This window comes from Armigeres subalbatus, chromosome 3 (genome assembly GCF_024139115.2).
Source record: "Armigeres subalbatus isolate Guangzhou_Male chromosome 3, GZ_Asu_2, whole genome shotgun sequence".
In the NCBI taxonomy this organism is placed as follows: Eukaryota; Metazoa; Arthropoda; class Insecta; order Diptera; family Culicidae; genus Armigeres; species Armigeres subalbatus.
Window position 1 is genome coordinate 157,066,201 of NC_085141.1, and position 115,446 is coordinate 157,181,646.

Consider the following 115,446-nt stretch of genomic DNA (forward strand, 5'->3'; position numbering starts at 1 on the left):
AAGAAAGAAGAAGGAAGTGCTTCCGGTATGTAGGGCACCGGTAGTGCGGACGTCATCCACCACCGGAACTGTCGGACCACCTCTTCAACCCGAAGACGAAGTCGGCGCAATGCGATTGCCGGCGGTAGTCGGGGCACCATCAGTGCGGAAGGTTCCTTCACCGGAACTGGTGAACCACCCTTGATGCCGGGGGAGTCAGGAGACATCATGTTTGCGATCGATTTAGTTTTAAGCACTGATTATGAGAGAAGAGGGAAGATGTGTGGTATGAATTAGTCTAAGTACACCGTGGATCAGTCTATAGGAAAGCTCTTGTACACCCTGTGCATGTAAGGTACAGCCTTTACTGCTGTCAGTCGTCAAGAGTATTCCAAAGTGCAAGGGCATCGAGCTGTGTTGGGTAATTCTCGGTTCCAGTCCAAGCTACATAGGCACTGGTGTCCTTCTGACATCAGATAGAGTGAAAGGGTGCGTCCTGTGGGGTCCGCCTAGGATGTGGTGGGGTTCGAGCACTACGAACAACTTTTTCAAGTGCCAGCCGACGTATAACCCGCGTCAATACCGAAGCTCCATCACTGCTAGAGATTCAAACAGCCATCCAAAGCATGAAATCGAATAAAGCCCTATGGGTCGATCGCATATCAGCCGAGATGCTCAAGCCTGATCCTATGATGATGATGATGGTCCCGCCACATACCCCTACAAAGGTTTGAGCTAGACAATTTATCTTTAAGATAATTACTTGAATGTGATATAATATCAATTTGCAAAAAACAACATTTTTCTTAGTTTTTGTGCACACACATTAGGGTGGCTCAAAAAACACTTTTTCAAATTTTTTGATGGGCCGCCCTCTTATTCGGTTCTATTTGATGCCCTGATGCTCTGGACAAAATTTCAGCCAAATCGGTCAACGTTCGGGCAGTGCTAAACTCGTTGGAAGTTTATATGGAAAATGTATGCAGAAATATCCAAAAACAGTGATTTGCAGTTAGACGGTACAATTTACGATAAAGAACCATGATACTCATTCAGATCTTGTAGAATTAAATACAGAATGTTATGCTGAAAACCGCGAGAAAATTCGAGTTTTTTAGGCAAAGACATTAGCATTTTACTGGAGTGTTGTAGGGTGAATTTATTTCTTTCAAAGGTAAAAGAAACGAAATTAGCTCAAACCCCACTTCAGAGAAATGCTAATAACTTAGCTGGGCAAACTCTAATCTTCTCGCGGTTTTCTGCATAGCATTCTGTATTAAATTCTTCAAGATCTGAGTGAGTATCATAGGTCTTCATCGTAAGTTGTGCCGTCCAAGTACAATTCACTGTTTTGGGATGTTTCTGCATACATTTTTGCATATAAACTTCCAACGAGTTTAGCACTGCCCAAACGTTGACCGATTTGGCTGAAATTTTGTCCAGAGCATCAGGGCATCAAATAGAACCGAATAAGAGGGCGGCCCATAAAAAAAATGAAAAAAGTTTTTCCCATACTAATTTGAGCCACCCTAACACACATACATACACACATACTTACACACGGACAGACAGACATTTGCTCTACTCGTCTGTCTGTCTGTTATCTAACTCGGCAAGCCTCGTGGGATAAACGTACAACTCGTGCTGAAAAAATCATCTTTTTGCAACTAGTTGCACAAACTACTATACTCCCTGCTTATGCCACTGTGCGTCCGGTGAGCACTTCTTCATCCAAAGCTGTGTAATTTGATTACTGCGTGCTGATGCCGCATGAGACCCGTTCTCACACGATCAATCACTCACTGCGGCGTCGCGACGGCGACTGCACGACTGACACGAGGAGTGACTAAAACCGAATGAAAACCTCGCTCTCGCTCATTGTCTGTTGATTCGCGGTCGCGTGCGGAACGTTTTTCCCGAGGTGTCCTGTGCCAGTTTCTGTGTTTGTTCAGTATAGAAAAGTGAAAAAGTGGTGAAAATTCACAATTTCATTCGGCGTCTGGAAGTTGTTGGAAAACGCTGTCAAATTCCTCTCGTCCAGCACAGTCCGCCGACAATCGTGAAGCTTTATCAGCTTCTGAAGACTGCGGAAAATCCGAAATTTTATCGGTGTCAATTAGCGTTGTGCTTCTGTCAAAGGAATAAAAGGGGGTTGTCATATTTTTACGCATTATATTTTCTGATCTCTGGAGTGAAAGTTGCCTCTGGAGTAAGATAATCGTGGTTTTCGGGGTCGTGAGCGGTCACCGGCGGTTCCAAAAGTGGTCATTTTAGTGCGGCCGGAGGAAAAAGTGTTTACGTAATTTCACTGAATTTTCGTTGTGTAATGCGGTGAAGAATAGTTCTCGGGTCGCGTGTGCCAAAAGAAGACAGCAGTTGCCAGGAGTCGGTCGGCCCGGAGTCCGTGCGCGTGGGGAACAAGGAAGAGAAGGTCTTCGGAATCGTGCGATAGTATTGGTGTTGGCCCTTTGGCTTGAACGAACAGAGTATCCCAGCCACTTCCCCCCTCGATCCGTTGTCTCCTCGGTCGGTCGCTAACTCTGAGAAGCCTCTTCCCGTTGAAAACGAACGTTTGAAGCAGTGAGACAGCAGGACCTCTTTTCCGTACGGTCGGCGGTAGATAATCGGTGCACTGTGTAATGGCGTTTCTGCGTTCGGTCGCTCGTTGCAATAGTTTGGTTTCGCGAAAAGTTTCTTCCACGTCATCGGTGGCCAGTTCCGGAAGTGTTCCGATTTCCGGATCGCAACGTGGTATCCTATTTAGTGATGCGTTAAGTGTCGAGCAATATCAGGCTTCATTGAGCTATCTCAGTCAGGTCTTGGCCGGAGGACAACTTCATCAGCGTAGGTTCCGATCGGTTACGGCAGCTGCCACATCAGACCGGGTCAATGTCGCCAAGCAACAGCAACAACAGCAGCAGAACAATCCCAGCTCACCCCAGCGGGACCCGCTGGACGTTGGCTTCAATGATCCGAGGGCGGCATTCAAGAGTAAAACGACCTTTGAGCTGATCCGGGCCTATTTCGTGTACGTCCTGTGCTCTTCCGAGTTCCTCGTCGAAAACAACATGAAGGTAAACGATTTCAGAACTTCCACTTGATAAACATTGTACGATTATCACCTGCCCCAGAATCCGATCGGATTTATACTTAGATCTTACCAGACCGTCATCAATATGTCACTACACTGCCCTTCCCTCATCATCCTATTACGTATAGCTTTTAGTCCCATCCTGCCCATCTGATGATCTTCATTACAACACCCTTAGCGATAGCAATCGAAATGGTACCTAAACATAGCCAGCAAAGCCGGCACGAGTCGCTTCTTTGCCAACTGCTTGGTAGGATGTAGAGATACCTTCGCTTAGATTAGTCGGGTTGATATTGCATATGCACCGTGAGAATAGGGAGGGAAGCAAGCCTCTTAGCTAATATAGGACTCGTGCCCCCCAAATGCAGATATCGATTGTCAGACGGAGGCAGACGTGTTGTGTAATTATTTAGAGTGGAAAAACTGTTAGTATGTAGAGACGTTCCTTTGAGTGATTGTACTCCATTCGTCGTGCTCAAGGATTCCGTGCAAAATTATGAAATTGGAGAAAATTCCCAATTTTTTCTGCAATTGATTGTTATGTTGCAGGAAATGCTATTTATTATGAACATTTAAAATGCGTTTCTCAGATTGTAAATAACGTTTGTGAAATAAAATAAAATGAAATGAAGTTATGTTATTTAGCAGATTATTCATTAATTTGAGATAATGTAGAAAACTATTACATTTTCCTTTATGCGGTAACAAATTTACGGAAATGTTCTCTTGTCTTGTTTGCTATATAAACGTTTAGAATTGTCACATCAAACTCCTGAGGGATAACTGCGGAGAAAAATTACAAAAAATGCATTATTCTATTTTTCTTCGTTTTTAGTAGGATGAATATCTCATGTTCGTAGGAGCCATAAGATGAAACAACCCGAATAGTAACACACTCATAGTACGATATCTACCTAGGCACATTGTAGAGACCCGTATTCGTCGATCTGGGGCGATGTCCCTCCAGTTTTCCCAAATGCTTTGCAGATCGGCTTCCACCGTTTGCTATACTAACTTTTCCCTGGCCATCCACCATGTTGTTGAATCCTATCCGGTGTTCTGCCTTATTATTATTATAGAGCTTTAGCACTTCCTCGGTAAAAGTACTGGAAATTTTCCCCCGGGCAATCCGAATGCCAAAGTGGATTAGGCTCTGTGAATCTCATTCGCCTTCAAGACAGTCTCGGTGACTTCCCCACCCCGAAACTATAAGTCAACAAGGGGACAACAAACGTGTTCATCACCTTCACCTTGTGGTCGGCCGACATGAAGCTTTCAAAATATGTACCGTTGACACGATGCAGGAACTTTTTTTGCAGTATGTACATACTTTGTTGATCATCGTGTGGCGCATTCTCTCTTCAGTTGCAGGAAACCTAGGAATTTGTACGTTTGGACTTTAACCATGTTTCGAATCTCATTCTGTCAGTTAACACTGAAAATGCGGAATCCTGCAGTCGAACCTAGCGTAGATGTGTGGGCCAACAACTATCGATTCCAAACTCCATCCGTCTGTCGTTGCTGAATATCGTTACTAGCCTCAGTGATTGGAGCAGCTTCTTCACAAATACCAAAAACAGCTTCAAATCGTCCATGAATAAGATGTAGGTGATGTTTGTACTCATTCCCCACTTTTCATATGATAGCTATAAATGCTTTGGCTGAGTGCTCTGCTAGCAAGGTTGAAAGTAAGGCAAAACCATAGAGGACTAAAGGTATCGCATTGGAATCTCAACGAAACCGCTTGTGCGTTTCGGTGTCCAGTTGGTATCGGTTGCGAGAAACGGCAATAGATTCAGAAATAAGAATACGGAATGCTCGGAATAACATGATATTTGCCTGAATTCGGAAGACCCCATTTCCACCTCAGACGCATGACTTGCTGGTCGCTGAGATCGGGGGCTCGAATGCGCTGAGCGGAAAGGGGCCTTATTTTGGACTAGCTACAGATGCGTGCCCAGTTTCAGCTCGATGGAAACGTTAAAGTGCCAGTTGGGAAGTATCTTTTTGTACCTTTTTGTAGCACGAAGATACTGGTTTGAGAAAAGATAGCTTTGCAGGAATAAGACCCATCTGTCAACGCTAGACAGCCAGTATTGACAGCGATGCGCTATCGGGTAGCAGTAGTGTTGGTGCGCCGCCAAGCATCCCGGGCAGAAGCCATGAACATAATAAAAAAAATTTAAATGCGTTTGATTTTTTTTCTATTGCATTTTTTTGAATCATATTTGTGTTATATGAAACTCTACGGAGCCTATTTGCTTATTAGCTTAGCTTAGCTTAGACTGACTGAACATATCAATGGTTGCTACTCCGTGATTGACACTACGGGGCCGATTTGCTTATTGAATAAAAATGTATCCTAATTATTGCTGTTAGTCGCGTTTTATTGCGTGAAAGTCAAACAAATTCCGCACAGTATTTACGTACTTCCACAGTATTTCCGCTCGAATAACAAAACAATTCTTGCGTTATGCTTCCTGCATGGCTTCCCATTAGGCGAATTCAACGAATAAGGATCTATCTTCAGCCGTTTTGTTTTAAGACAAATTATGGTTAAGAACAAACTAATAGCTCGTGATATCCATCATTTCTTCTCGTCTGAAATTTTTTTCTCATATAATCAAGTCCATATTTCCTTTTTGCTATCAAATCCCGATTTGCCATTATTGAGCTATTTTCGTCTGCTCGGGATCCCCGACCATGTCTAGCGCTTCCGTTGATTCTGCGTTACCCTCAGTTAAAGAATTCGTCCGCGCAGTCATCCGCTGCGCATCGGTGCATCGACTTAACAGCTTGGTCGGTCGGGCGAAAAAGGCTGCTTTGATTGACCTGACGAGCCTCTTCTACGATCCGCCCATGTGAGAAGCGGATAGTGGGTTAAACGGCTACTTGGTGGTCGCGTTGATGAACATCTCGAATTGGGATGTTTAGGGGTATGTATGTTTTGGCATATTCTGAATCTGCATAAAACCCTGAGCCCAACCCCAATTTTTCAGAATTTTTGGAGCCCCGGAACTATTTTTAATTTGCATTTTAAATTTATATGGGACTAAAAATTTGTTCTTATTCTGCATGGGCCAACTGTCATTCTATGAATCTTAGTGTCATTCCATCGATTGAAATGGCTTATTGTTTGCTGTATAAAAATGTTAATAAAAGGTTTACAAACAAAATAAAAATATGTTGGAGATCAGCAAAGCATGCTCTTTATGTTACTATATAAAACCTCATATTTTTCTTTGCTAAACAACACAATTCATTTTAAGCTCATTTCGACTCTCTTGATTGACAATTAATTGTCTTCGGTGATTGGAATTGATCCAAGAAAGGATATTTTCGAGTCGGCCCAGAGCACTCGTTGCGAAATCGGCAGAATGTGACTGATGCATAGCGTTTTCATCAACAGCCTATCAGCGCCTGCAGCTCAAATCTCAGAATGGAGAGCGTATTTAGAGGTGCCAACTTTCCTTCCAACGAGCGCTCCATGGGTTTCTTTCTCTCTTGGATAACAGCCCTGGAGTAGGCCGATCGGGAGGTACCACATCCTTCGTGGATCAACTGCGGCAAACTCCTCGACCGTAGGTTTATGGATGTCTTCTGCTAGTATTGCACTTTTTGACACTCTCGAACATCGTAAGAACCGCGTCGAAACGCTTCTCGTAGCCATCACTCCGACATGGTGTAATTTTTGGAGAATTCTTCGTTATTGTAGCACCATAGAAGCCCAGTTCAGGGCAGCAGGGACTATGTCCAAGGGCTTGACGATCCCTCCCCAGGCCATCTGCGAGTTGTGGGGCTTGCCTAGGATGTGGTGGGGTTTGACAGTGGGCCCTGTTAAACCTCTATAAAAAGCTGCATGTATCCGCAAGTAGGCTCCACCAAAGCGACCGTGTGCCGCTCAAAGCGCACAAGCCCAAGTCCTGGTGTTAGGTGGGACGCTAAACAGCCCTGACACGACGGCCCTCCGACGAGACCGGAGGTTTGCGCAGGCCCAATAAGCCGCCTACAAAACCAATCATGACGAACAATATAAGAGATAATGCGACTCGATATAATCGGCAAAGACCTAGGCGACGAATACAGGATCACGATTGGAAGCTTGGAACATGGAATTGCAAGTCGCTAGGTTGCGCAGGTTGCGACAGGATGATCTACGATGAATTACATCCCCGCAACTTCGACGTCGTGGCGCTGCAGGAGATTTGCTGGACAGGACAGAAGGTGTGGAAAAGCGGGCATCGAGCGGCTACCTTCTACCAAAGCTGTGGCACCACCAACGAGCTGGGAACCGGCTTCATAGTGCTGGGTAAGATGCGCCAACGCGTGATTGGGTGGCAGCCAATCAACACAAGGATGTGCAAGCTGAGGATTAAAGGTCGTTTCTTCAACTATAGCATCATCAACGTGCACTGCCCACACGAAGAGAGACCCGACGACGAGAAAGAAGCGTTCTACGCACAGCTGGAGCAGACATACGATGGATGCCCACTGCGGGACGTCAAAATCGTCATCGGCGACATGAACGCACAGGTAGGAAGGGGGGAAATGTATAGACCGGTCATCGGACCGGATAGTCTGCACACCGTATCGAATGACAACGGCCAACGATGCATAAACTTTGCAGCCTCCCGCGGAATGGTAGTCCGAAGCACCTTCTTTCCCGCAAAAATATCCACAAGGCCACATGGAGATCACCTAACCAAGAAACGGAAAACCAAATCGACCACGTTCTAATCGACGGTAAATTCTTCTCCGACATCACGAACGTCCGCACTTACCGCAGTGCGAATATTGAATCCGACCACTACCTCGTTGCAGTATGCCTGCGCTCAAAACTCTCGACGGTGTACAACACGCGTCGAAGTCGGACGCCGCGGCTTAACATTGGGCGGCTACAAGACGGTAGACTAGCCCAAGAATACGCGCAGCAGCTGGAAGTGGCACTTCCAACGGAAGAGCAGCTAGGCGCAGCATCTCTTGAAGATGGCTGGAGAGATATTCGATCCGCCATTGGTAGCACCGCAACCGCTGCACTTGGCACGGTGCCCCGGATCAGAGAAACGACTGGTATGACGGCGAATGTGAGCAGTTAGTGGAAGAGAAGAATGCAGCATGGGCGAGATTGCTGCAACACCGCACGAGGGCGAACGAGGCACGATATAAACAGGCGCGGAACAGACAAAACTCGATTTTCCGGAGGAAAAGCGCCAGCAGGAAGATCGAGACCGTGAAGAAACGGAGCAACCGTACCGCGCTAATAACACACGAAAGTTCTATGAGAAGTTAAACCGTTCACGCAAGGGCCACGTGCCACAGCCTGATATGTAAGGACATAAACGGAACCTTCTTACGAACGAGCGTGAGGTGATCCAAAGGTGGCGGCAGCACTACGAAGAACACCTGAATGGCGATGTGGCAGACGAAGATGGCGGTATGGTGATGGACCTGGGAGAACGCGCGCAGGACATAATTCTACCGGCTCCGGATCTCCAGAAAATCCAGGAGGAGATTGGCCGGCTCAAGAACAACAAAGCCCCTGGGGTTGACCAACTACCAGGAGAGCTATTTAAACACGGTGGTGAGGCACTGGCTAGAGCGCTGCACTGGGTCATTGCCAAGATTTGGGAGGAGGAAGTTTTGCCGCAGGAGTGGATGGAAGGTGTCGTGTCAAAAAGGGCGATAAGCTGGATTGTAGCAACTACCGCGCAATCACATTGCTGAACGCCGCCTACAAGGTACTCTCCCAAATTTTATGCCGTCGACTAGCACCAACTGCAAGGGAGTTCGTGGGGCAGTACCAAGCGGGTTTTATGGGCGAACACTCCACCACGGACCAGGTGTTTGCCATTCGCCAAGTACTGCAGAAATGCCGCGAATACAACGTGCCCACACATCATCTATTCATCGACTTCAAAGCCGCATATGATACAATCGATCGGGACCAGCTATGGCAGCCAATGCACGAACACGGTTTTCCGGATAAACTGACACGGTTGATCAAAGCGACGATGGATCGGGTGATGTGCGTAGTTCGAGTTTCAGGGGCATTCTCGAGTCCCTTCGAAACCCGCAGAGGGTTACGGCAAGGTGATGGTCTTTCGTGTTTGCTATTCAACATCGCTTTGGAAGGTGTAATACGAAGAGCAGGGATTAACACGAGTGGTACAATTTTCAATAAGTCCGTCCAGCTATTTGGTTTCGCCGACGACATAGATATTATGGCACGTAACTTTGAGAAGATGGAGGAAGCCTACATCAGACTGAAGAGGGAAGCTAAGCGGATCGGACTAGTCATCAACACGTCGAAGACGAAGTACATGATAGGAAGAGGTTCAAGAGAAGACAATGTGAGCCACCCACCGCGAGTTTGCATCGGTGGTGACGAAATCGAGGTGGTAGAAGAATTTGTGTACTTGGGCTCACTGGTGACTGCCGAAAATGACACCAGCAGAGAAATTCGGAGATGCACTTTGGACTCCGCAAGACGCTCCGATCGAATAGAGTTCGCCGCCGTACCAAACTGACAATCTACAAAACGCTAATTAGACCGGTAGTCCTCTACGGACACGAGACCTGGACGATGCTTGTGGAAGACCAACGCGCACTTGGAGTTTTCGAAAGGAAAGTGCTGCGTACCATCTATGGTGGGGTGCAGATGGCGGACGGTACGTGGAGGAGGCGAATGAATCACGAATTGCATCAGCTGTTGGGAGAACCATCCATCGTTCACACCGCGAAAATCGGACGACTGCGATGGGCCGGGCACGTAGCCAGAATGTCGGACAGTAACCCGGTGAAAATGGTTCTCGACAACGATCCGACGGGTACAAGAAGGCGAGGTGCGCAGCGGGCAAGGTGGTCCAAGGTGATCAGGTGGAAGATGACTTGCGGACCCTCCGTAGACTGCGTGGTTGGCGACGTGTAGCCATGGACCGAGCCGAATGGAGAAGACTCTTATATACCGCACAGGCCACTTCGGCCTTAGTCTGAATAAATAATAATAATAATAGAAGCCCAGTCTCAAATTCACCTTCAATTATCCTTGTCATCCTCGCGAGTATAGCCCTCGATCGCCGGTCATCGTATGATTCGGGGAAGCGATCCACTGAAACGCCAACATAATCAGCCGTGAAATACTGCTTGACCAGATCAAAGTGCAAACTTGTTGGAACCGCAGCCGCATGTGCATGTTACACCTGACGTAGTTGATCCCATTCTGTATCGATCCGTAGGTTGACCATTCAGAAGGATCTTCGCACCTACTGGTTCATCCATACGACTTTCTTGTACTTGTTGGGTCGCAGTGAGACGAGTATTCGATTCGACGAGTATTCCACGTGCTTTAGCATCGAAGTCTACAATCGGCAACTTACGCATGTGTTCAAAACGATCGAATGGATCTCTGTAGCGTAGCGTCTGCACCGGCAGATCCGACACAAGTTTTTGCTATGAGTAGCATTCCAGCCATCATCCGGATCCAAGAAGATGGAAGACTTTACATTCGTCCACACGATGATCCTGTTTTCCGCAGACCAAACAGCTTTTTAACAGCTAACTGCTTCTCTCGGCCGCGTTTGCTTAGGACCCAATGAAAGCGTGACATCGGTAGCTGCCGAAATCAAGTTCGTCATATATCGACTGCGGTAAGACGCGCGCCTACAAAGCAAGACCATGCTGAGGCTGGCTGGGTTCGATTCCCGGTGCCGGTCTAGGCAATTTTCGGATTGGATATTGTCTCGACTTCCCTGGGCATAAAAGTATCAACGTCTTAGCCTCACGATATACGAATGCAAAAATGGTAACCTGGCTTAGAAACCTCACAGTTAATAACTGTGGAAGTGCTTAATGAACAGTAGGTTGAGAGGCGGCTTTGTCCCAGTGTAGGGATGTAATGCCAATAAGAAGAAGAAGAAGATATATCGATTGGGGGGCACTGGGAACTGCCGTTTAAATGTGACCCAGTCTAGCTATAGATTCGCGGGAAGTTTATCCACTAGTTCTTGGAGTATTATCGGGATGGATTGACGTAGTACTTGGCCTGTCGCCTTCAGATGATCATAGAAATTGTGTACCGCCATCCCAAAGGCGACTGTGAACTGCCTCGAAAGCACCTCCCTTCAGACATCTATTTCTTCCACATTCCAGAATCCGTACACATCGGTGGAGGTGTTGAAAGCAATACTGTTCCCATACTGTGAACAAATTACCTTATCTACTAGAGCTTAACTGCTTAAACTAGTTGTTAGATGATATGGCTGGCTTACGCTTCCCGATAACATTGGCTGATTTCTGACCTGACCAGCTGATGATTGGCGGAAGAGACTGGATGGAGCTGGTAAGTCCCATCACTGGATCGACTCAATTAGCTGTCGTGATCGGCTGGCGTGATCGATGTCTCCGGACGATTTGTTCATCATACAGGCTGGAAATCGCGCATAAATGTACAGTATGAGTGCCTTTCTTTCCTTGAATAGTTTGGTGTCAAGCTCTGTTGAAAGTGGATTTCGTGACACATCTTCCAGTTTTCTTCTTTCTACCCGTTGTCGCGTCTTGACGTATTTTATCTTCCAAGTATTTATTCGAAATAACTGGATACCTACCTGTTCTGGCATGGACCTTTCTAAAGTGGACTCCTGTGGATTCCTTAGGGCTGCAAACTATAAATAAGCCATTCGTGTGAGTAGAAGGTTGTTGGTTAGATGTTGAATAATGACCAGAAGCGATAAAAACATCAGGCACAGAAATTTACAAAATGAGCACTGTACTTGCCTGTAAAAGGTACTCGGAAGACCGTCTTTCCTAACTCACAAGCAAGACCGCGGCGGCTGAAGATCGTTGATAAGATAGGCTCAATTGCAGTGAGAGGAAAGGGACTTCCTTAAATCTTGCGTCCCGGTACAGGGCTGAGGTAGATTTCTGCTTACTCCATAACTATATTTTCCCTGGAAAAACGACGACTGTAGCTTCGGAGCTTAGGTGTCAAATATACTCATCCCAACTTTGATTAATACGAACGATAATGTACTAATGTCTCTTCTTTTGGAGACCAGGCATGCAACTTATATTTCCAAGCTTCCGAAGCGTTTCATTGCTAAGGCACTAGATCGGCGGTAACATGACTGGCAATTCGAGATAAATAAAACCAGAACTTTGGCTGGGCTGCAGGAACGCTAAAGATTGCAAACAATGAAGAGGGGGTACTACCACCAGTTCCGAACATCATTGATAATTGCTTCTTCGGAATTTTGTCTCCAGCCGTACTTAACAGTCTTCGGCTGAATCTTGGATTGTCACCAGCACTTATGGAAGACTCGGACATGGGTTGATGGATTAAGATTGGTTCTTTTTTCTTGGTTTTTAACTCTTTAAAGATCCCAGATTCCAGGTTTTGCATTATGTCGCTATGAGAGTTAAGTGCATCTCTTTGTCCAACTTCATAAGCAAAGTGGACTGCATTACGGAAACGCATCTCTTTTATCACGGTTGAGCTTGAAAGTCTCAACCAAAACATTGGCTGATTGTTCATCACTTGCTCGAGTGTTATTCCACAATCCACAGCATCCAAAATGAAAAATAGTTTTACAAAATCCGTGCTACTTAACTTGAATATCACCGATTTCACCGGCGCTTGACATTAAGCTAAAGACATTTTGCTTTATTTGGACGTTTTCAACATTTACATTTGAAAAAGTTCGCCAAGACAACAGCGCATGCATAAATGTGATGTACAACACGGATTACTATCGAAGGCTTCTTCTCCTTCAATGGCTCAACATTCCAACTATAACGATTAGTATTTCCTCAGTTAATTGAATACTTTTACAATTGCATGGATATGTATCTTGTGAAGTTGACCGTTTTTTATCGGTGCATTATCGATATAGTTAATCATGATTCATGCTATAATGCTGTTACCGAAAAAAATCCTTCAATTCTTGGAGGAAGTAGATTAAATTAACACGGCTGGTTCCATGAGCACCACAAGTCATCGTTTCGACCATTTTATACAGCTTCGTTTTGAATGCAGTATCGCCTTTCATCCACCCAACTGTTGCCTCGCTTCTTGGCGGAAAACGTCCTCCCAAGATGGCCCGATTAATTATTCATTTAAAATTGATTTTATGGTCAGCGCAAAACCCCTTTCCATTGTCGGAAAACAGCACCAGACAAGACAAGTGCCTCAAATTACATAATGCATTCGGACGAACTGCCACATCAGTGTTGAACGATTTGAACCTGTCTCTCTGGGGGGAGTTCGCGACGGGGATGGGTAGTAGAGCAGAACGAAGTCAGAAACGCACTGCAATGACCGTATGAGCACCGAAGAAATATATATTTAAATCTGAAACGACATATTTTGACGGACAGTTTTTTCTTTAACATATGATCTTTGGACCAGAAGGATAAAACCAGTTTTCCACCCATCGGGTGGGAAAGAAAATGCGAATTTTCTTGCCACGTGACGTAACACGCGAATGTGTCGCAGCAGAACAGGCGGATATTAGGAGCAAGCATGTCCGTCACCACACCATCGTGTGGGCAGTCAAGTCGGTCTTGTTATTGTTTAACGTATGTGGGTAAAGACTAGAGTGGGACAAATTTTCTCAGTTTTCCGAATATTATAGAAAAAAAAACATTATTTCATCGCGCACCTAAGTGGACACTTCTACAGATGTTATGTATGGTTTCTAGGGACCATGTTTGATTTGTAAATTATGTGGCTAACATTAATGTTCTACACACTCACAAAAGTACAGAACATTTCCAAATCGAAATTTGAACACATGATGTACCGCCGAACCAGACCTTTAAATAAACTGAGTCAAGAGTGTGATTCTTTTAGATTTTTTTTAATTTAATAGTTTCTATGACGAAGTTACAAAATTTTAACCGGAAAACGTTATCAGTGCCCATACCTTTTGGTTTTATTTATTTTCAACTGTTTCACTAGAGCCGAACCGTTACTTACGTCCCATCTAACTACATGCGGTCGCCGGGGATTTGTTTATAATTAGAATTCTTTGCATTTCCCTCGGCGTCGTCGTCGTCACCGTGTGACAGCGAAAGTCTCGCGTTCGCGAAAGGTGTGTTTGCGAAGTTTTATCGTTCGGTCAAGAAGACGATGAGGCGGTTTTTTCTAGATCCTACATGTGCACCGAAACCTAGATACAATGTTTGGGCATTCCTATTCGTATTCGGTTCTTCAAAAGTTGATTGCGTAAATGGTGGTAATGGATTGAGGCTGACGTATGTACATATATGGGTATAAGTTTTAATAGAACGTGTGAAGTTCGGAAATATCCTTTGAATTTGATGCATTCATTCGTGTTGTCATGTTATGATGGATTCAAGTACATTTGATCATGCTCATTGACCTCAGAGGGCTGGTAGCGGACACTATTTAAGAGACAATAGACCAAGCATTAATGGAAGTGTAACCTCGGGAGTCAGATGTAGTTTTTTCTTAGACGATCATTAAATTAATTCCTTGGAAGGCAATTGCTGTTTTCAACTTGCAATTGCACGTTGGCACAAGTTTTTACTAGATAAGGGGTAATTAAGCAAGTCACGGAATAGTTTTTATTTCAACTGTGGATGTTTGTTCTCATAATGGTCGGTTTCAATGCTTACTACCGATAACGGCTCGAATAGCTATACGATGACTAAATCTCGCTTCAATTGACGACACCGACTTTACGGTACCGTGGAACAATTTAACCTGGAAAATGAATCAGTCAAAGTAGGGTAAATCACTACTTGGGCCTATGGACCTGATTCCCGGCTCACTGCACAGAAAACTAATGATTTATACTGTTTGGAAGCCGTAGGTTTATGATTGATAATTTTTAAAAAGTCTCCCATTTATCTTCCACAATACTCAATATATTTCAACCACTTGTTTTACTCCTAATTAATCCAATAGTAGAAAATAAAAATGTAGATTTCAAAACTTCGCTCTCCGTTGCCACACCACTGAGCCGGAGTGATTTTTTCCACTTTTACAAAACGGTATCATCAAATAAACACCTACCTGAAAATCGTCACAGTGCTCGATACAACCATTGCTTCAGGCTGTTTATCACCACACAATAATGCTAAACTCACGCACTTCAATATTTTGTAATTGTTCGTATCACTAGATTTTATATAAACATATTGGAATACATTTAAAAATGTATCCTCAAACCGAACAAAAAATCACCTCGGCCCAAGAACTTCTAGCTGTTTAGTGCTGCCAAAAGGCCATAAGTCTTATTTTAGTATGAAGATAATCCTTCATCGTTAATAAGAAAACTGTCTAATACGTTGACGCTATCATGTTATTTATAATTCTCTCGATTTCAAAAGGTGGAAAAGATAATGTTTTTAAGTGTTTGGATGAGTAAATATATCTTCTCAACCAAATAAAAATGATTATGAATAATACCATCTGGCATCTTGTTGTCGTGGAACGTGCATATTTTTGTTTACGTCGCATTTTCTACCGTCCCGAGAGAGAATGAGAGTAAGATGTTGAGAGATTGAGTAAAATATTGCGTATGCCGAGGAGATTTGAGGTATGCCGGATAAGCAATCGCCTATGACTGAAATGAGTGCTGCACCATGTTAATTTAAATCAAATAAAAGCTTTTCCAAGCGGTGTTTAGCAAGAATAACTATTTTTGAAGCAGAGGTGAACCCCATCGCAATATTACACGGCCCACAAAATTCAGAAAAGCTGCCCCTAGTCATAAATATCAATTAAATAATGCAGTCGTGCGCATGTTAGGCCGGGAATGGGGTGAGAAACCCTATATACACAGAAGCTTTGCAGCTGGATTGCAAAAATGTAAGAAACCTTAACAAGATTCTTATACAAATATTACTTTAAACGTCATTCGAATTGTTAGGATTGAGATGAGAGCTTATCGTTTTTATAGAGGATCTAGAAATTTTAAATAGGTTAAACTTTCAAACAGATTTCTTAAGGTCTTTACACTCAATTGCAAGATAATTTGGCCCTGTTTGGCTGGGTGCGAAGTTTTCCGGTTTATACGTTCAGCGTGGAAGTTAAAAATACTGATTTTCTGTAAAATTTTACATTTATAAAAAATGTTACAAACTATATCAACATATTGCTGCAATGCTTTAAAACCAAAGCGCTGTAGTCAATTCAAATAAGACCAAAATGTTACATACACCCCTCATTAAGGGGAATTTCCATCCCATCAAAAACAAAGCAATGAAAATGAATTTGGTTTGTTTCTTATTTTTGTGATTTTTTTCACCAGTGGGCACGCGTGTTAGCAAAAAGAAGCGACGAGATGAATATATGTTCAGTGAGATGGAAATCGGAACAGTTCGCCTACATTCATTAAATTCATTTTTATGATTTGCCGTATTTTTATTATTATTCATCATGTGTGCATTTATCTGTTGCACAAATTGAATAGTAACTTTATGTACTTTATCAATTTTTGAAAAGCGTTTTGGAATCATCAAAATCGAAACAGTTTTTCGCGCCCCCAGCGAACTTGACTATCAAAATTCATGAGTTGCGAATCTTCGCCCGATTATTTTACCAACATCGCTTCATATACGCAGTTGCCTTACCGTGGTATATCCAAGCGTGAATAGGCGTGACGTGTGGTCTACATATAAGCCTCCCGATTCCGACGTCCATGGTTTGAACCCAGTTTGCCTTTTCAAATTTAAATCATCTCTCAGGTATTCCTCAGAAATTTTTCGAATAATTCCACAAATCATTTGAAATATCCTCTAAAAATTCTATCGACCTTGGACATTTATCAAGAATCTCCTTGTTGAATTTATTCAGGATTAATCAACTCCTTCAGATTTTTTCTTTTCGTTCCTGTAATAAAGAAAAAAATCCAGAAATTCTTCTGCAGTTTTTCTTCTTTAATGGATCTACTTTCCAACGAGAACTTGGTCTGCCTTTCAACTTTGTATTTTGTTAGCAATTCCTCAGTTATTAATTGAAAGCTTTTCTATGCTTGCCATTGCATAAGTATGTATCTTGTGTGGCAAGAACAATGGATACACTATATATCCAGGGTGTCGAGAAAGTTACCAACCCGAAAACATCCTAGACCGGACCGAAAATCGAATTGGCAATCCTACGCATTTGCTCGCAAGGCTACATGAGCTCCTTTTAAAATACCTTCATAAATTGCTGTAGAATTGAAGTTGAAATTTTCGAAAAAAAACTATTTCTTAATTTTCGCACAAGCAATTTGCATCATCTTTTCTGTTTTTTTTCTTCTTTCGTGCAATATTATTAGACCGCCAATGGGGACAAAATCATATGGACGGCAAGATTAATACACAACATTATGCAATAATTAGTTCAACACTTAAAATATTGACTGTGAAATCATAACTTTTTGGTAAAAGTTTTCCATAATTGTAGGGGAATGAATGACATTTTTAAACTTACTTTACATACTTTCTGATTTTCGAGGTGATTTAATTTAATGTAATTGGTCGCTACGAGCCCTGGCGCACATGAACTAAATAAAAATCTTCTTATATCTTGTATCCATCACATGGAAGTACAATACATACACAAAATACGTATCCATCAACAACACAACAAACGCCAACCCAACAACGTGCGCCAGACGACGACGGTACACCTCGCGGTATGAATGTGGTTCTCTGTGCATATTTCTACATTTTGCCCGTCTACCTACATCATCAGGTAATATCGCAAATCGAGCAACTGCTGACTGGAATAATATCGTCATATCGTTTTACTGAGTTGATGCTTCTAACTAGAGGAGAACAACCCCGGTCCCGACTTTTTACTCAATGGAGATCTCCTATATAATATTTTTTCTATCACACCGTCCGGTCCGACGTCTCGTCGTTCGAAGCATGCGCACTTCCACCGGCCATGTGATTCCTTTGCCGCTATCTACCCATCGCTCGGCGTGGTGGGATGAAACCGTTAGCAGCAGGTAGAGCGCCATATGCGATTCGTTCAGAACCCAAAGTCACTCACTCCCAGCGCGCGATATTCTGGCGTCGCGCTCTCGGCATACCATACCGTGCACTCACTCTTAAGTTATTGCGAATTTTTCTTTCCTCCACGAGGAGTTCCGCATGAAAGGGTTCTGCTGGTTTCCCACTTTTTATTTTATGTTCGTTTTCCTTCGGTTTGTCTACCACACACCGGAGTCCGGAATTAGTGCTGATGGAAGCAGTCAGCAGCGATCACCACAGTCGATATCGAAAGCTACTGCTGCTGTAAAGAAAACGTACTGGAGCCGGTCCGAAGTGCACCGCGTGTTTGTTCTTTTACCGCTACATGATGATCGATGTGTACAGAACAGAGGTGGTTGCACTTGAATAAGGGATGACCACACTGAATCACTCAATCAGAGTTCCAGGGCTGATGATTTATCATTATTTTTTTAATAGCTCTATAGAAACTTTAAAAAGGCACGTTTTGATTCATTAGTGTTTACGATTGCTTAATTTGAAAATTAAATTAGAGCGATACTTACTGAGATACTTTTATGCTCTACCTAGGGTAAAGTGCCCAATAGTGGACCCTCCACCTCCAGTCGTTTTTGCATTATTACGGCACAATGTAAATTTTTTGCTATGAAATTCCATCGGGAGAACTCCAACGGGAGTCCTATGATTTGATTACATGCATTGGAAATGCTATGGAAAGTAAAATTAGATGGTACCTCGTCGCCGAAGTAATAATCACGGTATTAGCAGAAAGCCCTGGTGGAATGCTGAACTTCGTAACCAGCGAAACAAATTGAGAAAAGCGCGCAAAAGATTCTTCGCCAACAAAACCGACGAGAACAGGAATGCACTTCGACTGGTGGAATCTTCCTACAACGAGCTTCTTGACTCCTGCTACCGTAGACACATGGACAACTTGCAGTCGAATTTAAAGAACAATGTTTTGGAAGTTTGTAAAATCTCAGAAGACAAGTAACCAAATTCCGAAGACTGTGAATTACGGCAACGCTACTGCAACTACATCTGACGAGGCTGCGAATCTTTTTGCGGCATTCTTTCAAAGCGTATTCAATGCAACATCTCTGCCCCCAGCCCACACAGCAGGCTTCCAGAACGTCCCAGTCCATGAAATACGTCTTCCACGATTTCAGTTTTCCCATCGTGAAGTGCTAAAGGCTCTTTGTGACCTTGACGTGTCCAAAGGTGTAGGAGTGGACGGCTTAACGCCCTATCTTCTGAAAAGCTGTGCTGAATCTTTTGCGACTCCACTGCTACTGCTCTTCAATCAATCGATGAAAGACAATACGTTCCCGGAATTATGAAAAACTGCAAAAATGATCCCTGTTCACAAATCAGGAAGTAGGCGCAATGTTGAAAACTACCGCGGTATATCGATACTATGTTGTCTTGGCAAACTCTTTGAATCTATGATCCACAAAGTCATATTATCAGCAACTAAACATGTAATATCGGAACACCAGCATGGTTTCGTTCCACGTCGCTCTACTACGACCAACCTGTTATGTTACTCTAACGTGCTGTTCCGTGAAATCGAACGGCGAAATCAGGTGGATTCGATTTACTTCGACTTTTCGAAAGCGTTCGACTGCATACCACATCATCATGCCGTCAATAAGTTGCGACACATGGGCTTTCCAGACTGGGTAGCGGACTGGATTTTATCCTATTTGACTGGCAGAAAAGCTTACGTTGAAACAAACTCTTCCCGATCCGAGGCCTTCAACATTCCTTCGGGTGTTCCGCAAGGCAGTGTGCTAGGGCCTTTAATTTTCGTTCTCTACATAAACGACCTAAGCCTTCGAATCTCATCTGCAAAACTACTGTTTGCCGACGATCTTCAGAGCGATCAAATCATTACTAGACTGCGTTGCTCTGCAGACGGACATTGATGAACTTCTCCGTTGGTGCGATGAAAATGGGATGTGCGTTTACATCAAGAAGTGCAAGGTGATCACTTTCCGCCGATGCCTATCTTCAACTACCATCGCCTTCCATCGATGGAATGGAACTGGACTGTGTCGCTTCAATCCGAGACTAGGGAGTCGTAATGGATTCTAGACTGCGTTTTAGTGAGCATATTTGTATAATTACTGCTAAAGCTTGGGCAGTTCTCGGATTCATTCGTCGTAATGCATCGCAGTTTACAGACATATATGCATTGAAGTCATTGTACTGCGCCCCCGTGCGTGGCATTCTTTAGTATGCTGCCCTGTTTGGGATCCTTACCACACTTCGCAAGTCATTAGTATTGAACTTATTAAAAATCATTCATCCGTTTTGCACTTCGTCACTTACCGTGGAATGACCCCGCAAATTTACCAGACTATCCTGCTCGCTGTCAGCTGGTGGATCTTGAACTTTTGTCAAGAAGACGGTTGAAACTAAAAAGATTATTGGTCCACGACATCCTCAAAGGATACATAGATTGCTCGGATCTTCTCTCGGAGACCCAACTCATCGCTCCTAGTCGTGGGTTACGGCACGCTTAACTCATCGCTGCCCCCATGCACTTGACAAATTATGGTTATAACAGCCCTTTAAGTTCCTGTTTGAGAAATTTCAACGTTGTGTGTGATATGTTTGATTTTAATATTTCTAAGCATTGTTTCAAAACTAGGATTAAGAATGTAGTTTAATTTTAGTCTGTACGATAGCATCGAAGACGATTCAATAAATAAATTTTACCCTACTACAGTAATATCCCGATTTTATCATCCCCCTGGTGAATTTCGGGGTGTTAAAACAGGGTATGTGACAAAATTGGAAAAAAATATTTCCATTTTTTAAATTCATTCCACAAATATGAATCATTTTATGCCTTGGAAAGGCCAAATGCATGAACGGTGCTCGTTATTTCTTGTCGAAATTGCTTACAGAATATTTCCCAGGTACTCAGAAGTCGTTCGTAATAAACTACAGGCGGTGAAAAAATTTCATGAAAATCAATGTTGTTTGTGGTATTACTTACAAAAATAAAAAAAAAATGGCAACATTTTTTGGGGTGACGAAAACGGGTCGAAAACGTGATAAAATCGGGACGTGATAAAATCGGGTCGAAAACGAGATAAAATCGGGGGTAGACAAAATTGGGGAGTGACAAAATCGGGTCAACACTGTACCTGAGAAACTCCTTTTGAAACCTTTTTTGTCTTCCTCGTACAACAAAGCTGTACCAAAAGGCTACCTTTTATATAAGTCTCGGAGACCTATAGTGTTCTATACCAATCGACTCAGCTCAGCAGAACAAATGTCTGTCTGTCCGTATGTATGTATGTGTGTATGTGTGCGCACAAAAGCTGAGAAAAACATTAGACAACTTTTCATATAGTAATTCTCGCAACAAGTTGCATTCGGAAGGTGGGGAAGCCTAGTAGTTTTTCACTATTGATTACTATATCGACCGTTACGTTTAAAAGTTATTAAGAAAATGGTACATCGAACTGTATTAGCGTCATATACGGTTGGTTTCTTGGCTAAATGCGAGAAAGGTAGTCGCAGTATCGCTACACGGTGAATTAAGTTGGGTTAGGTTTTTAGCATTGTGACATGCCACCGGAATGGGATGGAAGGAATATTGTGGATTTAAATTTGCCATGGGCTGCGACTACTCTTAGGCCAGTTCGGATAAGAAGCCCATTGAAAATCCCAATTTATTCCTAAATGTCTAACACATACAGTAATATCCCGATTTTATCATCACCTGGTGAATTTTGGGGTGATAAAACAGTGCATGTGACAAAACCGGATTTTTTTATTTTAAAGTTTTTAATTCATTTCACAAATATGAATCAATGCGTGAACGGTACCAATTTCTTGTGGAAAATGCTTACAAAATCCTTTACAGGTACTCAGAAGTCATTCATAAGAAACCACCGGCAGTGAAAGTTATTTGATGAAAATCATACAAAAATAAAAAGAACTACTAAAACTTCCAAAATTGTTTTTGGTGATAAGATCAGGACGTGCTAAAATAGAGTTGAAAACGTGATGATATCGGGGGTAGACAAAATCGGAATATATTAAACCGGGAAGTGACAATTTCGGATCAACACTGTATTAGCAAACCCTTTGAAAAATAGCGTGTATCCATTCGTCGCCATCCATAAGACAAATCAACAAAACGCATGTGGGTGGTGTCGATATGTAAAGCAAAAGGTTTCCATTCATGCTCCTTACAACAAATGGGAAAACCGCATAAAAATACGCGATAGTCCCCAAAACTGCTTAATCCTTAATAGGAACGCATGTACCAGTTGTAGCACTATTCTTAATTTTGATTCCTATTATGGCAAATCCTATTGTTTTTTATGGCATTGGCCAAACATTCAGTGTAATTTTTTTCTTGGTGTTAGCATCATGCCAATAAAAAACTACTGCTCTAATCGCGGGATTTTGTTTGTTTGCTGTCGAAACATTGATCAACCCTCATTATTTGACCGTCGTCTTATATGAAGTTGTTTCGTTGTAATGTCTACAACCTTCAGCAGAGGCGTCGCGTCCGCATGTGCAACCTGTGCACTGCACAGGTAGCAACTTTGTCCCTAACATTTAAACTCTCGATAGATTTCTTGTCATTCTTATCCAAATATATATTTGGATTATGTGAATTTATCATATGTTTTGTACAAATTTGATGATTAATAAATACATAATAGTAAAATATGCACAGATTTTTCATAGGCAGTCTGTAATATGCATATGAGGCAACTGAAATGTTGCGATGGGGGCGCGTTATATGTTACTCTACGATACCGAAACGACGCACCGTCACATGTCCAACTCGTGCATTTTCAGCAGAGAACGGTTTGCCATGCATCATACACGCATTATTTTGAATGTGTAGGTCATCCGCTCTAACCGCAATCGGCGATGTATAGGTAGTCAAAGCGTTCATCGCTGGCAGTGCACGGTTTGGTGCCGATGTAGAAAAGCACATCGGTTTGGTGCCTACCGAATAGGTAGGCCTTACCACTTCAAACAGCGCATGCGCGATTGGGCACAATCGCAATTCTATTTTGAAGAGCGCGCAATCGGAACAAAATAGAAAGAGAAAAGAGACTCTCTCAAAACGTCCCATCCATGTCCGCGGACTTTGAATAAGCACATCGCGATGCATCGGAGCAATAGCGTCTTCCACATTGATTGGGATTTTGGCCTATGAAGAATTTTTCTTCATATCCAAAATATTTAGGAGCTATTCGTATATCATATGGACAACTTAGTCGGTAGAGGGGTATGAAGAATGTCCATCTTTCAGACACATAATTAATGACAAATTGCATGAGCAGATGTGTACGCTGATGGAGGGAGGTAGGGTAAAACGTCCTATCGTTGTGGTATGTCCTAATGTTGCGGTAGTGTTAAAATAGTCCATTCTGGATATAATAGCATTAAAAACAATTGTGGATACGCTAAAACTCGTCGAATTACCGACTAGAACAGCTTTTGTTTGACAAAATTCCGTTCAAAATTATGAAAAATCAACATTTTTCATTAAAAATTCCTTTGAGCCTATTATTGCGGTAGTGCTAAGGTCCTATTGTTGCGGTATCGATTTCCATAAGAATTGCATGCAATACCGCAACAATAGGACTGACCTTGGAAAAATGTCGCAACGATAGGCAACTGCGTCCTATTATTGCGGTAGTTTGTTTTTATTGTGATAAAAACAAAACAACATAAGTTTAGCACAATTGACGTAATATTTGCGAATCTATAATTAACGAGCAACCTATTCGACTACTGCAGTGTGGAAAAAGTCCAACAGGTAATTTTTAAAGAATTTTCGAAGTAAATTTTGTTTGGACACGATGCTTAACCTCTCCATAATAGGTCGTTTTACCCTACACATCTAAAACTTTTCGACTTCTGTCCACGTGGTATGAGAATAGCCCTTCTAAAAAAAATATTCATCAAAGGAATAAACTAAAAATAGAATAAATAATAATTGAGGAACCCCCATGTTTCAAATATGTATGACATGCTAATTACATAATATGTGTATTAGCCATCTAATCATTTTTAATATATTTCATTTTTCTGGTTAACGTTTCACAATTATTAAGACTCGTCTCATTCTACGAAATAACTTAAATTTAAATTAAAAAATAGATACCATTCCATTGAATAGATAGATGTCTTAATTGTCATATTGAGAAGCATAACGATTCCCATGGTGATATTTTTTTAAGGTTCAAGATAGTCTGTCTCTTTCTGTCCTTCGAAAAATTGTGATTGAGGTAGTGCAACATCTCGAAACAACACAAAAACTTAATCATCTTTTGTTCCCCCTTAATATAACGCACTGTCACTTTAAGTTTAGTTTGAGTTTATTCCGATATTATTTTTATTACTTTATTTTCGTGAATTTTGATACACTTCTTCACTTTAATCGATAAATCGGATGTAGCTTAGAAGCAGATAGACAAAACATATGGAAAACACGCTTGAAAATGAATCGTTTATATTGGATGTGTAATTTCAGGTCCTTTTTATACGCGTTTTTCTCGTAATACTTAACTTCAATCAAACGGTGCACATGTTGAAGAATTGATCACGCGACGCCTCTGACCTTCAGAATAATGTTTCCGGCCGTACGAAAGTTTACATACAATTCAAGACAAAATTTTCAAAACGACTTATATGCTTTTGTAAACAAAGATTTGAAAGTCGATTTGACGAATTTGATAGCACTTCGACGCAAACCAACGCCATCAACAAGTAGCCGTAACCTTCACCTACTTATTGATAGTGTTGGTTTGCGTAGGAGTGCTATAAGATTCGTCAAATCGACGTTTGAATCTTTGTTTACAAAAGCAGATAAGTCGTTTTGAAAATTTTGTGTTAAATTTTACTTCAGAACAAAACTTTTAATTTTGCACATTTCTATGAAAAATAGTTTTTAGAAAAAATCTATAAACTATCAATTGCGCTATGCCAAAATTAATCATTTCCAATTCCTATGTTATATACTTTTCGCATGGGTCGCGAACATTCATTAAAATCTCGCCTCTTTCTAAATAAGATAACTACTACTGATTTCTCAAAGCGAAATATGATTGTTCGCCAGAGTATTTTTGCGAGCATCATCGAAAACAATATCGTTTCCAAGAATATTGCGCTAAGTGTCACAAGTTTGTGTAGGCTCAACTATCACCGGAATGATTCTCTCACTCTTCGTCTTCGCCCTCACACATCGTATTGGCTTCGTTACACGACGAGTATGAATTCTCCACATTGCACAGTGGTTCCCCTATAGGTCATAAATCCAAAAACATGACTATTTCGAAATTCAACAAGTTATCCCTAAACTGCTCCTTTATGGTATACTTTATAAGATGCAATCGTCATTTTTGTAGAATTTGAGCTAATATGATCTGTATAAGGCTTCGAATTTAAGATAATCCAGTTAAATAAACTATACGTGAAAATGTTGGCATACCTCATGAAACTTATGTTTTACCTTTGTATTCCCTCTTGAAATATTCTCTGAGTAAATATTTACACTCTAATCTGTCATTTACATGCTATTTCAGCTGGGACCGTCCGCAACCAAGCAAATGGTCAACGTAAAACTCTACTGTGAACGGATTCACAATTTTCTTCTTCCACCAATAAAATATGTTTCCCTTTCAAATCCCCCCCTATTCTCTATCATTTAAAGACTATTTCAGCTGCGACCATCTACGACCAAGCAAATGGTAAACAAATAGCTTTTCTATGTTTCTTCGACGGAAAAACAATTTTCTTCTAAAGTTTGATATCTTCATCCTTTACGGAAATATGTTTCCTCTTCAAATCCCCTCAAGAAACATCCTGTGAGTAAATATTTACACTCTAATCTGTCATCTTAAGGCTATTTCAGCTGCGACCGTTTGCGACCAAGCAAATGGTAAACAAATAACTTTTCTATGTTTCTTCGACGGAAAAACAATTTTCTTCTAAAGTTTGATATCTTCATCCTTTACGGAAATATGTTTCCTCTTCAAATCCCCTCAAGAAACATCCTGTGAGTAAATATTTACACTCTAATCTGTCATCTTAAGGCTATTTCAGCTGCGACCGTTTGCGACCAAGCAAATGGTAAACAAATAACTTTTCTATGTTTCTTCGACGGAAACACAATTTTCTTCTAAATTTTGTTATCTTCATCCTTTACGAAAATATGTTTCTTCTTGAAATCCCATCCAGAAACATCCAGTGAGTAAATATTTACACTCTAATCTGTCGTGTAAAGGCTCTTTCAGCAGCGACCATCTGCGACCAAGCAAATAGTAAACAAATAGCTTTACTATGTTTCTTTGACGAAAACACAATTTTCTACTCAATTTTGATATCTTCTTCATCCACTAAGAAAATATGTTTCCCTTTCAAATCCCCTCTAGAAACATCCTCTGAGTAAATATTTACACTCCTATCTTTCATATAAAGGCTATTTCAGCTGCAACCGTCCACGAGAAAGCTGAAGCCCCAAACGCAATACAACGGAACGGCGACGGAAACGGAAAATTTGACAGTTAGCCCATATATTTTCTGTCAAATTTGCCGTTTCCGTCGCCGTTCCGTTATATTGCGTTTGGGGCTTAAGGGTAAACAAATAACAAAATTACGTTTGTTTAACAGATATCATATTTTCTGCTCAATTTCGTGGTATAATAGTATTATATTTAACTTTAAATTGATATATTAAACCTTTTTGCCTTTCTCATATACTCATATACAGTATACGTGAAGGCTATACGTTTGTTCCAAAAAAGAACTGTTATAGGATGCCCAGAGACCCATAGTATTAGATACCAGATGATACATGTCTGTGCGTGGGTATGTGTGCGTATGTATGTGCGCAAAAAAACTCACTCATTTTTAGGCACTTATACTTCTAGACCAACATTTGGAAAGGGTGATATTTATTCCTTTTGATTCTTCGGCTACGTAGTTAGCTATATATGTGGACAAAGAATCAGAAGGAATAAATATTGGCTGTTACCCCCATTTTCAAATGTTGATTTAGACTTAACCGATTTGTTCGGAACAAGTTGCGTTCGACGTGGAATCATATCCTTTTGTTTTCTAATAAGAATTGGCCAGATCGCACAATGGGTCTAAAAGTTATGGCAAAAATACTATTTTTTCATATGCACTAGAAAGTCATTAACACCGCTAGGTGGATTAATCAGGTTTATTTTCGTTTACTACTTTCACAATAACAAGCATCTTCCCACCCACGCATCTTCCTCAAGAATGTAAATTGAACGTTGTTTGTTGGATTTTTGCATATAATACTGAAATCGGCTCCGTAAAGTATGATAATGACTGAGCCTACCAAATAATTAAAAAATAGGCTATTTAATCCGAAAAATACTAAAAGTACACCATTTTACCGTATAACTTCCGTAATTTATATTTATGACCGCCCTTCTAGGGGAATGGAACCACTGTGCATTGTGTGAGGAAATGCCACCTCTGCAAAAGAATCGTTATAAAGATCTACATTCGGAATACCAAGAAATCAGTAACGATTTCTGGTTCTGCTAATTGAGAAACACCAGGATTATCGCAGTAATCGTTTGCGATATTATTTAAAGCTTATAAGTTTTTGAATGGTTTGCTTTAAACATTTTACTGAGCTACGAACTCACCTGAAAATCACAGAATAAGGCCTGTTCAGTTTATAAAGAGGACACTTTGTATTGTCGATGCTTTTAAACCATCAATCTTTTTCGAAATCTGTTTTCTCTTCGTTGAATATATTGTCTGGCCATCTAGAAATGAAATCCAATTATCAACGAGACAATTCTAACTCAGAAACTTGGGATATTCATAACAATCTAAATTTGTTGGATTTTCAACAGCTTCAACCGTTTATATCCCGTTTTCGGGCTGCCACAGGCTCTACTGTTTCTGAATATCGACAAATCATTGACAGTGTGTTTCTTTCCGATGTTCTTGATGATCTTGTTGACATGCCGATTTACAATTTTCTTACAAACTGTCAATTCTGTTTAAAAAATTTCTGTTTAGAAGCTTATGTTTACGCGAAATTCGAGAAGCTTTGACAATTGTCACCATTTTGTTGGATTTAAACTGTTTTATCTGTTTTTTTAAAGTACAGTTGATTGACAGTGTATTATAATATACAATAAAGCAAACTCCATCGAAATTGACCAATCTATCTGCATAATATCGTTATGTAAAAGTGTCCTCTCAATAATCAGTCCTTATTAATCCTAAACACGGAAACGTTATTAAAACATAAGATTCCTTAATCGACTTAGGGACCTTAAGGGATAATTTAATATAAACTTTATAATTCTTATGAAGAATTTAAGTTTGGTTACTTCAGAGGCGAGGTGCACAGCGGGCAAGGTGGGTCGATCAGGTGGAGGACGACTTGCGGACCCTCCGCAGACTGCGTGGTTGGCGAAGTGCAGCCATTGACCGAGCTGAATGGAGAAGTCTTTTATGTGCAGCACAGGCCACTCCGGCCTTAGTCTGATGATAAATAATAATACTTCAGAGGCGTCGCGTGATCAATTCTTCAACCTGTGCACTATTTTAATATTTCGAGAAAAACACATAAAAGGGACCTGAAATGATAAACAAATAATTTTCCTGCGCGTTTCTCAATATGTTTGCTTATTTTGTTGCATCTAACTGGTTCTAAGCTACTTCTTATTTTCTGAATTAACTCAAACTGAACTAAGCTTCAAAGTGATTTAAGTAAAATTAAAAATCATCAGAATCGTTACTATTATCAGAATCGTTTCCAATGTGACAAATAAGCAATATATCTATTCGGAAATTATTGAGCTGGCACTTTCAATTCTAATTTGCGTTATTCGTAAAATGAGACGAAGTTTTAAATACAGAAAAGGAAATTCGAATGTATCAAATCATGCATAGGCTCTAATAATAATTTGTAATTAGCATGTCATATCAGAAAAATAAAGTCTGTACAATAAGGAGAACAATGAAGTTCATAGCCCTTACTCTTCTCAATTAATAATTATTCTATTATCAATTTATATCTTGCTCATAAATAAATTCATAAATATGTGCGATATTGTCGGTTAGTCGGTATAGTACAGTTGCTGATGAAGAATGTATATAGTCGCCAGACATTCTAAATACTCACGATCCTCTAATGTGGACGTGTACTATACACATGTGGAAGTATTGGCTTGAGAAATGGATTGCGAGTGATTTGATTATGCGTCCAATTTGGGAATCTCGAGCTCGTTCAGTAGCCTCTAGGTTGCGAAGGCCGACGGAAGTCCTTCGTAGCTTAGTTGGTTAAAGCACCAGTCTAGCGTACTGTAGGATCATGGGTTCGAGTCCCATCGAAGGGAAGTGGTTACCTCCAATACATTTTCCAAATCAATATCTTCCACATAACGTACATATTCACATATGAGTTTTCATAACATTGTAAATTAACGTCCAAGTCGGGTGGTTTAATCCCCGGAAATAGACAATTAACTTTGATTGAACATTCTTTGTATATCAATGCCGAATTTTATGAAGTTCGATCAACAAAAAATCCACTGACAATAACGGAACAAAACATGTCAAAACTATCATCTCATCTAAAAAGCGTTTTTGTTTATTTAGCTTCAGTACTTTCAATGCTGAATAGGGCCATCTCAAAGGGTTGTAATACTAACTGCGGGTGTTTTTTATTCCCATTTGATACAAATATATGTGAAGTTGTCATATTTGAAATCAGTAATATTGAAAATAACTAACATGAAGAGAAGACGTTCGGTAAATCTTCTCTATATATAAGAATAAGTTTCTTTGAGACATTATAACTCAAGAACGGTTGGATCGATTTGGAATATTTCCTCCCTGATCGGTTCGTTTTAGAATCAGCTGTGTTCATATATTTTACTGGTAAAGTTGAACAAATGTAAAAATATTACGTTTTCATAAATTCTAAAGAAAATTATTTTGGCTCTTTTCGGCGAAATTTTGCTGCTTAGCATTCAGTACTGTTTTGCCTTTCTCGTACAACTAAGTTGTACCGAAAGGCTATCATTTCACTCCGAAAACGAACTTTTGATAGAAGCCTCTGAGACCCATAGTATTATATACCAATCGACTCAGTTCGACGAGCTGAGCACATGTCTGTCTGTCCGTGTGTATGTATGTGTGTATGTATGTGTGTATGTGTGTGTGTATGTGTGTGCGTATGTGTGTGCACAAAAGCTATGAAAAACATTAGACAACTTTTCGTATAGTAATCCTTAACCGATTTTCTCGCAACAAGTTTCATTCGACAGGGGACAAAGCCTTGTAGATCACTATTGAATTTGATAACGATCGGTCATTGCGTTTGAAAGTTATGAAGAAAATGGTACATCGGACCATATATGCTCCATATAAGGTTGGTGTCTCAACTAAATGCGAGAAAGGCACCACCAACGCTAGGTGGATTAATCTGGGTTTTTTTTAGATACAAAACGTATTTTCTCCTTATTACCATCAGTCTGAGACATTGACTACCTTAAAGGATAGGGTTGACACTAATTTTGTGCAGAAGAGTTTGAAAATTTTGGTGGAAAATATTCGAGTTTTTTGATCATCATTTTTTGATATTCTCAATTTTGGGATAAAAACGTTTTGTTGCAATATTGTCGGTTTTACATGAACATTTTTGGACCCTATAATGACTAATATGTTAGATGATAAACACTTCGAAATACATGTTTTTGGATGATATCATCGTTAAACTAAGTGATTTATTCGCTTAGAGGGCGCATATTGACCATATCTCCCTACTACCACCACCAGGCACCAGCTATTTTGGCGTATCCTCCAGAAACTCAATGGGATATTCTTCCAGGGCTTCCTTTTTTTTGGAAAATTCCTCTAGATATTCCATTTAGAATACATAAAACATACATAAAAAACGGCCAGAATTGTATTCAAAGATTCCTCCAAATGTTGAATATTAGATACCTTCAGGAATTTCGTCGAAAATTATTTTGGAAACTCCTCAAGGAGCTGCTTTGGAAAAAACAGCTCGAGCAAGATCGGGAAGGTTCGCCTAGTAATTATATAAAAAATGGCATTTCATCTGTAATTATTTAGAATTTACGTCGCATGGATTTAGCGCGGAATGGATTCATGTCGCGCAGAAATGGCACGGATTTGATTTTAGTCGGTGCGGATTTGACGCGGAAAATATTTTTGGATCTCTTTTTTTTCTCTGTAATAAACCTGTGGTTAGTAGCTGCCTAATAAAAAAACATTACCTTTTGGCGGATTAATCAGAGTTTTATCTTATAACTATCGTTAACCACGTGAGGAATCAACGGTTTTTTTTTATTAAAACTTCCCTATTTTGAGACTCTCTCGACAAGGCTATCGACAATGTTAATGGATTGAAGTCATTGACATTCCGAATGTTAGCCGGGAAAATATCACAGAGCATAACATTATGTTTCTTTATCTGTCCATTTGTCTGGTATGTGACCTATAGATATGTTAATAAAATAAAGTTATAGATCAGAGTGGATGTATCCGCCATGGTCCAGTTTTGACAAGTCTCTGGTTCATATTGTGCGATGATTAGTATGTAAATGACAGATGAATCCCGTACAATTTTAATAGTGTCGCTTCTTTGATTACACATTCAAAAAATATATTTATGAATATGCTTTAATCCAGTTCGAAGCGCTTACCAGTTCCAGTTTCGCTACTTTTGTAGGTTTCGTTAAAATTTCGATCTACATGTTAATTGGAGCGCTAACTACACGATCGACGCAAAAACTCGTGGTACAAAGAGGATGATATCTCAACTATGGAAGTATTGACCGATGACAAACATGTGATTCAGTCTAAATAGATAAAAATAGATCGGCATACCTATAACTTCCAAATCATTAAATTTATGATTAACATCTTTGGCGACAGCGCATGATAAACACAACTATCATCGATAATTTTCCTTGCTGATGCACCTCATTAAAATAAATTCGAATGTGTCATTCCTCATTAGGAGAGATTATTTCGCGTGGAGGGATGCAGTCAACTGTATCGTGAACATAGGAAAGGGTGCCGAGTGTCTGCCTCCCACACCAGTTCTACAAAACGTGCTACTTTGTGACAAAAACCATTTCCTTCCGACTTGGTCGATCTGGTATATTTATTACCATAAGGTGGCTCACAATCGCGCGTATAATCTGCTCACCCTTATCTAAATAACAAGTCAGGTTTATTTTGACTACCGCAATCCCGACCGTACCAAACCAACAAACCCGATACCGGCGGTGATGGCGCAGTAAATCGACGTCTTCTTGGTGTTTTGTTCACCAGGTCTTAGTCGCGTTTGACCGCAATGGAACCAGGAATGATTTTCTTCTTATTTGTCTTCGATGTGTTCAATGAATGCGATGAAGACATACGTTTTCACATTCAAGTGCTAACATGATGAGTGTGCTCGTGACAATTAATGACGATCTTTCCTTCGTTGCTGTGACCTGTTTTCTTGACTCACATATGATGTCTCGTGATTTGCGTTTTATTACGCTGGCAAAAAAGTTTCAACTTGTTTTATCTTTGTTCGTTTGTTTATAAAGTTGTGAACGGTTATAAATTCAGTCTAGAAAAATATATTATCATGAACGCCCTCTAACTTAGTCAGTAAAGAGGCAGTATTTACAAGCAGGTGATGGCGGTTTCGACTCCCGGCACGGTCGATGAAATCCCTTTAGTTGAAGGCTGAACACAACATATAAAATTATGATTTTGCTACTGCAATCTTTTAATTAAAAATAGTGGAAAAAAAATGCTTAGAAGAAAAATTTGATAAGTCCGGTAGTGATTTTTTGCGATTTTCAATTTCATTTGAAAACGTGACAACATCATTGAGATATGCAACGGTCTGCTAGTATTGTCGATTGTGATTATCCAGAAATGCATGATCATTATCTTCGTTAGGTGGATGATTAATAGTTGGTTCAGTTATTGACCGCTACTGCAGTAACGCAGCACTAACGTTTACCCTAACTGAGCAAAGTTGAAATAAATTTAATTTGTCCGCGTGTGTCCAATGCCGTAGATTAATTTCAAAATCCTTATTATGACTATGCATGAGTTCATCAAAATTGTTAAGTTTTACAGTTCATCTGCTTCTTGGAATATCCGCTCCATTCGAAACTAAATCGCCGTGCTCTTCCCGCGTCATTGCGCCATAAGTTCGTACACGACACAAATAGAGATCTGTAACTAGATGTGTGTATATGTGCTTAACAGCAGCTGATTTATTTGCAACTGGCGCAAAACTATTTGCCCATGTGGATACGAATGCAGGCTTGAGCTTATTCACCCGTATCCCGGTTGTGTTTGACATACGTAAGACGCAAATCACGTGTACCGTGAAATTGTTGCTCGTTACTCTATTGCAGGCGAAGTTCATTATCATAGATATTTCTGTTGGCGCGCCAAGAAGTCGGAAAATTACAGGGGATTGGTTCAGTCACACAGAGGATGTTGATTTTTCATTTTATTTTCTTGTCCTTGTGAAGCCTAGGAAAGTGGCGATTGTGGTACAGTCTCCCAGCCAAGAATAACGCAATGGGCCCGCTGGGAAGTGGATGGCCACTCTGCACAGCACTGGAGTCATTGTACTGCCGGACTAATGACACAGTTTATTCCGGGTTGATCAAACGCTTTTGTATGGTATCAGACGTAAGCTTAGGTAGACGGCAAGAGTGCGGAATTGAATCTGCTCGTCTTGCTATTTTTATAGCAGAATAACATGTATTGAATCTCTAGCTAAGATAGTGTTTCATACCATTCCTGGTTCAATGAGTACAGAGCGAGGACGTCCCATTTGCAGAAGTAGTCTTCCCTATTCCAGTTTTGACCTCAAAGTAAGAAATCAACTAACATAAAAGTAATCCAACAGGGTTCCGGTTCTTCATCGTTCAGCTACCATATGAGCCAAGTAATATTTTTATTGTTTACATGATTTTTCAGCAGTGAGCAAAAACATATTTTGATAACCTACTTCACTAGACGAAAAACATCAACTGATTTGAAGTGTTTTAGAATTCAGTAAATCATTTATTTGCTTAACATCACGCCACAATACTCGATTTGCATCCACATTTCTCCATAACTGGGGCCTCATTGCGCATCTCCTTTCGACAGCTCTTTCGTATGACAGTTTTCATGGTTTGCTCGTTTCTAGTCGAGGTGCGCACTGCCACCCCTGATTTCGAACCATTTTTACTTAGTTGTTTTCCATCTGGGCTGCTCATCTAGCTCACTGCGCCCGACGAAGTTTTATAGCACTAATTTAATCACTATATTTAACTTTCACCTTCGGAGAAATTGGAATAGCCACAATCTCGAATTTCAACTATAACTTCGAAACTGAAAAATCGCAATTTTATCGTGAACTCATACATTACTTAACCATTTTTTCTTTTTATTTATTTTTGCCTTTCCCGTACATCCAAGTTGTGCGGAAGATGTTAACATTCACTCAACATAGATTTTCTTATAATATGCACATAATGCACCCAAACAGCGGATGACAGATTTCAATACAGTTCAGCATAAAAACCTAACAAAATTTGTAGAAATCTTCAGCATATACAAATTAGATTTTAACACAAGTAACACGTTGGTATTATACTGGTTTCAGAACACTCTTGTAGAGTAAATTATGGTCTTCAAGAGTGTTATAAAACTTAAAATGTTACTTGGGATTGTATTTTGTATTATTTTAATACAGTATTTGTGTAAAAGCTCACATTTTATATATTTAAACCTTCAAGAATTGTATGCCAAGACCCAATATTTTATACAAATATTGTAAGATTTGTTTTTAGGGTGCGCGGCGGATAAGATATTTCATAGCTTTGGCGGATCGCAAAGAAAAGTTTATATTGAAATATTGATGAGGATCCAGGAATCCAAGAATTGTCCCAGAAAGCCCTCCGTGAATTCCACTAGTATTGCTTTATGAGTACTCCGAAAGGAATTGCTGGAGTAACTTCAGGAAAATGTTGAGTGTGCAGGGCGAATAAAGCTTATATATTTTGCGGATTGCAAAGAATAGTTTAACTTGTGGCAGAATCATTGAGTTGAGATATTGAACGAGTGTTAGTTATAGAACGTTCTACCGGGAGTGATTTTTCCATACATTCCATACATAAATTGACCCCTCCGGTCAAATCGACTATCATTCGAGATTTATGTGGAGTTTGTAATAAAAATATCGAATGAAAATTGTTCTAGATCCCCTGACATCAAAAGGAGAGCATATACTTTCGCGTGGTGAGCAGGGAATCAATATTCGAGCAACGCCTAACAATATACCCTTTGTCATCAACAGAAATTGTTACTGACAAACGCACCTTGCAACAAGCCTTTGTCAGAACCTGAACACAATATGACAAGAATCATTTGCTATACATGCTCTGATATTTCCGAGAATACGAGGCTATTTTTGTAATCAGCGTTAGATTCTCGAATATTTCCATGAAAGTAGAAACTACGTTAGCATAAACCGAAATTTGCTCTATAGAGAATGCAAAATAACGGAATAAAAAGTACGGAATAATGGAATAAAAAGAAGCAACAAAATTGACTTCTTCTTTTGTCGTGGACAAAACTTTTCGGATCTTTGTCATTATTATCTCCGACAAAAACAAAGCTTTGTCGTTGGTGCGGTGCGGTAAGATTCGCGGCTACAAAGCAAGACCATGCTGAGCAGGGTTTGCAGAAATCGCTCTCAATAGATAAGGACACAAAAGGCAAAAACTGTTCCGAATCATAACAGGCCATGGTAACAAATTTATCAAACTTGTATACAAGTGCGAAAAAACAGAATCGGATAGGCAGAGAGAGTGAACAAGTTGAAATGCATCATCAGAATCAGTGCCCCGCGTTTGGAGCTTTTTTAAAGAAATTTGTTATGGGGTATAGGCCTCCGAATCCGTGCCGTATCATGACAGCTTCCGGAAAAAGTCTCTCGCAGTATGCTACATATGTGTACAGAGATGATAGGTGAGAGACTTTTTCATTCTCTTTTGAATTCAATCTCTGATGCTGAGGGTAGCAGGGTTCGATTCTCGGTGTTCGGGAAATGTTCGGGTTGGAAATTATCTCGACTTCCCTGGGTATAAAAGTATCATCGTGTTATTTAGCCTCATATACAATACAAAAATGGTAATTCGGCCTAGAAACCTCGCAGTTAATAATTGTAGAGGAGCTCAACCCTTTCGGGACGGATGGGTCACATATGACCAGCGTTTTAGATTGGCTTTGTAAAATCACAGAAAACAGCTAGGTTCTCGCTTTTTTCAGCAAAGTTGTTCATCAGGATGTTGGCTTTACAGGAAGAATATCGTTGGTCAAGTGTGACTATGACTATACCCTGAAGACCCAGATATCCGAATCCTTGGGAAGATTTCGTTTTTGTTAGGAAAATTATTTCGTGCTTTTTAGTGGAATGTCTTCACTTGTCATAAGACGAGTTTGTACCATCCCATTTAATTTCACCACTTGATTGTACCTTGACAAATACGTATTTCGACCTCAACAGTAAGGTCGTCTTCAGTGCCTCGTACTTGACTCAACTCAAATATGAGGCACTGAAGACGACCTTACTGTTGAGGTCGAAATACGTATCTGTCAAGGTACAATCAAGTGGTGGAATTAAATGGGATGGTACAAACTCGTCTTATGACAATTGAAGATTTCGCTTCTGAAAGCATGCAAATGAATCTGAAATATTTGAGTCCTATACCGCATTGTAAGATAATTTTGAACAGTTAATGAGATTAAGTCATATTGAACGTCAATCCATTGATCAATTTTTAGAAATACGAGAGGCTCAAGGTTCTCCAAGACGTTTTCGAGTTCATCCCACGGTATCTACCAGATCAATCAAGGCTTTTGGAATTCCTCATCGTCGAACCAATCCGGTTCAATAAGCATATGCGCATCATGTAAACTGATTTTTACTGAATACGAGATGTTCAAGGTACTCCAAAACATTCTCGAGTTCAGCCCACGGTATTTACCAGAGCAATTGAGGCTTTAGGAAAGTCCTTATCGTCGGTATATACCTAATCCGGCTCAATAAGCATATGTGCATAATGTAAACTGAATTTTCTTGAATACGAGTTGTCCAAGGTACTCCAAAACATTCTCGAATTCAGCCACCTTATCTATCAGATCAACCAAAGCTTTTGGAATGTCCTCATCGTCTGTATATACCCAATGCGGTTCAATAGGCATTTGCGCACCATGGAAACTGAATTTTCTTGAATACAAGATGTTCAAGGTACAATGTACAAAAACATTTTCGAGTTCAGCCCACAGTATCTACCAGATTGGGAAGGGTTGTTTGGCCGAAACACATTCGGCCGAATGCCACTAGGCTGAGCAAACCATTAGGCTGAAACTCATCTGGCTGAAAGTCATTTGGCCGAAAGGGCCATTTGACCGAAAGAGTCGTTTGGCCGAAAGTGTCGTTTGGCCGAAAGGGTCAATAGGCTGAAAGGGTCATTTGGCCGAAAGGGTCATTAGGCCGAATAGGATATTTGGCCGAATATGTCATTTGAAAAGTGAAAAATTATGAATGAGAGGAGAGACGTCTCACTTCACACTCCTAATGACTCTTTCGGGAAATAACCATTTCGGCCAAATGACCCTTTCGGACAAATGACCATCTCGGCCAAATAACACTTTCGGCCTAATGACCCTTTCGGCCAAATGATCCTTTCGGCCAAACGACCCTTTCAGCCTAATAGCTTATTCGCCCAAATGACTTTCGGCCTAATGGTCTGTTCGGCCAAATGGTAAATTCGGCCAAGCAACTGTCGGTCTAGTGGCATTCGGCTTAATAGCTTTCGGCCGAATGGGTCAAACAACCCTTCCCTCTACCAGATCAACAAAAGCTTTTTGGGAACGTCCTTATCGTCGGTTTATACCCAATCCGGTTCAATAAGCAATTCGCGTCATGTTAACTGATTTTTCTTGAATACGAGATGTTCAGGGTACTCCAAAACATTCTTGAGTTCAGCCCACGGTATCTACCAGATCAACCAAGACTTTAGCAATGTCCTTATCATCGTCATATACCCAATCCGGTTCAATAAGCATTTGCGCATAATGTAAACCCATTTTTTAGGTACTTCAAAACATTCTTAAGTTCAGCCCACAGTATTTAACAGACCAACTAAGGCTTTTGCAGTGTTTTAATCATCGGCATATATCCAAACATGCTCAATATGAAAATGCGCATTATATGAACTCTATTTTCTCGAAAACGAGATGTTCTTGGCACTCCAAAACGATCTCGAGTTCAGTTAAAGGTATTTACCAGATCAAGCAGGTATTTTGAAATATCCCAATCATAAAATGTACACCAAATCCGGTTCAATAAGCACATGATTCAAGTTTGTTTGAACATGGGATGCTTAAGGTCTCCTGAAATGATCTTGAGTTAAGAACAAGGCATCTACCAGTTGCACAATGACTAAGAAAATGTTTGTGTCGAGTGTTGTACATTCGAATGCGGACAAGGACTTTTTTTGGGGCGTAAAACCACTGCGTTTAGAAATTCAGAAATGTGAACAGAAGTTCCTTCGAAAATTGTCGAAAGGATTATCAGATTAACTTCTTCTTCTTCTTCTTTTTATTGACATTGGCCCGCCTTGAGACATTGCCGTATTGCAGTTTGTTGTTTATTTAGCAGTTCCAAAGTTATCAACTTCGAGGTACGAGATGAACCGGCCTAAGGCCGAACATCTCGTAAATGAAGACAATTCAATTCAACTTCGAGATTTCTTAGCCAAGATACCATTTTTGTAGAAGTAAGCAATCCAGCGCGTCATGGATATGGCTGGATGATTAAAAAACTTGCCAATCGATTTCAGAAACCGTATGTAGTAGGTCGGCATGTAGGGGCCCTGCTTAGCCGTGCGGTAAGACGCGCGGCTACAAAGCAAGACCATGCTGAGGGTGGCTGGGTTCGATTCCCGGTGCCGGTCTAGGCAATTTTCGGATAGGAAATTGTCTCGACTTCCCTGGGCATAAAAGTATCATCATGTTAGCCTCATGATATACGAATGCAAAAATGGTAACCTGGCTTAGAAACCTCGCAGTTAATAACTGTGGAAGTGCTTAATGAACATTAAGCTGCGAGGCGGCTCGGTCCCAGTGTGGGGGATGTAATGCCAATAATAAGAAGAAGATGTAGTCGGTCCGGCGAAACTCCAACTGGAAGTCGGGAAAATGTTAAAACTACAGGAGAAGGCAAACTTAATGAAAAAGTTGGGCGGGATGGTCAGCGACATGGAAACAGTTAAGCACGACTGAACGTAGTCGCACTAAACAGATAGGCATCACAGCACAAACTGCAAGTTTCATAGTAGGCTCTTCGTGTATCAACAATCGTCGAACGGCACTCTCGTATACCCTAGGCGAAAAAAAAAACGACAACAAAGTACGCGATGCTGCTATGTCTTATGCGCATTGTTCAGTAAAGCTTGACTTCCACCACTAGGTTCGCTAGCGTTTCAAAATCATGAAAGGGCCACATTTCACGGCAAAAATGTCTAAATGTTATGTGGTAGTCGTTCACTAATACGAGGTCCAGTAAGCGATTGTTGTGATTCAAGTTGGTATTGATTTAAAAGAACCCGTGCAAGGTAAATCCGTCAAAGCTACGGGCATGTGCGATAGCATTGGATCAATGAAAGGTGTACCATTGTTGGGAAAGCGCCAAATAATCCGAACATTGCATAGATATTTCATTTGAGTGCTGCTGCTGTCGGCATTGGCAAGCTGGATTATTCACTTTCTTCTGGGATTCTGCTTTCTGCTTGTGTCCGTTCTCCAAGAAGTCTTGGTTGAACTGAGCTTTAGAGCCTGTAAGTTAGGCGATTTTGATGTCTGTTTTTGTGATACACATTCGGGATTGATTGGTTTACTGATTTCAACAGTGCCTGGCAAAATTCAATTTTTGAATAGTTTAGCACCTTCCATTCTTTGTTTTTAATGGTTAGGTAAAATCTTTAAAAGTCGATCGATTGAAGGCGCTATAATTTAAATCAATTAAAAGTTTGATTTCTTCATACTAACGCTCATACAAATTAAAAACAGTTTGTTTCAGCCAGATTTTGTCCAAATAAACTTTAATTTTCCGAAGAAAATGAGGAGTTTGATGGTCTTGTGACAACCGCTTCTACACTATAAGTAAAATCGTGGATTCAATTCCAGGCTTGTACTTTTTAGAAAAGAAAATGTTGCATAAGCCACATAAATTCTTACTGGTAGCAAGGACTAAACACGATGAATTCTTGAATTACCATAACGCATTACCCTAGCTCGACAAAGGATAAGAAAGTAGGGCTCGGTTTGCTAGATTTCACGCCGTTGCACAGTATCGGTAGGTGTCTAGCGGCCGGCATCGTTTTTATTGACATTGAAGACATTGAAGAGCTCCTGGAGCATGCGCTCTGAGATTAGGTGGTTGACCTCAACCCTCTGTTCACATGGATCTTACTACACTGTTCAGTAAGTTCGAATACACTTTCAAAAACTGTTTAAAAATTGAGATTAAATTATTTCTTTTCCCGGTTGCATTTCATTGAAAGTATTGTTTATAAGGAACGTTTGTAACATTTCTTTTGGAATGACCTCTATTTTGTACAGAGGCGACTCGTCCATACGTTCCACCTGTTCATGGAACAGGTAACCATTTTTAGGTCAGAAGTAGGAAATTAATGTCTTGGCAGTTAATTATTAGGGCAAATAATTTACTCAGTAAATTTTTTAAACAAAGTTTCACGTAATATTTCCAATGATTTTAACATCTAAACATCTAAAGAAACAAAATATTTCGTAGGCAGATCAAGTTAACGCCACATGCTTGGCGTATACAGTCAAATTGCAGCTAAATGTGTTTTTCCCCGACACACCACACCCCATCGCATAGAAATTCGTACGATCCATAATGAAGAACCAACAGCAGCGCTGCCAGAAATCAAATTTAAAGTTTTGCGCCATGACAAATGATTTGAAATAATTTCCTCCTTGGTATGCTCACTCGTTCTCCGCGCGCAGAGAACCAGCGTGAGCGTTGCCAGCTTTCTCCGTTTCCTCACATCATCCTCTTTCGCATGCGAAGCAAGCACGTTTAGATGCAAGTTCTGCTATGCGCGCAGCAGGAGTCAAACCCGTTCGACGCGCTGCGAGAACAATCAACGACGCGACGCACCTTCGGTTAGACTCGATCGTAGTGTCGGGTTGTGCTTTTCCGAAAGGCGCACCGCGCACGCTTTCGTTCATACTTCGATGATTGGAAACAATTTGTTTTTCTTTGTTCTCCTGATGAATATGCAATGCATCAAGAACAATATTAAATTAATGATTGCGTTTTCAAAAGAGACATTAAATAATGCTTTTCACGAATACTCAAAATCAATCAACATAGAGAAAAGGTATAGTTTTCACTAAATTTGAAGAATTAAATAACTGGAACACATTTCAGCTTCTAAATGTGACTGTCACAATCTGGGGTCGCATCAAACAATAATTGTATAATCATACACTAATTATATACTATAATTATTGTACTAATAATGGTTAATAACATTTCTTTCATAGCAACAAAATATGTGAGAATTTAAATATTAGCGGCGATGGGACCCGTGTACCCCGAATGGTGGAATCAGCCGATTTGAAAGATCTCTATTCTGAACAATATCCAGTTATTGCCAACTGTTACCAAGTTGGATTTTAGACGATTTGCGAGAGTTTAAAATTTTAAGTGCATCTAAATTTAAAACATTTTTGTAACAAAAGAGAATAATAAGCTATTTATTGTTTTGTAAATCCTTTCCATTTAAATTGTTTTTTTTTCTAATATTCTGTTAAGTTTTTTTTTAATCTCGTTTATTTTGGAGGCTCAATTGCCGTGAAGCGTTACGGAGCCGAAATCAAGTTTAACAAATTCTTAAATCTTATACATAATGTTAGTTTTGGGGAACCGAAAGACTCGCGGTTTGGTCGAGGTTAGGGAATACAATAATACAGTAGGAAAGGAAGGGAATTTAGGGTGCTTAAGTAATTACGATGCTGATGTTCACATAGTTGACATTCTTGGCGAGGTTTAACATCTGTAACGGGACAAACATTTTTTTGGGAGACAACAATGAGAGGAAGACATACGAAAGGGGTTAACGACAGACATTGAAATGAACAACAAGAGGAAGACATTCGATACAGGGAACGACAGACAAGGGGGTGGGCAGACTAAGATCACAATCTTACATCAGCAACTTTCACAAATTGGTGGACGAGGGACATGTATTCGAGATCAAGGCCCGCCAACACTTCTCTAATAGGCTTTGGTTGTTTTCCTCGGACCCGGAGATGTTCAGTTAATGCAGATTTGGTTAAGTTGTACAAGAAAAGGTTGTAATATTAGATTAAATGCACAACTTTCATTCGAAACTACTTAGCTTGATCAATAATTTTTCTTTCAGCATGGTAGAACAGGTGTAGCAAAAGTCCACGAGACGCCCCTGATTTTGTACTTCTTCACGAGCTTCAAACGTTTCTAAAACCCATCGCAAGCGGCACGCACGGTCTGCATGGGCATTTCGTTCCAGATTTTGATAATTACGTCTTGAATTGGTCGAAGTAACCGACCTCGTATTCGTACAGCTTTAACATAATAAAGGACCAAACAAGAAAGTTAAGAGGGTTCAAATTCGGGAAGCTGGGAGGTCGCAAAGTTTTGTCCAAAAAGTCGATGAAATTGTCCCCATATAAGGCTTAAATCGCATTTTTCGTGTATAAAAGGTTATCGTCCTATTGGAACATGTAGGGCTGATCTCCGTCTTATCACCGGGCCACTGGGGGCATTAATCATCCCCAAAACCTCAGTTTTGTAGTACGCCGCAATGATTTCGACCTTCAAAAACGGCTATTTACGATGCCTCAATCCATTTTCAACGCGCGTAATAAACAAACAACAAAAGGCAGAATGTCAACACCACACACATCCGTTAGCGTATATATACCGCTAACGCTGACACCAATACTAATACAGAATATATACAATGGGCTTATAAACACAATGATCAAACATTTGTATTCGAACTTATTGAACACCCTGTAGTAACCATTTACATGGGGTTAGTGACAAAATGTCGAATGACAAAAGGTCGAAAGAAAATAATTCGAAAGACAAAAGGTCTAAAAAGACAAAAGGTCGAAGGGACAAAACGTCGAAAAAGACAAAAGGTCGAAAAGACAGAACGTTGAACGTGACAGAAGTTCAAAGAGACAAAAGGTCGAAATAGACAAGAAACTGAAACGGAGAGAATCGAACAATTCGAAAATCTTTTTGAAAAAGATAAAATAATCTCGCACAACACAAGTTTAATATATTTCTTAAATCAATAATGTTTTTATCTGTTACAGAACTATCTAGATATTTATAATATTATTCATAATAATTACTCCTTTGAAAATTGCTCATTCTTCAACTGAAATAAGTGTATTACTACTGGTTGAAGTGAAATCAATTTCACAAATTCGTTTGGAATACACCCAACTAGTTCTTGATCGACATTTTGTCCCTTACGACTATTTGTCGTTTTCGACATTTTGTCCCTTTCGACTTTTTGTCCCTTTCGACCTTCTGTCCCTTGCGACATTTGTCATAGATTCATTTACATGTATAGCCAAACTAAGATAAATAAAATGATCTCAAGTTTTCTTATCTGGGAAAGACTCTGATCTCAGCTAGAAACGTATAAGCGGATTGTAGCGAAATTTATTTTTGAACCACCCCAACACCAACTTATATGTTCCAACAGTTTTCTAATCTAACTAAAGACGTCGAAGGAAAACTGGAGCATACATTGCTCTACATGTTTCACTCTTATGTCGTCGTCGCTACATCAGATATCGACCAAGCCTTCGATGTCACTCAGCAAAACCTGCCATTCATCTAGCCGGAAAACTCAGTAGAGTTGTAAATGCTGGACAAGTATGACAGCCGCACATCAACCGACCCGACCGGCACATCATGGAATAGTTGTTGATCTTTGTAGATGTAGATGTCTTCAACGGTTTAGCTATCCACGTTATATATTGTATTTATTTACAGTAATCTTCTACCTTTCAACAGGTACGATATAACTTTTGCTAACCCCCAGTCGACAAGCCTCCAGTCGTTAGACAATGTTAGTAGCTATTACTCTGCGTGTAATTATCGATTTAATGACGCTGATGAATCATATCTGTCCGTCTGAGCGGCGTTAGGAATTAAATGGGTGAGCCATATATCCATTTGCACGAAATGTATTTATCTTATTTTTGAAATAGATTATTACCTCCAGTGCCAATCAAACGTTCACCATATGAGAATTACGCGTGGAGGGATATGACAGTTCAATGGTCTCCTATGAAAAGAACGAAGTCACATCACCCAATGATGTTGCTGTTTTTCTGGTTAGATAATGTTTTCGTCGGCGCCACTGTTTCTAACAGCGAGAACGAACGCAAATGATTCTGAGAAGTATGGATTTAGTTGTGCTGCTCCTTTCCTCTGTGATTTGACATTGCCGGTGACCTTTTTATCGTTGTCGCTGATTGCATATTCTTCTTGGGTCGATTGTTGTTGCCAAAAATAATTGAATCTGATAGCCCAATCTGGCAATGCTTAATAGAGTTCTTATGAATATTGGTCTTAGTAAGTCAGTCTAAACATGGATATGGCAGGGTTAGAAGCGAAATAAGTAGTTACTGTTATCTCTCTAATGCAGTTATGTTTGTTTTCATTTGTTTTAAGCAGAGTTTTAAATTTATTTATGCTAAACATAGTTCGAAAACCTTTATAATGTTCCGTTTTCAACTGTTCGACATTTTACGAGGTTCTAATGGATACCGTTACGATTTAGAACAACATCGTCATCAAAATAATTTATTGTGTTTCGGCGCTATCAACCCGGTCTGGGGGCTTTGCCCGGAGGACATCTGCCAAAGTTTCTATTTTAGTTATTGTTTCCTACCCATAATTATTGATTTAACTCGAATATATTAAGATGCTAAGAATAGTAGGTACCATACTATGTCGATTGCTATCGTTTAATATTTATACATACATTATTAGATCACTAACTCCACTCCGCATAATGCTCACCCTAGAACCCAACCTAATCTCATACATAATTTATCACCCAAACTAACAGCTTGAATAACTATTGTTTTTATTCTCTTCCACTGCAAACATGCCTGCTCTCGATTGGATGCAAACCGAATGTTAAAAATTGCGCTCAACTGTTTCGGTCGTCATTTCCAAAAAACAATGCTTTCTGCGTCCATTTGCCTGTGTGTATGCGCTCCCAAATATCGACCCTACGACTGTCATCAACACGATTCGGAATGCTACGAAAAATATGCGCTAAAAAAAAAAATACAACACGTATCACAATGCACCCTCACCTGTCGTAAACAAACAAAAAACACACCATTGATTCATCCATCCAGCTGATGAAACTAGCACAAACAGTTCTAGGGGAAAAGCTGTTCACCCTGCTGATGAAGTACACATTCTACGGTCATTTCGTGGCTGGTGAAGATCAAGTCAAAATTGTCCCCACACTCGAAAGGTACAATAGTGTTAAGATAGTATTACTCATATCGGTTTTTGTTTCTTTTTTGCTTCTTTTTCTTTTCTTTTTATTTCCTATTTCTTTCCATTGGTTCGGGGTATATTTGTGTGCCAACATGATCATCTCTATCTGTAACCTCTGTGGCATCATCTACCGCGGGGATGCAAAACGTGCAGCTCATGAAGCTCACAAAGGCCATTGTCGGAGAAAAAATGTTCACCGAGCTGATGAAGTCGACTTTCTACGGACACTTTGTCGCCGGAGAGGACAGATTCCGGATCGTGCCAACGCTTGAGAGGTTTCTATCCGAAGAAAGGATAGACCGCTTTAACCAGCGGCGCTATCCTTCTGTTTCTGGTGTCTTGCGATGAGATAAAAGCATTGTTTTCCCCTCTCGAATGTGTCTATCTCACTCTGTGTTTTGCGTTCAGTGTACAAAAAGAAGTCATTTTATTTTCGATTCGCCATCTGGAGAATGATTTGATTGTGACATTTAGTCATTTTTTATTGTATCGATGTTTTCCTGATATTCGTTTTCTCGGCCCTTTCAATACGAACAAAAATTATTAGTAACTTTTGAATTTGTCTGTTGAATGCAATTCGAAATCATATTCAACAATCTTTGAATACATCGATACATTGCTACAATACTGAATCTAGTAAATATTTCAATTCCTATTTAACTATATGGCGTTTATGAAAGACTAATACTTCATTTGATATATTCTGAGAGTGTTCACCTTGCATGCGAACTTCATTGGCCCTGCTTATAATGCCATGATTAATCATCCATTACCCTGTTAATAACCTGCAAATTTTGAGTTCATAATTTTGTTCTATATTCAACTAAAAAGTAACAATGAAAGTCGTAATAGCACTGGGAGTTTAATGATTATCAACGGTTGCTTATAAAAATGTAAGCTTTGTATCGTCATCGAATAGGTTTTGCAGCTAAATTGAGTTCAATGCGCAATATTATTTCGAAACAATGTTTTAAAATGCCCATACTTGCACTTTAAGTGGTATTGATTATTTCTTTGTGCATTTCAGCTTAACATTGCTTACTCACTAAATTATATCTCCAAAATTGCTTCAAAATGCTTTTGAGTAGTCACACCACCCAAAAAAACGTGGAAAGAGTGTGACTCATTGTTTCAGGTACTTATCCTCAATTTGCTTGCAACATTGCATTAGACGCAGAATCCTGTCGCGTTGTTTCCTATTGAAAATTGGCCACATTGGACTAAGGGTTCGGAAGTTATGGCCAAAAAACCATTTTTTACAAAAAAATCAATTAAAAAATTTGTCACTTATTTTTTGGCACTTATCCTTAACCGATTTGCTCGCAACAATTCGACGCAGAATCCTGTCCCATTGTTTCATATTGAAAATTGGCCAGATCAGACCATGGGCTCGGAAGTTATGGACAAAATACATTTTTTCATTTGCACGATAAAGGCACCATCACCGCTAGGTGGATTAATCAGGGTTTTTATCTATATCATTGATTTTATCACACTGTATCAACCATCATTACCGAGCGTGGAAATCTTTTTTAGACCAAGTCACTTTTTAGCGTAGTCACTATCACTAAATTGAGTAAAATTCAGGGTGTTGTTGGGAACATAGAAGTAGAATGAAAAAAAAAATGTGAAGCTTAACTGCCTACGAGCGATCGCATATTTGTAACAGTAGACAAAAGTAGGTATGAGAGAAATGGAACAATAATGTTTGAGATACGCATGAGTATGGAAATATAAATGATTTTCTAAAAAATGACAAATAACATAAAAACATTTCCAGCTGAATTCTTCGGTAGCAACATGTACATTACTTGGAGTTTGAGTACAAAATAATTGTGTACATTTGTATTCGATACGCAAGGCATACAAGCGACAAAATTCTTCAATGTTACTGTAATGCGGTCACTTTGCCTAATGTTGCAAAAAGGTTGAATTTTTTCAAGTTTTTCAAAACAAATCTTCTGATTTCTTCTGGCCAACTAAAAGAACCAACAATTTGGAGACGATTCATTAGCTTAACTCAAAATCGAAAAAAGGAAGTGCTACAAATATGCGATTATGAGCAGTTTATGTACCCGTTCAATGATATTTTGCTCAGATAAGTCTAGGAATAGACGAATTTCGCGCCAACTCGACCAGCGGTTGGCAGCACCATCTAAGAATCGAATGAAACTTGGAGGGCATAGAGATATGGTATTTCTAAGCCACTGTGCATACTTAGTTTTTCAAAAATTGTCAAGAGTCACATTTGATGAAGGCCTAAATTTTTTTCATGATTTTTTAAAAATCGATGTAACTCTAAAATGACAAGACTTACAAATTCCTGAAATTCCCAGAAGTTTTATGAAAAAATATTCAAAAAATAAAAAAAACGATTTCTACACTGAAAAAAAAAGTAGTTTTAAAAATTAAAATAGATATTGCAAAAAAAAACTCATCTCAGAAATTTTTCTATAGTTGGTTTTTGTTTAATTATCTAACTTTTCTGGGAATAATTTTCTTGTGCCATATTTGAGGAAAAAAAGTTTTCCTAACAAAACTTATTTCATGTCCATATTGAGTGAAAATTTATCAGCGTGTTTTATGCCTACAGCGCCAATTATAGGTTTAGCAGCATATCATCAACCAACGACACATTTTGGACGTATAAAAATTTGTTTAGGAAGCAATTTAGCATAATCCAACATTAATGTGGACCAACATTTGAAAAGGGCGTATATTTTCCGAGATTTCTTATATCAATGTTACACACAAATGAACAGATTTACAAAATTGTGATGTTTGATGGACTATTGTTAATTTGTCTAAAGTGTAAAATCTGAAACATAAAAGAGCGTTTCGTTCACTGAGATAATCAATGGATGTAAAGATTAAAATTGGTTTAGCAAAAAAAAAATGGATGTCGATTTTTTTATCAGATAAACATTTTGATTCCAAACGATGAAGCTAAATGGATAAACGCACATTCAAAAACACACATTCACAAATACGCATTCCTTCACTTTGCTGGTGCGTATATCCCAGCGAATTTATTTTTTCAATAATTGATGCCGATACACCTTTCAGTTTTCTGAAGCGAGTGCAATTTGGATTTCCAATATTTGCACAACATTTTTGGAATTTATTGGCATTATTGATTTAACCATTTTGAATTTTAAACGTAATGAAACTTCACAACTGATATATTCTCACTGACAACAGTCTTTTCATAGCAAAACTTTTCAAACTGTATAGTTTAGATACAGGTACTAATGGGTAGTCATAAGCAATGAATAAACAAGACTTTTTCAAATTATGCACCGGTTATTTAATTCTTCAAAACAGACGCTGAGAATAAGAATGACTGGGTACAATTGAATATATTCAATAATAATAAATATATTTTTGTAAACCCAATTGTTTTTAAGTTACATCGATACAAAAAATCAAAGAAAATATAAACACTTTTAAATTGTTGGACCACATTAATGTTAGATAATGCTAAATTGCTTCCCAAACAAATTTTTATACATCCAAAATGTGTCGTTGGTTGATGATATGCTGCTGAACCTGTAATTGGCGCTGTAGGCATAAACCACACACTTAAATCATTTCACAGATTTCGGTGAATTTTGCTTCAATTCACCGAAATCTCAACAGCAGAACTGTTCGGTAATTATTTCACCAAATTTTCGGCGATTTTTCCTTTGTTCAACTGTCAAAACCACCGAAAATCTGTAAAGTTATTCACCGAACAGTTCTGCTGTTGAGATTTCGGTGAAATTTCACAGAAATCTGCGATTTATTTTAAGTGTGCACGATGATAATTTTTCACTCAATATGGACATTTGGTTTTTGTTAGAAAAACTTTTTTCCTTAAATATGTCACAGGAACAAGTTAGATAATTAAAATACCTATCTGCAGAAAAAAAGGTTTTTTTGTAATACAGTGTTGACCCGATTTTGTCACTCCCTGATTTTGTCTACCCCCCATTTTGTCTACCCCCGATTTTATCACGTCCCGATTTTGTCACGTTTTCGACCCGATTTTGTCACCCCAAAATTTTTTGTCATTCATTAAACGGGCTTGGTGGTCATATGGCTACCGCTTCTGCCTCATACGCAGGAGGTCGTGGGTTCAATCCCAGGCCCGTTCCATTTCTCCTACTTTGTATATTTCATATATTTCTCATGTTCTAGCAATCGCTAGAACTGGAAAATTGGCTTTCATACCGTTTCCATCTTCTATCCTTATACCTACAACTTGATTAGTTCGAGCAGGTAACTGTTAGAATTCGAAATGAGCATAAAAGCTCGTTTCGGCATCCAATTAGAATACATCTCCCTTTCATTACTATCACATTGGCAACCCGTTAACCAAGACGAACCTCTGCCATAGAACCTTACCCCCAGATTCCAATGAAATTCCGCAGGAACTCGTGGCGAGTGCAGAGGTGTTCTCGGCTTGCAGTGGGCGAGTGACTGTGCATCATCAATTCCTTCCCATCCCCGATGACCGTGAGGACGTGGCCAGCGCCGTTATCGACCATCCAAAATACTAGAACTTTCGGACTGTGCACATTCCCAAGTAACATTTTGAGTTTTATCATACTCTATTAGCAGTTTTGAAGAGCAAATTTTGAAGACTAGCAATAAAACTAAGATCTACATGACAACCTCTTGAAGACCACTACAAGATTATGTTATGACCAAGTGGACCACTCTTGAGAACGTCTTCAAAGCAAGCTCGAGGTTGTTAATAAAGCTGCCATAAAACCGCTGTCAAAAAAGGGAATTTCCCTTTTGTTATTAAACTGGGGAAAAAGGAAAATCGTAGGAATGGAAGAATTAAAAAAAAACAACATTCAATGGAAGGATAAAAAACAACATTGATGGATATGGATTTAAAATAATATTGAATTATCAGAAATTGGATGCCCCAGAACTCGTTCGCGTGCATACAATTTTGGTGCGCCTTCGAATTTCTGGTGAAACCAGGTAAGAAAAGCAGTTTATTTAAATGCGCCGTCGCAATATCGTGATTTACGGAAATTAAATTTGAGTAAACCATTAATCAATATACTGTTTTTTTTTCACTTGTGGCATTTCGATTCGCACCGAAAAATTTCTCGCGCTCCGAGATTTGTAAATCATTCTGAAATGCAGCGGTTGTTGCAGATTTTTGCCGATATGAAATCAATTCTATACTACCATCATGGCTGCTACTACACCGTGGGTAGTTGTGATGGTCAAAATACAGTTTTGCGTATCTTTCAAGTATAATAAGTACTTGCTAGAAATTGCTTATTAATTCATTGTACAAGGAAAATGAATGCAATAAAAGTACTGTGGGAAGATATTCAATTTTCATTTTCGCCATTCCTCGTGCTGAATAGCGTCTGAATTATTTTTAATGTAAACGATGTTCAAGCCATCAAGCTACAAATTCAAAAGTGTTCAGGTTATAAGCGATCAAGTTACCGAGGTCCACAATAATTGCAATTGAAGTTATGCTTCCAACAGCGGCAGTAGAACATCTCAAATATTGGTTATCGCACCATTTGTTGCGTGTTCGTATTTATACTATCTTGATTTAACGGAAATAAAATGACATATTCGGTGAGTTTACTCGATTTTCATTATCTATTCCATTCTCAGGAGTGGGATTTGACCTATGGATTTTATTGTCAATAAACAACAAAATTTCAAATATGCGAATGCTAAATTTTCAAAGTTTACGTATTCATTGTGGGGGAATAGCGCCTAGATTTCATCTCATGGCTCCGATGTTCATCTCATCAAAAACAAAGCAATGGAAAGGTATTTGATTTGCTTCTTATTTTTGTGATTTTTTTCAGAAGTGAGCACGCATGTTTCCAGAAGCGACGAAATTGGTGCCGTATTTCTTTGTTTCCCGATGAGATGAAAATATGTTCAGTGAGAGGGAAATCGGGACATTTCCCCTATTTATTGTTTTCTTTGTTTAAGTTTTCGAGAAACTTGTAGCAGAAACATTATGATAAAAACTTTTGTTTTTGGCCATTCGGTTGGCCATAGTGCATGAAGTTCAACATAAACATTATGTTCTTGTATGATCCCATTATAAACCTATAAAAAACCACTAAGTTTTATGGAGGTTATGCGTAAGACAAGTCTATGACCAAAATATCCGGTTTTATTACAGTTTTCAGAATTGGTTTTATTAGAGTCCTCAAGATAATCATCAGCCCACTCATAAGTTTATGAAGCTTTTGACATTTGTGGTTTTATTAGACGTTTTATTATGGTTTTGGAGATAGCTATAAGTCTTCAAACAAAGCTAATCTTGCAGCATTGAACAAAGCAGCGATAAAACCGTCAAAAAACTTAAATAAATCCATGAAGCCTTGAAATTGTTACTTGGGATTGAGGTTGGAGAGCAAATCCCATGCTTCCATCCATTGGTTCCCTGTGCAATTGCGATTGTTCGGTTGATCACGGAGTAGCAACTACGAAATGCACGGTCATCATGCTCATGCCAAAATTTTTGCCATTCATTTTATTTTCGTAAATAATACCAAAAACAGCATTTATTTTCATGAAATAACTTTCACCGACTGTAGCTTATTACGAAAGACTTCTGAGTACCTGGGAAATATTCTATAAGCAATTTTAACAAGAAATAACGGGTACCGTTTACGCATTTGGCCTTTCCAAGGCATAAAATGATTCATATTTGTGAAATGAATTTAAAAAAATGAAAATATTTTTTTTCCAATTTTGTCACATACCCTGTTTTATCACCCCAAAATTCACCAGGGGGTGATAAAATCGGGATATTACTGAAACTTGGCCGGTCCTCTAACTCGATATTCTTATTAGCTTTTAAACAGTGATTTCTCGCTTAACTTTTCAAAAGGACCTATGTAACATTTTTTTCATGAATTAATTTGAATAGCGCAATCAACAGAACAACATGACAGGTTTCGATTGATGTACTCAAATTAATTCATGAAAAAATGTTACTTAGGACCTTTTGAAAAGCTAAGCGAGATTTGCTGCGGGGCTACATTTAACTGTCACCGAATTTGTATATTGTGAAACACGAAGGTGAGCCCAAGGAGAGACCTCCTTAGGTCTCCAATTTAAAAATTAGAGTTAACTAGAATTTCTGGATGAACACTGTAAAGGACAACGGAGGTCCCCCGTAGCTTAGTAGGAAAAGCACTGTCCTAGTAGGAAAAGCACTTGTGGTCGTGAGTTCAAACCCCACCGAAAAAAGTGGTTACTCGCAATATATATGTAAATGTTTCTTCCACATGTTGCGCATCAGCATAAATCGAGTTTTTAAAGATGGTAATTAATTTCCAATCCGGGTGGACAATAACCGGAAAATATGGAATTAATTTTGATTGAACAAATGAATTTTATTCATGTCTGTAATTATGTTATTATGACGCAGGATACTTTCAACAGTTGAAAGAATATAATACTCGTGGTGCGATTATTTTTATCCCTGGTGAGCAAACAGCCGGAATAGTTTTCAAACGAATATCTATTATAGAGGTAATCTCTAAATCAAAGAGTTAATAGATAATGGAATAAGTAGCTTTAGAACATATATTCTGATATATGATATCCATATTTTGTGTTATCATTTATCTAAAAAATGCGATGCAATAAGTTGGACTCAGAAGCGGCGGATAAAAGCGCGAAATTATCTGTATCAATATGCCGAAAGGAAATCAGTAGAGCACATAAATTAACATTTTATGTTCAAACATATCTGCTTGAACCAGATAATACCGGAAAACTTGAACATGTGTCGGAATAGTTTATTTCGAAATCCCACGAAAAAAAGAACTCATCTGCTCGATCCAGATGAGACTGGACAACTGCAACTTCTGTCGGCATAGTTTATTTTGGAATCCAGTAAAAATTAATCCATTTCCATTCCTGAGATTGGTCCTTGTAGGTGATGCGAACAGATAAAAAAAATTGCGACGCAAAATTGAATGAGATTGAGGGTGAGTTTTCAATTTATTGTTTGGATATTTGGCGATATACCTTATGCTTTCGACGCCAGTTCATAGAAAGTCCTATTTGTTAGAAAATGACGAAATATGCATGTAGCAAAAACAAACAAGACAGTAAGAGAATCGCAAAAAAATGATTCAGTTGTAATTGTTCTAATGTATGTATTTGTTCCTTTGACAAAATTGTGAAAGCCCTCGGCCATGGCCGACAATTTTTCAATAAGAAACAATGTATTGCAAGTTGTAACGAGCATAACGTTAAAAACAAGTGTCATACACACATGCGTTACCCCAAATCGTCAGGAAATCGCTTCTCGATACACCTTAGTTTCTCTTGATTAGGCAGTTATTGGTACATACCCCCTACTATACTGAATCGTTCTCGATTTTGATGCTGCGATTTTAGCATTTCTAGTTAAATGACATCTGATGACATCTTCTTCTTCAATGGCTCTACATTCCAACTCGAACTTGGCCTTAGTGTTCTCTTAACATTTCCACAGTTTAGTGATGAGCCTATGTCATTTATAAAAAAAAGATCACTCTTATAAAGTAATTCAAAAATCCACAGTTATTAATTAAAAGCTTTTCTCTGCCCGCAAAATTACCTGAATATGTATCTTGGGAGTAAGTACAATGGATACACTATACCCAAAAGAGCCCCTGAATGTCTCCCTCCCTAAAAAATCCTAGACCGGACTTAGAATCGAACTCGCTATCTACGCATTCCTACCCTTTTGCACACAAGGCTAACTGGAAATCCCAACTGATGACATTTTTGCACTTATTGCATCATACACAATTGAATCATTTGTTTGAGAAACTGCATATATCCAGTATTCACAATTTCGAGAAAACAACAAAAAACTGTTTTTGAACAAATTGGCACCGATTCTTTCGATTTAACGGGCTTGGTGGTCATATGGCTACCGCTTCTGCCTCATACGCAGGAGGTCGTAGCTTCAATCCCAGGCCCGTTCCATTCCTCCTACTTTGTATCTTTTCATATATTTCTCAATGTTCTAGCAATCGCTAGAACTGGAAATGGGCTTTTTCATACTGTTTCCATCTTCTATCCCTATACCTACAACTTGATTAGTTCTAACAGGTAACTGTTAGAATTCGAAACGAGCAAAAAAAAAAGCCTCGTTTCGGCATCCAATTAAAATATACCACCATTCCCTTTCATTACTATCACATTGGCAACCCGTTAACCAAGACGAACCTCTGCCATAAAAACCTAACCCCCAGATTCCAATAAAACTCCGCAGGAACTCGTGGCGAGTGCAGAGGTGTTTCTCGGCTTGCAGTAGACGAGTGACTGCATCATCAATTCCTTCCCATCCCCCGATGACCGTGAGGACGTGGCCAGCGCCCGTTATCGACCATCCAAAAATACTAGAGCTCCAGACTGTGCACATTGAGGGTGGATAGCAAATCCCATGCTTCCATCCCTTGGTTCCCTGTGCAATTGCGATTGTTCTGGTCGATTACGGAGTAGCAACTACGAATTGCACGGTCATCATGCTCATGCTCAATTGGCAACGAACCTTTCGATTTCTTCGATACAAATCAATAGTTTTTGGCAAATCTCAACACCCTGGGGCACTTCCAGTGCACAAACTGTAAGCAGTACTCCATATTTGCTCTCCAAAGTGGGTAGTTTCTCAAACAAACTAGAAAAGATTTCATACATTCCTGAACAAAAATTTTTTTTTCGTTTTTTTTTTTGCCAGAATACGTATTTTTGGAAGAGGATTCAGAATATGTATATAAAAATCTTATTTTGGCCAAAAATTTTACATATGCAGTTTCTCAAACAAACGGTTCAATTGCTATATTTATTTTCTATCATTATTTTATTCGAAGGGGTAAGGAAGAGATTTACCCGTTTCAAATACGGGAACGGTTCGCCACTTCATCTCATAGCTCCTATTTCCATCCCATCAAAAACAAAGCAATGGAAAGGAATTTGGTTTGTTTATTATTTTTGTGATTTTTTTCAGCAGTGAGCACGCATGTTTACAAAAAGAAGCGACGAATTTGGTGCCGTATTTCTTTGTTTAGCGATGAGATGGATATATGTACAGTGAGATGGAGATCGGAACAGTTCCCCTACCTCGAAATTGTCTTCCGTCCGAGCAACGAAATAAGTACTAATCAGTTTTAAAATAGGTTCTATGAAGACACAAACACATACATAGTTCTGTTTATCGTGACCAGAGACCTAATGCAATGGCTTGCTACATTGACTTAATGCAATCTGTGCATGGGCCTCAGCCTAAAGGATCGAATGGAATTTGTGCAAGATTGTCATTAAATCATGCATTCTCTGGTTGGGTGTATGATGGTCGTACACTCCGTGGTTTTCGGCGCAAAATCGAATGTAAAGTCATATTCCAGGTCGCTCGTTCTATGGGCCGTCAATCGCCAGCACACCGGCCGGACGCACAACTGCTTCGATTGCACACAGCCAGCGAGTGCGAGGCCAACACCGGCGCCGACGTCCTTTTCAAGGTGCTCTGCTAAACATTTTTGTACACTTGGTACAACTCGTGGTTCATACGTCTGCGGGATAACCATTTTCCACCACTCCCCCAAGTATTGAACGCAGTATTTTCCGCTCAAGCACTCCCAGAAAGTGACGGGAAACGTCATTTCGATGTCATGGGACTAATGTGTTTTTTTTTTCATATAAACATGGAGCCCTTCAAGAATCCTAAAACTTTTTTTCTATTAATATATTACTCTAAATCTTAAATTGGCGGTGTGGCAGCCGAATTAGTGTGAAATGCCATTGATGTCTTGACATTCCGTGACATTTTGTTTAATTTCGTTCTCATGCCTCACACTTTGTATTTAGATCAATGATGTGTTTGACAAAGTTCAAGGATCCTTTAAGCATTACATGCCAATCAAAAAATCCGAACTGTAAATAACTTTTTAAAAAAGTTATTAGCAAAATTTTTAATTTATCAGACAAAACTTGGGAAAAAATGATAACAAAGAAAGTGTATAAATTTTCAATGCATTTTTTTAATGTTTATTATTTTTCCATATAATTTTTTGAAATTATTGAATAAATAATTTCTTTCTTAAAGTGCGTGAAATTAGGGTACTTCACGGTATAAAAGCAAATATTTTTGAAGCATTGCTACCTGGTCAATAATTTGAAATGAGGAAAAAAATATCGCGCATGCTTCACATTCATATTTAAGAGTTCGATGACGATACAATGCCACAAACAAATATTAAAAGTGTTCAATATTTCATACTATGTTTTGCCCACTTTATATATTTTTCTTAAAAATTACTTTCAACCTCATTCGGTAAACTGTCCTAATCACGTCTTTTACATGTTCTTTTATATTTTGTCGAAACTCACGCTGCTCTTCTTCACATCTATCCGAAACTATCCTATCAACAATGGTTCAGACTGCGGTCGTTCGGCGTTAAACCCATCCTAGATTACTCAGTAGAGGAGGATCTGTCCCAAGAGGAAGCCGAGAAGCGCGAAGTGGAGTAAGTACAATTCGTTATGGTATAATTTAGAAAATAATTTCTTATTTGTATGTTTGACCAAGGTAGTTAGCTAATATATGAACGTCCAGGAGAAATCTCTCTAGAGAGAATTTCACATAGTATAGATCTTCAATGTCTTTTTTTGTAAAAATAACTAACATTCGAGATAATTCGTACATCTCTTAACCGCTTAGCATTAAACATGTTAATTCAGAACAGGGTAAAGTAGACTTACAAACAAAGCGCCAACGAGTGTTGTTGGAATCGGTAGCCCTTTAACATTGCACGGATACTGACCAAGCCGAACATCCGGAGTTAAACAAAAATGTTCCGTTGACAACGTCATTCTTTCAGAAATTTGAGAGTTCAGCTAATGAAGTCAATCGCAAGCTTGAACTTTCCCGTGCATCGTCCTCGGATTTGCAGCGAAAACCATTTGGGTAATCCTTCGACTATGCTTCTAAGTGTTAATCCCGAACAAGCGACGGCGATACACGTTCGCAGGTAGGTTTTGGGATCCGTTTCGGTCCGTTCTCTACAGGTGTCTCATGACAATTAAAATTTGGCGTCGAGTACTCTAGTCGCCGGAGGAGATTATTCCACTCTTTGTCGTGGCTAAGATTCCAACAAATTCAATTAGGAAGATTTTGCTTTGATGCTTTTTGTAAGGCATAAATAGACTATGTTATTAAATGCAAAAGACACACCTTCCTCATGGTACTTTCTTCTTTTTCACAGAGCTTCTGTATCGTCTACCGGGACGAACCTATCTGGAGAGGCCACATCCCTTCCCCAGTACAGCGTAGACAAAACATTTGCCGATCGGCGCTACAAAGTACAAAGTGCACGTACCTACTTCTACCTTAATGAAGCGACCTGCGAGCGCAACATGGAGACCTTCCTGGAATGTCTGGACGCCGTGAAAGGTCAGTATGGCTGGGTTTTCATTCATTACAACCGTTGTTCGTACTCGTGCTAGACATGAACTAAAAATACAATTTTTGTACCCGAGCAGAACCACATTAACGCAGCTGACTGCCAAAAAATGTGGAGCATTTGCATCGAATACCCGTTCAAATGGCAATTTGATATACACCCCTGTGAGGGAGCTGTTCTAATGTCTAAAATTTGCGCAGCCATATCCCGTTTTGGCATCGCGACAATAACGTTTTCGGTCGCTCACTTTGGCTCACATGTCCATTGCACTCACTCTGATACTGTTCTCTCTCGGCAGCACTGTCTCGCGCCGGTATGATGAACTCCGACGAGGAAAAATGAAGAATTATATAACACAATCACGTTTCTAACTTAATTTGCTAACGACTGCAAAAAACATGCCCGTTAGGGTAGGCCCTGTGACATGAGTCGCGATACAATGCTAAAAGGCAGCAAAGAAAAGTTCATAATGAAACAAATTTTATATACAAACGTTTCAAAGCTATTTGTATAATAAGACGGACTAATAATACATGATCACCATGTTCTACCAGATGTCGCACAGACTGAATACTTAAACACCTAGTCTAGCATTAGATAGCGAACCAGGACATTTACGTAACACCCAGTAGGGAATTTTCCGCTTTACGCGATTTCTTTTAATAAATTGAGACAGGGACACCGTCTGAACATGAGACGAGACTAGCATGAGACAACGGACATGACACATAACAGCCAATGAATGGACCAGTGGAGAATTTTTCGATCACGAAAAGTTTCCTCCTTACCGGGGCGGGAATTGAACCCACACTCCATAGCACATGCATCTAGACGATTGACGTCACTAACCGCACGGCCACGAAGCCACATTTCTCTTTATATGGGCGGGTTTGATTCGCAGTTTTTGCTACAATCGCAAACTGATAAAACCATTAGGTAAACAGGGTAATATGTAGTGTTTTGTTATTAATATTTCATCATTTGAAAGAAGGAAGACTTCACTTTTAAAGAAATAACTAAATAATAACTAAGAAACAACAGTAAATTCTTTTAATTTTCTAGAAATTTATTAAGTAAATTAAATCGACTTCTATAAAAAACATTCTTCATGCCTGCCGTATCCTAACGGAACTATCAATTCTATACTTTCGCCTCTAATGCTATCATGAACATGTACGTCCAAGTTTGGAAGATGATATTAGCATTTCCATATCATTAGAAATTTATATTTTCGGGGAAATGTTAGTTGTTTTGTTATTTGTGCTATTTTCGAGAAAATGTCATTTTCGGGGAAATGTCATTTTCAGGAAAATGTTATTTTCGGGAAGACATCATTTGAGGGAAAGGGTCCTTTACGTTTAAATGATATACTTAATCGAGGTTTTGTTATTTGTGGGGAACTTGGGCAATTGGGTTTCGGAGAATTGTACTTTCTCAAAAAATAAACCTCGAATGAACTAAAGAATGGGAAATTAAAATTATGTCTAACGTCCATTACGCCTGGCGTTTTTATACTTGACATACTTTCGCATTGTGGTGAGGCACTGGCTAGAGCGCTGCACTGGGTCATTACCAAGATTTGGGAGGAGGAAGTTTTGCCGCAGGAGTGGATGGAAGGTGTCGTGTGTCCCATCTACAAAAAGGGCGATAAGCTGGATTGTAGCAACTACCGCGCAATCACATTGCTGAACGCCGCCTACAAGGTACTCTCCCAAATTTTATGCCGTCGACTAGCACCAACTGCAAGGGAGTTCGTGGGGCAGTACCAGGCGGGTTTTATGGGCGAACGCTCCACCACGGACCAGGTGTTCGCCATTCGCCAAGTACTGCAGAAATGCCGCGAATACAACGTGCCCACACATCATCTATTCATCGACTTCAAAGCCGCATATGATACAATCGATCGGGACCAGCTATGGCAGCTAATGCACGAACACGGTTTTCCGGATAAACTGACACGGTTGATCGAAGCGACGATGGGTCGGGAAATGTGCGTAGTTCGAAACCCGCAGAGCGTTACGGCAAGGTGATGGTCTTTCGTGTCTGCTATTCAACATCGGTTTGGAAGGGGTAATACGAAGAGCAGGGATTAACACGAGTGGTACAATTTTCAATAAGTCCGTCCAGCTATTTGGTTTCGCCGACGACATAGATATTATGGCACGTAACTTTGAGAAGATGGAGGAAGCCTACATCAGACTGAAGAGGGAAGCTAAGCGGATCGGACTAGTCATCAACACGTTGAAGACGAAGTACATGATAGGCAGAGGTTCAAGAGAAGACAATGTGAGCCACCCACCGCGAGTTTGCATCGGTGGTGACGAAATCGAGGTGGTAGAAGAATTTGTGTACTTGGGCTCACTGGTGACTGCCGAAAATGACACCAGCAGAGAAATTCGGAGACGCATAGTGGCTGGAAATCGTACGTACTTTGGACTCCGCAAGACGCTCCGATCGAATAGAGTTCGCCGCCGTACCAAACTGACAATCTACAAAACGCTAATTAGACCGGTAGTCCTCTACGGACACGAGACCTGGACGATGCTCGTGGAGGACCAACGCGCACTTGGAGTTTTCGAAAGGAAAGTGCTGCGTACCATCTATGGGGTGCAGATGGCGGACGGTACGTGGAGGAGGCGAATGAACCACGAATTGCATCAGCTGTTGGGAGAACCATCCATCGTTCACACCGCGAAAATCGGACGACTGCGATGGGCCGGGCACGTAGCCAGAATGTCGGACAGTAACCCGGTGAAAATGATTCTCGACAACGATCCGACGGGCACAAGAAGGCGAGGTGCGCAGCGGGCAAGGTGGATCGATCAGGTGGAAGATGACTTGCGGACCCTCCGTAGACTGCGTGGTTGGCGACGTGTAGCCATGGACCGAGCCGAATGGAGAAGACTCTATATACCGCACAGGCCACTTCGGCCTTAGTCTGATTAAATAAATAATAATACATTCGCATAACCTCCCACTTTGGACCACCTATAATAGTCGTCCAAGTCGTCCTGAAGTGTGACAATCCATACAAAATTTTTGGATGCTTCATACAAAAAGTGTGACATAGGGGGGAGAGGGGTTGAAAATGGCCAATTTTTGCGTTACGTTATTAATGAATTTTCCCTTATGACCAGATCAGCTGTTCTTGCACAGAGAACCAAAAGAAGTTTGCTTGGGACAAGCACTCATCTTCAATGTAGGAAAGGAGGTGGAAATGATGATGCAATCACTCGCTCACTACAAGCCGAATATGCCTCTGCACTTGCTACGAGTTCATACCGAATTTAATAGAATTTTTGGGTTAGGTTCGAGAAGCAGAGGTTCGTCTTGGTTAACGAGCTGCCAAATGTGATAGATAGGAGAAAGCAACTGAAGGAATTTCTAATTGGATGTAGGAAACGAGCTTTTTTATAGTTTATTTTAAATTATAGCAGCTACTGCTGGAGTAGTCAAGTTGAAGATATAGGATAGAAATGGAAACGGTATGGAAAGTCCATTTCCAGTTCTAGCGATTGCTAGAGCATGAGAAATATAGGAAAAGATACAAAGTAGAATAATGGAACAGACCTAGGATTAAACCCACGATCTGCGTATAAGGCAGAAGCAGTAACCATATGACTACCAATCCCGTTTACAATGAGCATATCTTAAGCTTGAGATGTTAAACAGAGTGTAATAACCAAAAACTTGAAAAGTTTTGTTCATGGTTGTTTCGTAACCGTTTGTCTTGCGTCCTTTCGTCTAAACAATGTTCATAAAACTGATTTTATTTTCTGTCTAATAAGGCACAGAGTACTGCGATTTTTCGCCCAAAAATAATAAAGTTTATCTCCATCGAGACCATACAAATAATTAGTATAGCCACTGAGAGCATGTTCAAGCAAGCACATTGTAGATGATGTTATGGAGATGCTTCAAATATTATTATTTTTTGCATTTGCATAATATCTGATCGTATTCTCTACATCCTTTCCCTTCTGTACTCTTTTGATAATTTGCTGAAAAACAATTCAGTTTTATTCTGTTTCAAACTTGTCCAAAAGCATTTCGCCTTAAAGTATACAATTATCTAAGTATTTCGAAAACATACAAAACAAACAAATGCATACACTTCTTATGCAATATCCAATTGTTCCTTAAGCAATATTTAATTTATATTAAATTTGAGCTAATAAAAACCCAAAACAATAGTCTTAAGGAAATTCAATCCAAAATAAAACTCAATCCAAACCCAATCTGAATCGAATTAAATCTATTCAAAGTTCAAATCAAACCAAATTAAATATATGCATTTCAAATCCAATCCAAATTAAATTAAATTAATAATTTATAAAAATAATTTTACTCCAATACAAAGCTCAACTAAAAATATATTACAAAATCCAATTCAAATAATTTCACTTTCATATCCAATCCATGTCGAATCAAAATCCAATCCAAAAAAATGTCCTATGCAAATCTATCCTAAATTAAATCCAAATCCATTCTAAATCCAACACATTTATAAACCAGAATAAGATCCAATCTAAATCAAATAAAAATTCAATCCAAATTTATTCCAAATTCAATCTAAATCCATTCTAAATCTGAACCTGAACCTGAAACCAAAACAAATCAATGTTAAATACAATCCAAATCCGATTCAAATCAAATCTGAATAATATACATGTCCAATTCAAATACAGTTCAAATGCACTCTAAATCCATTCCATCTTTAATCCTTTTCAATTCCACTCCAAATCCAATCCAAATCTATTTCCAAATCCAATCCAAATTCAATCCAAATCAAATCCGGTCCAAATCCAAATCTAAGCAAAATCCAATCAAAATACAAATCCACATCCAATCCCAACCCAAATCCAAACTCAAATCATATCCAATTCAAATCCAATAAAATCCAATACTTTAATCGAAATCCAATCCTAATCCTATTCAAATCCATTCCAAATTTATTCCAATATCCAATACATCAATTCTTAATTTCATCTACTCATTTGTTTCAGTATTTGTTCTCTTATTTTGTTGATTTTTCACTCCTTCACTAATTCAGTCCCAAATCGAATTCTACTCTTATTCAAATCCAGTACAAATCCAATTTAAATTCTATCCAGAGCCAAGCAACTCTAAGTCCAACTCCATCAATAATAATAAATATCATCAATTGTTAATTTTATCCGTTTTTTTGTTTTGACAATTCAATAAATTAAAAATTTCAAATTATCAAATACAATCCAATCCATTTCAACTCTAATCCAAATCCAATCCAAATCCATTCCAAATCCAATCCAATCCAAATCCAATCCAAATCCAATCCAAATCCAATCCAAATCCAATCCGAATCGAATCCAAATCCAATCCAAATTCAATCCAAATCCAATCCAAATCCTATCCAAAAGCCAATCCAAATCCAATCCAAATCCAATCCAAATCCAATCCAATTCAAATCTAATCCAAATTCAATCTAAACCAATCCAAATCCAATAGGGGGTCCCGTAGCGTAGTTGGCTACACGTTCGCCTTACAAGCGAATGGTCATGGGTTCGATTCCCAGCCCCTCCACCAAACCCTGGTCAGTCGCCGGATCCGCAGCCCATACGGTGGCGTTTGGGGTACGCGCCTTACCGTCACGGCTACTTGATGACGACTGACAACTTGTTCTTCTCGGAGGCATTCCTCCAACGTTACCCGGATAAATGGCAACCGAACAATGCAACGATCAATGGATACATGACATGGACAAACGGACACAATGAACTCACGACGGGATTGACCGGCACCGACAACAATAATGGTAACGGAAATCTAAAAATAGATTCTGTGTGGATTCTGTACGGCAAAATACCACAGTAGATCTCGGCACAGTAGCGGTTAAGTAACACAGGGTGCCTAACAAATAAATAAAGGAATAAAATAAAAAAAAAAATCCAAATCCAAATTCAATCCAAATCCAATTCAAATCCAATCCAAATTTAGTCCAATATCCAATTACATCAATTCCTAATTTCATCCATTCCTCTTTCATTAATTCTTAATTTTAACCTTTTTTTTGTTTTCAGAACTCAATCATTATTAAATTTAAAAAAATAATTTGGATTTTTATAAACAGCTTCATGCGAAATATTCAATGTTTTTCGTTATTTCCAATTCGATCTTTTTATTTTGCTATTCAATCTACGTATTTTTCAATTTCAGTTGTGGTTTTATATAATCCGATCCAATTTCAATTTAGATTGGAATCATTTCAATTCTCATCATACGACAACAGATGTGTCAAGCATCTGTTACGTAAGTGAGAAGACATCATTCCACTATTTCATTATTCAAATTAGAAATATCTCACACCCTTCCATCCATGCAAATGTTTGTAGTACATATACATAAATGTCGTATTGTACTTTTTCTTTATTCGTTTTTTTCTTCTTCGTTTTGCATATCAGATTGTCTCTCAATAAATTTCTTTTGGAACACAGCTCTTTCTCTTTTCTGCGTTATTTTATCTACTTCGAGGATAATTCAGGGATTGCATAATCTTGCTCTCATAAAGTTACTTTTCAGTTTTGGAGACCTCTCGCTCCAAATTTGTTCCACAGAGACCTCTCGCTCTGGTTTATTTGGTCGCAGACATTTCGCTCTAGCAATTTTATATTGCACAGAGTCCACAGAGACCTCTCGCTCCAGTTATTTTAGATAACAGAGACCTTCCGCTCTGGATATTTCTTGCTAGCTATTTTCTTTTTTTTTAAAGTAATCGACAACATCAGTTTGCATTCCATTTTGTTGAATTACAAATGATGCACATGTCGTTTGAAATACTTACAATTCCCTCGGGAACTTTTACTGCGCCATGTAGTAACCAAAAACTTGAAAAGTGTTGTTCATGGTTGTTTCGTAACCGTTTGTCTTGCGTCCTTTCGTCTAAACAATGTTCATAAAACTGATTTTATTTTCTGTCTAATAAGGCACAGAGTACTGCGATTTTTCACCCAAAAATAATAAAGTTTATCTCCATCGAGACCATACAAATAATTAGTATAGCCACTAGGGTGGGACAAAATTTTATTTTCACTTCCTGCATGGTTTTTGCACGCCTCTTGGGTCCTAGAATGCTTGTGCGAAATTTCAGATCAATCGGTGAAACTATATTTTAGCGCCGGCAATTTTAATTTTACATAGGATTTACTATGGGGAAATTTAACTTTACAAAGAAAAAATCCCCAAGGTGTCCCATTATTCTCTAACGATAAATCGATCCAGCTACATCATAGGAAATTTTACCAGCAAACTTTCATTGGAAGACCGCAAAGTGATCCGACGCTCGTGAAAAATGTTATTTACATAAAACTAATTGCTGTATGAACGCAAGGCTCATTGTACTTTTTGTTCCAGCATCACTGCCGTCTGCTGCTTGCTGTTGTTTGTACGAGGCACCACTTTGCTTGGAGGATTCGCTTAGCATGAATGAAAAGCGGGTTACTAGGGATACGTTTATTGGCCTTGCTGTTTGAGTCTTCGTCCTTCTAGGTAGAAGAAATTCAACCAAATTTCAATGAAGGTGTGATTAACAAAAAGAGGCATGTAACGCACACTTTCCACACACGACGCAACGAAGCGACTATAGATGCGAGGTATAGGTTAGGGCCTCTCATTCTCGACGTCAATAGTTCGAAGCTGGTCTGATCGGGATTTTTTTTGGTAGTGGTAATCTTTTTGATATTTATATTTATACTCCCAAATTCTAATTTTCGGGAAGATTTCCAGTATTTCTAAAAGATTTCGATAAGATACACAGATACAAATATGTTGGGATTTTAAATGTATTTTCATGCACATATTTGGAGCATGCAAATAGACGCAATATCTAATCGATCTTATTGTTCCTTTAAATCGAATTGAATTCAAACTGTGCCTGCTTGTAAAACTCAGTCAAATTTAATTGAATATCAAATGTTAATTCGTTTGATGGAATTAGCAGCAATTTTACAAGTCTTTGAACTTTCAAAAGTATTTGCTGTGTACCTGTGATACTGATTTCCGAAGAGAATAATTTAATGAACTTGCTCTGGTGCGTTGATACTTGATTGACATGCCGATTATTTAAATCGAAGACTTCTAAATTGTGAAATAGTTTAGGAGATTCCTAGATTTGTTTTACCTTGAGTTGAAAATATCTTTAATACAGATTATAGAAAAAATCTAGATTGTATGAGAGATGATTTTCACATCAAAATTTACATCACATACCATTTTAAATCAACGTCACATCATGGAATTCAATTAAACTAATTTATCAAATAAATCAATTACATATAAAATTCTGCATCTATTACCAACATCATTGGGGCTATTTTGAGCCTGTTGATGGAAAAAAATAAATAAATAAACAAACTAAAAAATTAAATTATAACGATCTTATAGAATTGGATAATATATTTTCTCATAGAAAACAATTTGAAAGCACTTAAAATTATTCTATTTGGTTGTTTTGAAATGGTTCTTTTGTCTCAAGTATATTAATAAATAGGTGATTTTTTTGAATTTTGGTTTAAAGCATATTTATTAAATCTATTTTATGTCACATTCCTACATATGAACTCAAAATATTCGTGTACAACATTCAGTTCATGATTTTAAAATATAACTATTAACTATCAACATCATTACTGTTTAGATGTAAACTAAATAAATAAATTAACTTCAGTTCATAATTTACAAAAAAATACGCAGCTGACAGAATAGTTTGTGTGAAAGTCAAAGGAATGCCCTCTGAAAATAGAAAATTAATTATAATTCAAGTCTTTGATTTGAATTATTGGCATATCAATCAAATATCAAAGAAGCAAAGCAACTTCATTAAATTATTCTCTTCTGAAATCAGTATCACAAGAATCATATCTCACTCTTTTAGAAACAGCAGAAAGCTTCTCGAAAGTAAGAATATGGAAATATAAAGAATTTCCTAAAGAATACCAGTATCGAAAAAAAAATTCCCGCTCAGACCAGCTTCGAACTATTGACGTCGAGAATGAGAGGCCCCAACCTATACCTCGTATCTATAGTCGCTTCGTTGCGTTGCGTGTGGAAAGTGTGCGTTACATGCCTCTTTTTGTTAATCACACCTTCATTGAAATTTGGTTGAATTTCTTCTACCTAGAAGGACGAAGACTCAAACAGCAAGGCCAATAAACGTATCCCTAGTAACCCGCTTTTCATTCATGCTAAGCGAATCCTCCACGCAAAGTGGTGCCTCGTACAAACAACAGCAAGCAGCAGACGGCAGTGATGCTGGAACAAAAAGTACAATGAGCCTTGCGTTCATACAGCAATTAGTTTTATGTAAATAACATTTTTCACGAGCATCGGATCACTTTGCTGTCTTCCAATGAAAGTTTGCTGGTATAATTTCCTATGATGTAGTTGGATTGATTTATCATTAGAGAATAATGGGACACCTTGGGGATTTTTTCTTTGTAAAGATAAATTTCCCCAAAGTAAATCCTATGGAAAATTTAAATCGCCGGCGCTAAAATATAGTTTCACCGATTGATCTGAAATTTCGCACAAGCATTTTAAGACCCAAAAGGCCTCTGAAAAATATGAGGGAACGAACATTTATTTTTTTCATATATCCATGTCCCAGGCTATTAGCCACTGAGAGCGTGTTCAAGCAAGCACATTGTAGATGATGTTATGGAGATGCTTCAAATATTATTATTTTTTGCATTTGCATAATATCTGATCGTATTCTCTACACAGAGCACACTCTTATTGGAAAACGTGTTGAAATATGAACTGAAGTTTTTGTCCAAAATTAACATAAATAACGAAAATGAGCCGACAAAATTATAAAACAAGTGTGGAAATAGGACCCTAAATGCATGCTCTTTTTGTATCATTTATTGAAAATATGGCGAAAAACTCTTGATTGGTTTATATTTACTGAAATAGTGAGAAACGTATGTAATGCAAAACTTGTAATGAAATTATTTAAAAAAAATGATTAGAAACTAAATTGTATAAGAAAATTATTTTGAGCTTTTTAGTGGAATGTTTTCACCTGTCATAAGACGAGTTTATACCATCCCATTGAATTCCACCACTTAATTGTATCTTGACAGATACGTATTTCGACCTCAACAGTAAGGCCGTCTTCAGTGTCTCGTACTTGACTCGACTAAATTGTAGTTATTTGTTATATATTTGGATAATTTTATTATATTGGAAAATATTTAATATAATTGACTACAAAAACCGGAATCAATTCACCCAGGCCAATACATCAGTAGAAACAATATGAAGAATCCTTTGCTATTTCTTTTTCTTCTTCTCTTTAAGACTTCCCCAGTTATCAACTGCGAGTTTTCAAAGTCAAGTTACCATTTTTGCATTCGTATATCATAAGGCTAACACGATGATACTTTTATGCCCAGGGATGTCGAGACTATTTCCAAACCGAAAATTGTCTAGACCGGCACCGGGAATCGAACCCAGCCACTCTCAGCATGGTCTTGCTTTGTAGCCCCGCGTCTTACCGCACGTCTAAGGAGGGCCCCTTTACTATAGGGCACTGCATGGAAAAATCTCTTTCTCTTTTGTTCTTAATAAGTTTTAACGTTTACTGGCCTTGTTGTTTTCAAATTTCTTTGCAGCGAGAAAGAGACAAAGCAGTACGTGCAGTGCCCTATTTACACTGAATGAATTCAAAGATCCAAAAGGATAATCTTGAGGCACACATTTTAGTCATTCATACGGAAAGCGGAAAATAAGGACAAATCAATTAATTTATTATATGGGTATATATTAGCCTGGGACATGGATATATGAAAAAAATAAATGTTCGTTCCCTCATATTTTTCAGAAGCCTTTTGGGTCTTACAATGCTTGTGCGAAATTTCAGATCAATCGGTGAAACTATATTTTAGCGCCGGCGATTTTAATTTTCCATAGGATTTACTTTGGGGAAATTTATCTTTACAAAGAAAAAATCCCCAAGGTGTCCCATTATTCTCTAATGATAAATCGATCCAACTACATCATAGGAAATTATACCAGCAAACTTTCATTGGAAGACCGCAAAGTCATCCGATGCTCGTGAAAAATGTTATTTACATAAAACTAATTGCTGTATGAACGCAAGGCTCATTGTACTTTTTGTTCCAGCATCACTGCCGTCTGCTGCTTGCTGTTGTTTGTACGAGGCACCACTTTGCGTGGAGGATTCGCTTAGCATGAATGAAAAGCGGGTTACTAGGGATACGTTTATTGGCCTTGCTGTTTGAGTCTTCGTCCTTCTAGGTAGAAGAAATTCAACCAAATTTCAATGAAGGTGTGATTAACGAAAGAGGCATGTAACGCACACTTTCCACACGCAACGCAACGAAGCGACTATAGATACGAGGTATAGGTTAGGGCCTCTCATTCTCGACGTCAATAGTTCGAAGCTGGTCTGAGCGGGAATTTTTTTTTCGATACTGGTATTCTTTAGGAAATTCTTTATATTTCCATATTCTTACTTTCGAGAAGCTTTCTGCTGTTTCTAAAAGAGTGAGATATGATTCTTGTGATACTGATTTCAGAAGAGAATAATTTAATGAAGTTGCTTTGCTTCTTTGATATTTGATTGATATGCCAATAATTCAAATCAAAGACTTGAATTATAATTAATTTTCTATTTTTCAGAGGGCATTCCTTTGACTTTCACACAAACTATTCTGTCAGCCGCGTATTTTTTTAAAATTATGAACTGAAGTTGATTTATTTATTTAGTTTACATCTAAACAGTAATGATGTTGATAGTTAATAGTTAAATTTTAAAATCATGAACTGAATGTTGTACACGAATATTTTGAGTTCATATGTAGGAATGTGACATAAAATAGATTTAATAAATATGCTTTAAACCAAAATTCAAAAAAATCACTTATTTATTAATATACTTGAGACAAAAGAACCATTTCAAAACAACCAAATAGATTAATTTTAAGTGCTTTCAAATTGTTTTCTATGAGAAAATATATTATCCAATTCTATAAGATCGTTATAATTTAATTTTTTAGTTTGTTTATTTATTTATTCTTTTCCATCAACAGGCTCAAAATAGCCCCAATGATGTTGGTAATAGATGCAGAATTATATATGTAATTGATTTCTTTGATAAATTTGTTTAATTGAATTCCATGATGTGACGTTGATTTAAAATGGTATGTGATGTAAATTTTGATGTGAAAATCATCTCTCATACAATCTAGATTTTTTCTATAATCTGTATTAAAGATATTTTCAACTCAAGGTAAAACAAATCTAGGAATCTCCTAAACTATTTCACAATTTAGAAGTCTTCGATTTGAATAATCGGCATGTCAATCAAGTATCAACGCACCAGAGCAAGTTCATTAAATTATTCTCTTCGGAAATCAGTATCACAGGTACACAGCAAATACTTTTGAAAGTTCAAAGACTTGTAAAATTGCTGCTAATTCCATCAAACGAATTAACATTTGATATTCAATTAAATTTGACTGAGTTTTACAAGCAGGCACAGTTTGAATTCAATTCGATTTAAAGGAACAATAAGATCGATTAGATATTGCGTCTATTTGCATGCTCCAAATATGTGCATGAAAATACATTTAAAATCCCAACATATTTGTATCTGTGTATCTTATCGAAATCTTTAAGAAATACTGGAAATCTTCCCGAAAATTAGAATTTGGGAGTATAAATATAAATATCAAAAAGATTACCAGTACCAAAAAAATCCCGATCAGACCAGCTTCGAACTGTTGACGTCGAGAATGAGAGGCCCTAACCTATACCTCGCATCTATAGTCGCTTCGTTGCGTCGTGTGTGGAAAGTGTGCGTTACATGCCTCTTTTTGTTAATCACACCTTCATTGAAATTTGGTTGAATTTCTTCTACCTAGAAGGACGAAGACTCAAACAGCAAGGCCAATAAACGTATCCCTAGTAACCCGCTTTTCATTCATGCTAAGCGAATCCTCCAAGCAAAGTGGTGCCTCGTACAAACAACAGCAAGCAGCAGACGGCAGTGATGCTGGAACAAAAAGTACAATGAGCCTTGCGTTCATACAGCAATTAGTTTTATGTAAATAACATTTTTCACGAGCGTCGGATCACTTTGCGGTCTTCCAATGAAAGTTTGCTGGTAAAATTTCCTATGATGTAGCTGGATCGATTTATCGTTAGAGAATAATGGGACACCTTGGGGATTTTTTCTTTGTAAAGTTAAATTTCCCCATAGTAAATCCTATGTAAAATTAAAATTGCCGGCGCTAAAATATAGTTTCACCGATTGATCTGAAATTTCGCACAAGCATTCTAGGACCCAAGAGGCGTGCAAAAACCATGCAGGAAGTGAAAATAAAATTTTGTCCCACCCTAGTATATATACTTAAAATTTAGGATAACCATTTAGGCTAACAAAATTTAAAAAAAAATTAAAGATGGTTACTATGTCTGAAACTTGATTAGGCATATGTCTTCTTCTTCTTCTTCTTTGTTGGCATTACATCCCCACACTGGGACAGAGCCGCCTCGCAGCTTAGTGTTCATTAAGCACTTCCACAGTTATTAACTGCGAGGTTTCTAAGCCAAGTTACCATTTTTGCATTCGTATACCATGAGGCTAACACGATGATACTTTTATGCCCAGGGAAGTCGAGACAATTTCCAATCCGAAAATTGTCTAGACCGGCACCGGGAATCGAACCCAGCCACCCTCAGCATGGTCTTGCTTTGTAGCCGCGCATCTTACCGCACGGCTAAGGAGGGCCCCATATGTACAACATGTGATAGATTTAGTTCGGAAAAGGTATTGGAGGGTAACCGCGCCTTCGGTGGGCTTCTAAACTAAATCTAACACATGTTGTTCATATGCCTAATCAAGTTTCAGACATAGTAATTAATTTCCACTCCGGGTGGCTTAATACCCGGCATATAGGCAATTAACTTTGAATGTATTAAAGAAGGTTCCCAATTTGCATATAAGGGGAGCAACAGTCAGTAACTATGCTACACAAGTTTGTTACTAAGTAGGGAGGCTACGTCGAAGAAAAACAACCCAAGACATTGTTCCCTGGAATGCACCATTTGATAGCACATCCCACATTTCAATGCTAACACGATAAAACACGCTTTTTCGACGCGTGTAGGGGGCTTGATTCGGGAAAACTAATATCAGCAATTCTTGGAAGCTCATCAATTAGTGCGAGAGCGAATAAAAAGTGTCCCCAAACTTTTACTTATTTTTGTTTTTGTTTTTCTATCGTTAATCGTTGTTTTTTATTCTCTATTAGAGAGATTCTCAGCCCGATGCTGGCAGCGTTTTTCCCATAAATGGTAACGGAAAAATGCCACTGGTCCCGAATGCAGAACATTGAGGAATAATTATTTCAGTCATTCATACGAAAAGCAGAAAATAAGGACGAACCTGTTCCAAATCAATTAACTTATTACCCATTATGCTTAAAATTGAGGAATAATCATTTAAGTCACTAAAATTCATCAAATTTCAAAGAAGCTTCCCAATTTGCATATGAGGATGGCAACTGTTAGTAACAGTGCTTCACACGTTTGATACTAATTAGGGAGGCTACGTCGAAGAAAAACAATCCAAGACATTGTTTCTAGGAATGCACCATTCGATAGCACATCCCACATTTCAATGCAAAGTAAAATAACACGATAGAAAGCGCTTTTCCGACGCGTGTACTGGACTTGATTGGGGTATAAAATATCAGCAATCCTTGGAAGCTCATCAATTAGTGTGAGAGCGAACAAAAAGTGTCCCCAAGCAATGGTGAAATTACTTGTTTTTCTATCGTTAATCGTTGTTGATCCTTTTCGTACAACTGGATGCTCGAGGCTGCCGAATAATTGGCTTCGTGAATAATACATTTATTTTGGTACTTGGAACTTGGTCTGCTTTTCAACTTAGTATTATATTAGCATTTCCGCAGTTATTAATTGAAAGTTTTTCTATGCCTGCTTTTGCATAAGTATGTATCTTGTGTGGCAAGCACAATGGATACACTATGTCCAAGTAGTCAAAAATGTTTCCCACCTGAAAACATCCTAGACCTGACTGAGAATCAAACTCGCCATCTCTGGATTGGCAATCCTACGTCTTTGCTCGCAAGGCTAACTAGAGAAACCCATTACTCGGGTGCATTACAACCAAATTGCTTGGTTTTCAGTATGTACTACTATCTAACAACTCTTTCCGGATTATCAGTTGTTTATCATTTTTTAACTTTATGAAACCTATAAGCAAATCTAGATTCATTTTTTCTGCCATCAGAATTTTTGCTAAGAACCCTAAGATTCGCCTTGTTTATGATTATTCCCTAAAATAAATTAAACCTTTGGTACACTCTATTTGCGCCTACCTCCAACATGCAGTGATTCATCACTTTTCTGCTTGGTAACTACTATTCCTATGTACACCCTCCTCGCATAAAATCGCTGTATCGTGTCGGGCCGTATCCATCCACATCACTTAAAAGGCTATAACGATCGCGCGATCCATGGCCAGGACAGAGAAAACAAAGATGCTAACGGTGAGGGTCGCGAGAGCAATGAAAAAAAACCCAGAAGAACGTAATCGATTCGACCTTGAAAGTCGAGTCCGAGTCGAGCAGCTCCGTCCGTCGACTCTTTGCATTGGCTGCTAAGCTAACTGACTGCACTACACCGCTAATTTCGCTATATTTGACGCGACATATCGGAAGGTATGAAGCGAATGGGGGCATGACGAACGCGGCGTGTTAGATTTGAGACAAAAATCTAAAAATATTTCTTCCTACACAGAAAGATATTTTCGTCAAATGTCTATCAAATAACACTGATTCATCTACTGGTGGTCATTTGACGTATCAGTTTTTGCGGTTCGTGGATCAAAAACTCTATGCATGCATCCTGAACCCTGGATCTTCCAAATCCTACCAAATAAAACACTCAACATATATTGCTTGAGATTATGAAAGGTTTCTACAGGAATATAATTTCAAGCCAAAATACAATACACTATATTTGTTAATTGACGCGCTCGGTGGTCTAGTGATTACCTCTTCTGTTTTCCAAGCGACCTCCTCCTTCTCGTGTGTTCAATTCCAGGCTCGTCCCTATAAAAAAGGGGCATGGATTATATCACTTTCCTTAGTGAATCCTCGTTCTATGCTTCAGTTTAACTACCCTGCCCAATTATCAAAACTTCCTATCCTTGGTATTATGGGGAAGCAGATGCTTTTTTTAAAAAAAATTTTATTTAATAGGTTCATGTGCCATTAGGAGCCTTCCTTAGCCTAGTGGTAAAGCGCGGCTATAAAGCAAGACCACGCTGAGGGTGGTTGGGTTCGATTCCCGGTGCCGGTCTAGCCAATTTTGGAAATTGTCTCGACTTCCCTGGGCATAAAACTATCATCGTGTTAGCCTTATGATATACGAACGCAAAAATAGTAACTCGGCTTAGAAACCTCGCGGTTTATTACTGTGGATTTGCTGAATGAACACTAAGCAGCGAGGCGGCAATGTTCCAGTCAGGGATGAAATGCCAATAAAAAGAAGAAGAATATGTGCCATTAGGCTTAACGGAGCCGAGTTTCTTTAATATTTTTGTTTACAATTTTATATTAAGTAATTACAACATTAAATTAATGATTTCGTGTGTGTTACTTCTACGTGAAGTGAACGCAATGAGAAAACAGAACTGTGCAATAAAAATCCTATTCGACTAAATGCTGATGTCATATTAGAAATTTGGAGACAGTACTCGTCGATAGCAAATCCTTCCGCACGCGATGGCATATGAGCAAGTCAAACCACCTTCCTTTTGCCAGTGAAGATATATCAGATTCCACACTGATATTCTTCCCTCCCCCTTCATACGGGAGCTTGGCAGAAGGAAGGTCGTGTGATATGTGCCATCACAAATATTGCCCTCCGCTCGCTTTCAAATCGACTTCTATAAAAACATTCTTCATGCCTGCCGTATCCTAAAACGGAACTATCAATTCTATACTTTCGCCTCTAATGCTATCATGAACATGTACGTCCAAGTTTGGAAGATGATATTATTTGGAAGATGATATATTTCCATATCATTAATTACAACATTTTATCACTTCTATTGTTAAAATGGGCAATAGACTGGGCGTGGCACACTGCTCCACGCAAACTTTATTGTTTAAAATTGCTATTGGCTTCGATAGTCACCATTGTTTGTCGCTTCGATGAAATCAGATTCTTTCGTTGAGCTCGATGCTGATGCTTTATCGTCGTCATCTTCATCGTCATCGAACCTCCCCCCCCCCCCATGTAAGATTTTTTTCATACAAATGATTTTTTTAAATTTATACGGTGCGTAAGAAAATGACGGACCCCCCCTCCCCCCATAAGTGTTTACGTAATATGTGTACGGGCCCTTAGTCGGGATACCAAATCTGGTCATATATGAGTTGCAGTAAACCAAGCGGAACATATGTGCTGCTTCGGTTGTGCTATTGTAGTTTCGATCGTATTCGGCACGGTAATTTCCGAACAATTCTGCTGTAGATGTACTAGCCTAGAACACAGTCTGCAAGATTTCGGATAAGTCATCAAGATAACTTCTGTCCCGAAGGTGATGAAGGACGTTATAGGCTGTTTGGGCCTCCATTTGGAACCGTTGGGAACGCCGGCTTTTAACGTTCAGTTTGCATTGATGTCACATCACCAAATAAATTCGTCGATAGACCCGTGTGGTGTGAAAGGTTACTGCCTCACTATCCGCATGCGCGGGAATCTTGAAACTCTTCTCATTACATAAATCAATTGTTTAATTAAGAAACTGCACATATCTATTTTACACATTTACATTTATTTCGAGAAAACAACAAAAACTGTTTTTGAACAAATTGGCACCGAATCTTTCGATGTCTTCGAGACAGATAAATAGGTATGTCAAAATTATACACCCTGGAGCACTTCCAGTGCGAAATCTGCAAGCAGTACCCCGTAATTGCTTTTCAAAGTGCATATACGTATTACATATGTAGTTTCTCAAACACACGAAAGAATGTTCATACATTCCTGAACAAATATTTTTTCTTTCGTGTTCTTTGCCAGAATTTGTATTTTTTACAAAGATTCAGAATATATAAAAATCTCATTTAAGCCAGAAATGTCACATATGCAGTTTCTCAAACAAATGGTTCCAATAAAAACTCACTTTATGTTATGCGCTTTTTCGTAGCGTTGTACTATACAATTGTCTACAATTTCAATGAATATACAATTGCGTATATTGTGAAGCGGGATGCTTTTAACGTCTGCGAGTTTCAAATTTATTTCGCTCTTCAAAAATGTATGCACTTTGCCAACGTCACACAGTGGCGGGTCTCCATCCAAATGTCGGACAAAACCTAATATGTTGCTCGAAGTAATTTTTTGACGCTAAATTCATTTTGAGGTTAGAATTGTTATCCAACATATACTATGCTACTCGAGTACTTCTGGAGGCGCATGTCTTAAGGTCTGAAGCATTAACAGCGTCCTCATTCTAACATTTAAGCAGTCAATTTCCAGCTTTGGAGCAGCTAGGAGCAAATCACCACACTAACCACCTGAAAGTAGACCAAAAATAGGTTTCAATACATGATACCAGATCGTTCAGTCAAATTTTCTTTTTCCATACAAATTTGTTCGGGAGATGCTTTACAGCATTAACTTCAACAAGCCACCAAAATTAAATTTACAAGCTACAATCATCAAATTTTGGAATCAGTTCATTTAATATATGTGTGAAATTAAAAAAATACGAGTTTTGTTAAACGAACGAAAAAAAGGAAGCAAAACACAGGGTTTGCAAAAATCGCTCTCAATAGATAATGAACAACGTTAAAAGAGAGACGCAAAAACCTCTTCGAATCATAACAAGCCATGAAAACAAAACTATCGCACTTGCATACAAGTTGGAAAAAAACTGATTCTGATAGGTGGCCCCCACCTATGAGGTTTGATAAAACTCTTTGTTCTCGCTCATTTTATGTTGGGGACCATATTTTTTTTCGTACAGCTGTGTAAAACAAGTTAAGGCCTATTCTCATTGCGCCCGTGCCGAGCCGGGGCCGGGTTCAGAAAGCTTACGTTTTTATGCTGGAATTTTTGCCAGTTCACATTGCACCGGGATATCCCGGCCGGGCAAACTGAACACAACAGTATGATGTTTGATAGAAACGTCAAACTAAACTAAGCAAAACAAAATACCATTATTAATTCATCTAACGGAGACGCTGCCTTTCTCGTGCCTTATAAATACAATAAGAAAATGATATTAATACGTAGATTAAAATGGCACTTGAGGAAGATAGATTCCATTATTGGTCGAATTTGCATTAATTTGCATTAATGTTCTTTTATGAATTACTTCGGAAATTCCACGTGGAATTTCTTTGATAGTTCCTTTGGAAATTTCATCGAATGAGTTACTTAGGAACTGCTGGAAAAAATCCCGGAACAAATCCTGGAATAATTTCCGGAGAGATTCCTAGATGAATTTCAAAGCGAATTTCTGGAGGATTGTAACTCCTGGATAAATTCCCTGCCATTCCCATATGGGAAATACTCCGTCAATTCCCCCATGAATTCCTCTAGGCATTCCTTTGGAAATTCTACTGGGATTTTTTTGGAAATTCATTTAGGAATACCTCCCCTAATTCCACGGGGAGTTCTCCATAAACCCATCCGGAAATTCCTCCAGCAATTTCTCAGGAAATCTTTTGAAAGAAGTCCGAGCAAATTTCGGTCTTTGGTATAATTTCCATTCCACCAGGAATCCCTTAGCAAAAGCCTCCGGCAATTCCTTTAGGATTTCTATCGAGAATTTATCTGGGAACTCCTTTGAAGGTTCCTTGAACAATTCTTTTGAATATTTTCACGGTTTAATTATTATTTTTAGAACTCGTTCGGCATTTCTTTTGAGAATTCATCCGGCAATTTCTTTGAGAATTTCTATACGGGAATTCTTTTGAGAATTACTTTGGAATTAATTCCAGGAGAATTTTTTTTAAGAATTTGGAATTCTTTCGGGAATTTTTCCTCTGGGAATTCCTCCAAATTTTTTTTGAGAATTTTTCTGGGAATTTCTCCGGGATTTTTAATGGAATTCCTCCATGATTTTCTCTGGATTTTTTTTTTAAATCTTCTGGGAATTCTTTTGAGAACTTATCTGGAAATTTATCTGTGAATTTCTCCTGAAATTCCTCCAAGAATTCTTCCAGGAATTCCTTCTGGAATTCTTTTGGAAACTCGTCCTGGATTTCCCCTGGGAATTCCTCCAGGACTTCCTCTGGAAATTCCTTTAAGAATTCCTTTGGAAATTCTTTCATGAATTCCTTCCGAAATTCCTTCAAAGATTCCTCCAGCAATTCCTTTGCGAATTCCTCCGAGAATTCTTTTGCAAATTCGTCTGGGAATACCTTGATTAATTTCACCGGGAAGTCCTCCATGTGCTTAGTAGTTCCTCCAAAAATTCCTCCGGAAGTCGCTTAATGATTTCCACAGGTATTTCCTCCAGTTCCTTCGGGAATTCCTCCGGAAGTTCCGTCGGTAATTCCTCCGTAAGTTCCGTCGGTAATTCCTCCGGAAGTTCCTTCGGGAATTCCTCCGGAAGTTCCTTCGGGAATTCCTCCGGAAGTTCCTTCGGGAATTCCTCCGGAAGTTCCTTCGGGAATTCCTCCAGAAGTTCCTTTGGGAATTCCTCTGGAAGTTCCTTCGGGAATTCCTCCGGAAGTTTCTTCGGGAATTCCTCCGGAAGTTCCTTCGGGAATTCCTCCGGAAGTTCCTTCGGGAATTCCTCCGGAAATTCCGTCGGTAATTCCTCCGGAAGTTCCTTCGGGAATTCCTCCGGAAGTTCCTTTGGGAATTCCTCCAGAAGTTCCTTTGCCAATTCCTCCGGAAGTTCCTTTGGGAATTCCTCCGGAAGTTCCTTTGGGAATTCCTCCGTAAGTTCTTTCGGGGATTCCTCCGTAAGTTCCTTCGGGAATTACTCCGGAAGTTCCTTCGGGAATTCCTCCGTAAGTTCCTTCGGGAATTCCTCCGTAAGTTCCTTCGGGAATTCCTCCGGAAGTTCCTTCGAAAATTCCTCCGGAAGTTCCTTCGGGAATTCCTCCGGAAGTTCCTTCGGGAATTCCTCCGGAAGTTCCTTCAGGAATTCCTCCGGAAGTTCCTTCGGGAATTCCTCCGGAAGTTCCTTCGGGAATTCCTCCGGAAGTTCCTTCGGGAATTCCTCCGGAAGTTCCTTCAATTCCTCCCGAAGTTCCTTCGGGAATTCATCCCCAAGTTCCTTCGAGAATTCCTCCGGAAGTTCCTTTGGGAATTCCTCCAGAAGTTCCTTTGGGAATTCCTCCAGAAGTTCCTTTGCGAATTCCTCCCGAAGTTCCTTCGGGAATTCCTCCGGAAGTTCCTTCGGGAATTCCTCCGGAAGTTCCTTCAGGAATTCCTCCGGAAGTTCCTTCGGGAATTCCTCCGGAAGTTCCTTCGGGAATTCCTCCGGAAGTTCCTTCGGGAATTCCTCCGGAAGTTCCTTCGGGAATTCCTCCGGAAGTTCCTTCGGGAATTCCTCCGGAAGTTCCTTCGAGAATTCCTCCGGAAGTTCCTTTGGGAATTCCTCCAGAAGTTCCTTTGGGAATTCCTCCAGAAGTTCCTTTGCGAATTCCTCCGGAAGTTCCTTCGGGAATTCCTCCGGAAGTTCCGTCGGGAATTCCTCCGTAAGTTCCTTCGAACATTCCTCCGGAAGTTCCTTCGAACATTCCTCCGGAAGTTCCTTTGAACATTCCTCCGGAAGCTCCTTCGAACATTCCTCCGGAAGTTTCTTCGGAAGTTCCTCTATAGGAATTTATCTGGAAGTTCCTCCAGGAATTCCTCCCGAAGTTCCTCCAGGAATTTCTCCGGAAGTTCTTCCAGGAATGCATCCGGAAGTTCCTCGATGAATTCCTCCGGAAGTACCTCTAGGTATTCTTCCGGAAGTTCCTCCGAAAGTTTTTCTAAGAATTCCTCCGGAAGTTCCTCTAGAAATTCTTACGAAAGTTCTTTCGGGAATTGCTCCGGAAGTTCCATTAGGATTTTTTCCGGAAGCTCCTTCGGGAATTTTTCCGGAAGTTTCTTCAGGAATGAATGGGAATGGGAAATAAATTTTGGAATTTGTTCAGGAACACCTCCGAGAATTCCTTTGCAAATTTCTCTGGGAATACCTACAATAATTCTAATGAAAAGTTGTTCATAAATCCCTCTCTCAAGAAATTGATGGATTTCTCCATCAATTCTAGAGAAATGTGATGACTTCACCTAGCTGCGTTTACGAGTGCAATATTCGGTATTGGATCGACTTCAATTCCTTTGGGAATTTCTTTCTCGAATTCCCTCAAGTTCCAGAAGCCCTGATAATACTTTTAAGTGTCCATAAAATTGTTATAACATCCCATGAAGATAATCTAATCCATAAGAATGGTGACTACATCACACATCTTCTTGTTGATTATTAAGAATATCTAGATAATGATGTCCCATGGAGCTATTCAATGTCAGAAATACAGTCGCAGCCTCGTAAACCGCTCCGTTGACCAAAGACCATATATCGGAACTCAAGAAGTCAATTTGAAGCATCGTAAGTATTGTAATTTGCTAAATTTGCGCTGATTCTTCCGATGGCTTTATACGGCCATGAAACATGGAAGTTAAAGGAGGCTGATCGGAAAGCTTTCGAGCTATTCGACCGTAAGGTGCTGCGGACAACGACGATAAACAGGAGAAATGCATCTTACGACGTCGCATGAATCACGAGTTACACCAGGTATATAAAGGTCTGGATATAGTTTTTGTTTTGTTTGCCACACAAGATGTAAACTCATGCAATGGCAGGCATAGGAAATTTTTCGATTAATAGCTGAGGAAATGCTTATAGAACACTAAGTTGAAAAGAAGACCTTATGGCGCTAAACGTTCAGGGCGACTGGAAGCGATTGGCTCAGAATCGAGTCCAGTGAAGGAGGATACTCGCATAGGGCAACCGTTTTTTCACAATTAAAAAAACAACATCTAGAAACTGATATTTTATATCAAAACAAGAAAGTTGGCAAGAAATTTTTATGACAACCCCGGTGACGCCCCCGGACGCAATGAGAATAGCGCTTTAAAATGCATCATCAGAACAGGCCCCCCCCCCCCGTAATTGGGGCTTATTAAAAGAAATTTATCATGGGTTGTAGCCCCCCGAGTCAGTTCATTATCGTAACAGCTACCGAAAAACGTCTGTCGCGGTTTCTCTACCTATCGAGAGTGTATACAGACATGATAAGTGAGAGATTTTCTCATTCTCCTTTGGATTCAAACCCTGAAAATAACTGTACGTCTCATCAGCATGACCGACGGAATTCAACTATGGGATGTAGAGGTATTCCTGGTCTCTAGTAGCAACAAAAACTATACACTTGGCCGGCACCGGTATTGATCTACTTTGATCTAGATTTAAATTTGTGGTTTGCGAGCTGCTGTAACGTGTACTTCGAGAAGGCTGCCCTTGACTTCATAATTGGCGTATCAACGTATCAAGTTCAGCGAGTTTGACTCATTACGCGTAATTCAATCACTGCAACATCGATACGTTGCTTGCTACAAACCTCATTTAAATGCTTACGGGTTAAAATGTTTTAAATTTACTATGTTTGACTCTAACTTATTCAAATATTTCGATTTAATACATGCGACAGTGCAATGGTTGTTAAGTCAACTGTGAAATCATATACAAAATAGGTTGTGTATCATACTGGCGTGAATCGCAAGTCAGTCACATATGTATATGGGATTCATATACAGATGGGACAGACTTGCGATTCACGGCAGCATAGTCTCTATTCACTTCAGTTCTGATTAATCACGAAGTAGTAACCATTGATATATACATACAGTAAGTCTAAGCTAAGCTCAAAGCTAATACAATACACTAACTTTGTGAAGATATGCAAAATCTAAAAAAAAAAATCGTAACTAAGAACTGTAAAAAGATCTTAGAGAAAATCTCCCTCAGGGAACACCGTTCACCACGTTGGATACGTCAAGCTACCGGGAACACGTGATCAATTTTCTTTATAGAGACACTCGCACATTCATCACAATTTGACGCAAAGTGAATCGACTATTTCGGGGTCGACACACTCATTCCGGTTTTTTCCCGACTTGGTTGAGAATGGTTTTGGCAAAGTTCGTCGTCACGTGTGAGTGTGATCGACCAGCAGTCGATTCGGTCTCTAAATAGAACATGCCCGAACACCCGAGCAGCACCGTTTTGCACGCGGGTGATTATTTTCTCACCAACTGCTGCTGAGTGCTGGGGGCTCGTCCCACATAGTTTTCCCTTCGGTGACTCCTCCACGTCTTCATTGACGTCACGGGCCGTGTGATGTTGGGTGTCTGTTCGTGGAAAGAACACTCGCTGTTCTACATTGTAGCAAGGCAAAAATAATTCCAAGAGTTTGTATGTGTACGAATCGAGTTACGCCGATTATCGATTTTTCCGCATTTCTATGTCTTGGTGTTTTGACTATGGATGCAATTTTCTTTTCCATAGAATGTGGGTGGCATATTGGCATGTGGAACTTCTCATTCTCTTTGTAAATTCGTTTTAAAACACATAGCTGTGTAGATTTGCTATCGTTTATATTTCTGCGAATGAATACATCATTACTCAATTATCAAATTATCTTTCATTAAATGCATGAAGGAGATTGTTATGCACTTTCAAAACCACTAATACTCTATTTTTCTTAGCTATTTAAAATACAACAATTGATTAAGATGCATAAAGTTACGTAGGGGAAATGACAGCTTTGTTCTATTATTGTCAGGGAGTTTTCTATATAACTAAGTTTCTACCATGGGGCCCTCCTTAGCCGTGCGGTAAGACGCGCGGCTACAAAGCAAAACCATGCTGAGGGTGGCTGGGTTCGATTCCCGATGCCGGTCTAGGCAATTTTCGGATTGGAAATTGTCTCGACTTTCCTGGGCATAAAAGTATCATCGTGTTAGCCTCATGATATACGAATGTAAAAATGGTAACTTGGCTTAGAAACCTCGCAGTTAATAACTGTGGAAGTGCTTAATGAACACTAAACTGCGAGGCGGCTCTATCCCAGTGTGGGGATGTAATGCCAATAAGAAGAAGAAGTTTCTACCATAATTGGCAGTATTACCCCAGGCCAACAAATTTTCTAGGTTTTCTTCTACTGCTTATATTTTCTTCAAATCTCATCCGATTATTAGTGTGGGTAAACTATTATTTCAATTAAACGAATAATTTGAGATATACAGTCGACTCTTCACATCTCGATATTGAAGGGACCATCGAGGTAGGGAGATTTCGAAGAATGGAAGAAGCGTTGAAATGGGTACTAGATCGAAAAATGCTCGTTGCCATGAAAAAGAAAACAAAAGTAATATCTTTATTTTTAATGGTTTTGTTATTGTCCAAGGATGGTCTAGTAGTCTCAAAATTTGAATATATCGACATAGGGAGAGTGAGCCCTGAACAAATTTTGACCAGGACACAGGACCAGGGAGGTAATCGAGACATAGGGTAGAGAACCATTTGGGCAGCACCTCCTATTCCCGTCCACAACGATCATTACTCGAGCGCATTACAACCAAATTACTTGTTTCTTTGTACATGGTTAGTTCCTGTCGATATCTAGCGATGTACAGAAAATCAAGCCATTTGGTTGGAACGCGGTCGAATTATTAACGTTGCAGACGGGAATAGGGGGTGCTGCCCAAATGGTCCCGCTCCCTAGAAAGCAAAAATGAATGTGGGTTGAAGGGACCGTGAAAACCATCGACACTGGGAGAGATATCGAGATATAGAACATCGAGATGTAGAGAGTCGACTGTAAAGCCATAAATTAAGTGATTTTGAAATTATAAGAAAAATTGAATTCCCACTCAACCAACTTCAAACGAATAATTCAAGAGTTGTTCAGGTTGAAAAAATATGTTTACCGGTTTCATTAACCTTTCCATCTTCTCTTTTCTCGTTTTAATAATATGAAGTGGATAGACTTGATCCCCGGGGAGACTTGATCACCCCCTGTTTTATCGAGCCCTAAAGTAGTTTTGTTCTAGCGTATTTTTTAGTATAGATCCTCTAGACGTCTAGACAAATGACCTTTATGTGGTGAGTTATTTTTTGGATTGACAACTTTATCTATTCTGCACGGCGGTTTGTATGTTTTGACCTTCCCAAAGATTTTTTTATTTGCCAAGCAAAATTTGAACAACTTTTCATAACAATGACCAAATGCTTTCGTTTTTTCACAGAACAAAGCCATAAATATGCTTAATGATCTGTACTGATGAAAATGTCAAAGTTTTAGGATATTTGGATTTGAAGTTATTGCCTCAATATGGGGACACTTGATCCCTCATTAGTCACCCATACAAAAATTTGGCAAAAAAAATCAAAAAAATATAAATCTATTCTCAGACTTTTAACTTTTTGTAGATTTGACAGATTTGATGAAGGATTCTCAGGAAAAATTATTTATTGCGTAGATATCATAGAAAGGGGATCAAGTCTCCTCAAATTTTAAAACTGCATGTGCTGTCGAATTCAATAATAAAAATCGTTCACGTATACGCACAGCAATTCGAAAATTCCGTGTATTTTGAAGGGAAAATATTAAAAAAATCTGAGCGCACCTTTCTAGTTTTATCAAAGCAAGTCCTTGGAGAGGGATCAATTCCCCCCGAATATTTTAAAAGTCGATTTTTGACAGCACTCCAAAAAATCGATTGTGTATCAATAACAACATTAATTTAAGGACTGTCATACATCAGTAAAGTTAAATACTATATATCGCGTATGTTTATTTATTTTTGGCTGTGATACATCGGAAATCAGAAAAGGGAATCAAGTCTACCCAGTCTCCCCTACTTATGCTACAATCACTTTTTGCAATTTTGTCCCGTATGGCGGCCTTGCCCCACTTTCCCCTAAATGTGGCGTTTCGTTGCTTGGGGGATATCGCTTCCCACAACTGGAACAATGCCGCCTCGCAGCTTAGTATTCATTAGCACTTCCACAGTTAGTAACTACAAGGTTTCTAAGTCCAGTTACCATTTAATCAGTCACATACCATATGTTTAGCACGAATAATTAATATGCCCTTAGGAAGTGGTGATAATTTTTGTCTTGGAAATTTACTAAACCAGATTGAGTTTAAGTCCCACCTTTAGCATGCTCCATGTTGTTTAAACACAGTACACAATTTTACAAAATTTAGCAACAATCATTTTTGCTATTATCTCTGCCAAATACTTGTCGTGATGAGTTCTGAAGAGTTGTAGATTATTCCTCAAAATCCCGCCAAGAAGTTCCAAAATCGTTCCTGTCAATGAGTCTTGCGTAAGGTCTGCACACTTAATTTTTTTTACCGGGATCTCAGCAAAATGTTAAACTTTCACCGAGTTTCGCACAGCCGTGCCCCAGCAAACATGTTTTTGCCGAGATTTCTGTCAAAGTTGCTGAAAATCAGCAAATAATTTGCCGAAAACCAGCTAACAAACGTAATTTTTGCCGGGATATCAGTTTTTATTTTGCTGGGCAGACGGCTGTGCGGATTTTTGCCGAGCTGCAGAATTAAAAACTGAGTGTGTGGTCGGTCACTTTGCGATCTCACACTCAATTTATTATATTTATAGGCTTTGTTCAGTAGAATGATGTTATTGGTCATAAGACGAGTTTAGTACAGTTCGAGTACTAGTACTAGTCAAGTCCAGTATGATATACTGAAGACGTTCAATCTTTTAAAAATTTAAGTTTCGAACCATCATAAGACCTTACAAGAACAAACAATTCTATCAAAAAGTTACCCGTTGATACTGTATTTTTATCATTGTTTTGAAGCTCGCTTTTCAGGTAATTGATCATTTTTGTATTCATCGTGATGAAAATGGGTATCCTCTAAGGTTTGCATCTTTGCAATAGTGAGAAGGGTAATCTATCTACCAAATTGCTATCTACCACTAGCAAAACACCGCAGGGCACTTGACTCAAACTTTGACAGTTAATATATACAGGGGTTAGACAAAAAGGTTGAGATAGGTAAAATTATGTCGAAATTCAAATCAACATAACTTTGCGTATAATAATCCGATTTTAATAAAACTAGGACTATCAGAAGCGGACACTTTTCTAGTATACTGTCCTTCTTCAAAACCTGAGATTGGTCCTTGACCACCGGAGATGTTCCGGGTTTTCCGAGGGTATGTTCAAAATGCATTTTTTTCATTGCTTGTCATTTTATGTGACGTTTACTTTCATCATGTTTTATGCTTTCTCAAAAAACTAGAACTAATACGGCGACCAATCGTGGCTGTAGATCGAGAATCCATCTAAACTATGCAGAGACATGGCCATTTCCGTTAAAACGGTACCGGGAACATGGTGAAATGATAACAGATTGGAATAAATCAAATATGAGTATCTGACTTCATGGATTTGCGAGACGATGATAACAGAAACATTTCCAGAATGATAGGGTCCACTGCCACCCTTACAGCAGGTTCCATGGGCGTTCCAGGAGGGGCCGGTTTTGGCACCATCTGGAACCATGCATATATGGGTGTCAAAATTCATGTTTTCTCAAGACGATGAATGTAGGATTTTTATTAAAGATACATTTTGAGGATTGTAAGACTCTCTGGCCAATTTGTAACAGGTTCCTGGTGTTCTGCGAAAGTGACATTTGTTCAGGGTGTATGGCCAATCCCGATCGGCCGGTCGTCGAAATTTTGTCCTGCTTTGTGCGGGTGAGTAAATTTATCTTCTTCTTCTTCTTCTTCTTATTGGAATTACATCCCCACACTGGGACAGAGCCGCCTCGCAGCTTAGTGTTCATTAAGCTCTTCCACAGTTATTAACTGCGAGGTTTCTAAGCCAGGTTACCATTTTTGCATTCGTATATCATGAGGCTAGCACGATGATACTCTTATGTCCAGGGAAGTCGAGACAATTTCCAATCCGAAAATTGCCTATACCGGCACCGGGAATCGAACCCAGCCACCCTCAGCATGGTCTTGCTTTGAAGCCGCGCGTCTTACCGCACGGTCAAGAAGGGCCCCATAAATTTATCAGAAAGTGAAAATTTGTATCGCGTCGCGTCCGTTCGTTAGGGTGACCATATGGTATCCTAAAGGAGGACATGTCCTCCTTTTTCATTAAAAATCAGATGTCCTCCTTTTGCGCTAAAATGTCCTCCTTTTTGGATATTTAAAAAAATAACTTTCTTCTGTAGTAATTCTAGTTACTGCAACAGAGATCCCTTAGAAAATGATTCGTTGCACATATTATGGTGTTTTGCATTCTAATATGAAACATATTCCTTTAAGTTTTTGAATAAAATCAATGTTAATATCGGAAATTAAATGCTTGAGTTACAGTAACACAGATGTCGAAGATATCAGAAAAATAGGTATTGAATTAGATTGGATTGGATTTGAAAATGGATTAGGAAAAATGCAAATGCTTCTCAAAATTTTCTACGAGTAAGCACCCATCGAATTGCCTTTGAAACGCGTCGCACAGTACGTTTCTTGAATATGTGCGACAAAGAGCAGTCCCTATGCCTTGCCTAGAATAGAATAGAAATCTGAACTAATCTGAACAGTTGAGTTTCTTTAGTCTAAATCTGAACATTTTCAAATTTCAGTTCAGTTAAGAACTTGGTGATACAGTTAACAATATCATTCTCATGTACAAGGCATGTACTTAAATTATGATTCTTAATGGCATTCAAGAAACAAATTTCACTGGTCCTGTGTTCCGTCCTTATAGAACCTAATGTTCAGTCAGTTATCTTGACAAATTTTCAGAATTGTATGCGATGAGCTGTTCTTGTTAAAATTCTGTTCACAATTGATTTCAAAATTAGTTGAAGCTAAAATCTTACCATTACAAAAAATATGCTGGCAGTTTATAATTGGAAAGTGATGTAGACTATAATGTGCTATAATGACAGTTGGGAATATTTCATCTGGAGATGTAATGTTAATAAAGTAGAAGAAGATGTCGTATCTCTCAGCTAAAACAAAGTTGCATGTGCTAGCGAATAAGTGTAAGGTGGAGGTGATATAGGCACATGCCTTTATTTGAGTTCATTCAAAGTGTACGTATATGGTCTCCACTTTGTGCACTTATTCGCAATATTATACGATCTCTTGTTTGCTAGGTTACTTGCTGGTTCTTACAAAAACTTCTTCCAATAAACATTAGTGTGCAAAACTCCAAATATAATATTTTTAATCATCTTAAAAACCAAAAATCGATCGATGTTTTTTATGTCCTCCTTTTTAACCAAATGTCCTCCTTTTTCGCTACGATTGTCCTCCTTTGGAAAAATTTCATATGGTCACCCTACCGTTCGTATTTTCTTCAGTAAGCATAACGATCGGCCGGTCATCAAAATTTTGTTTTGCTTTGTGCGGGTGAGTAAATTAATCAGAAAGTAAAAATTTGTTTCTATTGAAGTACTAATTTATGTAATAATTTGTGTTCTAAACAGAGAAATATTCATTCGAAAAGTTTATAAATATTTGCTTATCCTTTCCACCTAAAATATTTGGGAAGATTTAATTTAGTAACGCAAAAATTGGCCATTTTCCATATGTCACACGTTTTGTATGAATTATAGAAATTTTTTGTAAGGATTGTCAAACTTCGGGCAACTACCCCCCGCCTCCCCCTCAAAGCGTTACGTAATTTTTGGATGCTCCCTTATATGCTAACATTATAATTCCTTTCTTGTTGCAAAATCAAAAGTCCAACAAGCAACCAACCTGTATACAAAAGTTGTTCCCCAGAAGTACCCGTACCGCATCCCTCCTAAATATAGCAATTGGGTTGCGGATAAGTCCGGAATAGTGACTATCAGGACTTGCGGGAAGTACCCCACCCAGAAGATAGTGTCATCTCCTGATGATGAGGGTTTTGTTATAGCAAAGGTAAACGGAGTTTAATTTTGTAGCTGTTACTGTCCTCCTAGATGGAGCATAGAGCAGTATATTAGGGTGTTAGATAAATTTGTAGTGAGACTAACTAGTCCTAAACCGTTAGTTGTAGCAGGTGACTTCAACGCGTGGACAGTGGAAAGGGCCTCTCGGTTCGCTAACGCTAGAGGTCATATCCTGCTAGAGTCTCTAGCGATACTGAACGTGGCCCTGTTGAACAAGGGCCAAGCGTCAACGTTCAGAGGCCCGAATGGCGAGTCATGCATAGATGTGACCTTTTGCAGCGCGGGATGGACGGTGGAACCTTAATGAAGGGTTCACGAAAGGTATACTGCCAGTGACCAGCAGGAAATACGTTTTTTGGTCAGCTATATCCTCATCAGAATCACAAGGCGGGTCAGTAAAGCTTATCTAGGATGGCGTACCTTGCAGTTCAACCAAAAACTGCTGGAATAATCACTACAGTGGGAAAATCGGACTCTAGACCTTAGTGGTGATAAGTTATCCGATGTTCTAACACGAGCATGTGACGTAACAGAACATCGAGCATGTGACGTAGACATAGGAGGACTATGTCTACTGGCAACCGCAAACTGGTGCACTGGTGGATGAGCACGATAGCTGATCATCGCAGAACCTGTCTAAGAGCTAAACGAAGGTTGCGACGTGCTAGAACCGAGGCGAACAAGATAGAAAGACGCCGGGTGTTCCTAACAGCGAGCAGAGCTCTGAACTACGACATCAAATGTAGTAAGCGACCCTGCTTTGAAGAGCTGTGTAGGATGGTTAATAATACTCCATGGGGGGATGCTTACAGGATAGTGATGGCTAGGACCAACAGCACACCTCCTGAGAAATCATTTCATAGCCTTGTGCTTTACTCCTAGCCTTGTGCCTCAATTTCCGGTGCTAGTCTAGGCAATTTTGGGTTTGGATAAAAGTATCATCGTGTGTTAGCCTCACGATATACGAATGCAAAAATGGTTACTCGGCTTAGAAACCTCGCGATTAATAACTGTGAAAGTGTTGAATGAACACTAAGCAGGCAGCGAGGCGGCAATGTCTCAGTGGGGGATTTAAAACCAATTTTTCAATCTGTTATGCAATGAAAATGATGAAATATTATTTTGTTCAAGTTACTAATATTGATATTAAAGTAATAAAACGAATCAGATTAAAATTCTTTCATTTTATTGATTGCAGGTGCCACCTTCGGAACTGGTATTACCGCCATCAAGCTGACTGCACTCGGCAGGCCTCAACTGTTGGTAAGTACTCAAATCTGATGTCTCTTATCAGATTAACAATAGAAATGTTCCACCTTAAAAACAGCTCCAACTGTCAGAGGTCATCATGCAAGCTCGTAACTACATGATGGAACTGGCTGGCGACACCGGCAACGTCCTAACACATCACAAAACTATCCAAGATCTCGAACGATACCTGAGCAAAGTGACCGACAAGAACGAGGTGAAGAAATTCTTGGAAAAAGTAACCTCTGACAAAGATGGGTAAGTCGTCCTCAGTTGCGTCTTTGATGGGCATCTTTCACTGGTAAGGCTGTTTTCAGTATTCTACACTTGTTCCCCTGGTCGGGAATCATTAACGAAGACTGCGAATTGAGCGAAACGTTCCGAGTACCCGATCCAGTTACCGGACAGATGCGTCGATTGATCTCACAGATCCCACCCAAAGAGGAAGAAATGTTCCGCAACATGATCAGACGGTTGAACACAATTGTCAAGGTCAGTTTTATCGCTAAGATTTCTCGGTACAGAACATATTCCTATGCTTTTTGTTCCCATATTTACAGACCGCTCAAGACTTGGATGTGCGTATAATGATTGACGCCGAGCAGACCTACTTCCAACCGGCCATTTCCCGAATCACGTTGGAGATGATGCGAAAGTACAACACCGAGAAGGCAATTGTGTTCAATACGTATCAGTGCTATCTGAAAAATACCTACAGAGAGGTATGCTCGGAGTATATTTTAATCTGACTAACATTTCATATATAACATTCGAATGCATTTTAGGTATGTACCGATTTGGAGCAAGCCAAGCGACAGAACTTCTATTTCGGGGCGAAGCTGGTACGGGGAGCGTACATCGAACAGGAACGGGCACGTGCCGCCGCCCTAGGTTACGAAGATCCAACGAATCCATCGTTCGAAGCGACTACGGAGATGTACCACAAGACGCTGACCGAATGTTTGAGGAGAATCCGAGTAAGATTGAGCTGCCGAAAACTAGGAGGAAGGCTTCGAGAATAATGATATGGGTTTTTTACTATTTTTAGATCCTCAAAGACGTTAAGGAGGATCCAAAGAAAATTGCCATCATGGTGGCTTCGCACAATGAGGACACGGTGAGGTTTGCCATTAAGAAAATGGATGAAATTGGTATTCACCCAGAGGACAAGGTCATCTGCTTCGGCCAGCTGTTGGGCATGTGTGACTACATTACTTTCCCACTCGGTAAGTGTTAGATAGTTAATATTCCTCTCGTATTTTCTTAACGATAAGGGTCCATACCTACCTAGATACCTGGTTGGATACAGCGATATGCCTGGCGTATTGTAGAGCTCCATAATCGTCGGTCTTGGGTGATGTTCCTCCAGTTTACCCGAACGTTTAGGGTCCCCAGGTCCGATTCCATCGCGTGCAGCCAGCGTGTTCGTGGCCTTCCATGAAGTCACCGGTCCCTATCTGGTTTCTCTGTTGAATATTGTTTTCGAATATTCTTTCTTCAGACATTTGCACTAAGTGACCAGCCCACTGAAGTCTGCCGTATTTCATACGGTCAAATGGGGGTGGAAATGGGTCACTGTTTCAACTACTTAGAATGCTTGTAGAATAGATTGAATGTATCTGAGGGCAAGAAGACTAAAATATAAGAGATCTTTTTGAACAATTTTGCTCTACGACTTCCAGATCGCCGGTGAGAGCGATGACCCATTGTCACCCCCGAAGGCGGTTCACAATATTTTTTTGTGTGTGTGGGATTCATCCTCTACCCCTCACCTGGCTGGGGGTGTTGGTCAAGTAGTACTACGAATAATTTGATCAGATCGCATGCTCCGTAATGGTGCCCTTTTTGTTACGAAGCCTAGTACTACAAAAGGGATTCACTTCTGAAACAAGACAGCGAGTGGAGGGAATGGGATGTACTAGTTGTTCATAACAGGTACAGCAAAACGTAACAAGGACGCCTTTATTTGTACTACACCCAGGTTTTTTTTATACGGTTGGAATTCATTAATTTCTCGGGTAACCTGATTTTTTACCACTTTTCAAATACCCCCTGAATTTTCTTTGATTTTTTGTGAATTTTTTCGTGGGGTTAACTCATTGTTTCATTGATGCTGAAGGTCTTAAACGACTAAAACCAAACCGTGTAAAAAAAAACCTGGGTGTACTACTCAGGGAATAGAAGGTCGAGAAGAGCCACCGTTGCTAACTAAATCGTGAACCGAATATCTGGGACTCCCACAATAGCAGCAAACGATGCCCTGTACGTATTTAGTGGCATTCAGATGAAATTTAAAGTTTATAGCACAATGAAATGAACGATCAGAAAGTAAAGAATTGGAACGTGCTCACCGATTTAGTTCCTCCACTACTGTTGACTTCATTGCTTCTTCTTCTTCTTCTTCTTATTGACATTACATCCCCACACTGGAACAGAGCCGCCTCGCAGCTTAGTGTTCATTAAGCACTTCTACCGTTATTAACTGCGAGGTTTCTGCGAGGTTTCGAACCCAGCCACCCTCAGCATGGTCTTGCTTTGTAGCCGCGCGCCTTACCACACGGCTAAGGAGGGCCCCGACTTCATTTCTGGCGACATAAAATCATGGACCAAGTTGAATTTTATGACGGCACAAGCTCTCCTGTCTATGTCAGAATAAATAGTAAACGACTTCACACCGGTAAGCTGTAGGGATGCAAAATCTGACTAATTAGACACTTGAACGTTTACTGTCCAATCGACCCGATGGATATTGAAACTTCGTTAGGATCCATGTTGGGATGTTCTAACATTTAAAACAGCTCTCTGAGGGTTTCTTTCGCTAAACCTTCTCGCTGCACCAGGTCATCAGTGGTATGGTGTTATCTTCATCTTCGGCATGCGTCAACATCACGGTTATACTAAGTGAACAATCAGGAGAAACATTATTCTTCTGGTATAGTACCATCAGCCAAAACGAAAAAAAAAACGAGCTGTCGAAATTTTTCACATCCGCCCGTCGCACGCGGCACACTACGATCTGCAGGCGGTTCACAATATTTTTTCTTTGTATACTTGATACAGCTCATTTGATTCATGTGTCTGCGCCACACATCATTTTCTAGTTTCCCTCCGAGTATTGTACTGCCGAAATCTGAAAAGTGACGTATACGCCATTTTCCAAAAATGGTGTTAACGAGTACTACTCATCGAGCTTATTAACAGAAAAATGGAAAACATGCATGTTGTAAAATGGCTGTTACGTCACTTTTCCAGATTACAGTGTACGCAGCACTTTTCGCGCGAAAACCTCGAAAGCTCTCCGGTCCGCCTCTTTTAATGTCCATGCATCATGTCCATGAAGAGCCACTGGTAGAATCAGAGTTTTGTATAGAGCAAACTTCGTTTCCGTCTGCATGTTGCGGGACCTAAGCTGGTTACCCAATCCGTAAAAGGCCCTATTCGCAGCAGCAATACGTCTTTTCATTTCACGGGAAACGTCATTGTCACATGTCACAAGCGTTCCAAGGTAAACAAATTCTTCAACAACCTCAAACACATCCCCACCAAGCACTACCTCTGCAAGTCTGCACCAACACCACTAGATCTTCCCCTACACTCAACTAAACTATCTTAGGGACATCATAAGCTTCATCTTATGAAGCATGGAAAAATAATCGGATTTCATTTTCATCGTGCCTCTTATGACAATTAATTGGTCTGTTATGAAATTAATTTGTGTGTCTTATGAAGTTCATATAAGTTTTCTATAGAAAAATAAACATGTGAGTTGTCTTATGATTTTCATTACAACTCTTGATGTGAAAAACTCATAAGAAAAATCTTATGAAATGAGAATTCAACATATGGTAGAGTTAATGGTTAAGCCTATCCTCGCCATCCCCTTTTTCAGTGGGACAAAAGCCTCCACTACTGCTCTGCGATCGATTCCAATAAGGTCGATGTCGTCCGCAAAGCCCAGTAGCATATGCGACCGTGTGATGATAGTACCGTTCCTCTGCCAGATCTCGCCAGCGCCTTTGAGTGCAATGTTGAATAATTAATTCGAAAGTGCATCACCCTGCTTCAATCCGTCTAAGGTCACAAACGAGGTTGACACTTCGTCTGCAATCCGAATACTTGATTTCGAGCCATCCAGCGTTGCACGTATCAGTCTAACAAGTTTCGCCGGAAAACCATGTTCGGACATTATCTGCCACAGCTCATTTCTCTTCACTGAATCGTGCGCTGCTTTGAAATCAATGAACAGATGATGGATCTGCAAGTTGTACTCCCGGAATTTATCAAGGATTATTCGCAGGCTAAACATCTGATCCGTCGTTGATCGGCCCTCACGAAAACCTGCCTGGTATACGCCGACGAAGGATTCCTCAAGCGGTCTCAGTCTGTTAAACAGGATTCGCGAAAGGATTGTGTAAGCCAAGTTCAGAAGGGTGATCCCTCTGTACTTGGCACACTCTAGTCTGTGCCCTTTCTTATAGATTAGGCATATGAGGCCATCCAACCAGCCGGCAGGCAGTTCTTCATCCTCCCATATTTTCTGAATAATGTGGTGGATTGATTGATACAGCTGCTCATTTCCGTGTTTGAGAAGCTCGACCGGGATCTCGTCCTTCCCAGCAGCTTTACAGTTTTTCAGCTCGTTTAGAGTCTTCTTTACTTCGTTCAGCGTTGGTAGTTCCACAGCTTGAACGTCGCTAACTATGTCCATCCTGCTCCTTAATACACCTTCATTTCCACCGTACAACAAATCTTCGAAGTGCTCCTTCCACCTGGCTGCCACCATAGTCTTGTCTGTCAGCAAATTCTCCTCTAGGTCATTGCACATGGCGGGCACTGGCGCAGTCTTATGCCACGCGCCATTGAAAGTTGTGTAAAACCTTCGCATATCGTTTCTATCCATGTTCTCCTGCGCTTCAGCTATCACACTCTCTTTGTGTTGCTTTTTTTCTGCAGTGGATTCGTTTCTCTTCTGCCCTTGATGTACCGCTCTCTGTTAGAACGGGTACGAGCCACTAGCATTCGACTCCTAGCAACATTTTTCTCGTCCGTCACTCGCTGGCACTCCTCATTAGCCCTAAGTAGCACACATGTTCTACTTAGATTACTGCAACTCGTTTGTGACCAGATTTAGCCATAAATAAGTTGCTGGAACCGATTCTATCTGACATGTGCTGTCCGGGAAACCAACTATTTCGGTGGCGTCGCTGTGCAGTGCCTAACACTTCCTGCGCTGTTGTAGTCACGTTGAAGGGGCTGCCTTCTCGATGCTGACACGATGCAACATGGTGTGCACAGTTTAGATTAGAGTCCCTCGCTGGCACTCGGACGAAGATCAATCGCCCCCAACCGCCCCTAAGCGCCCCAGACGTAAGAGGCTAAGGACCGCAAAATGGGGTCTATTTTATTCCTTCAGGCACGCGAAGTACCAATGGTACGCTTTACCCAGCATTTGCGACAGAGTAATAAAGTTGGAAATAAGGAAGCCCCGAGTAAATCTGCTCACTATAAGATATTGAAACGTCATTATTCAATATTTATTGATACTACTCAGGTCATCATAAAGGTGTATCATGGACAAATAAGATTTTACAGTGATTACAGCTGAGGGTGGTCATCTTGCCCCACTTTCCCCTATTTTTTCATCTAAGAAATAATGTTATTCTTCCGTTACAGGTCAAGCCGGCTACTCTGCGTACAAGTACATCCCCTATGGCCCAGTAAACGAAGTGCTGCCATACCTATCCCGGCGGGCCCAGGAAAACAAAGGCGTGCTGCAGAAAATCAAGAAGGAAAAGCGCTTGCTGCTGAGCGAAATCGCCAAACGGATCGCCAAGGGTCAGCTATTCTACAAACCCAAGGGTAACTATGTACCGATCTAAGCTGTTCCGATATGAACCTGTAGAAAGAGATCACAGTTACGTCCCATTGTAATACATACATACAAGCGAATGCGACACATTTTAAACGCCATACGTCACGGACCGGAACTCCAGCGACCGTTACCAGCATAAGCGTGCTATGGTGATTGTACTATTAGTTGTTAACTGGTAGGGAAAATCTTTCGAGCGAGGCTCTACGCTGTTGAAAAGCAGTTTCCAAATTGTACTAAGAGAAGATGAGAACCAAATCATGTTTTTAGCAAAGGGATGTATACATATAGTTGGATAATTTCTCGAAAGTAAGTAAAAATATTGATATTTAACGCTCACACCCCCGAAAAAAGACGGACAGCAACTGTTATGTTGTGAAATTTCAGTTGCTTTTATTCGAGTAAAGTAGGAGGACACCGAATCGAAGATTTGTGATTGTAATTTTAGTTGTGGTAGCTGCTACGTTATAAGGCGAATATTTTTTAATTTAAAACAAATTAACCGAACAGCGTTGTTTACGTTCAGGCGTTCTCTAAAACAAGGAAAGCGCCGAGCCAAGTGGTATTATGATAAAATAATTGTTTAGGAAGCCTTCAATTAGTTGAACCTAAGAAATGCGCAGATCTGATACTCTCCTTTTCTGAGTGGAAATAGTAGAATCGATTAAACCTACCTACACACAAACACACATTGACAACAGAACTAGTAAGTAGTGGAAGAGTGTAATGAAACTGCCTCAGGACGACAAATAGTAGCGGAAATTACCATCGCATCTATCCAAAGCCCTGTTTGCAAACGACGTCTTAAGGAAACGACTGTGTTGTTTAACCGCATCTTGATGTTTTCAGGTGCAATCCGAATAACATTAAAAACGAACCGATACCTGGAGTTTACGTACATCTCGGTGTTTAATGAGGAATTTGAATCTCTATGTGTTGTCTCGAATAAAATGAAATAAAAAAATAGGAAATAAAACTTTCTATTGCGGAGAATTAACATGAGCAGTCACAGTTCAGTTCGATATATTGTAAAAGCACAAATTATCCTCACGGTGCGCTGCATTGCGTTCACGTTGCAACTCGTGTTTCGACTAGAGTTCCATAGATTTTCTGAAGGTATTGTCGTCTATCATTTTCTGTCGTTTTATATCTCATTTAGTAAATCCCATTTTTAAATTATTTGGTGAAAAATATAATTGCTTGATGCTTTTTTTGTGTTCTAATCTAAATTTTATGCGCATTGGATGTGCCATACTGTTAGTTATCCATTATTCGAACAAGCAAAAAAAACGGAAATAGAAAGCAATCCATTTTTCAATTAAAAAAACTTAAAATGTTAATTTACCCAATAATTCACTTTTATGCAATCGAAATGAACTGTCTCTCTCTCTAAACGAAAATTTAACGAAACTAATCAACTAAATGATTTCGGTGGTTTTCCGTTAAATTAAATCAGCACACAAAATGGATCAGTTTCACCGAGCAAACCCGAATTCTGATTACAATTAATGATGCGGGAAAAGTTGACAATAAACAGTGAAGGTGAAAACAAACAACAAAACTAATTATCGTGTAACTGAAACCAATTGAAATGTGAACGGATATTAAAATAAACGTAAACAAAAGTCTTAAGAAACTATGTGAATGTATAATGTACGTTATAAGTTACTGAGCAGGCATTAGATTATAAAAACGTGTTACCCTCGATTCGTGTTCGTCTCGAATACCTTCAATGGTTGAAAGATGTTAGCGAAAAAGGTTTTCACATACACATGGACAGACAGACACACACACTCACGTATATACCTATACTATAATTACAAACTACTATTACTGCATATACATCTAATTGAAAGGGTAATAACGAAAATACAACAAGCTAGAGATGCTGAAAAACTCAAACATTAGAAGAAATTAAAACGAAGAAAAATGTAATTGAATTCAACCTATTAAATTGAGCAAACACAAACAATAAAGCCGATACACACATACAAACATGGTGGTGAGCCTACTTAAGCCGTAGACCATATGGCACGGGATAAGCTAGAAAAGGCTACCAGTCGTTCAGTTTCGAAAAGGCAAACCAATAAAAGCATGTTCTAGTTGTAGGATGTGTATAATATTCAAAATCAAAATCAGAATATAACGTGAACAAACAAAAATAACAAACCAGATTCTTTAAAATGGTAGCGGTAATATCATCAAACTTCCTTACTTATAAGAAAATTAATGCCAAAATCCCTAATTATATTTTTCATCTTATTAAGATGAATCAAGTATGTGACTACTAATCTCGTTACACGCGAAATTTCCTCTATGACAACTGTGGAGATACAGAGATAATCTTTTTTATCAACGGATGTCACACTAATATTACTTCTTCCCCGGATGAGCATTAAGACGTGACCGGTGCCGTAATTGATCCATTCAAGTTTTGAACTGACGGCGCTGGTGGTTGAGTTGTAAGTGTGACTGCCACAGTGCCACTCACTATAGGGAGGGGGAGTCTATGTAGTCACGGTCATATGCTTCACTCGGATAAAAAGTAAAGCCGTACGTCTCAGGTGTTGATGGGCACGATATGGAGGGTCTAAGCACAAAGAACAGACATGGAAGCTCATACAAAATTTTATTGAAAACGTGTGTAAAGCTCCTCAGCGCCGCCAAAGCAGACTGCCCGACATACAAACTCAATCTCACGGTGGTTTACACTACGTAAATAAGGTGATGCTGCCATCTACACAGAAAAAATAAAGAACCTAAAAAAAAGTTTAAAGAACTCAACTTTGAGTACGAAGTTCAAATTTTTAACTCAATATTAGGTAGTTTTCTCACTCCCTCTCATGAATGTTATTATAAACAAAGAGAGCTGCATCGACCCAACGTATGCTGTTCCGTGGAAGAAGCCAAATTTGAGTTGTTTTCACCATAGTCTCGAGTGAGTGAAAATAACATAAATTTGAGTTGGTGAAACTTCATAGTGGGTGAAAATTCAACACGGGAGTAAAGGCAAAGTACTCACCGGATTTTTTCGCATTTTACTTATTTTTGGCTTCTTCCACGCAAGGTCGGATTTGAGTGAAAGGAACCGTCAAGTGAGTTGTTTCTCGGTTCCGTGTAGTGACAATTTGGAATGAACACTACAGGCCTGGTAGCGGGTCACTTTTTTCGGGTCAGTCACTAAAAAGTCTCTCTTTTCGAGCTAAAGTTACTAAAGTTACTTTTTCTCGGAAAAAGTCACTATTTTCAACTATTTTGATCCAAAATCCAGGGATCTGTTTTGGACATCGTCGTAGAAAGTAGCAGTCGCATAATATTTTGCTCAAATCAAATGGCGAATCTGGGAAAACGGTTGGAAAAGCTTGGAACTGTTAGCCTAAAAGTTGTTCTACACGTCTTCGTGGCTCCAAATGTCATTTGAAACTTGTCTGGCATTTTGACTAGATTTTCTTATATGCTTCAGTGATTAAATGAAGGGGTTGTAAGTTCCTGTTCATGATTTTGTATATTGGACATTAGATGGACACAACTTACTTACTTAGAGACATCCACTCCGATCAATACTTGAGAATTTTTCAAACTATATTGTGATCCAGGAATGGATATTAACTATTCACTAGCGCTAAAAAGTAAAATACGGCAAATCTTCACCAACGATTCTTAGCACACTAGCACCGCGCAACGGGGGCATAACGACATACTTCAAAATGACCAGTACCTACAAAGTTTTTCACAACTTTGAAGCATACGATGAACGTTTGTTCTCTGTGATCTAAGTGTGGAACAAGAGGGTGAAACGCCTGTCATCCGCGGTACAATGGCACTCTACCCAACATGGTTTTTGGTACCCAGTTTCTGGGTAGTATACCCGAATTCAGCGCTCATTATGGGTGATTGGTTCATACGCAGTATGTGCTAATTATCGGCAATATACTTCTCCTGGCAAAAACGTCGCGTCGGTGGTTGTCATTCGTGAGGCTAACGGATTATAAACGCAAATAAAAAAAATATCCGTTAATCTTTACACATTAAGGTTAAACTTGGTAGCCAATCCCATTTTTCAGTTTCCTGGGCAATTTTGATTGTTTTGATCAATCATGGAGAACCAACTAAATATTATACGGTTATCATGATCAAGTGTTGTACTATTTTTCAAAAGGAATTTCGGTAGATTTGATTTGATATTTGAATGATGTTATGAAAACTAATATGCGAATATGTACGTTATGTGGAAGATATTGATTTGGAAAATGTATTGGAGGTAACCACTTTCCCTTCGATGGGACTCGAACCCATGACCCTACAGTATGGGTTCATGGGTTCGAGTCCCATCGAAGGGGAAATGGTTACCTCCAATACATTTTATAAATCAATATCTTCCACATAACGTACATATTCACATATGAGTTTTCATAACATTGTAAATTAACGTCCAAGTCGGGTGGTTTACTCCCCGGAAATAGGTAATTAACTTTGATTCATTTGAATGATGTTTAGATTGCGTTAGATCGATCAAAGTAGGCTGCTCGACAGAGCGTATGATTTTTTTGACGTTATTGTGCCTTGCGACAAAATTACAACTTTTGTGATAATTTCCCAAAGCTCTCATAGAGGGTGTCCTACGAAAGGCTGAAACACATAAGGCTGAATGCTCATAAGGCTGAACTCAAAAAGGCTGAAATCTTGAAAGGCTGAAATTGATGGGATGAAATGAATCCCAACCATACGATATGTTGTACCAACTATGTTGAGTGGTTGGATAGTGAATTATTGATAAAGAATAGAGAATAATGAATAAAGAATAGAGAATAATGAATAAATAATAGAGAATAATGAATAAAGAATAGAGAATAATGAATAAAGAATAGAGAATAATGAATAAAGAATAGAGAATAATGAATAAAGAATAGAGAATAATGAATAAAGAAGAATAAAAAATAAAGAATAAAGAATAATGAATAAAGAATAAAGAAAGGAGAATAAAAAATAAAGAATAAGTAATAGAGAATAAATGATAAATAATAAATAATAAAGAATAAAGAATAAAGAATAAAAAATACAGAATAAAAAAACAATAAAGAATAAAGAATAAATAATAAGGAATAAAGAATAAAGAATAAAGAATGAAGAATGAAGAATGAAGAATGAAGAATGAAGAATGAAGAATGAAGAATGAAGAATGAAGAATGAAGAATGAAGAATGAAGAATGAAGAATGAAGAATGAAGAATGAAGAATAAAGAATAAAGAATAAAGAATAAAGAATAAAGAATAAAGAATAAAGAATAAAGAATAAAGAATAAAGAATAAAAAATAAAGAATAAAGAATAAAGAATAAAGAATAAAGAATAAAGAATAAAGAATAAAGAATATAGAATCTATATATATAAAAACCAATCTATGTATGTATGTTCGCTATCTACTTCTGAACCACTTGGCCGATTTCAACCAAATTTGGTACAGACATTCTCTATCCTCAGAGGAAGTTAACAAAGGGGTGGGATGGTCATGTAGAAAAGGGGAGGGTGGTGGGAGGGTTTTGTTCAGAAAACGAACAATTCTGTGTAACTTTCAACTCCCAGGACCGATTTCAACCAAATTTTGTACACATATTCACTACGAGGAGGTAATCATATGGGAGGGATTTGGGAAAGGGGAGGGGTCTGGAGGAGGGGTTTTGTTTAGAAAACGGGCAATTCAAAGTAAATCATGAACCCCTGTACCGATTTCAACCAAATTTGGTACACACATTCTACATCATAAGGAAAAGATAACAAAGGGGATGGGATGGTCATTGGAAAAAGGGGAGGGTATAGGGGGAGGTGTTGTCTTTGGAAAACGAGCAACTCAGTGTAACTCCCAACCCTCAGGACCGATTTCAATCAAATTTTGTACACATGTTCACTATGAGGAGCCGATCATATGGGTGGGTAATAAGGGGAACGGATCTGGAAGGAGGGGTATTGTTCAGAAAACGGACAATTCAGTGTAACTTCTGAACCCCTGTACCGATTTCAACCAAATTTGGTACACACATTCTCTATCCTAAGGAGAAAATAACAAAGGGGTGGGATGGCCGTTGAGAAAAGAGGAAGGGTAAAGGGAAAGCGGTTGTCTTTAGAAAACGGGCAATTCAGTGTAACTCCTGACCCCAGGACCAATTCTAAGCAGATTAAATGATTAAATCATTCAACTCTATGATTAAAGATTATGATTAATGAATTATAATTTTTGAAAATGATGACTGATAATGATTAATGATTAAATTCATTTTTGACAATAATTAACGATTATGAATAATGAAAAAAACCGTTGGATTATGATTAACGATTACCGATCGTGATTAAATGTTGACACACTATGTGTATGGTTAATGATTAACGATCGATATGATTAATGATTGATGATTATGAATGATCAAATTGCATAGTGATCCATAATCGAGTAACCTTTATTCCAAATTTTAAAAGGTATGATAATTATATGATAATGATTCAAGATTAATAAATAAAAGCAAGGTATGCAATGATCCAATGTTCCAGCATAACTTCTGTACCCCTTGCCCGATTTCAACCAAATTTGGAACAAACATTCTTTTTCTTAAGAAGGCGAAGATGACAGGGATCGATCAACTCAACACTTCATCGAAATCATGGTTTGCCCAGAGAAAAGCAATGATTAAAGTGTTTCCTACTGGACGGTAAATGTGATCATTTCTTTAAAAATAGACGTTTTTCCGGAATAAGGCATCGGTGTATGTTTTTCCTTCTTTAGAAATAGACGTTTGCCCGGAATAAAGCGATTTTGGGTTTGATCCCATTTTCAAAATCAGTCAATGTTTTCAAATGTAATCTACCTTCTTTTAATCAAATGATGAAATATCAATAAGAAAACACAATTATCCTTTTGACCTATTCCAATTCCGATGGTGAAAAAACTGCGAATTAAACTGGCAACCTGAGCAAGGCCGGGTACATACAGCTAGTAAAGAATAAAGAATAAAGAATAAAGAATAAAAAATAAAGAATAAAGAATAAAGAATAAAGAATAAAGAATAAAGAATAAAGAATAAAAAATAAAGAATAAAGAATAAAGAATAAAAAATAAAGAATAAAAAATAAAAAATAAAAAATAAAGAATAAAAAATAAAGAATAAAGTATAAAGAATAAAAAATTTACAGAGACAAAGGAAGGAGGTAAGAAGAAGGAAGAAGAGAGAATGAAGACGGAAGAAGGGAGAAGGAAAAAAGATGAAAGATTGAGAACATAGAACATAGAAGAAGGAAGAAAAAAAAAGTAAGATAAAGATGAAAGAAGAAATAATGATGAAGCAATAAGAAACAAGGAAGAAGGAAGGATGTTCTATGTTACCGCCATCGGGAGTGACAATGGGTCATCGCTCTCACCGGCAGTCTGGAGGTCGTAGAGAAAAATCGTTCAAAAAGGTCTCTTATATTTTAGTCTTCTTGCCCTCAGATATATACAATGCATTCTACAAGCATTCATTCAGTGACCCATTCTCACCCCCATTTGACCCATTGTCACCCCCGACGACAGTACCTCAAAATTTTATGAGCTGTATAGACTACAAAATAAGAATTCCGTATAAAAATTGAAAGACAACAAGAAGTCTCAAGAAGGTTGCGGATCATTTTAGTTTGTGCCCCTTTTAACGTCAAATGTGAATTGTTCCAGTAATATTGGTTTCTCACGATTTTCAGCCTTTCGAGTTTCAGCCTTTTGTTATTTCAGCATTATGTGAGATTTTTACTTTTCAGCCTTTCGTGTTCAGCCTTACGAGTTTTCAGCCTTATGTGATTCAGCCTTTCGTGGAAGACCCCTCATAGATGTGAAAAATTTCTCCGCAGTACAAATAGCACGTGCTATCCAAGCATTCACCGCTAGGATGCACCACGTGTCGGCCAAAAATCAATACATAAAAATATATTTAAAAAACGGTTTTCGTAAGGAAATAAACGTTAGATCGATCAAAGTAGGCTGAACTAGAGAGCGCATTTTCTCGGTTCACCTGTTGCTAGGATAGTAATGACGCTATATGTTTAAATTCATACTGAATGTTTAAATGCGCGATGAGACTGCCATGTCTTTTGTGTGCCATGCTAAACATCAAACAGAAAATCAGGCTACTATGCATATTAATGGTAGTAGCTTGGTTTTCTGTTGGATATGTAGCGTTAAAAGTACGTCACTTTTGAAGTATAGCCTTTGTTACAAGTCTATCTTGTTTTGATTAGATTTTTTTCGGTACGCCAGTGGGAGAAAGCGAAGATGACCAGTGGTTAGCTACTGAAATATTTTTATTACTATTACGTTAAAAGCAAATCTTCATCAAGTGGGAAAATCTCAGTTATTTACGCTGCGTGCACGCCGCGATCACGTAGCGTCATTTCAACGCAGAGTGCACGTGGCGTCAAAAAGACGTAGGTGTGCACCGGAAAAAAACGGTAACGCAGCGTCACCACGCCGATTTAACGCTGCGTGCACGTGGCGTTGAAAAACCGCTTTGTGGGCATCGGCCCTAAGATCGACATTTTTGTTTTTGTTGAAATTCACTATTTTGCTTTCCTAAATGCGAACTCACTAATTTTATATTTTATTATTCCGATATGATTGAAATTTTTTTTAAGGATCTATTCAAAATGTCCGATTTTTCACCAAAATAAAAGTTTAAAAATTTCAATCAAATAAGTGAGGTTACCTTGCGTTGGTCTATTGTGACCTTTTTCGCATTTCTCAGCTTTGCAGTGGCCTGGATTGAATACAATTTATAAACTTGATATGACTGCGAGGATTGAACTCACGATCAATACCAGCAAAACGAAGTACATGGTCGCTGGCAATCAACGTGGGTTCATTAGTGGTGGTCAGGCTTGTAAAATGTCATCTGCATGTCATTTGACTAATTTGTTCAGAACTTTCTTCAGAAGTGGTGAAAAATTTGAAGTGGTAGAAGAATTTGTGTATCTTGTGTACATTATACATGCGTGTACATTAGTGACGTGCGATAATGATGTTACCCGCGAGGTGAAAAGGCGTACTGCAATTAGGGCTTCGTAACAAGCTTAAGTTCCGTAGTCTGCAAACGAAAACAAAACTCGCACTGTATACTACTCTGATTCTTCCGGTGGCTTTATACGGTCATGAGACATGGACGTTAAAGGAGGCTGATCGGAGAGCTTTCGGAGTGTTTGAGCGTAAGGTGCTGTGGACAATACTCGGCGGTAAACAGGAGAACGGTATCTGGCGGCGTCGCATGAATCACGAATTGTACCAGGTGTATAAAGGGCTGGATATTATTAAGCTTATACAACACGGCAGACTACGGTGGGCTGGTCACGTTGTTCGTATGCTGGAAGAACGTCAAGCGAATATAATATTTAGTAGAGAACCCGGAAGAAGCCGCAGGCTTCGTGGAAGGCCGCGTACACGATGGCTTTTTGCAGTTGAAGAGGACTTTCGGCTTTCGGTTGGTAATTTAAAAAAAAAAGACAGGGTGACCGTCTTCGTCCAGAGGTCGCACAGACTGAACACTTAACATCTAGCATTAGACAACGGACAGGACATTTACACAACACCCTGTGGACCAGTGGAGAACTTTTCGCTTTACGAAAAAATTTCTCCATACCGGGGTGAGAATCGAACCTACACTGTAACAAGCCCCACGTTACAATCAACATGTAACAATTAATAAATTAAAATAATGCACGTTCTCTCCTGGTGCCCTGAGAGAGACGGCTAGGTTGTGCCCACTACGGGAAATGACGAGGTTTCATATGAGATTTTGGTCCATCAGCCAAATCCCGCAAATATATTTTTGTTGCGTATTGCGCTTTTTGTCTACAGCAATTAGTTTGCTGTATTCATAGCTGAGCCTTTGTACAGGATTCTTATCCTATTTGGGCACCTCGAATCAATTAATGCCACTTGGCATCAACGATTCGATGTCTGTGTCTGGAACGAACTTGGGACAAATCCCAACTGAACATTATATTGCCTACTTTCAGGCTTTCCTCTTGAGTCCAGACACAGAATCAACAAATAAAACATACACAAAATAGCACAAATGATACAGACTTGATCGAATATTTACAACTAAACGAGCACAATAAAACCAACCGTAACACAACCTTATCCAACAGCACAGAATTTTTCATGAATCGGCTCTCCGATTCATGAAAAATTCTTAAGTTAGCTTACGAATGCAGATTTAAGATTACGACAAGTATCGATTTGATTGTTTAGTGTGGGATTCATTTGATTTTTCGCGAGAATCATTTGTAATCCAATTCAATGTAGGATCAACAGAGTTAGTTTAGTGTAGTAAAGAATCTGATTATAGGACAATTTACCAAGACTCGTTGGCGTTCAGGCACTTTTGGTAGGATTCGCTACCGTTAGTGAGGTTTAGAATAGATTTATTTTTTGATTTGTGGCTTAGGTTAAGTTTCCAGTCTGTTAGTCCTCTAGTCAGATTTTTCGTCACTAGCTGATTTAAGAATTTTTCATGAATCGGCTCTCCGATTCATGAAAAAATCTGCTGTTGGATAAGGCTGTGTTACGGTTGGTTTTATTGTGCTCGTTTAGTTGTAAATATTCGATCAAGTCTGTATCATTTGTGCTATTTTGTGTATGTTTTATTTGTTGATTCTGTGTCTGGACTCAAGAGGAAAGCCTGAAAGTAGGCAATATAATGTTCAGTTGGGATTTGTCCCAAGTTCGTTCCAGACACAGACATCGAATCGTTGATGCCAAGTGGCATTAATTGATTCGAGGTGCCCAAATAGGATAAGAATCCTGTACAAAGGCTCAGCTATGAATACAGCAAACTAATTGCTGTAGACAAAAAGCGCAATACGCAATAAAAATATATTTGCGGGATTTGGCTGATGGACCAAAATCTCATATGAAACCTCGTCATTTCCCGTAGTGGGCACCACCTAGCCGTCTCTCTCAGGGCACCAGGAGAGAACGTGCATTATTTTAATTTGTTAATTGTTACATGTTGATTGTAACGTGGGGCTTGTTACACTGGCGCCCAGCTAAAAAACCCACAATGATACGAATGCAGATTTGAGATTACGACAAGTATCGATTTGATTGTTTAGTGTGGGATTCATTTGATTTTTCGCGAGAATCATTTGTAATCCAATTCAATGTAGGATCAACAGAGTTAGTTTAGTGTAGTAAAGAATCTGATTATAGGACAATTTGCCAAGACTCGTTGGCGTTCAGGCACTTTTGGTAGGATTCGCTACCGTTATTGAGGTTTAGAATAGATTTAGTTTTTTGTGATTTGTGGCTTAGGTTAAGTTTCCAGTCTGTTAGTCCTCTAGTCAGATTTTTCGTCACTAGCTGACTTAAGAATTTTTCATGAATCGGCTCTCCGATTCATGAAAAATTCTCTGCTGTTGGATAAGGTTGTGTTACGGTTGGTTTTATTGTGCTCGTTTAGTTGTAAATATTCGATCAAGTCTGTATCATTTGTGCTATTTTGTGTATGTTTTATTTGTTGATTCTGTGTCTGGACTCAAGAGGAAAGCCTGAAAGTAGGCAATATAATGTTCAGTTGGGATTTGTCCCAAGTTCGTTCCAGACACAGACATCGAATCGTTGATGCCAAGTGGCATTAATTGATTCGAGGTGCCCAAATAGGATAAGAATCCTGTACAAAGGCTCAGCTATGAATACAGCAAACTAATTGCTGTAGACAAAAAGCGCAATACGCAATTAAAATACATTTGCGGGATTTAGCTGATGGACAAATATCTTATAGTGAAACCTCGTCATATTCCGTAGTGGGCACAACCTAGCCGTCTCTCTCAGGGCACCAGGAGAGAACGTGCATTATTTTAATTTATTAATTGTTACATGTTGATTGTAACGTGGGGCTTACGCAACAAAAATATATTTGCGGGATTTAGCTGATGGACCAAAATCTCATATGAAACCTCGTCATTTCCCGTAGTGGGCACAACCTAGCCGTCTCTCTCAGGGCACCAGGAGAGAACGTGCATTATTTTAATTTATTAATTGTTACATGTTGATTGTAACGTGGGGCTTGTTACACTGGCGCCCAACGTGGGGCTCTAGATCAGCAAACAGGTGCGTCATCAATCGGGAAAGTGCCTGACTGGCCGTGCATAGCCCAAACGGTACTACCTTAAATTGGAAGTGGCCTCTTGAAGGTATAGTGAATGCTGTCAATGGTCTTGATGCCTTCTCCAGTGGCAGTTGCCAGAAGGCATCCTTTAAATCGATTGACGAGATGTACGCGCAGCTCCCCAGGTTGTTAATAATTGCGCTGATTTGTGGGATCGGATAGCCTTCATTTGTCATGATGGAATTCAGATGTCTTGCGTCTAGGCACACTCTGTATTTCCCAGTTTTCTTTTTTACCGCCACGAGGGGGTTGTTCCAGGGTGAAAACATCGCTTCCTCAATCACGTCTAGAGCTAACATGCGGTCGATTTCTTTGTTAACTTCATCCAAAACGTATTTGGACACTGGATAATGCCGTTGTTTCTTCGGTTTCGCCTCTCCTACCTCTATTCGGTGTTCATATAGACTAGTACGTCCTAACTTGCCGTTTACTGCTGTTGGGAACATGGATACGACTTGATCTAATTGTTTCTTCTGCTCCGGTGTTAATTCTTTCATTGGTTCCTCTGCCACGGTTTCTTTTGGGTCGGGATCGGCAGGGATTTCAATGCCTACTTCTTCCAGCGCGTAGCATACAGGTTTGACTCCGAAGGTATTCCAGAAATTCATGCCAAGCACTACGCATTCCGGAAGAGATGGAGCCAACAACACTGCGATTGTCTGAATCCTATTATTGAAGGAAATGGGTAGATACACAAAGTTTCGAATGCTATGCGCTGTGCCATCGACGGTTTTGATTTGACCCTTCGCTTCTCCTTTTCGCAAGTGGAGATCTTCTATAATTTTCACCGCGTTTCCGCCAAGCAAAGAGCAGCTAGCACCACTGTCTAGTAGTCCTCTTAATGTTTTACCCAGCACAGATATTTCTGCATGTGGGCGTTCGTCGTCTTCGGGGTTGATGATGATTGTGTTGATCATTGCAGGATTTGGGATTTCCGAGGGGTCGTAAAAGCTTTGCGAGGATGTCCTTCCCTCAGTTAGTGGTTCCTCGCGACTGCGTTTCCCAAACATGAGCGACAGTTGGGGCAATTACGCAGTGAATACCCTTTGTGCCCGCAGCGATAGCAGAACATCACTGCTTGCGGTTTAGGACAGTCCATAAACCGGTGTCCGTCCTCATCACAGTTCCAGCAGACTAGTCCTGCTCTTCTTTGATCACTTGTTTGCTGCTGACTAGGGTCCGAACCTTCTCGCCGTTGCTGCTGATGTACTCGCTGCGACCTTTCTACTCTGCTGTCCTGCTGCAGCTTTAATGCGTTCACCTCTTCTGTTAACTCGATTATGCGTTGATGCCAGTTTTCTCTGTCTGCTACGGACTGTTCTTCAGATGGTTTACGTTGATTGTCGATGGGCGTCGAGTGCTTGTTGGATGTGAGTGGATGCTGACAGCTGCAGCCGCCTTCCAATTGGCTGAAGTCATCATCCGAGTTCAGTGCATGTACTCTCCCGAAACGTGGATTGCCTCGATTCAGTTGCGTTGATCGATTGACGAGTGGCGTTGCCAGGTTTGGTTCTAGCAAGCTGCTTTGCGGAAAGGGCACTCGTCTTTGTCGGCTTAGAAGAGCCCCGAGTCTTCCATTATCTTGACGACATAATAATCTGTTCACGTACCTTTGAGGAACATCTGGAAATGCTAACAGAGGTCGCCGCTCGTCTGCGACGAGCGAATCTAACGATTTCACCAGAAAAATCTAAATTTTGCAGAGCGGAAATAAGATACCTGGGCTACGTACTGAACCAAGATGGATGGAAAGTGGACGATGAAAAGATAGCTTGCATAGTGAAGTTTCCGACACCCACAAGCAGGAAGGAAATGCAACGATTCCTCGGCTCAAGCAACTGGTACAGGAGATTCATCGATGGGTTCTCAAAGATTGCTGCACCACTTACGGAGCTCACAAAAACTAAAACGAAGTTTCGCTGGTCAGCGAAGGCAGAAGAAGCATTTATGTACCTGAAAGCAGCACTCGTTTCGGCTCCAGTCCTAGTCATGCCAGACTATAATAAACCTTTCTCGGTTGCATGCGATGCCAGCGATGTCGCCATTGGTGCAGTTCTTACGCAGGACGTGAATGGAGAAGAACACCCAGTGAGCTATTTCTCACAAAAACTGTCATCGTCGGAACGAAAATATTCCGTGACCGAGCGGGAATGTCTAGCAGTGATCCGTGCAGTTGAGAAGTTCAGGGGATATATAGAAGGAGTAAAATTCACCGTTTTCTGCGACCATGCAGCGCTCTCATACCTGTTATCCATGAAAAATCCGACAGCACTGATGAGTAGGTGGATTCTGAGGCTAAATGCGTTTGATTTCAACATCAAATATCGCAAGGGAAGCATCAATGTAGTTCCTGATGCGCTCTCACGGATAGTGGAAACCACCACTGTAATTGGAGACGCTATGACGATGGAGGATTCTTGGTATGAAGGGCTGCTGCACAAGATACGAACCCCTGGCGAGGATTTCCCGGACTTTAGACTGGTTGACGACGAAATATTTAAAAACTGTCAACACAGAGAGGGAGGATCAATAGCGCACAAATGGAAGCGGGTTGTTCCGGTAAAAAATCGAGCGGAAATCATCAAACGGTGCCATGACGCACCCACAGCGGGTCACTTAGGTTTCCATAAAACATTAGACAAAGTTCAATTACACTTCTACTGGCCTAAAATGAGAGAGAACATAGGTCAGTACGTCAGAAGTTGCGCCATATGCAAAGCAAGCAAAGCGCCGAATACCACTATGATGCCAGACATGGGAGGCCTGAAGCCTGCCAGGATTCCGTGGGAACTTGTGTCGGTGGACTTTGTGGGTCCGCTAACTCGATCGAAACGTGGCAACACTGTACTGTTTGTAGTAGTGGATTGGATAACCAAGTACATCATCGTTCATCCGATGCGCAGCGCAGATTCGTCAAAGATGGTGGAATTTTTAGAGCAGCAGGTCTTCTTGAAGTTTTCTCGTCCTAGGATCATCCTATCAGACAACGGGAGACAGTTCGACTCGATCGCCTTCAAATCGCTGCTATCCCGTCACAGAATAACACATATGAAAACAGCTTTCTATTCACCGATGGTGAACAACGCCGAACGCGTAAACCGCGTGCTGATTACCTGCGTTCGAGCACTTCTGGACGAAAAGCATGCCGAATGGGATGAAAACCTGGCATCAATTACGGCGGCGATCAACAGCGCTAAGCATGAAGTGACGGGAGTAAGCCCGCATTTCGCAAATTTCAGGCGAGATCTATTACTTCACACAGATCTTTACGTGCAGGAAGATTTGAACAGTCCAGAAGATCCGAAGATAGCTCAAGACATGCGGCTCTCAACGGTAAAAAGAATCCAAGACTTCGTATTGCAGCGTATAAGGAGGAACCACGAAAAGACGAAACATAGGTATAATCTGCGCACGAGACAAGTGGATTTCAAGATCGGTGACATCGTGTGGAGACGCACCTTCACGCAATCCTCCAAGATAGACCACATCAACAAAAAACTTGACCCCAAATTTGTTCCAGCCATGGTGAAACAGATCCTGGGGACGAACACATACTTGCTAGAAGATGTTTCAGACGGGAAGCAAGGCCGTTATCACGCAAAGGACATGAAAGGAGATTAGGCGTCAATTATAAAGCTATGTCCACAGGCAAAGCCTGTCAACAATGAGCACCATGCTCCCAAAAACTGTGCCAACAGGAATCAGGGCAAGAACGTCAGGTGTGATGAGCAATAACTTCGACACGACTACCTCTCCACCTTGACAGTTGATAGCTAAGTGAGCAAGATAACTGCAGACCATAAACCTCGCGAAAAGGAGATAACACACGCTTTGCGGTTGTCATATTTACAGTCAACCAACAGTCCAAACGACAAGTCCAATAAGCAACAGGACATAAACAACTAACTATGCGGTAGCGAAACACTTCCATCGCGCCAGGAGGTGTACCGCGTGCCGTTCGCGATACGGGAGAAATCGCACCCGGCGTTTCTGGAAACGGGGCGCAGGGAACTCGCTAGGACACCAGTAAGTTTCTTGGATAGGAGGAGCGGAGACCCGGAGATCGACGACCAAACATCGGTTCGACGCGGAGTCAAAGCTTACGGCCACTATCAGGCGCAGCGGGATAGCTTCTGCGTGGTTCTAGGAGTGAGTAAGGCAAACAGGCCGCCAACGCTGCCTACCACAGGCAAGGGAGATCGGACCCCGAAGTCAGTAGGGACACACCGAATGCCACTGAAAGTGAAACGAAGCTACCAATTGACGGAGCCTACCACAGGCAAGGGAGATCGGACCCCGAAGTCAGTAGGGACACACCGAATGCCACTGAAAGTGAAACGAAGCTACCAATTGACGGAGCCTACCACAGGCAAGGGAGATCGGACCCCGAAGTCAGTAGGGACACACCGAATGCCACTGAAAGTGTAACAAGCCCCACGTTACAATCAACATGTAACAATTAACAAATTGAAATAATGTAGGTTCTCTCTTAGTGCCCTGAGAGAGACGGCTACGTTATTCCCCCTTATGACGAGGTTTCATATAAGATTATAGTCCATCAGCTAAATCCCGCCAATATATTTTCATTGCATAATGCACTTTTTGTCTACAGCAATTAGTTTGCTGTATTCATAGCTGAGCCTTTGTACAGGATTCTTATCCTATTTGGGCACCTCGAATCAATTAATGCCACTTGGCATCAACGATTCGATGTCTGTGTCTGGAACGAACTTGGGACAAATCCCAACTGAACATTATATTGCCTACTTTCAGGCTTTCCTCTTGAGTCCAGACACAGAATCAACAAATAAAACATACACAAAATAGCACAAATGATACAGACTTGATCGAATATTTACAACTAAACGAGCACAATAAAACCAACCGTAACAAGACTCCACAGCACATGCGTCTAGACGATTAACGTCGCTAACTGCACGGCCACGGAGCCCACCCTTTCGGCTTAGCAACCGTATAACCAGAGAATGGAGGAGTGAAAAACTGTCGAAATTGTCGGCTATAAGAAGGGAACCCCCTCACAAAGAATAACAACTAGAGTTACCTCTCTACACCACAGCAGGCTACTGACTGATAATTCTGCCAGCAGCTGCAGTTCTCTTTATTCAACAATAGGTATATACAATAATCCATAACAAACTTCTTTAATCTATACCAAAGAGCAACTACAACCACAGAGAACAGACATGGAGGCTTGAACAAAATTCCTTTCAAAACATGTGTAAACAAACACACCGCACCTCAACGCCATCGACGTCGACATTGCAACTCACAATCTCATTTTGACAACACGATGGCGCTGGTATGCACTTGGATGCATAACTACACTAGCGCACAGTGGCATTTTTTTATGACGCTAGCGCTGATTATGCACGGGATAACGGCGACATTCCAAAGTTATTCAAAATGAGCAGTAAAAAGTTATCACAACATGACGAGTGCAGCTTCAACATCTGTTCTCTGTGCTACAACTAACCGGCGCCCGCTTCTTATCCATCTTCGATCTACAGCGAAGCGTCGCACACTACCTGATATTCCAACAGAAATGGCAACGTATGAAAATGCATGAAATCGAGAAAATAAGACTGGCAGCACTAGAACTGTTTGCTTGCTTCTTATGCTACGTTTAGACAAGACAAGTGAATTGAGCAAGTCGCTTGAATCGAACGCGAACTGAACGTGTAAACACCTTAATTCAATTCACTTGAACGAAAAGAAAGTTGAACATGTTCAACTTTTGGCAAGTCAATTGAATTCAACTGAGTTGTTCAATTCACTTGCCCTGTCAAAACGTAGCATTATGGATGCAAAATGTAAACAAGTCAAATTGGAACCGCTTTTGACGGTTTGATTGGAAACAAGATGGCGTCTTCGCCGATCTCTTATTGTAGTATTTCTATTTTGGCTTCACTCTTCGTGCGTCTCTATTGTCAGATTTTGTCAAAATTGCACGCGGCGAACCCATCAGGAAAGGTACCGCCGCGCTTTCTGCACCCCGTTTACTTGATTCTCATGGGTGAATAGCATTGCGGTGTATCGTTTGGCGCGGCCGTACCTTTCGACAGTCATTCGCCGCGTGAAGTTTTGTGCAATTGCCCATTTGGGAACATTACAAACGCCGCGCAGTGTATCACATCCAGAGAATCTGACAATATTTATAAACAAACAACTCTGGCTTTCCTCTCTTTCGATGCAACTCTTTTAATGCAACTTCAACGATTCCGTAAATCGTGATATCCATGCACGATCTCTCTTTGAACAGTTTTACGAAACGGCTGAAATGATAGGAGACCTAACACTAATATTTACTTTTTATACGGAACACTTTTTATACGACAATGAAACGAAATGATCATTTGATCATCATTTCGACATCATCACCATATCGAAATTATGATGGTTGGCGTACAAATTTACCAAAACAAAAAGGCCAAGCCGTCCACTCAACTGATGATGGAGTCTCAATCAGCTGATCGTAACTGTCTCATAAAATCGCTTATCGTGATCTGTAAAGTGGGTGTAATACTTACAAGACTTAACAGCCACGCACAATGGATACGTTTTGACAGTTTTCCCATGGAAAAACTGTCAAAACGAACGCAAACGTATCCATTGTCATTGTGCATGACTCTTCACGCTCTTTGCAGTGTCAAGTTATGATACTGCGTTGATAAACGACTAATAGGGGAACTACTCCTTGAATTCATACCATGTACCCAAATCAATACCATTCGAAAACAAAGATTCGGAGCGCCAATTGTTTTATTTCTCATTTTTGTGATTTTTTTCACCAGTGTGCACGCCAGAAAATAACAAAACACGGCACAAATTGAGCGTAAATTGCCTGTTTTGCGAATTTTATTGAT

The 115,446-nt window shown here is 39.5% G+C and overlaps 1 protein-coding gene across 4 annotated transcripts; it reads left to right on the top strand.

The window, feature by feature from the left end:
• Positions 1–1,853: 1,853 nt before the first annotated feature.
• LOC134220288 (proline dehydrogenase 1, mitochondrial) lies at positions 1,854–97,358 on the top strand. Of its 4 annotated transcripts, none has more exons than XM_062699302.1 (12): positions 1,854–3,053; positions 45,611–45,732; positions 57,188–57,274; positions 57,629–57,778; positions 58,013–58,200; positions 90,464–90,528; positions 90,593–90,771; positions 90,831–91,005; positions 91,074–91,235; positions 91,299–91,490; positions 91,562–91,739; positions 96,187–97,358. In XM_062699302.1, the coding sequence occupies exons 1-12, from the start codon at positions 2,619–2,621 to the stop codon at positions 96,390–96,392; spliced, it is 2,139 nt and encodes a 712-aa protein (XP_062555286.1). In that variant the 5' UTR covers positions 1,854–2,618; the 3' UTR covers positions 96,393–97,358. The 4 variants fall into 4 exon arrangements, with proteins under 4 accessions (XP_062555286.1, XP_062555285.1, XP_062555289.1 ...); XM_062699301.1 differs by lacking the exon at positions 45,611–45,732 and adding an exon at positions 45,912–46,033; XM_062699305.1 differs by lacking the exon at positions 57,629–57,778.
• Positions 97,359–115,446: the final 18,088 nt, after the last annotated feature.

What these genes read in the sequence shown, in the direction of transcription:
- LOC134220288 (XM_062699302.1), top strand. Translation starts at nt 2,619, where the DNA reads ATGGCGTTTCTGCGTTCGGTCGCTCGTTGCAATAGTTTGGTTTCGCGA. An exon ending in ACGGCGATACACGTTCGCAG is followed by an intron (nt 57,779 to 58,012) that starts GTAGGTTTTGGG and finishes TCTTTTTCACAG; the next exon opens with AGCTTCTGTATCGTCTACCG. An exon ending in CTACATTACTTTCCCACTCG is followed by an intron (nt 91,740 to 96,186) that starts GTAAGTGTTAGA and finishes CTTCCGTTACAG; the next exon opens with GTCAAGCCGGCTACTCTGCG.